The sequence below is a fragment of the Melanaphis sacchari genome, unplaced genomic scaffold, assembly GCF_002803265.2.
Source record: "Melanaphis sacchari strain LSU unplaced genomic scaffold, SCAv2.0 Contig487_pilon_pilon, whole genome shotgun sequence".
Lineage (NCBI taxonomy): Eukaryota > Metazoa > Arthropoda > Insecta > Hemiptera > Aphididae > Melanaphis > Melanaphis sacchari.
This window is the reverse complement of record NW_020271324.1, coordinates 367,544-498,725: the sequence shown is the minus strand read 5'-3', so window position 1 is coordinate 498,725 and position 131,182 is coordinate 367,544. Positions and strand designations below refer to the sequence as shown.

At 25.3% G+C, this 131,182-nt stretch overlaps 6 protein-coding genes and 2 non-coding genes across 12 annotated transcripts; 5 read left to right on the top strand and 3 right to left on the bottom strand.

Moving 5' to 3' along the window:
* Nucleotides 1-11,278: 11,278 nt before the first annotated feature.
* Nucleotides 11,279-19,752, bottom strand: LOC112598389 (27 kDa hemolymph protein-like). The gene is made up of 6 exons (XM_025344823.1): nucleotides 19,016-19,752; nucleotides 18,679-18,902; nucleotides 12,227-12,348; nucleotides 12,010-12,164; nucleotides 11,715-11,865; nucleotides 11,279-11,651 (listed from the first exon to the last, which is right to left on the bottom strand). Exons 1-6 carry the CDS (start codon nucleotides 19,053-19,055, stop codon nucleotides 11,417-11,419), a joined length of 927 nt encoding a protein of 308 aa, XP_025200608.1. The 5' UTR covers nucleotides 19,056-19,752; the 3' UTR covers nucleotides 11,279-11,416.
* Nucleotides 19,753-28,812: 9,060 nt separating this feature from the next.
* Nucleotides 28,813-50,260, bottom strand: LOC112598390 (solute carrier family 2, facilitated glucose transporter member 1-like). Of its 3 annotated transcripts, XM_025344826.1 has the most exons (13): nucleotides 37,575-37,743; nucleotides 37,361-37,442; nucleotides 34,640-34,746; nucleotides 34,436-34,540; nucleotides 34,153-34,313; nucleotides 31,418-31,542; nucleotides 31,167-31,307; nucleotides 30,892-31,029; nucleotides 30,610-30,785; nucleotides 29,546-29,764; nucleotides 29,363-29,465; nucleotides 29,128-29,296; nucleotides 28,813-29,040 (listed from the first exon to the last, which is right to left on the bottom strand). In XM_025344826.1, exons 3-13 carry the CDS (start codon nucleotides 34,733-34,735, stop codon nucleotides 28,983-28,985), a joined length of 1,491 nt encoding a protein of 496 aa, XP_025200611.1. In that variant the 5' UTR covers nucleotides 34,736-34,746; nucleotides 37,361-37,442; nucleotides 37,575-37,743; the 3' UTR covers nucleotides 28,813-28,982. The 3 variants fall into 3 exon arrangements, with proteins under 3 accessions (XP_025200611.1, XP_025200610.1, XP_025200612.1); XM_025344825.1 differs by lacking the exons at nucleotides 37,361-37,442; nucleotides 37,575-37,743 and adding an exon at nucleotides 49,926-50,260; XM_025344827.1 differs by lacking the exon at nucleotides 37,361-37,442.
* Nucleotides 31,939-34,144, top strand: LOC112598391. Its single transcript, XM_025344828.1, has 4 exons — nucleotides 31,939-32,156; nucleotides 32,255-32,510; nucleotides 33,327-33,818; nucleotides 33,917-34,144. Exons 1-4 carry the CDS (start codon nucleotides 31,939-31,941, stop codon nucleotides 34,097-34,099), a joined length of 1,149 nt encoding a protein of 382 aa, XP_025200613.1. The 3' UTR covers nucleotides 34,100-34,144.
* On the bottom strand, nucleotides 38,542-49,770 carry LOC112598392 (transmembrane protein 107-like). Of its 2 annotated transcripts, none has more exons than XM_025344829.1 (5): nucleotides 49,731-49,770; nucleotides 42,230-42,373; nucleotides 41,253-41,320; nucleotides 38,819-38,919; nucleotides 38,542-38,732 (listed from the first exon to the last, which is right to left on the bottom strand). In XM_025344829.1, exons 2-5 carry the CDS (start codon nucleotides 42,320-42,322, stop codon nucleotides 38,575-38,577), a joined length of 420 nt encoding a protein of 139 aa, XP_025200614.1. In that variant the 5' UTR covers nucleotides 42,323-42,373; nucleotides 49,731-49,770; the 3' UTR covers nucleotides 38,542-38,574. The 2 variants fall into 2 exon arrangements, with proteins under 2 accessions (XP_025200614.1, XP_025200615.1); XM_025344830.1 differs by lacking the exon at nucleotides 49,731-49,770 and adding an exon at nucleotides 46,577-46,600.
* A 199-nt stretch (nucleotides 50,261-50,459) lies between the features above and the next one.
* LOC112598384 (mediator of RNA polymerase II transcription subunit 1) lies at nucleotides 50,460-58,445 on the top strand. 2 transcript variants are annotated; one of them, XM_025344811.1, is made up of 10 exons: nucleotides 50,460-50,714; nucleotides 50,833-50,975; nucleotides 52,195-52,328; nucleotides 52,438-52,573; nucleotides 54,027-54,273; nucleotides 54,345-54,537; nucleotides 54,605-54,806; nucleotides 55,220-55,397; nucleotides 55,465-55,687; nucleotides 55,748-58,445. In XM_025344811.1, exons 1-10 carry the CDS (start codon nucleotides 50,690-50,692, stop codon nucleotides 58,278-58,280), a joined length of 4,014 nt encoding a protein of 1,337 aa, XP_025200596.1. In that variant the 5' UTR covers nucleotides 50,460-50,689; the 3' UTR covers nucleotides 58,281-58,445. The 2 variants fall into 2 exon arrangements, with proteins under 2 accessions (XP_025200596.1, XP_025200597.1); XM_025344812.1 differs by lacking the exons at nucleotides 50,460-50,714; nucleotides 50,833-50,975; nucleotides 52,195-52,328; nucleotides 52,438-52,573 and adding an exon at nucleotides 52,676-52,871.
* A 713-nt stretch (nucleotides 58,446-59,158) lies between these two features.
* On the top strand, nucleotides 59,159-59,242 carry Trnal-uaa. The gene has a single exon. It is a non-coding gene; the product is annotated as a tRNA-Leu (tRNA).
* Nucleotides 59,243-68,245: 9,003 nt separating this feature from the next.
* Nucleotides 68,246-89,315, top strand: LOC112598387 (hemocytin-like). Its single transcript, XM_025344821.1, has 51 exons — nucleotides 68,246-68,569; nucleotides 70,153-70,200; nucleotides 70,264-70,316; nucleotides 72,119-72,191; nucleotides 72,255-72,382; nucleotides 72,455-72,620; nucleotides 72,694-72,917; nucleotides 73,315-73,512; nucleotides 73,600-73,872; nucleotides 73,928-74,070; nucleotides 74,149-74,569; nucleotides 74,646-74,886; nucleotides 74,944-75,427; nucleotides 75,652-76,054; nucleotides 77,090-77,484; nucleotides 77,781-77,959; nucleotides 78,029-78,209; nucleotides 78,462-78,583; nucleotides 78,662-78,782; nucleotides 78,863-79,006; nucleotides 79,179-79,428; nucleotides 79,520-79,639; nucleotides 79,737-79,896; nucleotides 79,966-80,266; nucleotides 80,357-80,537; nucleotides 80,603-80,668; nucleotides 80,795-81,036; nucleotides 81,120-81,559; nucleotides 81,638-81,932; nucleotides 81,999-82,197; nucleotides 82,285-82,442; nucleotides 82,518-82,676; nucleotides 82,743-83,168; nucleotides 83,230-84,079; nucleotides 84,167-84,294; nucleotides 84,372-84,497; nucleotides 84,820-85,028; nucleotides 85,206-85,411; nucleotides 85,481-85,669; nucleotides 85,746-85,876; nucleotides 85,949-86,071; nucleotides 86,153-86,456; nucleotides 86,524-86,817; nucleotides 86,879-87,247; nucleotides 87,314-87,427; nucleotides 87,497-87,709; nucleotides 87,806-87,909; nucleotides 87,976-88,290; nucleotides 88,384-88,533; nucleotides 88,606-88,882; nucleotides 88,986-89,315. The coding sequence occupies exons 1-51, from the start codon at nucleotides 68,406-68,408 to the stop codon at nucleotides 89,165-89,167; spliced, it is 11,442 nt and encodes a 3,813-aa protein (XP_025200606.1). The 5' UTR covers nucleotides 68,246-68,405; the 3' UTR covers nucleotides 89,168-89,315.
* Nucleotides 89,316-124,159: 34,844 nt separating this feature from the next.
* Trnas-aga lies at nucleotides 124,160-124,241 on the top strand. The gene has a single exon. It is a non-coding gene; the product is annotated as a tRNA-Ser (tRNA).
* The last annotated feature ends 6,941 nt before the right edge of the window (nucleotides 124,242-131,182 follow it).

Here is a 131,182-nt window from a genome sequence, read left to right as displayed (position 1 = left end):
GTTGGTTTATGAATAATGTTGAGAATTGCCTCAGTTTGATTATTTTATTATTTTTCTAATGTTAATGTGATGAATGTAATATATTGTATCATTAATGCGATTGGAATTATTGTATTAGAATTTTAAAATAAAGAAACAAGTCGTCATCAACTTGATGAAGATTATTCAACACATTTTTACACTTATCTTTTAAAGAAAATTTAGCCTGAATACTTTTCTTTATTAAGAAAATATTATGATTACATACTATCGTATTTACGATTATTGACAGTAAAATGTAGACAAATATTTAAATGTTAAATTTTCTATTTTAGAATATAAACTAGAAATATAATAGTCATAGTTGTTACTGTGTTTACAATAAATTAACATATAAGTGAATAAATGTCACTGAGTCGTTTTCGTTATAAACATAGTTTTAGTCGAATTAGTTATTTTGTTTACTATCATATACTGGTTCGATGTAAATTAAATGATTGATTATCTCAGTGAACATTTAAATAAGATTTTTAAATAAATAAAACATTTATTTTAAATGTTCTTGGGATGAGAATCATTTTGTTTACTAGTTATGTATGATGAGAAAGTAAGGCAAAAATCTTGTGTCTGATAAGGTAAAATAGCTTGATATATATTTAATATGTTTATAGCAGAAAACATTTCAGTGACATTTGATTCACTTATATGTTAATTACTTGTGCAAATATTTTATTAACTAACTATGACTATTATATTATATTTACAAGTTTTATATTCTAAAATACCAATTTTTGAAAATTTTAACGTTTTAGAAATATTTTGTCTACGTAGTTTTATGTCAATAATCATTAAATACGATTAGTTACATGAAATCACCAATATTTTCTTTAATAAAAAGCTGTTCAGATTCATTTTTCTTTAAAGATATTGAAAGTTAACAAAAAAAATATTGTTTGATGAATAAAAATAATCAAGTGAGTATTGACTGACAACATTTATTTTAAAATTCTAATACACAATGGAATGGTATTTTTATTCGCATTTATTATTATTATTATTCATAATACTATATTATATTACATTCATGCACATTTAGCATTTAGAAAATAATAAAATAATTAAACTGATTTATAGAATTTCTCAACATTGCTATTTAATAAACCGAAGATATTTAATGTTAAAGTTATTTTAACAAATTATTATCATGCTAAAATAAAAAATAATAATAACAACATTATTTACATAACGTTATTAACAACCCGTGTTATTTAACCACATTTGGGTTTTATAAACAATAATTTGAATATTGTAAATTGTATTGAAATATATCAACATACAATTTGTGTCTAAGTAATAAAACCAAAAAAATGGACTTTCAACATGATTTAATGAAATCAATCCTGTTTTTACATTTAAGCTTCACGAGATGCATATACAACAAAAAAATTAATTTTTTAAATCGATTTGGAAGGGTAAAATCTGTTTAAAATCTTGCCACCAGAAATGTCTCAAAAAAATGAAAACAGAGCAAACACGCAAATCTGAAGAACCGGTTCCGACCAAGATAAATATAGAAACAAACCAAGTGCATCACATCAGTTTAGTTAACATATTGCAAATACATCCATGGCTCATATATAATAATATTTATCATTCTAATAATGATAATTTAGGCAATAAGCATAGTTGAATATATTAATATTTATAAAAATTAGAATAATCGCACCAATAATTGATAACATTGAATTGAGTGCCGCAAATACTTTTAGGTTATCGGAGTTGAGTCCGTCCAATATTGTTAAGTTATTCAAGTCTCTTCAGCCTATTAGTTAATAATTAATTATTTGCCGGTAAACATTTGAATAATATTGATTTAAATTAAAAAGTTAAATCTGCATATTTGCTTATTTATATAATCTTTTGTCTGCTCCTGTAAAAATTGTTTCTTTTCCAATGTTTTTTTTTTTTTTACACGGTTTCGTTGATTTTCTTCGTAATTTATGTATGTATTTGACTGTATTCCACGAAGAGTGTTAACGAGAATAAAAATATTTGGATGTACTAAGTAAAAAAATGCATTTAATTTTGCGTGAAAACTTTCACAACTCTTGATGATCCGATTAGTGCTTGTTGAAAAATCAACAATGGAGTAAACTATGCAACATCATCGTCAACGTAATTATTTAAAATGTAATCTGTAAATTTATTCGCACAAGTTATCGGGCTATACGAATTTATGTACAGTGGATTCCGCTTAATGTGGCCACCGGTTAATATGGGCATCCGCTTATTGTGGGCAAACATGTCTGGTCCCAATACAAATGTATATTAACAATGTCAAATAAAACCGCGTAATATGGACACTCGATTCAGTTTATGTGGGCAATTTTTTTTGTCATAGCGTTAGAATATACACATAAGTATTTAAAAACGATTAATTTAATCGGGTTCCGTCGTATCTATGAGATTGTGTTTATCGAAAGTAATAAAAATTATTACCATTCAAATAAACAAATGTCGCCAAAGAGAGGCGAAAAAGTGCATTGATTTCTTGCAGAAGTTCTTCATGCAAGAGGGAAACGAAAATAGTCCGTCTGATAAACTTGAAGCGTGTACCTATTTTGTCAACCAGATCCATACTAAACAGCTTAGACAACGAAAAATTACAACGTTTTGTATACCTTCTACATCCAAAGATTAATTTTATTTAATATATTATATGTATTTAGTTTTATTTATATATCTAGTAATTATTTAAAATTTTTTTCAATTATATGATAATACAAATATATTTTTTTATTATAATTTTTTTTTTTTTTTACTAATTTCGGTTTTTATGGGCAATCGCTTAATGTGGGCAAACAGGGCTGGTCCCAACGTGCCCATCCGATTAGACAAAGTTAATTTACCCTTCTTCGCCTGCTATGGGATCCAACGGCCATGACGGTACAATACTCGGCGATATCAGAGTCACGAGAGTAGACGAAGCGCAGTTACCCGTGCGACCTTTGCTTGTAAACAGCCTGTGGGGTCACGCTGTCGTCGCAGACTCAGCTTCGTTTCTTTTTGTCACGCCTAACTACCTGTAAGTCCTTACGATCGCGTTAATTCATCATTATCCTGATCAGTTTCTTGTGTTGTGCGATCGTACTCATATACCTACCGCGTTATGGGCCGTCTTGCGTCCCGAGTTATATAGGTACCTACATATATTGTATTTCGCGGTTTCAGCATTACGTAAAACTTAGGTATATAATATATCATATATCGCAGTCTTCGCATTACGTAAATCTTATATTGTCTCGCATTGTCGTCACGATAGTTATCCTATTAACATATATTGTATTGCTGCGATTTCCGCGTTGTAACGGTCAGTTTTGAGTGTTTTGGGTACCGTTGATTATCAATGTTAATATTATTTTAATTTTATTACGTGAATTGTTGTGTTAATGCGTACGTGAAAACAGCTGACCAATAGTGACCACCAATTCATCACCGACATCATCTTGAATTTATTGAGATGGGGTCGCGTAACTATTATCTTTATATTATAATATACGATACAATAGTGTACCGTAGTCATGATTATTATAATTATTACCGTGCTTGTCAGTATTATTATTATTATTATTATTATTATCACGACGCTATATTTCATATCTTATATCATCTGTATTTCTACTTACTATATAAAATTGTAACGGGTTTTCTACGACCGCGCTAACCAAGAAAACTACTAAATCGATTTGGTCGTATCTGACAGTCTGCTGAAGATTTTAATACCACTTTTGTTAATAAAAATAAGTGTCAAGTTCTTGAAAAATTAAAAAAACAATAATAATAACTCTTTGAAATAAGTATGTGTATTGGTTTCTACGTTAACGGTATGTAATTTTTTTCACGCCGCATATAGATATACAATTTACTGACTTTATCAAACTAAATTTATGCCTGTGACATTTGCGTGATCATAAGAAACACATTAAAATTGTTGTCACCACATCGCTCAATTTTTATTTTTTTATTTTTTCGGAAGAACGAGAGAGAGGTATTAGATTTTTATATTTCTATTTTGTGACGACAATATTCAACATTTTTCCATTTTCTTTTTTCACAAGGTTATACCAAATACTCTTACGAGTGATCTATTATTCACATTTTAATTTTATTTATCATTACAGTTATAACTCTGTCGTAAATAAACACTTGCCAAAATTATAAACTACAAATTAATATAATAGTATTAACTAATGATCTTTATTTTAATAGGAAATAGAACAAAAAACGTTATATATTCAGAAGTTTTTTAAAATTCTTTTTCAACAAAAAATTTATTAGCATTTTTTTTTTTTTTTTTTGTATCTATATTCATTTATAATAAAAATATATTTATCATTAACACCGCTAGATACATTTCAATACATTTTCATTAACCATTTCCTTTCACCAAGATAATTCTCATTTATTAAGTTATAACTTGTTTTATAACTATAATTTCATGATGTGGTCATTGAGGCCTACCTCTCGGCGCTCAAGTCGCAAAAGCCTCGTGACTAAACAAAAACTGTCAATTTTTTGGTCATCACATAATTTTATTGCCATCAAATCTTCCATGAAACATTGGACGTCATTTTCGTTTAAAAATGGCAATCCAAAAATATACTTTAGATATCTACTTTTCTCAAAATCAAACTTGTATTACCTTAGACAGACCTAACTTTTGAATTGTCCTTTTTAATGTAGTTATTCATAAAAAACCTAAAATCACTAAGTTGATTTTATAGAAAAGTCAGTTTAATTAAATATTGGATCTGAAGAAAAAACCAGCCCAATTTACACTTGTGTAATTAATTTTGTTTTCTAGGCCTCTGTTCCCGAAAAAAAAAAATTGTGGCACCGTTACCGATCCTACGATGATTGGCGGTTTTCGGCAACGACTCGCGGGTTATGCAGGACACAGGAGCGGAGTGGGTTAGTGGGTTACCCAAATATATATATATATTAAATAATAATAATAATAATTTTAATTATAATATTTATAATAACCAAATATAGGGCGCCCCGGGGGTAATTATTAAAGACTATAATATATTAACAATAATAATGCGATTAATAATGAATAATAATAATAATATATGCAATTATATAATAATTTATAACATACAAAAAAACTGTTATACAAAAAATAATAACACAAAAAACGACCTGATTTAGCCACGACTTTTCCGATGACACGTTGTTTCACCAAAACACACGGCAGCAGGGATTGCACGTGGAAAGCCTGCAAAGCCCAAATGATTGCAATCTTGTTTGTGCAGTAAGGATTTCAGTGACCATACGGCACGCAAAAAACGGTGGGCGGGCGGCAACGTGTCGGGCCCAACCGTTGGTAAAAGACAAAAGTTGTCGGACACCGGTCTGGTTGGCGGCATAGCGAACGAACTGTCGCGGGACACCGGAGGGGGAACTTGCTGGCCGCTATTATCTCCGCCACACCGTGATATCCAAAATACATATATATGTATTATATATTGGACATGGCACTGTCAAGCCGTGCTCGAACAAAATTGAAAATAAGTTTTAACCTGTAAATTGTAATAAAGTTAAATGCAGATATTATTGTGTAATTTTTTTCAATGTGAGTTAGGGCTTGGAACTTAATGCACTTAAAAAATACTAAATATACATACATTTATAAGCTTATAAAAGTGAAAATATGTTATAAAATAAATGCACTTGTTTTCACAATTAATTAAAATAATGTACATTATATTACTGTATATTAACCACTTCTTTGAAATTAATATTTTATAAATACCTTTTCCTATAATAATTGACTTTTAAGTGTTCTGTTTTGTATATCTTTTAAATTAATGGCCTCCAAATTTTAATGTATTATTATTATTTTACAATGTAGATACATGTATTATATTCCCTGTTGCCTACGCATTTAAAATGTTTTCCTGAATATTCAATAGGAACAGCATTACAAATAAGTCACGATTTAGAATCATCAACCTTTGGATACATTTTTTTTTCAAAATGATCAGAACATAAGTACCATTTTTTTTAATTCTATCGAATTCAATGCTTATATAGAATTTAATGGATCGATTGTTTAATTTTCAAGTATTTTTTTCAAAACTTCAAATATAACTTATTCAACTTGGTCAAGACTATCACCAGCTATAAAATAAGTAATTATATCTTATCTATGCAGACTCAATCAAAACACATAAAATTAGTACGGACTCAATTAATTATCACCGTGAATAATTAGGTTTAGAATTTAGATACCCTACTCAGTAGGTATCCAGTTACTGGGCGCCCAATAGTAATATTTTAGGGGGGGGGTCAAAATAAAAAAATTTTCAAATGTAAGATAATAAAGATTTAATGTTATTTTTCATATATAAATGTATACACTATACATGCATGTTATATTTGTATTTGTACATATATATATATAGTGTATTAATAATAATTGCCATACGAATAAATAAAAAATAAATAAATAATAATTTTAATAAGTATATAAAAAAATAGAAATTAAATAATATAATTAAGTATATTATTCGGTATCAGTAAATAAGAAATGTAAATTTCTTCGTTTTATTCCAAACATATTAATGACATCCTGAATGAAAATATCCTAGTTTGCGTTAGGTTAAAATATTTGTAGTACCTATATTGTGATCTTTATAGATTTACCACAAATTACCTACGATAAATAATTTTACGTATAGGTTATACGGACTACAGAATACGACCTATCTATGATGTTAATATACGATAACAATGAGTATATTTTTATATTTATTTCATATCTTAAAAGTGATTTCAACAAATAATTTGCCTCGGTAATAAGGTAATATTGTGGTAATATTTTTTTCCAGGGGGGGCAAGTGCCCTGTCTTGCCCCCCCCCCACAATGAGCGCCCATGATCCAGTATCCCTATTTATTGTCCAGTATTTAGGTAGGTAGGTAGGTAGGTACATACTTTTATGTAAATGTCTTTGTACATAAAACGTATGTTTGTAGTTGGTCAATAAAATCATGGTTACAGTATTTTACGATACAAAACTCAACATGCTTAAGCTATTTATAAAGCATGACAATATTTTTCATTGTATAATATTATAGTTGTTTACAAATAAATATAAATGAATCATGGGTATACTGCATTATTTAAACTATACTGATGTCTTGTACTTAATATACCAGAAATAAATAATTATGTTATTGTTTCTCTATATTTATTGATCTCCATGAAATGTTATTGAAATAGCGGAATTACGCGAAGCGGAAAAAAAGCATTTCCATTTCACGAAATGGATATAAATTTAGTTCATTTCGTGAAACGTACAATTACGCAATATGGATGCGACATACACATTGTTTAAGAGTGTCATATTTCTGTTTCTAATATGTATAATAATATTATATATGAAATTAAAATATTACGTACCTAAGTATAATAATTGAAATTGTATTCCTGCTTTTTGTAATTATGTATCAGACGATAAGCTGATTTTAATTTTTAAATAACCTTGTCAAGTTATGTAATATCATTGTAAATTCATACGGTATATCTATTACTCATACTATAGTGGTTAATGACATTAATGTTATTGAATTATTCGTGAAAAAAATCTTCGTACAAAAATATTGTTAAATCAATAATTAAATACAAAAGTAAAATTAATGTTTATTAATCGATTTATCATTGTTTTGGTAAACAATAAACATTCCAACGATTTTATCGTGGTCCGTGAGACGTGGTTGGACGATAGGAATATTATATATTATATAATAGGAATTTTTGTAGAATTTAATTAGAAATATTAAAAATAAAAGTATAAAAGCGAAAATAACTGTGATAACTCCGTGATATGTATCACATGTATAAAATATAAATACCTTTTAGTTTCTATACATAGATGCGTACGGCGGAAACGCACAATGAGCTTATTCTTTTATTTTCTTTCGAAAAATTTGCGATTTTTAGAATGATTTAAATTCACTTATAACTACAACTATGCATATATATATATATGATTATGTTATTATTGTTCGTCACTCGCAATGCATGATTTGAATGTTATAATATAAATTAATTATTGTATTAATTATCGTTTGTCACGCAGTCCGTCGTATCACTTTATTAGAACAGAACTAAATGCTCATTATCGACGTATATACGTATTTATCGCTGACACACTAAATTAATTTCAACATAGGTAAATTTTTCGTCCGTGTCGATATTTAGCCCGTAGATGTATCGTAGATATACGTCATACGTCAGTAGCATATTTTGGGTGATCTTTTGCGGGTGTCCAAAATATCCTTTCTTAATGAGTCAGTGAATTCAAAAAATATTCCTGTGTATTTCAGATTAATTGTAAACTTAATTAAAAAATATATCTCGAAACGTATCGTCGGATCTATTAATATAATGGGCTATTTATTATTTTTAAATCCGGGGGTGTCCAAACATGGAAAACACTTCCTCAAAATACGCCACTATCGTAGGGGCGTATTTCGGTTTATATTTCTTTGGTCATAACATAATAGGTATACGTGTCAATGTGTCACTCCAACGATAGCGTTTCTCCCTCTTGTATATAACACATACTTAAGGCTCTAATTAGTAAAAAATGTATTATTGTTTGTTTTTAACATTAGTTAAGCTCGAATAGTCAAACGATTTAGAAACACACACACACACACACACACATATATATATATATATATAATAATATACTCGTAATACTCGCAGTAAATGTGTGAATTATGTTATTGATCGTACAACAATTGTGGACGTGTAATATTCATATATTAAATTATTGTTAGGATTCACCTACGGTGGGTGTACCGTGCCTCTTGACATTTTATTTTTAGAAACCAGATGTGTTAATTGTATTATAAAATACATTCACTGTCAATTTTAGTTTTTGTTTAGTACGTGGAACATTTTTTCACTTCTTACGATGTGCAATGTTTACATTCAGGCGTCTCTGCCTATTTTTTATCATCACATTTTTTTTTTTTTATATTTTACACAATTTCGATATTAATAAATAATAATATAACAGATATACAGCTATTTTTATACTTTTTCTCACAGTCATCCAACTGATATCTGTTCATATAACAATGCTTAATTCATACATTTAATTATATTAAATAACTTGTTTTTTTTTTTTTATTTTACCGAAAATAGAACGCGATCACCCGATTTTTTCACCGATATTACTCAAAGTTAAAAATTAATTTTCGCTTCTCAAAAGACTTTTATCTCTAAGGCTTGCGCCTATTGGTCTCCAAACTTCTTTTTTTTTTAATCAATCTTATAACACCCAATTGAAAATTAATATCGATTATTGATATTATTATTTGTATTGATAAAATGATTTTATCCATGTTAGTAAATTAATATTAATATTATATCTAAATTTAATTATAATTCAATAAATTGTTTTAATAAATACAAAATACTTAATTTTCTAATACTTTTTCAGTACTTAAAAAGAATTAGGAACTTACTCACTACCACTTCTTAGCACTGAGAAAATTGATATGACTATAACTTTCTAATTTTTGCATCTTCACTGAATACATAATTTATTATCCAAAAGAAAATATATTTTTTCATTGACAAAAATTAAGGTGTAAGTAGTGCAGGATAGATTATAGTGCACCAAAAATTTAGGAATACCACATTCACAACATTTTTCTTAACTGATAGAATAACTTGTAGTCATACTTTAAATTTAGTTAAACGGCATAAGTCTCATTAATGTTTAATTACAATTATTTACTTAAGCCCGAACACCGGACTGTGAGAAATAGGATTTTAAATATATTATACAGTTATACACAGATGTAAGTATTTGAAATAAAATAAGCCCAATTGATTTTTTTATTGTTTTAATTTTTGTTTGTATAGCATGTCCAATAAGTTGAAATACTATTTTATAATTTATCCAAGTTAAATAATAATACTATGTATTAAGTACTTTTTAAGTAATTAAATTAATCAAAAATAAAAACATAATATGCTTGTCAAAATTCTTTGTCATCATTGTAAAGACCAATGTTGTAATAAAAACAAGGTTCTTTTAGGCTTTAGTGATTCAATAATTTATTTTTATTGATCAATTAACCATACAAAGCATTTTAAATTTCAAAAGGATGTTGTACCAGCATGAGTTATCTTCATTTTACTAATGCATAACATACAAAACTTTAAATTCAAAATAATTTATTTTCCACAGTTATTTTTTAATATTAGAATGAATTGACTTATTACTAAATTTAAAAGTAAGAATATTATGTACTGTTCGTGGGTTTTCTGTTATTTCAATAATAAAAAAAGTTATGAACATCTTAAAATACTCATAACAGTTAAATAGATTATTTTGTATGTAAAATTTGTTATATTACACACTTATAAAATAGAAACAATACATGTCAGTAAGTCATCTTAAGACTTTGAGACTGTGTTGTAATAACTATATATAAATATATTTGAGATTAATAATTTGTAATAAATTACATTTAACAATAATATTGATTGTATCACATAACTTAATTTAACTCATAAAGTATTTAATAGGAATATTTTGAATATATTATATACTTTGGTTGGTAATAAAACAGTATATCATATATGTAATACTAAACAGTAAATATATATATATATATATATATATATTTTATTTTGTGGTTATACATATAAAATAAATAGTAAACATAAAAAACATTAATTACAATAAAAAAATTCTTATACACACCTATATAGTGTGTATAAAATAAGTTATACTTTTATCCTATACACCAAAACTTATTGACCATAAATAATTATACAAACACTTTGAGATTAAAGTAGTAGGCCATTACAACCACTTAACCTAACCTAAATAATTAAGAACAACTAATTCTTGATTATGAAAACTAAATATTGTTACTACGAAATAATTTAACATTGTTTTCATTAAAAAAAAATATATTATTTTATATTGACGTAATTACATTTTATTTAATATTTTCCGATACTATTTTAATATGTAAAAAATATTGATTGACAACTAAAAACCATACATTATATAACAATACAATTTGAACATTTTTAAATAATATATATTATGTTTGGAAAAAAATATATTAGCTAAACAAAAATGTTAACTATTTAAATTGATTTGTACAAGTTAACTATTCCTAAAAAATATGTAAAAAAAGGGCCCGAGTATTTTTCAATAATTGATTATCATTTTTTATTAACTAAAAACTCAAAAATAAAAATATTACTGTCTAATATTTATATATAATAAATTAATTTATTTTAGTTCAATATAGGTCTCAATATATATCAAGGATTTTGATTCTAAGCCTTACTTAAAATTTTAATGTTATTTTGTAAGTATTGCCAACATACTAATAGAATCCAATTCGACTTAACAGGACTGTTAAGGTACATAATGCTGTAATAGAGATCGTTGCATGTAACGAAACACCTGAAGATTTTTTACGTGTTTGAGCACTCTGAAACTTTGAGCATGGAGTTGATCGACGTACAAACTCGAACAATGACTCAATAATGTTAGCGGGTGTTGGTTCTCCACATTTTTCTAACTCAGCAATTACACACACTTGTAGCTCACTCATACTCCTATGAAATAAAAATACCATTAGCTTATAATTAATCACAAATTATATTAATCAAGATACATACTTGCATTGATCTTCTTCAAATTTGAATGCTGGTAAGCTAGACAAGCTTGGTTCACCATTAGGCATATACTTACTGAATGATGTATTAAGACAGTGTTGTATAGCTTCCTTTTTATCCATTAAACAATCTGGACCACCCTCTGAATAAAATACTAAATTAAAAGTATAAAACAGTTTATTATTTTAATTAAAATAACTACTATTTAGTCATGAATTTATGAAATAATTCATGTAATTCATTAAAAAATAAATACAAGTTTTTAAAAAAACATATTATATTGATAACTATAACTTACATGCTATACGATCACCCTCATCATGGCATACAAATGATAATAAAGCTTCCGTGACACTCTGAAGAATTTTTTTGCTATCTTTTTCACCTTCATCCAAGCAAACGTCTATAGTAGATGTGAAGTTTAAAACACAATCCTTAAAATCTGGTGACTTTCTAAAATATAAATAATAACTTATAAATTTGTATTCACTTTCAGTTTATTTTGTTTTACTCACCTGCAGTATTTTTTAAATACCATATCAAGATCACCTTTAGGTTTAGCATCATTAATTTCTTTTTTTATTTCTGCGATATCAACTAAAGATTTTACACAAACTTCAAAATCTTTCTTTGCCTCCTAAAAACAAAAATTAAATTATTTAAAGTATAAATTTTTAAATATGAACCGTTAAAACAATTTAATAATTATAAGTAAATAATTGAATAAAAACATAAAAAAAATATATTTAAATAAGTAAATGTTTATAGAATTATTATTATTATTTCATGATAGATATTTAATAAAAATTAAATTTTTGATTAAACACACAAGGATAATAAGTCAATTTGTTGTATATTACATTGTAATTACATATTTTTATACATACATATAATAGTTAAATAATTATTTTGTATAATTTCTTATCAAATTTAAATGATAATTTCAATATCTATAAACTAATAATAATACTTTATTTAAGAAAAAGATTTATTGTTCACTTAAAAAGTTACAAGTAAATATTTTTAAGAATAAGCATAAAAAAATATAAAATATCATAAAATTATATTAATATATTTAAAATAATTACTGAATATTTTATAGATTTGTTGTAATTCAAAAGTTATAACTTATAAGTTAAAATTTAATTCAGACAAAATTTTATAATTAATTAAAATATTGAAATTTCTTTATTCTTTGGGACAATTTGTGATTGATGATAAATAATATAAAGCAAGAAAGGAATGATATTTACAGTGAAATTCATAAAAAAAAATTATTACATTTTTGAGTAGTTGAAAACTTAAGAACCCAGAGTTTCATGCTTTTATGCAATCATAACAACATACAGGTTATATTTATCAATAGATATAAATTATATTATACGGAATTTAAATTTTTTATAAATAAGATTTTTTATAGCTTAATCTATTTTTACCAAAAAATGTAAAAAAAAAAATATCAAAAATAATGAATAGCTTTTTAAACTAAATTAGGATATTTTTTAAATACATATTCACAGCTTAATTTGATTTATTAAATATTATACTTTGTGATTGTACTATAAATAAGTTAAAATTCTAGTTAAAATATAATAAAATCCAAGATTCAATTTTAATTAATTCGTTTTAAATTAAATATATTTAAAAATGTGATAAACATTTATTATTAAACTTTGGACATAACAGAATTAATTTAAAAAATTTGAATATATAAATATCTAATTATTATATAAACATGCATTATATATTATTAAAATATTGTTGTAACACTGACAATAGTTCCTTATATTTAATGGGTTAAACATGTTTACTTTATATAATACACTCATGGGAATATTTCAATAAAATGTTGTTTTCTAATATTCTGTATAAAATAAATACATATTTTATAAGTAACATATACATATCTACATCAACTGATTAAATAATATATATTAAACAATATTTAATAAATGCTACATTTATACTTTTTATTAATCATATTGTTGACATTTACATTTTCAATGTTATTTTAGTATCAGAAAAATTAACATAAAGCATAATATATTACGTACATATATTTTTAATATTAAAAAAAAAAAATCATGAAATATTCTTCAAATATAATAATGTGGCATTGATAATAGTAATATAAAATTGTATGTTTAATTTATTTATCCAGTCCAATTAGGAGAATTGAAGGTCTTTAATCAAATTTAATATAAAATACATATTGCTCTTTAACTCTATATCATAAAAGACAAGTATAACCTCTACTCTATATGTTTATCATTTGGTTATTTGTATTTATAAACTATAAATAATTTTAATAAAACTAAGAAATATGCTTATGTTTTTTTTAAAAATAAATTATATATCTATTATTGTAAACTATAAATTATAATGTTGCACATAGTTATGACAAACATTTTATTTAATTGCATAATACAAAATTACATTAACACAGAAAACTTAAGGAAGTTTAAATATAATTGATCAATTGCATTAAAATATGTGTACAATACTTGAGCAATTAAACAAAATGTTATTAACATATTAAATATAGCAATGTACTTTGAACTTAGTAACTAGATTGTATACAAATAATTTAAGTAGCAATATATATATATATATATATGCTCATTATAGTTATAGGGTATTTTATAATATATGAGTTTTAACCAAATTCATAAAGTTTATTACATTACTTCATTAAAATCTATATACAATGCATTTCAAAAAAATGCTTACTTATTTTATTAAAACTATAAAATACTCCTTTGTTATAGGTTCTTATTAATATAAAAGTATGTTTAAATAACCTAGCACATAGTTATATAAAACAGCATTTTAAAGTTAATAAAATCAAATCTATATATTATATTAAGTTTTCATTAAGGAGTTGAAATTTTCTAAATACAATCTTAAATAATATATAAATATAAAATTCACAAAAAAAATAAGTATTCACGAATAACATTCGATGAATATCTTACTTAAACCCCACTATAAACGAAAAAGAATTTCAACAGAAAACACTTGCTCCATAATCTAATATCCAAATAATTTACTTATGCAGTACATCAAGCTAACATTTTAAATACTCTTTAAATTCATATTGATAAATGATATCCAAATATAGTATTCTGCAAAATAATTTGTTATAAAAAATTTCAATATTTCAGTTCAAACCCTTTCGTCTAAACATTAGACTCTTATTATACTTAAAACCTATCCATTCTGATCTTAATTTGCAAATTATGGAAAACAAAATTGTCCATCTATATGTTGTTTCACATTCCTAAAATATTAAAATCTATTTGTAGGTATTATTAGCCTTTGAAACTAAAAATACTCTGTAGGCTCAAAAATCAAAATTAATGATGCCATAACTTATTACAGTAAAATTCCACTGATAAAAAAATTGTTAAAGACAAACAATAACAAAATATGCTTATTGCATAAAAAAAATTATGTTAATCATAATATAAGTAAAAAAAAATTGTGTAGTGCCTACATGGTTTTATTTTTCCCGCTATTTATGAATTAAAACTGAAGAATTTATTTACTATTCAAAGACCTAAATTGGTATATTAACAGAAACATTATGTATAAGAAAGGGTTAGGTACCTATTAATAAATACATTACTTGCTAAGCTGTGTACTTTACAACTATGATTAAATATAATACAAAATATGTCTTGAAGCTATAAGGAATGAAATTGCATAAAAGTATACTCAAGTACTTGACTATTGTGTTTAAAATCTATTCCTACAATAATAAGTACTTTTGTTAACAGCATGATCAGTGATAACTATGTTAAGAGTCTACACTGGCACACAATTTATATGTTTTCATGTTGTAAGAGTGAAGGCCACAAATAATAATTTGAGTAAAAATTATTAAAAATCATCAAGGTTATTACAGAATGTATTAACTATCTTTATATGTAGGTATAAGTGTATAACATAACATGTCATTTTAGATTCTGAGCAAAGCAATGAATATATTGGTTTTAAAATAGATTAAAAATAATGATTTTAGTTATTTTGTTGTAATTCAAAATTATTAGTAAAAAGAATTTATCAGCTAAATACTACCAAATATTTTTCTGTTTCCAGTGAAATTTTTAAAATATTGGGCTAATTTTAAGCTATTTATATTTATACCATTTACAGTATCTAAGTTGGTGTTAACTTATGACTAATACATTATTAGCTACTTAGATAAATACAATAGTACTTATATGATATTATAATAAAATTAATAAATAATATAGGACTTCAATATTTAAAGTAAAAATTTATCCAACCTATTATATTACTTAGAGTAATATAAATAAATTATAAAATATATTTAGAAGTAAATCCAGACATACCAACCATACCGTCAATGAATAGATTTTTTTATGTAATGATTTGTAGTTATCTTCTTAATAACAAAGTATACAAGAAAACACCTTCTATACCTACATAAAAGCGATTTATACAATTTTTTTTTTTGTTTATATTATCTTGTATACAGTAAGAATTTACCTAATAGTACCTACAACAATAGATATAATTTAAGGGAAAAGGAAATAGTTGAACTAGTTAGAGAAAATTAAATATAAAATAAATTATAGGTACATTCAGATTCCAGGTATAATACTTCACGCATTACAAAAAATAAGATGTTACATTTATATCTGATTTATATTTAAATAGCAAAATTTTTAACTTTGAATTCAGAATTACTAAATACTCAAGATTAATTACATTAATTACAAGAGGTAACATTGAAACAGCTGTAAATTAATGTTTTTGTAATTTTTTTTAAATACATTCTGAATAAATAATCTAAATGTTGATGATACAGAATATGTCATTCGTAATTATTTTTCAAAATAAATTATGTTGTTTGACTTTTAGTTTAAATGGGATCAATACTGTAGGTCACAATCCATTAAATACAAAATGCAATTATACTATATCCTAACAGACAAATAAATAATTTACTGTTAAACACTACTTACATAGGTACCAATACCTTAATAAAATTTTTTTTTTTCTGCATTAACTTAACATAAGTTCTATTGAGGATTTATAATTAAATTGTAAGTAATAGGGGATATAGATTTTATTAAACCACGATTTTAAATAAGTGCATTATCATGGTAAATATAATATGTATATTATATTAACAATGCATTTACACACTTAGAGCATTATGAAAGCGTAATTTAACTTAATTGGATACTTATAAATAATTTAAATTAAATATCTTATTTAATATTTAATGGTTATAAATATTTTAATTTTTGAAACTATATATTATAGATATAATGGTAATTAATATTTTGGTGCGATCTATGACTGAAATAAAATAAACAAATCAAGTATACTTTTTTAGATTAATTTAAATTAAGGTTTATTATTATTTTGGTAAGTTTTAAGAGTATAAGTCAATCTAATTGTACAAAGTAAATTGTATTTAATTAATATTCAATAAAATAATTATTATTTTTCTTGATTTTTGGTATTATTATAAGAACTAACTAACCAAATAATAAAAAATGTGTATACAGAAAAAAATAAATTAGGTATAACATTTTAATATTTATAGATAACCTTAAATATCTTAAAGAATATCTATGATTAAAATATTTTAATATAGGTGATAATTTACTAATAAATTCATTCTAATTTATAGTTAAACACTAGTGCAATTGTTTTAAATAAACATATTTTAGATTCTGAACAATGAATATATTGATTTAGGTTTTTTCTATTTTTTTTTTTGTTTGTTGAGTCAATTATCACCATTTGGTGAAATTATTGAATTTAAGAAATTCTAAGAAAATGTATAAGTACATTTTTTTTATTTAGACATTTTAAGTTCAAATTTGGATAAAATTAGATACCTATTTAAACAAAAAATTATGATTTTAGTTATTTTGTTAGAACTCAAAAATATTATTAGTGAGGACTTGAAACTTTTGTAAAGGTATATTTTTATATTTTAAAATTTAATGTTTTTAGTAAAGATTAATTCAACTTGCTTATATTACTAATATTACAAAAAAAAAACCACAGGTACCTAATAGCAATATAAATATATCATAAAACATTGTAGTATATATCTAGTAATTAGTTTATAAGCTGACAAACATACGTTGTTCAGAATTGTTTATGAAATGCGATAATTTATCATAGAATACAAATTTAACTCATACATAAGTGATTTACCCAATAATGATTGACAAGATGTACTAAACCCCTACTGTACAGCAAAACAATAACCTACTTTCTCCCTTTTTAATTTTAAAAATATATTTAATATTAACAAACTAAATATAATAGTAATATTCAAAAATACATAATTTAAAAAAATTAAGTACCTACCTAACTACTTAACTATTAAGTCTTGTCAAATCAAATTTTTTTTATACGTTTTTAAAATATTTAGGTTAGAGTTTTTTTTTTTAAATTTACATAGGTACATATATTATAAGCAATAAGTTAAAAGGTCATTGCACCGTGGGGTCTAGATACATTTAACTTTATTGCATTTAAAAAAAAAAAATAAGAATAAATTTAAATAAGAAAAAATAATAATAAAGGTTTATAAATTAAATTAAGAATCTTTTATTGAGACACATTAAATCATTAATGCAGGTACCTATATAGATTATAGGGGTTATCAACTTTTAAATATTATAAACTACTGTAAGCGAGATAGTCTAGTTTATAGAATTTACAATCTTTACAAAATGAATAAATAAAAAACTATTTACTAGAATAAAACATAATTTTAATAGTTTTATAATGAATGTTGAATATTTTTGATGATAATTAACACTCAGCAAAATATACTAATACCAAACACACAACTCAACTCATTTAGGTACCTATTTCTACATTTCCAATAACTAGATAGATGTTTTAATGTTTCTTTTAAAAAATAGATTGAATTAAAAATGAAAAATAAAAATATTAAATGGCTTACCACAGTCATTTCATAAGAGTCATTGGATTGGCTATTTTTTAAACATTTTTCTTTCAACACTCTTTCGCCTTCGTCTAAGGCCGGTATAGACTCATTAAACTGATCCAAATTGGGTAATCCAGGTACAAGCGAGTCAAACTTCTTTTTCACAGTGTCTTGTAAATCGTTCAAATCTGTTTCTCCTTCAATTCCACTGACACCCCAGTTAACATTGTTGCCAATAACTAAAACACACAAATGTATGGGGTATAATACAACAGAATTATTGGAAAGCGAGTTGGTACAATATAGTATTATATGACAGTATGGCACAAAGACGCAAATTCATAACACTCACCCAGACAGACTAGCAGCGCAGGCAAGGCGAATTTATTCATGTTTTGTTCAGTGGTGATTAACTTGATAAGATAAATAGTAAAAAATTGTGCTTATTTTAAAGATTGACGACGATCGCAGTGATACACTCGCATAATACAACGAAGAATCGGACTAAGCAAAAAAAAAAAGAAACAATGTCACGATTATGAAATGCGAAAGCGGACGTAAACGCAACGACCGACAGAGATTATAACAAGACGTTTGTGCAGGTACTGACGACTGACGAATGTTCGGCCGTTCAGCGTTGTGCCGTTGTTCGCGACTGCCACGACCGACGGAAGCTAGCAGAGGGAAAGGACACGGTCGGCAACCATAGTCGAATGGAAAGCTACGGGGAAAAAATATGTTTAATATAATAGGTATGTAATGTGTACACGAAACTGCATTATTATTATTATTCCAACAATATTCACAAGGTGAACCGGAAATCGCCGCCGTCGATAATAAACCGATTCGTGTGCGTCAAAAAGGTTTCTAAAAGTGGGGGATACGGACGCCGACCGTGTGGTAATGTTCTTTAATAAATGCTATTAAATTGGAGGAAAGGAGAAATATGTTATTACAAGTGTTTCGCGGACCGCAGACGTAATCCTTAATTATTGTTATTGATTATTGTTGTTATTACTTAACATTATTCGTAATTCGATTTTTTCTCATCGTGTTTTAAATACGATTAGCTTAGCATTACGATAAAGCTTGTGATAAAGTTAGGACTTTACTCGTACACCATAATATATCAAAGTATCAGACATTATACTTTACCATGACAACAATATTGACTTACAACGATTAAAAAATATAAAAATGACTGATAACTCCAACAAGTGATAAGATAAGAAACGTCTGATTTGTACAACACTGGTCTAAATCAGCGGTTTTCAACCGCCAATCCACAATAAAAAAGAAACAGGTCCGTGTTGTATTAGTAAAAATGATGGTATACTTATTTTTATTTTTTTTTTTGTAATTAATACACCGGTATTGTTATATTTTATATTTTACATTTAAATATGTTTTTAACTTTTTAGTAAATTTAATACACTAATCTGTAGGCAAAACTAAAAAAATAAAGCATTACTTTTTTATTTTTTGAACCAAAACCTAAAGTGGTCAGTAATTCTACTTAAAAGCCATCTAGGTGGTCCGTGACAACAAAAAGGTTGAGAACCACTGGTCTAAATGATATAATATGAATAAATTAAAATATATTATATTTTCAATTAACACATATTTATAATATTATCGATGAAATATATTCCTGGTTCATCGTTCATCACTAAACGTTATTCTTTGTCCGTTAATTGGTATTTGGTGACCATTTGAGTTGAGTATTTATAGTGAAATACGACGTGTGTATTAGTACTTAGGATTTGGGAATGAGTTATGACTCATGAGCATATGATTTTAAGTGAGTCAGTGAATTTCCTGATGTCCTGTTCAGATAGTGCACCAAGTACTCAGTAGCGTAATATTTGGCTGCACATGAATTGTGTTTCAATATATGAATATCGATAAGAAGGTACACGAATTGGGCGAATGTAAGTTCCTACACGAGAGTAGCAGGTAAAAAAAATACACACGTTAGTTCCTACACGGCGGAAAAAGGTACGTATGTAAGTTCCTACACGGTAAAAACCAGGTACCTATGTTAGTTCCTACATGGCGGAAAAAAGGTGTAAATATGTATATTCGATGTATATACGAATAAATACATATATGATGATAATACAATATAATAAAAATCGTATAATGCATTTTAATTTTAAAAATTGAATATAATATAATATAAAAAGTAAAAAATATAATAAAAATGAAAACTTATATTTTATGAGGTTTATTTCTATAACTTAATAATTTAACATAATCGTATTTATTTATTTTGCTTATTCTATAATCTGAAATTTTTTCATTTATAAAATCTTCTTTTTCGGCGTATTTTTTACTGATTTTTGGTTTTGGGTTATTAATTGTAGTTCTTATTTTTATATACGTATTTACTTGAAAGAGTTTGAGAATTTCAATAATTTTAAAAATATTTGGATGTTGGTGATAAAAATTAGAGTTAAAATCTGAATGAAAACTTTCACAAGCGTTTGTCGTATGGACTCTATCAGAACATTGCCGCGCCCACATTTTCGGAGGAAAGATTGATTCATTTGATATATAATTGTCTACCAAATAATCACAAAATTCGGTTATAGTTGCATTTTCAGGTTTGTCTGCCATAAAATATTCTGTAAAACATTCTGCCACTTCCTCTGGATTGAGAAAAGGAAGTCCAAAAATATGTACTAACCATTTTCCTACATCGTCATTTGCAGAATTAAATTGTGGTGCGTAACCTAAATTTTGAATTTTGCGGTACCAAGCTTGGCCCAAATGAAAACGACATCCAAACACCTCTGTTTCCGGAAAAATTTCAAAAACTGCTTGATGCATTGCTATTTCAAAATCTAAAATAATTTTTTTAGGTATTACTCCAGCTATTTTTATTGTTTTTAATAATGCAATGTAAGTCTTTTTTTCTTTATTTGGCAATAAACAAAACATTAACGGAATGTACACTCCATTTTTAATGCCATGAATCGTGTATAGTTGCGTATAATATTTATCACTATAGTTAAAAGTACCATCCATATATAAAACATCTAATTCTTTTAACAAATCTATATTTGTTTTACATGAAAAAATAACTATTTCATTTAGCGCGTCATTTTTATATAAAAATAACTCACCTCTATTTGTTTTTATGTCTAATAAACTTAATATTTCGTGAACTTCTTTTCTTGATGTTGGCAGTTTGGGGAAACAATGCATTCTTGCATTATGAATATTCCTTGCTATGAGTTTTAAGTCGGGTGCAATCAAATCTCCTTCATTAACATAATTTGATACTTCTTTTCGTATTATTTTTGACGGTTTTTCAACTATAGAGTCTACAGCTTTTTTTTTGCAAGCATTGCTTATTTGTTGCCGATTTAAAGTGCTATCACTTGCATGGCGGTGATCAAAACACGATTTATCTGTATTAATTAATTGGGCATTTTGACCCAAAGTATAAACTTTTGCACTACACTTATTTATTACACAACGCCACGTAATTTCATTTTTTTTAGATGTATGATGCTTAAAAAATTTAAAATTATTCAAAACTAGTAGTTGTTTGCCTTTTTCACTCAACATGAATGATACATTCTCGCTCATTGTGAATTTGTATAACTGTATATGATTAGTATAAACGGATATGTACGGACACTCAGATGTTTCGAACAATACTAACAAAACTTTTAAGAGAAATAACTAGATGTACATTTTACTGTGTATAGTTATAAGACTTATAACTAATTTTAAGATTATCAAATCAAAATCAAGTTCTGTATCATTTTTATCGATGATGAAAAGTCATAAATATTTTGTATGTCAAAAATATAGATAATAAGATATTTTATCTTTTTCCTTACGTCGAGTCGGTATAGGGGAAAATATTATCAGCTTGTAGCTTGTCGTATTTTCCAGTGATTTCGTATATACATTTATAAGTATTATTTATAAGTATATTTGAATGTAGTTACCTATATTAAATAGCTATACCAGCGTATAAAGTTTCAATAACAAATCTAATTATTATAATATGCTTATTTGTGAAAATGTGTTATGCGATTTGTATTATATAATATATAATCATCATATATTTATTCGTATATACATATTTACACATATATACACATATAGGTACACTTACATATGTACCTTTTTCCGCCGTGTAGGAACTAACATAGGTACCTGGTTTTTACCCTGTAGGAACTTACATATGCCCGTGTAGGAACTAACATATGTAATTGTTTACCTGCTACTCTCGTGTAGGAACTTACTATTCCCCCACGAATTGCGCCCGGCTTTATCTAAATGATTACACGAGTTGTATCCGGTTTTATTCATACGACTATTTTATGATTATATTTTTTCCCAGTTCTATTTCAAATGGTAAGGTAACTTTTAAACAGATTATACTTATAGTTTGTATACGGAAAAGAAAATTATGTTTTTACGTCATATAATTCTTTAATACTAATTTAATTTACATATTTACTTCTAATTGCAAAAAACCATATTTTTTAACCTACCAATAGTTAATATGTTATTTGACAGACCTAAGTCTTTAGGAAAATTATGTTTTTACTTTTGGATTCTACTCGTGTACTCGATAAATATCATTGGGACGCAATTCGATGCACCGAATTATTTGGTTGTGCGTGTGGGAAAAATGTTATTCTTGTATATTTTACCTATTAGTCTTCCACCCTCCTCCTCCAAAAAAAAAAATTATTCATTTCCTAAGAACCTTTTAATGCAACCATTATATTATGTATAATTTAAATACTTACATGGATAAATGTATCTATGAAAACTTGAAACAAATAATTACATAATATTTAAATATTGACATACCTACAATTGATTTATCATAGGGCGAAGAGTACCTAATACATTATATTTACCACGTTGCTGATGTGTCGTCGCTTCGCAATAATAATATTCAACCACTCAGTGATTTATATTTGTACCATATATCATAGTCCAAACGACCAAACAGTATAATAATTTAATTACTTAAATGTGCAATAGTGTTTATTACGTAGTAATATTATCATAGTTATGAACAGTTAGCATATTATAGAGAATTCAGGTATTTGTAATATTTCTTTGTTTAAAATATACTATAAATTATAATAGTAGTAAACAAAAATGGCATGCCACTCTGTTAGTTTTTAGTAGTCAACTATTGGAGAGGAGGTTGATAAATTTGAGAAAAAATTATACGTGTGTCAAAAATGCTTGATTCTAAAAGAAAAAAAGTAGACAGTACCTATGTAACTATATACCAATTCTAACGTAACAGTTGTAAGGCCTGCACGTCAATAACTAGAATAACGGAAAAGAAGTTCAAAAATAAATTTGAAGAAAAATCTGTGGATCAGTACTTGCTGCAACTACAGGAAGTTAGCGGAGAAAGTTAACAGTGCTACTGAAGTTGGTAGATATGATACCGTTAATTAGCTTTATCGCAAGTCAAAGGATTCATTATGACTGAAAATCGTATCAAATTGTAAATTTCGTACTAAAACTCTATTATATATTTTTAAATACGCGCAATAATCCATAAGTTATTCGTGTTTTTATTGTTTTTTTATTTTTGTTGCTGTTGTCATTGATTAGGTATTTACTATTTAATTGATATAATATTTGTCTTTGATGTCACCACAGCGTGGAGTAATATTATTATCTGAAAATTCAAAATAGGTACCTGATATTATGACCATGGTATATGATGCTAACTCAAGGTCGAGATAGCCATAAGACAGGATAAAGTATACTAAGGTTAACTACATATAAATAATTTTACTAATTCAATAAAGCAAACAAGTACCTAACAACTATTAACGTTTAACGACGGTAGACATGATATTACTTAAATATTTGTAGATAACAGGTATAATTATTATTATGTATAAAAAAATACATATTATTGTACTGTGTATTAACACAGTTATTATAGAGAGGTAATTAAGGATACTAACTGCTAAGTATTTTTAGGTACTACCTATAGGTCAATTTTAGTAACTCCTAAGATCCTTGCTTAAAATATTAAAAATATATTTTGTTTTATAAATAATCATCATTATGAATAGACAATGTTGTAACAACTTAATAATAAAAATATTTGAAAGTTGCAGGAAATCATGCTACAAAAATAAAAAAATATTGAAATATGAAGTAGTATGTTCAATGATAAGTGAATACCTATACACAATATTATAATAATGCATCGATAAATATCAAATATGATTTACTATTTATAAATAAATAATTTTTTAATTGCCTATTTACTATTACACGTTATCTATTTTTTTGAAATAATAAACAAATTTATTGTAGGTATATTAAAATGGTTTTATAATTCTATGAGAATTGTTCGTTTATAACGTTGAGTAGGTAACTATATGATTATCATATTAAGTACCACTTTTTTTTTTCAAATTCAAATTGGTTAATTGAATATAGATTATAATTATTAGGCTTGGGTAGTCTAAGCTCTATATAACATACAAATAGGTATGAAATAATACATAAGAAAATATTCACTAAAGCCTTTTATTTAATGAAACTATTTTTATTTGTAATCAATTTAATTATTTTAGTATCTAGATACATTTTTTATTTTAAAAATAACAAGGAATGTACATAATAAAATGTAAGTATTGTAATAGCTGACGAATGCAAACCATAATAATATTTCTATAATGACTGATGAGTGTGACGCATTTGACCATATATCATCTAAACGAATGAATTTGAATAATATAAATCGAAAAATAAGCGAATTGTTAGGTAGGTAGTAAGAAGCGTGCCATACATATAAAAAACGATATTATAATGATAAATTTAAGATCATATTATAAAATCTTTTTATATACATATACTTTTTCTTAAGCTATCTCAAAAAAAAAAATCGCGACAATTTGTTATATCTAAGACTTGAATAATATTCAAGTCTAAATTATATAATTATAATTACATATTATGTAATAATTATTTTCTACATTTAATAAAATCTTTAACGTAAATTGGTTTTAAGGTAATTATAGACATAAAATGTGATAAACATTTTTAGGCTCGTATAAAAAAGCTTGAATATGAAGTAAATTATGATATATTTTATTTTATTTAAACATCAAGAATAATAATTTAAGTAATTTTGTCGAAATTTAACTAATTGAAGTATATTTGTAGGGATTTGAAATGTTTACGTATATCCTTAAATTTTACTATACGCAATATTTTCGAAATATTTAGATTAATTTTAAGCTATTTATTATTTAAACCGTATAACTAACAGTAATATAACATAACAGTAATATAACATAACAGTATATATAACATAAATATGAAATAAACTTAAATCTTAATTGTATAGGCTGACAGATCTTCGTTTTACGTAAGGGGCATTCAAGTACAAATTATGCTTAAATTTTGTTAATGATTTTTTTTTTTTTTTTTATAACTATTTTGTCGGATTATATATTTTCTATGCGCTTACATAAATATGCATTATATAAGACGTTAGATTTTTAAAGAGAAATTGTTATTTCCGTGTATATTTTATATCCTAGTTTTTTAGTCTTCATGCACATTATGTACCTTGTCCGCATGTAACTAGTAGGACAACAAAATTTTCAAGGGTAAATTAATATTACTGTTTAGTGTTTCGTACATGTCAGGGTGCCGTCTAGTAAATCGACCTATATGATTATAATTATAATAAAATTATGGTGGCCACTGCTGTGCGTCCGACTGACTACATATAGTATAGTATACATTTATGTAGTACATAAATAATATAATTTGTTCCTCTGGCTTGATGGTGTTCCTTAATTGTTGTATACCATCATGTTCTATGACCCGTTTAAAATTTGATATTGTTTTTTATAATTTGCTTTTTATTTTAGACATTTTTGTTCAACATGCATTGACACTATTGTAACTATTTAACCTAATTCATAATAATATTGTTTATTAATTATTAAGTACATACTAATATTTAAAAATCGGAAAACTTGATAGTTGGGCTATATAAATGATTTTGTATCTCATAGTAGTTGAGTAAGTCACTGAAATCGATGTATTAAATTTGAATCAAATATAATAATGATAAATTATTGTAGATAGGTATACACGAAAAAAATTCTTAGTGGATGCAGCACACTTAATCTAAGAATCTTAAAATCTACAGGGGATAATATAAGTAAGCAAATTCTTGCTGAAATAACTGAAATATAAATTAAATATTAGTTTAATATAATGAATATTGATATTATAAAATAAATATGTACTAGACTGGTACCTTTGAAAAAATAAGTTACTTCACTCACGATTAAATTTCATATGTTCATACTTATTGCGATTTATATACTTAGTATTCATACAGAAACTATTTTAACAAAAACAATTCTTTACGTGCACATAAATATTTATGTAAGTGGTAATATTTTTGTTATGTTAATTGGTTAATATTTATAATGATTTTATTAATTTACAATTAAATGTATAATATTTTTGACTATTTGAGAGATATCGACCAATTTTCGACTATACTTAACAATCGTTGATAAGATTGTTATGAAATAAATTTTAAATTATTATGAAATAAAAAATAATTAAATATATCTTTCGTTTAAATATTAAATTTTGTCCAAATTCAAACTTCAAATATCTATAAAAAAAATGTTGCAAATTTACTATGATATGTATTGTTTATGAATTATGAACTATAAACCATTAAAATTTTTAATTTGATTTTTAGTTAAAAATAATAACTTTCAGTTTTTTGCAATTTTAATGATCTTGTCAAAATGTAATGTTTAAATAATTACTGAAAAAAATAGTGGATGTTTATTTTTAGCGTTTTTAAATACCTGTAAAGAAAACTAATTTGGGTCAAGCTTTTCACTGATAAACATCTAACATAAGTTAAGAAAGCCTAAATATTTCAAGTATATAAATAGCACAATTTAATATTAATATAAATATTTGGCAAACATTTTAAGTCTCTACTCTCTAGTGTCTACTACTATTTATTGTTGGATAATACAAGGAAAATGTAAACTGATTTTATCAAGAATTGTTTTTATGTAAAATTGTTACGTAATTTTTTTCTCAATAATTTTGTAAAGCAAGAAAAATTATTTTAATTACTGGTTAAATCAAATTTGAAAATAAAAAACACCTTTAAAGTCGAGCATTTTTATTGTGATAAAAGATTATATACATTATTGTGAAATCAACAAATAACCAACTACCAAAATTAAATTTTTTTTGTTTAGTAATATTTTACTATAATTCATCAATTACATATTATAGGTTCTATAGAAAATGTATTTTTATATTAAATAAATATAGATTCAAACTTACATGGACATAATTATAACATTAAATAGGTTAATTTTATTTAAGGAACTTAAATTATTATATTTGTATAAATAAACATAATTAATTAATTTATAATTTATAATATTATATATAAATAAATATACTATACAATTATAGAAGTATAAACGAATAAATATAAATTTGTAGTATTTTATTTGATGGCAATAAAGTTTATTCTTAATTTTTATTACTATTTGTCAGTACTTCAAATACAAAAAATAGATATATTAATTTAATGCTTAATTTTATTATGAAAAGCAGTACGTAGATATTATAATGATATTATAGGTACTCCGTCTAAATAAATTCAATAAAAAATAGAATAATGAGTATACGATCAGATGATAATTTATATGTAGACAATTATTAGTATAACTAAAATATGAATACGATTTATTGAACATTAAGAACTGTTTATTATCTTTACCTTCTATCAACTATAAACAAACAATTATGATCCTTGATTTGGTTTTTTTTTTATTTTAAAAATTATTTGAAACAACTGCAAAGTTTGAAAAAAAATTATCCTTTATAATAAATATCTTTAATTTTCAACTATAATAATTGTAAGAGAAATTTAATTGAATTTTTCACTAACCCAAGTGTTCATCATTTTTTTTTTAGAAATCAATATTTAAAAGGTAAGTTTTGAAGTAATTTAAATGGGAGCTTTATTAAAATAATTATTATCCATCATAACACACTCGTAGTGTACTAATATTAAAAAATATACATCTAATTATATACTAAGCTATATATGTACTAAACTTAAACAAATAAATCTTTTAAATGTTAATAAATTAACATGAAAAATTCAGTATAGATTTATATTACATCAATTAAATTCGATTATTGTAAACGTTCTATAGATAATATACAATCACAGTCAATAATAATTTTTAATAAAACATTTAAGTAAAATAATAAAATCTCGGCTTTTATTCACTATCAACACTCTGTTGGTCAATAGATGGTTTGGTTTCTGGAACCACTTTCCTGTATAGATTGTGTAAATTATACATGATAATATAACATGTATCATAATAGATATATAATATATACAAATCAATTTTAAATACTTACCATGTAAATATAATTAAAAATACGGTGCATACGATAAATGGAAGAAAAGAGTATTGTTTGAGAATTAGGCAAACAAAAGGAAATGTAAGTCCAACTAAAAAATTTCCAGACCAATTAGCAACACTCATTGCAGACATTAAAATAGGTCTGGGCCCAACATCGGTTAATTCTAAAAAAAAGTAATCGGATTATAATTTGTAATATTTAACATGAATGAAATGTATTTATAACTCACCAGATCCAATAAAGAATGGGATTGGTCCTAATCCAAATCCATAGAATAAGACATAACCAATAACGAATACTATCAAAAAATAAGATACTCCAGGTATTGTACCCTAAACACATTTGTTTTAAGCATTAATAAATAATATTGAATTATCAGTAAGCCAATAACTTATATAATTTAAATTCTTACAATAGACGATAAAAGCATTGAAATCATCAACGCTGTGAGCATCAATACACAAATAGCGCTGCTAAATAACAGCAATGTTTTGCGTCCAAAATTGTCAATAAATGTTGCTGATAGAATAGTTACAATAAAGTTTATTACTCCTGCGCCTAAATTTCCATATTGAGCATTAGCAGTGCTCATGCCTGCATTTATGAATATTGACGTAGAATAATAAAACACCTATAGAATTATTTAAAAACAGTTATGTAATATATATTAATAAAAATGTACAGTCAAGTCGATTGCGCTTATGTTTTTGAAATTTGGTAGGTATATACCTAGGAGATCCTATATCTGAGAAAGTACACCTTATTTATTTTTTAAATATTGCATTTTAAAAAAGAACGCTTACACAAGGATTTTTTGGAATATTAAATTAGTATTTTAAAATTGGTAAAAAATAATCGAAATAATAGCAGAATTAGCTATAATTAATAAATATATCAACTATATATAAAATAAAAGATCTGAAATGGATGAACCTTAAGAAAATAAACATTTTCAACCGAATTTTTAACATTTACGTTAATAGATTCTGCAAGATGCATCATAGAGTCTACTTTTTATTTTTAACATATACATGTTGAGTATAATTCACTCACTCTAAAACTATGATTCATTTTTTTATACATATTGTTTATTGTTATAGTTAGTTACAGAAAATAAAATAATTACCATGATTGGATATAATTTTAGATATTTATTTTATACTTGGTCAAAACAATCTAAATAACTGTGTAAAAAAAATCTATGCAGTTTATATTTAACGGAGTTTTATAAGTGGTAAATCTCAGGACAACTATTTTATCACGGGCAACGCTCAGTACAGAAATATTAAAATTTTAAATAATAATTGACACAACTTGACTTCTGAAAAAGGAAAGCTTAAGGTTAGGAAAGTTAGGTTAAAAAATACGCAGGTCGCTGTGAAAAATGAAAATTTCTGTAACACTGAAAGGGAATTAATGAACCGGATTCCTTCTCATTTTAGTCGCACTAATATTTATATAATATTAAATTATTACTGCATTAATTCCAGAAAGTTGTTGTCCCAACATTATTATACAGGTTATTATAATGGCTTTACGGCTAGAAGGTTCTTTCATAACCCTTCTAAACGTCCATCTTTCAGGAGAAATAAGCAAATTTTCTAATTCCCAACTTATATCAGATATTGGCATTCCTCTTAAATTGCTTAGTTCTAAAAATTAAGAACAATTTATGAAATCATATTTTAATAAATAACTATTTTGTATTTTACAACTTAATAATTTTAGTCCTAGAATTAATATTTAAATGATTAATACCTGATAATGCTTTGTTGTGTTCATTGCATACAGTATATAAGTATTTAGGACTCTCAGGAACAAATTTTAAAGTAGAAAGTGCTAATAATACTAAAATTCCATACAAACTAAATAAGTAATGCCACGATGATTCATTTCCTAAAAAATATATTATGAATGTCTATTAATTATTTTTATTTTTTTATTGCAATCTTAATACATTACTGAAATTATAAAATTATATCATTGAATTCATTCTTGTATATTATATCTTAATAATCAAAATATTTACTAACCTAAAATATTTCCCATGCCTAAAAATTGAGATAATACTACACCAAAGTTCAAACCTACTGTAAACATCACACCAAATACACCGCTCTTATCGGGAGGCGATAACTCTAATAAATACATCGGTACCATTGCCATAGTGAGGCCTAAAACAAATATTTAATATTTTGGTGGATATTTAAATACATAATTAATTTAAAAATAAAATGATAAAATATGCGAAATAATATTAAAAATAACGAATAATGATTCTTACCAGCGGATAGACCAGATAAAAGTCTTGCAATGAAAAATAATTCTACATGAGCTAATGATTTAGAACTAAAAAATAGGATACCAGATATTAAATTAATCAGGTATATAAGTTGTAAAGTTCCTTTCCTGGAAAAAAAAAATGACTAATTATAATATGTTTACTGAACTTATTTATTATCAATTAACGCAATAATTAACTACTAATTTTTGTATCAGAAAGCATGCTACGTATTATAATAAGGATTAAGGTTACCTGAATAGGTTAGGTTATCTAATCTATATTAGGTACCGTAATTGTTATGATATAATATATTATATTATTTAAGATTCAAATAAACTTTATTTTAAGAACACCGTTGGAACGTTAGCTAGTTAGATTAATATAATCGAATTTGTAACCAAAGCAACATTAAGTAATCATAATATTTTTCAAAATATATAAAATATGATGTATTCAATTAGTACGTATTTTATATTTAAATTAATCATAATATTATGAGACTTTATTTTGGTTTATTAATGATGTGTTATGCCAATAACTATGTATTTTCTCAAAATATTGTACACAACGTTACAACTATTTTTAAACCACACATGTTGAATGGACATTATATTGAATGGCCAAGTAAAAAAATTGAAGCCGATTATTTACACGAAAAACGTTGTATACCAAAAAATATCATTTTCACAAGGTTTCAAATCTGTGGAAATCAAGTGATTTTGGTTTCACCACGTTACAAGTAAAAATATAAGAAAAACAATTTTAAATAAGCTTTGAATAAAGTAAAAACTACGGAGACGTTAATATTGAAATAAACTATAAAGTCTAACGATTTAGGGAAGGTGTGCCATTCACGTTAAGTCAATTAATGCTCTATGATAAAGACCAATGTTTCAACTATGTGCGACCATTTCCTAGTTTAGAGAAGAGTACCACAGATGAAAGTAAATCCATTGTAAATGCCATAGACATATACATGGGTCAAAATGGTATAGTTTGGGTATTGGATATAGGAATTATAAATACCTTAGAAGAAACTCCAAAGAGAGAATCTGAAGCAAAAATATTAGGAATTGACTATGGAGATGGACGTGTAAGTTACAAAATAACACATAATAATTAATATATAACTATTGTATCATAGATATCAAAGATATGGATAGGCCACTCGTCGATCATGATGAAAAAATAATTTATTTAAGGCAGCTTATTTTTTTTTTTTTTTGATTTAATACTTATAAAGGAGTTCAATAACGCCACATTTTTTTAATGTTCCATAAAACATCGAAATGTTCACCTACACAAAAGATGTTAGTGTCTTGATTAGTTAATATTTAATTAAAATATGTTTATAAAATTTGTATAGAGTAGCTAGATGTATTCGAGCGTTGAAAGAAAAATGTACATCTATTTTAATTTATTGTAAGTCACATACAATCTTATCCAGAACGAAAAATTATGTTTTATGATTATATTTTTACTTGAGATCGACATAATTATTTAAATCTTACGTAAATACAGAGTATAACAAACAACCAATTATAATTTTTTATACCTTACTCATAAAAAATAACACTTTCAATTCTTACACTCATTTTTTTTTTCTTTGTTTATGTTAACATACTATGACATCAGCGTTAAGACCGTTAAGTACCAATACAATGCGGTTTGTTTTCATTCGTACTATCTACAGATATATTTTTTTCGTAAAAAACTTTATGTCTTGTAATGTTATGCAAACGCTTAGTACCTATTGTGCTTATAATGCATTTTTATTCGGTTGTTAAATATTTGCTTATCGAATGTCAATAAAATGTTAAAAAGTTATTTTTACGTAATATTATAAAATTTTAGTTTAATCTTAAAGCTTTATTACAAAATGATTACTATTACTTTATAATTATTATAGATAGTACATAGAATACCACTCAGGCCGTTAATATGTCGCACGCGCAGTCGACTACAATACATAGTTGTCGAATATGATAATGTAAACAATGATAAACCAATAATTTATATCGGAGACGGAGGAACTCGTTCAATTATTGTGTGGAACGTACAAGTTAACGAAGGCTACCGAGTAAAATTGCCATATTCTTCAACTACAACATGCACAGATTTTTCTACAGAAGATGTGTTTTACCTAGTCTTGATTGAAAATTTTAATTCCAATTACATATATTTCACCTATTTGTCGAGCTCAGATATGTTTAAAGTACGCACCAAAGATTTACAAAAACGAATTAATCCGAAATGTATAATTGACGTTGGACGAAAACCCTGCAAAATGGTAGTTTTAGGTTCTGCATATGGTTCAATAATGTATTTCCGAATAAAAGGGTTGAATAATTTATATAGTTGGGACACAAAAGAAAGTTTTTTAGAAGAAAATATTAAAATAGTAAATTTATATCAGTATAGTATATTATAATTTATATGATGTATTATAGTTAATCATAGCAATATCACTGTCAGTATCAAAGATAACATTGATTTTAGGTAAAGAAAAGTGCAGACTGTCGTACAATAACACATATAGATGTTGACAATAGTGGTGTACTATGGAAATTAGAGAGTAACTTTGAAGATTACGTAGTTAACACAGTAGGATGTTATGGTGCTAGTATAATGCTCTCACCTATAGTTGGAAAATTCGTACCTCCACAGCAGGAAAAAAATTAATTGGCTGAGTAATATTACACAACTATAAAAATTCAGTATTTAAAATAACTTACCTGCCCAATGAATTTGCTAATTTACCACCAGCTACACCACCAATTATGCCGCCAATCAAGAATACGGAAACCAGTATAGACCAAAGACCATCAAGTTGAGCGGGTGAAAATTGTACAGCATATCGATACATGATAGTTTCATTGCACCATTGTTTCAATATCTAAAAGATTTAATTTTTTTTTTTTTGTTATAGCTTAATAATTTTTGTCTTATATAATTTAATATTAAACATAAAAACTTAATTACAAATGTTAAAAAGTAAAATTTAACTTGAATACTAACTTCTGCAGGGGAATTTACTACTCCGGTATTATAACCAGCAGGAATTGAACAGCCTAAACTAGTACTTATTGTTGTTACGACTAAAATCCACGATACTTTAGTTACCTAAAACCACAGAAAAAAAACCAAAAATTAGTACCATCAATATATATGCATATAGTATATGTTAAAAGTAAATTATAATAATTATTCAATATTTATTACTTTGTTAATATGTTCTCGATCATCTAGTAAATAATTTGGATCTATTTTTTTTTTCTGATTATAATCATCTGCATTTACTACCATTTTATTTTCCATACTAGACGTACCTAAAAAGTAATAGAATACAGATTTTATATATTTATGACACCTATAATAAGCTGTGTACTATTTGATAATAGCAATAAATAATTTTAAAAATAGTATTAAAATAAATATAAAGTATCAAATAATATATATTATATATACATACCAATATCATGTAATTTTTAATAAATGTATTCATATTATATCAATTTTTACACATAACAATACTAGAAAATGTTTTACTTTTCATAAACATTTATTTTTATTTTATAATAATATTGTTACTTACCATATTTTGTATATATTTTTAAAATTGGCGTTATTTAAAGTATTTTTTTAAATAACTGAACAATGAATAATGTAACTAAATATTCAGGCTTAATATATAATAATTATATTAAGTTCAGCGTAAGCACGGCATACTAAATTGTCGATCTATATTAGCTCATTCATTTTTTTTTTTAATGGTATGAGTGTTTCAATAAGTACAAATAGTATATAGCTGTAATATTTAAATTAATTTTTTTATGAATATTTATTACAAAAATTAAACTGATTGAATTGTTGCAGTGAAATACACAGAAATTTCGAGAGTACAATATGTATACTCAAAAAATATGCTAATAAAAATATCCACCTACTCCATCACTCTCTTTTGTATATTTTAAAAAAAAATTCTCTCTGTATTCAACAAATATTCACACGAAATTTATTTCAAACATTTAAAATTAATTTTTATGAAATATTGAGTATCTATCAAGATTCTAAACAGTTATAGATGACTAGTTTTTGCTAGCTGGCAATAATCAGTATCCTAAGTACCTAAGTATAGATTTTTACCAAATATATTAAAAAGTATAACATAAGTATAAATGGCTGACATTTTTTATATAATTAAAATTAAATAAATAAATCATTAAATAATTTTTATAGTTAACGTTAATTAATTATTATAATTTACACAAACTTCCACGTAATATCAGTAATTTATTCCACTTTCTCGAGAACACATGCTGAAATCGCAATATTTGGTAACCCGTCTGTGTGTCATTGGGTTGTAAGATTACATTTGTTACTCAAGCAGTCAAGCGTTAGGTTAGTTTAAGACATAACTCTATGGTTAACGCTGTATATTTTCATCCTATTAGTTAGTAGAGCAAATTAACATTATAGTATAAATATTAATACAGGTAATATTCAAATTCTTAGTAAAAATTCTATCGATTAGCATAGCATATTTACTCATTACAATATTTATTTATTTTTTTAATAATTATCAAACATTTAAGTAATAACCGTCAAGAAAAAATGAAACTTATGAATATTTGTAAATTTTTTCAAAATTATCAAATACTTCATTGGATGTCAAATTGAACATATAATTCGTATAGTAGTATCTAATTATAACTATTATAAATACAAAACCTAATATACCTTTATAGAAAAAAACTTTAAGAACATATTATTAAAATATATTCGAGTATACAACGAAGAAAAAATAAAACAGCAAGTATTTACTTTTATAGACACTAATAGTAAATTTCATAGGTAAAAATACATATTAATATTTAATACATAGATAGTAAGCCTTAAGACAAAATAAACAGTTGTAAAATATTTGAAAAAAATTAACAAATTATTCAATTATGATAACCAGTAAAAAATAAATAATAAAAACATAAAAATGTATATATATATATATATACATATACATATATACATACAATCGTTAAAATTCATGATATAGTACCAATCGTCAAAACATGTTTAAAATGTGATATATTCGTATTTAAATTTCCCGAAGATTACCTATTATACAAGAATCACTACTCACTAATTATTATATTGTACCAATTAATGTAATTATATCACGAAAGTATCTTATTTTAGTAATTTAGGTCAGTGAAACCTATAGAAGTGTAAAATATAAAATAATGGACAGCAGAGAAATTTTGAAACTACAATTAATAAACAATATAGGCCAAAAACCCACTTTTTTACGTGAAAAATAGATTTAAAATTTTGTCTAATAAGTTATGACTTATATGAATAAGCTAAAAATCATAATGAAAAATAAACTTTCATGAACATAATAGGTAGGTACATCATATTATTGATCATTTATATTTTATGTTATAAGTAATAATTAAAAAGTTGACCAATTAAAAAATTAAATTATAAACTGTATTTTCATAATACAATTTATATTAAAAACTACTTATATAATATCTTATGTCCTTCTAAAGTTTAATAAATTATTTAAGAAAATATATCAAATACTTAAACTAAGATATAAAAAGAGGACTGAAAATATATATTATTGAGAAATAGATAACGTATCTTACAAGTAAAGATATTACGAAAACGCTTTCAATATACTTCACTGGTGCATATTCGTTAAGGTATAAGTTATAAGCAAGTTAATAGAGATTATCTTTAAACGCAATGTATAAACAAATATACTAATATACATTTGTTTTGGAAGGATTCAAACATTATCTAGCCTATAATAAGAAAACAACAAAAGCCACTTTTTTAAACTTTAATAGATATTAGTTTTAACCTTTGTACTCATATATATATTTATAAACATTAAAACAATAATTTTAGAACATAATTTGTATTATAAATACTTACCTATTAAGTTAGGAATGGCATGTAGGTACAACAATAGAATGTTTATATATTATATATTATGTAATTATTGTTTATAACAAAGCTATAAAAAAAATATAATACAATAATTATTAAAATGTATGCTGTTGAAAATGAATAATTTATTTAATTATATTTATTTAAGCCTTTGATAAAAATCAAACTATAATTTATTTACTATAGAATTCGCACTTACGTATGATTTGAAGTTAATAGAATAGTGTGTGTTCAACGATCAGATAAACTAGTAATTTGGTATTAAAGAAAAATTTTGGTAAAAAATGGCTGTCAACAATTAGAAAAATATATTCAGTTCAAAATAGATAGAAGACAACATATTTGGCACTTCTGTCCTCGTGAAATGATTAATGCATATTGTTTAAAACGTCAATTGAAGTGGATATATAAATAATGATAAAAATAATGATTTAATTAATAAATTATTTAGTATAACGTTTTATTTCTTGACCATGGCCTCATAGTACCAATCCATAATTAATATATTTCATACCACAATTTATTTATTTATTAACTAACCTATAAATATTATGCAAAATAGTATAATTTTTATTGATTTTAACGGACATATTATCTACTTAATTATTATAACGGAAATTAAATTATAATTTCAAAAATATTTTATTATTTTTTTAATAATAAAACAACCATTTTGCCTACAAAGAATTGCGTATAATAAACAAAATTATAATTTTAATATGTGAAATACTCTTTGGATTATTTTAAAATTGTTTGATTACCAAGTACAAACACTGTGCGCAATTTAATAAATCACTTGTCCGTCCATGCCTTATTATATCTATCAATTAAATAATGAATATTATAATAATAACATTCATTATATTATTTTGAATTAAAATAATTCATAATTTATTTTTAAATTTTTAAATAAATCCACAAGTAATTTATTCGTACCTAATATAAAATAACATTTTTTTTTGGTTTTGACTATGATTTTTCATCATATTTTATTAAATAATTAATATTATACAAAAATAATAAAATAATAAAGATACAATTACATGTTACATAAATATATTATTAATGAAATATCTATAATTTCTATAGTAATAGTAATTTAAAATAAGTCATACTATAATTAAAACGTTTTATATTAAAGTTTACTTATTAGATATATGTATATTGATAACTTAAATATAATTTTCATAAATATTTCGTCATTTTTTCATTATAAAAGAATAGCTTATCATAATTAGTTCGATCAAACACGGAAATATGCTGCATAAAAAAAATACAGACCAAAACATTTCACAACTCCACAAGTCTTGGAGGAAATAAAACATCATCATGGTAGCCACACCATGACAAATCATAGCTGTGGTCAGATAAGTTAAGAAAAAAACTAAATTTTTCAAGTATAATTAATTTAAAAATATACATAAAATATAAAGAAAAGGATACAAATAAAACCGTTTGTTGGAGAAAACATTGTTATACCACTCATAAATCCAAACATTTCGATACCAATGAAACCAATTGAAAGTGTATAACCAATCATCAACCTATGGATGTAAAGAATCAATTACCTATATTTATAATATTACAAATAAATCATTTTATTTTATAATTATTGTATTAAATTTAATGTGTTTTATGTAAAGTTAGTAAAATTTACTAAGAAAAAAAACAAGTGCACACTTAATGATGTAATAATATTTTATTAGTTTCTTCAAGTGAAAAAAATAAAATAAAATGATACGCAATCAGAAATAAAAACAAACATAGTAACGTGGTATGCATCATAATATTTTTAAATTCATATAAAACATAATGCGATTATTACATTTAAAAGCATATAATATACGAATAGTACGTTACTTATAAGTTATTTAAGTACTTATAGCAGGATCTCGTTAATCCGAACGGGATTGGGGAAAAAGGTCGTTCGGATGGCTATAATCAATTTACACCAAAATTGACCTCAAGTAATTTGAAATGCATTTGTAATTTGCACCAAAATTAAGGCCGATTTTTATTTTAATAATATGTCTTAACAAAGTATTAAGTATTAAGATATGTAAAAAGTTTATAACATAGAATATTCCATTTTAGATTCTGAGCGTTTATTTCACTAACTTATTTACACCGTTCATTATTGATATTTACAACGGTAGGTACGTCATTAGTATTGATTGACAACTACCTATTAATAATAATAAATTAAACAAATATAATATGATATGAAAATATAAATATCTAACCATTAAAAAACCAAATATATTGTATTGACATATCATTATATTATATAGGATGCATGTAAATTCCACCGGTTTGCTTTTTTTACCTGAAAAAAATGTTAATTCCACCAGTACATTTTTATTTTTATTTAGATATTCGGGATTTACCCTTTTACATTTGTGATAAATTAATTAGTATTACAGTATAGATATGATATAAAATTATTCAATACGCAATAACAATAAAACAATAGTAAGCAATAATAATAAGTTACAATAGATAATAGGTACATCATTTATGTACAGATTTCTTATTTATACAAAGGTAATATATTTAAAATTTAGTTACTATATATCATTTTTTAAATAAATTTAAAAAATATATATATAATAATTAATAATAATCACTATAGTTAGTAGTTTCTTATTTTACCATCGGTGGAGTTAATATGTTTTCAGGTTAAAAATACGCACTGGTGGAATTTACATGTTTTAAATTTAATCCAAAAAACGACTACCTATAAATCGATAGAATATACAAATGCCCATTATATAATATTAATTATATTATAAATGTATTATTTTTAGCTACAAATATATCATGACACTAATAAAAAATAAACTACTAGGTATAGTATATTATAGTAGTGTATTTACTTATAACCTGTATAATAACGTAATAAAGACAGATAGGACATCAAAATATGTAAATAATTATTACTAGATAAAGCAGTGAATAGTTAGAAATCCCGAAAAATTATTCATGTCATTTGAGTTATTGAGTCTTGTTTACCATAATTAACGAGGGTATCGAAGAAATAACCGAATACATGAACACTAATTTCGGTTAAATTACCAACACTAATTTTGACTATCTATAGTATAGATTCTATACGGTAGTGCAAATTTATACCTTTATTTTGGCGCAAATAACAATTTCTCATTCAATAAACAATTAGTAAGAATTATTTATTACTATACGAATATTACAACATTTATAACCACTTTAATTGAAATTTAAACTTTAAAAAAAAATGTTTAAATTTTTTATGTATATTAAGTAATATTATGTAGTATAACATACAACTGACAAACGTAATTAACAAATGCAATCATAATTTATCTAAATGATATATATGTGTGATGTACTATAATCGAAATTATTTAATCTCTTTAGATAATTATAACTCTATACTGTTTATTTAAAATGTATCATAAAACGATAGATTATCGATAATTACAGATAATTTTTATAGATTAAACATTTTTTACAACTAAAAATATTAAATGAATATATTGATTTTATTTCAAACATTTTAAAAGATGTTTATAATGAAAGGTCATTTTATGTGCAAAACATAACTGAAATACATACGCATGTTACTTTTTTTAGTAGAACCCTGTTATTGGTGCGTCAATATAATAATATATAATTTCTTTAGCTGATGTATAATAAAAATGTGTTTAATATTTTACAAAACTATCACATTATAATGATAAAGCGTGATCTAATGCTGAGATAAATACATTATATTAAACATTTTAATGTTTGTAGTGAAAAAAGTGCAACAATTAACAAAATGGGTACAAAATTCAACAAACTATATTGTCTACAAATATTTTATTTTTGGTAAGTAAAAGCAGTTTTTTGAATTTACCTTTTGTCTTGTTCCATATATAGGTCGTTGTCATAATCATATGGTAGACAGGCTTTTACGTTTCGTTCCTAAGTAATTGTAACCATTTTTAATAAGATTGAATAGTTACTGTAATATATTACATATGATGCTAAAATGTAATCAAGTAATATAGCGTTGACAAAATTATTACCTAAACAATAACCAGTAGTTCCACGTAATATCGGAAAAGAGAATAGGTTGGAGATTATTAAATATATTTCGGTGTTAAATTAAAAATGAAGCATTGTCACCAGAAACATACACATGCAAACAAGTATCTGTAATCTGTATAATATAATACAAGTGTATTATCAAAAAAAATGTTGCGTACATAATTTAATTACTGGCTTGATAGTAATAGCTATAGGCTCTAGCATGTGTGTCGTTATAACTTCGAAACACTACACTATTATTAGTATTATTACATATCAATACATATTATTATATTTTAAACTACAAAACAGTCAGATTAATGTAAAATTTCAAAAGTAATATAATTATGATTTCCAAAAAAAAAAATTGTATATGATCTATGATAATATCATGTTCATGTTTTTCTGTTTTGTAGACCTTGAACAAAAAGCTTAATTGTTTATATACGTCAATAGTTGTGCGAATTGAGTTTATCTGATTATACATAAATCTTTAACAGTTATACACGTAGGTGTACTACACGTCAGTGGTTGAGCACAACGCGGTAGGTTTCAGTATTTACGTATAACAATAATAAATATAATAAACAGTAGTTTACACCTTAGATCGATCATAATTCAATGTGAGAATAAAAATTTAATAAGAGAACGGGTAAGTAATTTAAACTTAATGTTTGTAGAAATATTAATTGTGTGTTTATGCATAGTTATTGAATGATTTTAGTATCAAAATGTAAAGTCAACGCTATAGTCACAAATTATATAAACACCTAATATAATAAGTATTTTTTTTATATGTCTTACCCTATGGTTTAAAGCCATGATAAGTATTATAAAATGAGCAACGAGGCATAAAAATCTTGCAGGAATAAGACCATCAGCACAAAACGTTGACATTGTGGCTTAATAATATTTTTTTATATACCGTTGCTTATCCAATATACTTCCCTGAAGATCAAAAATTGAATTTTCAATACATCAATTAACAATATCTATAACGTTACTTAGCTACCTTTATATTTAAAACCAACGCTAAGACATTTGTACATCTATTACAAATATATTTAATACCTAAAGAATAGTTAACACGAAAACCAATATAATAGGGAATATAAAGGAAATTATATGCAAATGGTAAATAATTAGGTATTCATCTTGTATATTTCCTGGGAATTCATAAGTAGGTACTACGTAAACGTATGAATTTATGATTTTTTATATGATATGTATAAGACTAAACATAATGGCGTACTCGCCACACAGGAAGATTGTGCATAATTGTCAGCTACTTATAAAATACAAATATATCTATATTTATATTTATATACTTGTAACTTGTAATATACAGCGGCGCCACTAAAAATTATTTTAGGAGGAGGTTATATATTATATATAAACTATATTTATAGGAAAAAAATATACCGTTCCTTGGTGATAATTTTAAAATATACAAGAACAATATATGCCATCAGAATAAGGCTGAACCTAGGGAGGATGTTATGGATCATATATTCTCTCCTCCCCAGAAATTATTTTTTAATTACGGTCTGAAATCAAAATATTTTTGACATTATAAATTATATTTTACATAATTACCTATGTTGTAACTTATTTTTATTTTTAATTTAATTTAATTTAATATTACTTTATTATTATGTTTGTTTTTATATTGGTTTGTTAATATTTTAATGTATTGTTACCATTGAGCCATATTTATTAATAAAAGCTAACTAAAAAAAATGTATATATAATATTGTATCTTAATTTTTAATATTTTATTTTATCGTTAGAGAATGTAACAATGGCATTTGCTGAACCATTATATAGATGTTACATAGAAAATTAACGATCAGCAGTTTATATTTAGTTTCCTTAGTTTAAATATTGGAGTTAATTAACCAATTTTATCCATAGTACAATCTAAAGGTAACAACTATAACAAATATAACTATCTTTTATCTCTTAAAAGATTTGATCAATACATTTACATCAGTGGCGGATTTAGGATTTTTTTTTTTTTTGTTAAGGGGCAAAAATGTTATATTAATTTTGTAAATATAATTTAGGATTTGATGTTTGGTCTTCTAAATATAATATAACTACCAAGAAGGTTACCATTCTCCCTTTAAATCCTTCACTAATTTACACAAAACTAAGTTATAAGGTTGTAAAATATTGTTTATAAGATATTGCATATTTTATCAGTATGTTTAGTACTGCGGATTGCAAATTATAGCAGTATTGAATGTTAAATTAATTTTTAGCCAAAAACAATTCATAAGAATGTAATATCATGATATAATTTCATAAGATATTACTATTTGTTCTTTACTAATTAAAAGTTATTTACTCCTATAAACTAGTCAGTACCACGTATTGTTTAATAAGATGATAAGGCTCGTAGTATAATATGAAAATAAGTAAATATTTAAAAATTTCATTACCTAACTTGGAATTAAAGATAACAAATGACGAAAACTTTAAATTACTTACGATTAATAATTTTTGATTTCCAACATAATAACAGTTATAGATAAATGGTATAGTTGAAATATTAAATTTTGTTTAAACTATACCTTTAAATATCTAAAAAAATAGGCACAAGTATTTTCGATATTTTAAATTGCTTTAACTATAACATATGAAAGAGTGAAGGACCTTACATTGAAATCATTAAATAATCAATATTTTAATTTTTTAATTTTTATTTGAAATTTCAACGATCTGTACATTTAATTAGTACAATAAACTGAAAAGATGGAGAGATGTAAAAAAAAAAAAAAGCTATATTGACATGAGTACATGAGTGAAGGGACCATCCAGTGACGGCACTTCAGCGATCAATGTTTATTATTTGCAAATCAAAATGTTATCACGTATCATGTTTAAATCAAAAAAAAAAAAAAATTCAAAAACGCTAAAATTTCATATTTCTGAAAATAGCACTAAAAGCCAAATTACTCGTATTTTTCAAATATTATTCAATACAATTCAGAAATCGTTTCAAAGACTTTAATAGGTTATAAATGCATGACAAATATATACATTTTATATAGATTTATATTTTGTATTTGTACCTATGCGTATTCATCATGTATTCATGTTTAATGTTTATCATAGATGTATGAGTTCATTTTTTTTCACGTACGAAATATATAGTTACGGAAGTTAAATAAATATTGCACACCTAAAATCCCTATATATTTAATTATTATTATAATTATTGAGCACGATATAGTCGATATACATACTCTCAAATAAGTTCTTAGAATAGTGGTTCCCAACCATTTTTAATTGATAGCCACGATTTTAACAATCTTTAATATTTGATTATATATTTTTTTTTATTTTAATAAAAATGTAAATATAAATAATCGCTAATAATCTCTAGGCTAATATTATTTGGTGAAGTTTTGAAGTTGGTAGTTGGGAACTATCAATTTTAAAGAACAACTGATATCGTGATCGTGTCAAAAAAATTAAATTGATAATATATTGAAATATAAAAAAAAAAAAAACCAAATAAAGAATAATTTAATACTGCATATTTTTTACATGTTATTAGGTAAAACTAATTTTAAAGTAGGTAGTACCTATAATATATATAAAACAAATACATTTATCAATAACTTAGATTATTTTTGAATATTTCTTTATAATTATATCGTGAAAATATTAAATTTATAAATATAGTAATGCAATGGACTACAATATACAGACAGAAGACACACATAACTTGCTTAACACATTTGCAAGTTTAATTATTTATTTCTTTAATAACGTAATCACCTACAAAGTATATATAATATATTAATTTCTAAGTAAAATGTTGATCGCGTAATTAATTTTAGAAAGTATCTTATAAACTTCGATATAAATATTTTTGGGTTAAATCTCATTAAATAGTAGCTTAATTAAATGTAAAACTTTGTAATCTAGTCACTTGATAGTAATGCTTTGAAATAGAGCAAATACAAAATTTAAAATTTTTGTTTTAATAATAATACGTAATATATTTATCATGTATTATTAACAGTAATTTACCATATCAAGACACGAAAATGTATATGTTATACGAATATAATAGAGCAAAGGAATTTGTTTTTTTACTTGCACAATTTTGAATCTTATCTCGGTAAATTACAAAGGTTTATTAGAGAATCTAGAGAAAATAATACAAAGTTTTTTTAAAAATATTTTAATTTTGGAATAATAATTACAAGTTTAAGCCGGTGTTGTAAAATTAAATAACAATATTTAAAAAAATATACTAAGAAATATAATTTAAAACAATGATGAAATGAAAATAATATATACTAGCAAATTTATTTTTTACATGTACGTATGAATCTGTAATAGATATACTTATAGCAGCAAAAAAAAAACGACGAATGAATTTATTTTTACAAAACTGTTATTACTTATTAATTATTATACTACAAGAGTACATAATATAAGGCCGGAAAATTGAACACAAGGTTGACCATATTAAATTATTACTAATCTAGCTATTAAAAAAACCTCAAAAATTGATTATTAACATTCTATACCATGAAAGGTAAATTATTTAATTTAAAATAATTTATGTATTTTATAAAAATGTTTAACAATGTTTATTAAAATTTTGGTCAACATTTTTCTGTTATTATCATATGAATAATATTTTATAAGTATTATATGCGGGATTAACCAATATAAAGTTATTATTTAAATCATAATTTCAAAGTATACCTATTGGTTTCTGTGATAGATTAATCCAATGCTGTGATAACGATTTTGAAAACCTGTTTTAATTCACGGTTAAGTTCATGTAAAGGTTTTATCCAAAATTTTATTTAAAATGTATTTTAAGTCTTACTAAAATTAATTAAAAATTTTATAAGCTTAAAAATCATCTGCCCAAATTTTTGAGGAGCTTATAAGTTAGCGGTAAGACATTTTTTTAAATAATGGAAAAATTCACGTATGTGTTTTAAGGTATTAGATTTTTAATAATTAATCTATACATATTTTAAGGATTTTTTCCATTGATAATCCAACAATTTGCATAGATAATTAAATCTAGTTATACGTAAATTATTTTGTTTATAATAAATTTTGATTAGGCTATATTATATATTCTTAAATTATACGTATATATATATATAATACCTAGTTATATATATTTTACTGCTTGAATTTAAAGAGCCAAGTCGCGACAACAGTGCCTTTTGAGCCTTCTTGGTGGATTTTCAGGGATGTTAGCTGAGTTAACTGCAGAAATCAGTGGATTAGGATGGTTTGCTAGATGGCAGCAGAAGCGCTTATAGTAGTATGAGGCCACTTCGATGACGGTCGGTACATCAAGATCTGAGTACAGTGTACGATTTGTTACATAACAGGGCGCATTAGTAATTATATGTAGTTATAGATTAAAACGTTTGTATTTTATAAATGTTGAATTTTTTTGCGGCTCCCCATAATTGGACACCGTAGATCCAAATGAACGTCAAAAAGATTTTGTAGAGTGATAATTTGTTTTTAAGTTGAGTTTAGAATGTTTGCCTAGTAAAGAATATAAGAACTTTCGTCTCAAGTTTAATAGGAGACGTTTTTGTTTTATGTGCTTTGCCTAAGATAACCACTTATCGAGGATCAAGCTTAAGTACTTACTGAAACCACTGGAATCATTTTATTGGATAGAAAAAGAGAAGGGGGAATGCCTTGTCTAATAAAAAAGGTTATATGAGAAGATTTATTATTATTTATTTTAATTTTCCATTTGGAATACCATTCTTCTAAAAAAAATATATATATAAAAAATAAAAATAATATTTAAAATAAATGGTTAGGTTAAGTTATATAGCAACGTAAAAAACGTGTTTTCAATGTTGCTATATTTTTAATTTTTATCATTTCAGAACCAATGATAAATAAAATGACAAAAACCATAATGCCACGATATTGTGACATGAAGTGGTTATTTAAAGAATTATATAGTCAATATTATAAACATGTGTTCTATGTTTGTATTATGAGTTATATACAAACAATTTTTAAGGCCTAAAATACGTGTTTATATGAAATATTAAAATATAATATAATACTAATAAAATATAATACTGCGCATAACAGCGTTGATTTTAGAATATTAAATCAATGTAAATAAGACACTAAAATACATCTATATGTGTTTATTTCATCAAACTAACGTACAACATAGTGAATTTTCGTTTATAGTAGGTAAAACAAATCGTATGTTTGTTACCTTTAATATAAGAGCGAATTGTCTTGTTATCAAATTTATAGGTAGAGGTATTTGTGCTTAAGTTTTAATTTATTTTTTTTTTAATATTTTAAAATCAAGCAAGAATGAGAAGTATTGTGAATATTTCGAGTTAAAAGTGCAAATATCTATAACTTAAAAATTAAAATATCGAAAAAAAACCAACGTCTGAGCACAAATAATGCTCTTACTTTAACTTTGATAATAGATAAATTCACTCAAATATTAAAACTAACAATACACAGATGGTTTTATTGAATGCAAATTTGCTGTGTTGAATGTTTATAAGACATAGAAAATACATATAAGTAAAGTATACTCTTAATAAACAATATACATATGTATATTATAATTTATAAAAATATCTGTGTACCTAAGTATCATAATCTCATAAATACGTAGTTACGAAGCACTGCAATTAATACCTATTTTACGAATAGGTACAGTTTTTATGTGACAATATACTATGCGTTTTGACAAATTTTTGAAAATGTATATAAGTATTACAAATTAATAATATGTAAATAAAATTAATTTCGAAAATAGAGAATTCAATAGTACGAATAAAACGATTTGCTATTCTTAATTTTTTTTCATATACATAATATGATTTGTGCAATTTGTAGGTAAATCTACTTTTACAATAAAAATAAATTATGTTTAAAAGGTTAGTATAAAATAAATTAGCCACACTTTAAAAAGACCGGGATCTTAAGTGAAGGAGTAATATAGTTATGGTATTTACATGCAATGAGGAGGGTTAATAAATTAATAGGTCACGACACTCAAGTTTGTTTTAGGCGCCTTCTGGTATCATCAGGCATAGTGGGGATAGATAGTTTTGAGATTAAGTGGAAGTGATGGCTGTGGAGATTGCAGTGAAGGCGTTTGTAGAATATTTTGTACTGTTGGGATAAAGAAATCTTTATGGAGAGTATCAGTTGAAACACATAGTATGAGACTTTAATTATTTGACGAAATTTGGATTGAAATGTTTAGTAATGTTTTATAGTTATTATTACGAAAATATATTAGGTAATATAAAATAATAATATATAACTGAGTTAAAATTAATCTATCTGATAACTCTCTATAGTTTTCCGTTTTATTTCAGTTGAAATATTATATAATATATAAACACTATAATTACAATGAATAATTATGATTTTCTAATTTTTAAATCTGGATATATTTTTGATATATATATATATCAAAAAAAAAAAAAAAAAAAAATGATAAAACTGAATATAGTTTCAACAAATGCTTAAAATCCGATGTAAATCCATTATGTACTTAAATCAAAAATATGTACAAAATAAACAAGTTATAGATAATTGTAAATTATTAAAGTAATTATTGTAAGCAATTGAGTTCATAAGCATTTGATTGAAACATATTAATTTAAAAATATTTTATAATAATAATAATGAACAACTGAAATAAATATTATGAAAATACTTTCAAAACTGTTGCTACAATCTATACATAAATCCCCACACTCAGCACCCAAATTACACCTAAATACAATCCTATTTAATTTCTTTAAACGGTAAGAAATATTAAAATATTAATATCTCTAAAACATGTTAAGATTGTAGTAAAAAGAAGGTAGTTACTAGTGGACGCCGAAAGCGTAAATGTGTGTCGTTGAAACTAAAAAAAAAAAAAAATTGCGAGATCAGTAGCCTTGATATCATTGGCTTATCTCGTGATAATTAAAAATCATTAAAGATTTTTTAAGAATTGAATGAATTTTTGTGCTTATATTACAAATTATTATAAATTAGTTATAAAAAGGAAAGATATTTTTAAAATGTTAAAGTTTTTTAAACATCAATACTGAGAATTAAAAGTTAACATAAATATAATTTAGCCTAAAAAAAAGCAACTGAAGTTCTGAATTATGATACAGCATACCATACAATAAGTCTATTATGGTAAATGCATGGCAATTTATCAACTCCACCGCAGTTATAAATATTCGTAAAAAATAAAATAATATATAATTAACTAATAAACACAGTAAAACAAATTACTTACTCGAAAAACACATTAAAGTATAGATAAAACAATAAGTTTCAGTTTTAATTTTGTCACAATATAAACATATAGGAAGGCAGTATAAAAGATTTAAATATATTAACTATTCATGAAAAACTTCTGTTTTGTTTAACACTATTAATTATAGTTTCGTACGTAAACTAAGTCATACAAAAAAATGTAATATTACTTTACCTAATAGACTTTGAAGATCATCGTTGTTCATATAATTATGGGTCGCCATGGTAACCTGTCTAATATTAGTAAACAAATGTTATAATAATAACACTATATAATGTCAATTCACGGTAGATGGTAATGATTTGTTTTTCGAAAAAAAAAACGCGAATGTCAATATGATATGATATCGTTAAATTAAATAATGGCGTCACTTGAAATTATCGAGGACAGTTTTCGGTTTGGATTATTTGGAATTTGGATAAGCAACTAGAAGTTAGCTATAATTGAAGTGGCTAAAGGTGTTTGAACTCTCAATTCCTTAACACTTCTACTAGCCCGACTTTGACCCCTACATCCTTATAGTTTTATTCGTTATTGTTATTATTGATAACGAAAATTGATAAACCTATACGCGATAATAATGTTTACGTACGAGGGCGCTCGGCTTGGTGTATCAAAGAATTACGTCCGAAAGAAACACTAAGTTTGAGGTTATGAAAAAGATTTTATTATCGTAATCGTAAAGTAATATAAAAAATCCATAGTATATCTTAATATCTATACTTGTTTATAAGTAATATAAGAGGTATACAGAATACAAGAATAATTTGTACAAGTGTTTCACGCTCATTAATCATTTACAATTTTATTACTTTCTACGAATAACGTTATTATTATTATTGTACAGCTATCAGCTGCTAAAAATCGTGTCCCAGTTTCGCACTGTCGAAGTATTTTACCGATTATTCCCTTTCTCTTCGAAACTAGTTTTGACGATCATGAACGCCGCCACACAGTCAGCAGGTAAGACCGTGTTTTAGATTTCTAGCTAATATATTTTTGACGTGAGTCTACGATAACGAACGTATGGAAATGTTGAGATATTAAATAACATATCATTTGCTATTCATGTCGGCCACAGTCCTATTGCACAATGGGATATCGGAGGATAAATCGAGAAAACTACAAATGCAGTTGATGATGGAAAAGTTGCGGAGCAAAGCTCTCCAGTCACAGTACAAACCATTAACGGATTCTATTAAAAACATCAAACTGGCTTTACTGGTGAGTTGACTAATAGTTACTAAGTCTTTATGTTTTTTTGAATTTTACATCAGTATGGATCACTGAATGTTTTTGTGTCTATGATCATTTATCCAACTACAATGCTTTTTGTGTTAGAATCAGAATCTGTTTATAGAATGAGAGTCTAGGGCATATCTTATTTGAGGACCTATTAGTTGTGTACATTTATATTAAGGTAAATTTAAACTAGCTTAAAAAATTTCAAATAAATGGTATGTTTTTAAGTATATCATACTTACAATATGTATAATATAATTCTTATTATGCTATATTGGCTATATTATAATATTGTATGAAAAAAATGTTATGGTTCATACAGTTCATACATTTAATTCTATATATATTTAGTATTTATTAATGATGATTATTTACATAGATTATATTAGCTGGTATTATTTTATCAACAACCTGCAAGTTTATTGTAGTTGTAGTTGTAGGTAATAGAATAATATTATAATATACGCTAGTATGACCTAGCAACCTGTGATATTATTACTAATCCAAAAATGTTATCAGTGATATTTTTTGTGTAACTATACTTAGGAAGGTGTCGTACAAAAGTAGTAAATAGACTATTCAAAACATATTTTTTCCTCTATGTAATGCTTATATAATAAATCAAGTTCCAAATTTACAATTTGTATAAGAAAATATGTGTTATTTTGGTAGTTTGTGGTCATACGGCGTATAGGTAATTAATTAATATGACCTCCGACAGTCAACATGTTAAGCAATATGTTACAAATTTAAATAAAAATAAGAAATTGATAGTATAATATAATTTCCCAGTAGCAATTTGTAGTGAGATATTTATATATTGTAGAAATATTTATATGATATAATATTTTATTTTAACCATATAAATTATGTATATAGGTGCTTGTTTTAAAAATAAATAAATAATTTTTGGAATCTTAAATGATTAATGAGTTTAATTGATAAACTAATTATTAAACTAGAATTAATAACTCATTACCTTATTGATGGTTACTTATAGGTAATTAACTATTTTATGACTTCGTTTTGGATTAATAACTTTGTAATTTAATTTTTCAATTGATACTTCAAATAAAATTAAACTGTATTAAATGTTTCTAATAAAGTAGTTTAAATACTTTAAACATTTTATAAAAATTTAAAAATCTAACTAATGTAAATATATTATTTATTTATTTATTATTTTTTTTTTTTTATTCAGGAAAAACGTATTAATGTAGATCCAAATGAAAAATGCCTCGTTCAAAAATCTTTGGATCTACTACAACAAAATATCAAGGTGACTACTTTGCAGACAATGATTGAACGTTTAGACAGTGTCAGCAGGCATTTAGGGTAATGTTAACTGTTTATTATTGACATGTTTATGCTATAATATTATATTGTTAGTATATTCGTAAGAAATTTATGAATTTAATTTTATATATTGATGTATATTTTTTAGTTTAAAGTTTACTGTTGGACCTTCTGGTAAAGATATATTTGTTTCTTCAGATATGTTTTATTTGGAAATTATTTTAGAAGACAATGGAGGAGTAAAAGATGTAAAGATTCATCACGATGGAAAATCAGAACCACAAGTACAATTTGTGATAATATTAATACATTTTCAATAGTATACAAATTCTATTAAATATTTATTTATTAAAAGTTTTTGTGTTTCTTGTAGAATGCAATATTAAGTTAGCAGAAACTAAAGTAAAATGTAATGATACAAACAATAAAACTCTGATTTCTTAACATTTTGATGTGAAGGAGAACAAAGAATTTGAAAAAAAATAAACTGGCACATATTTGCTGCAAATATTAATTTTTAATAATGATACAGTTGATTTTCTCATTAAACATTCAACGCATACTCTTGTACCATTTAATAATGTAATTATTAACTATTATTTAAATTTTAAATTAAAATCATTAAACTACTAGTGCTCAGTGAATTTCTATAAAATTGTAATCTTAAATTTTATATTCAAATCACATACTTAATATACCATATTTTTATATATTTAACTAGTTTATTTTCCATAACCAGTTATGAATTTCTATGCCTACATCAATATTTAATTTTAATTTACTATATGATAATATGTTTTAATATTAAAGTACATTATTCATTTGAGCTTGAAAGTACATAAATTATAAGAATAATATTGGAACTATGTTTTTAATTATTATTTATTGATTTATAGGAATTATTAAAAACTATGACGTCATTACACTGGACACCATACAATTGCTTATTTTGTATACTTTAATGTCATCCTCTTTACACAATAATTTTTACCTGTTCTAAAATTGTATTATCAATTTCATGTATATTTTTGTGCTTAAGATTATTTATAGTAAAATTAAAAATTAAATTTATGGCTTGGCATGGCATATTGCCTACTACCAGTTGCAAAATGTGACTAGGAATAAGTAATAGCCACAGCTACTAGCTCCCGAATGGGTGACCACTTGAGTTCTTAGTAGTTAAAAACCTTGCCACACATACATGTGTTTGTTATCAACTGTAACAATCATAAAATTTGTAAAAAACAACTTACCATACTAACTTTACCCCTACCCATAGTTCATAACCCTTACAACAACTAATGGCCCTAGTAAGCTACCTAACCCTAAAGTCCAATAAAAAAAAATTCAATTCAAGATTTGTTTTTTTTTAATACTTAAAAAATTTAAAAATAATTTTTCAAAAATCTTATAATTTATATTATTTTAAAAATAAAAACTTTATCTTACATTTAAACTGGTTCTTTTATTGTTTTCAGCACAAAAATACACAAAAATGCTAATCAAAATATCGATGACATCATGCACCTGTTTTAAATTTTTCAATATATTTTAAAATAATAGTTTTTTTTTTTTTTTATGTTTAGATTGTTTAAATAAATATATTTATGATAATTATTTAAGATAAAAGAGATTGTATAGTGTCCTTTAATATTGATAAATTTTAATAATTGTACATTTGTCATTCAATAATATTTCTTTTAAATTTATATTTTAATTAATATTTTTGTTTTATAGAGTTGCGCTGATCTGATAAAAAGTCTTGCTAACTGTGACTTTGCTGATTTTACAACTCAACTTGAAGGATTAGCATCTATTTATCAATTGAATGCAGATAAAATGGTTAAGTGTCGTGCTTTTAATGCTCTTCAAACTCTAGAAGCTGATTTAGAAATGTTTGCTCAAGTTCATTACACTTACCATAAAGACTTAATATCAATGGTGCATAAGACTCCTTTAGGAGTAGTTAAACCTAGAAGAGGAGGTACTTATATAAAATAATAAATACTAAATTGATTACAATTTAAAATTAATAACTATAATTTATTTTTTTAGGACATCCAATGAAAATAATTTTTTTTGTTTCACCATATGATTTGTTGGATGTAGAAAATAATGCTATGATGAATTTAGACAAAGAAACTCTTGATGTTGGCTGTTATGCCACGGTATGTATTGAAGCAGCTACCACAACTAATGTTCAATCTACTTCATTACTAAGTGCTACTAGGAGTTCAACTGGAATAAAGTATTTTGATATATTTATTTAATTAAATAATTCATAAATTTATTAATCATATTAAAATATTTTTTAGTTCACCAATGTTTGTACAATTTACTGTCCAAAATAGTATTACTCTTCCTGCAGTATTTGTATTGAGATTAAATGAACCAATGCCGATTTGTCTTCAGTTAGCCGAAAATATAAAATCTGTTATTGAAATGGATTTAGAAATGACTCCACCTAGATCTTTGCTTGGAATGATCATTGAACCAAGTTCGCAACCTCTCAGTGTCGTAAGTTAATAATAAATTAAATATTATTGACTTTTAAATTTTATTTAGTTGTTAAATGTTTCATTATTTTATATTACAATATATTATTTGTTACAGCACCTCATCTTTTTATTATACTTTGTTCTTATACCTAAATAAGTACTTAATTACTATTTGTCCTTAAATACCTATAAATTTAAATTAGTAGATAAAGAAATGCCTTGGGAAATTATTACCTTCTAACTAATGAAAAGTAATGAAATTGATCTAAAAGTTATTTGTTAATATCCATATTAAATAATCCATTCAATAATCTACTCCTATTACCAAAAATAATATTTTGTTGATATAGATATATAATAGATTAGCATAAGCAAGTTCAAATGTTTACCAAATAAGTAAATTAATTATTATTGTTATTATATTTCTGTTAGACATTACCAGATCAACAGCATTGCTATTTTTTGACTGATTCCAATTTAAAAGGTGTATTTATACAAAACATAAAATTTACTCATCCATCTCAAGTAACTAGAATTATAGCTTACCTCCGACAACAAGCATTATTCAATTGTTTGATTCGTTCATGTGTGCGTCCTGATTGTCAACAGGGTAAGTTTTGATAAAATTGAACTCCATTTAATCAGATGATTATAGTACATATTTGATTGATTTCTAGAAATATTCAATACAACAGTATTTGAAATTGCTGCATATGAAGAAATGTCTTGGCAACATTTAGTTGTTTCATTTGAACATCCCATTGAAGAAAGTTTAGCAACTGCTGAATTTGATCTATCTGATATATCTAGACTGCTGTGTCAAGTTTATACGTCTTCATCAGAAACAAATGGTGAATCAGTTTTAACTACACCTGAGTTTGCGAGTAGGGTACTACAAAGGTTTGTAGTTAAAGAATGAATCCATTTTGAAAAAAAAATTACTAACTATATTTATTTTAGGAGTTTTTCAATTCCAATAACAATGCGAAGTCTTATCCAAACCTGGGAACGAGAAAATCAACAAAGTCTTGAAATTAATATTAAAAATAATTTATCTGGCACTGGAGGATCAGCCAATTTAGGGGATAGCTCTGATTTAAATCAACACTTTGCTGATCCTTCAGCGGGTCCTGATTTTTCATCTGATCTAGATGTTAAACTTGAGCCTTTAGATGGAACTAGTTCTCTTGATTGTTTTCCAGCATCTATGATTCAAAGGGATTTGGACCAATACATTTCAGACCCCTCATTTTTGCCTGATATAGATTTTAATCAGTTTCCAATGGATGTAGATCAAGAAGAACAAAAAGAGCAGTCGTCTTTTAGGGATGCCAGCCTTCAAGAAGATCCACCTGATCCAAAAAATTCACCAACTAAAACTGAAGAACTGATAAGCATATTAGCTGATGATAATGGAAAAGGTGAAGACGAAAAACCTCCTCCAGACACAGGTCAAGTCATAATAGAAACATCCAGTGACGATTCAGTTGAAAAAAGTAGTTCCACTGTTTCTGGTGAATTTGATGCTATTAATGAAGATGTTGAACAATCTAATCAATCATTATTTGAAATTGATGATGATGGTCCAGATCTTCATGATCTCAATGATGTTAAAGAATTTATTAAAATGACAGCCAAAGATGTGGCATTAGTTTCTATGAAAGATGATGACAAAAAAGACATTAATTCAGATAAAATACACCAATCACCTTCAGTTAGTATAACAGCTGTGGACTTAAGTTCTATTCCTTCTCCACAAATATTACCACAAGTTACTGTTGACAGAAGACCAAATATCGAAGTTATACCCATACCAAATGTACCTAGTTCTATAACTATAACTCCGATTTCTGCTAAGACTATAGCTGAAGAGAAGTCTAAAAAAAATAAAAAAGATATTGAAGGTAAAATAGAAAAGAAAAGAAAGAGAAAATTGGAGACTGAAACTAATGTACCTGAGAAATTAAAAAAACACGCTGGGTCTCTTAAAATGTCAGATTCCAGTCGGTCATCATCTCCAAGTGATTATGCTTCAAATCAGTTACCTTCAAGTACTATGATGATGAAGTTGGGAACAGCTCAAAAATTAAAACAAAGTACATCCCCCACTTTATCTATTAGTAGTGTATCATTGCCTAATTCTAATAAGTATATTGTAACTTCACCAAAGTCAAACTCTGGTAAGCCAAGTTTGTCTGCATTAAAAATGTCTGTTCATAGTCCAAAAAGTGAATCAAAGCAAAAGAGTAAAGAATCTTCTAAAGACAAGGAAAAACGAAGTTATGCTTCTAGTAATTCATCATTGAGCCAAAGTCCTAAAAGTTCAAAATCAAGTTCTAAAAAAAGTGACATTGAAGATCTTGGAACTCCTGTTCCTCCGGAATCAAATAAAGCTCAAATGAAATGTCGCAAGTTAAGCGCTGTGATAGACCGTTTGTCTAAAGACAAAACGGCTCAACATTATTCGGTTGATTCTGAAGTACCTAAAAATAAAGAATTAACTCCAAAAGCTTTTGATAAAGGATTGGCATTAAATACAAACATAAATATGAAAAATCCTGAATCCTATCAAGTAAAACATAGTTCTGATGGAATGAAGATAACAATAAATAAAACAAGAACAAAGGAGTCAAAACAAAAAAGTTCAGTGGCTGGTTCTCCTAAACCAGGACCAAAATCTGGAAGTTTCACCGGATTAAATAGTAAAAAAACTACCTATTCAATCCCAAAACCTGGCCCAAGTTCTTCTCAATCTAAACAGTCATTTAGTGTACCAAAAAATAAGTCAAATTTGACAGTTACTAAAGTTAAATCTGGTTCGGGTAAAATAAGAAGTGAAAAATCTATTTTTGCTAGAACTGAGATGAGAAAATCTAGTCCAACATCTAAAGATGAAGAATCTTTAAAAGTAGTTAATCCTGTTGAGAGCATTATTAAGCATAAATTAGACACAAGTAAGTTTCAAATTCCAAAACTTTCAGCTCGAGCTAACGCTGATGAAAAAAGATGTGCTGAAACAAAGACCGATACTTCTAAACCAATGGATTTGGCTAAAAAGAGTGATGTGGACAAGAAGTACAATCAGGGTGATTATATTTGCCAGAAAAAGAGTACAACAGAGCGATTGAATTCATTACCTGGTATTACAGTTACAACAGTTGAAGAAAGACTTAAACCCAAAGAATCTGCTTTGAGTAGCCTAAAAATTGACTTGCCTTTAATCTCTTTCCATACTCCAAAAGCTGACACAACTGTTGAAATGTCAGAATGTAAAGACTATTCTCAAAAAAAAGAGGAAATACCGAATAACTCAGTATATCAACAAAAGCCTGTTACTCCTGTGACGACATATGCAACAACACCCTCTGTATCTGTACATATTCTCAAATCTCCTGTACCATCTCCATTATTAGTACCTTCACCACATTCAGCATCACCTTCTATTACAGACGAAGAACTCATCGACGATGCATTTGTACGTGTTGGTAAATGATTGTCAATAATACAAAAGCCAATTGAACTGGTTGGCTTTTGTATTCAAAAACAAAATCAATTTCCAATTTATTAATATATTAATATGTAAATGTTGTATAATGTTTTTATTTTTTATTTAATTTTTTATTACTTTTTTGTTCAGTGTCCTTTTATCTAACTATCATTTTACATATTATATTTAAATATTTTTATTTAAATTAAGCGATTTTAACTGTATATAAATAAAAATTTCAACTTTAATTATATATAATTAAAGAATTGTGATAGTTATGTTTATTATTCCAAATTAAGAATATAAGTGATTAAATGTTTTATATTTTATCTTCAGGAGTAAATACTTAAAGAGAACAAATATATTTGAGATAAAGTTAAACCATTTAATTAATTTGCTTTAGTTGACTAACCTTTAAGTTGAATTACTTTCTATTGAATGTATGTTCAGATGTTTTATTATTGTTTTAAATTAAACAGTTCAATAAATGTGGTTGATATTTAAGTTCTATTTTCTGTAATACTTTATTTAAGGGTGCAATAAAAATTATAATAGGAGAGTTACTTCAAAAAATGACTCTAGAAGCGATCAAAATAAAAACAAAAATGTATTAGGTTATGAGAATACTATAACATTTTTATTATTAAAGCACTTAATGCATTTCAACACAGTTGATACTTGATTTATAGAATAATACAGTTTATACAATTTTGTCTGATGCTCTGTGTTCAAACTTGTGCTTTGTTTGCTATTTGATTTAAATTCAAGGTTTGTTTTTATTGCAATATGTTTATGGATCAATGTGGTTTTTTTATTTATTATAAATGTTAAAAAATGTTTATAAATACTTTTAATTAGTTGTGAAAACCACACTTAACCCAACGGTCAGGTTGGCCGAGCGGTCTAAGGCGCCAGATTTAAGCTCTGGTTCCCAAACGGGAGCGTGGGTTCGAACCCCACACCTGACAAATACGTTTTTTGCTTTTTTTTTTATTTTTGATAATTTATTTTAGAACTCACACAGTGCTGAAGAATATTAACCTTAATTTTTGTTAATCAATAGTTTTCATTATTGTTTGAAAAAAAGATTGAAATTAAATACACTAATTAATTAAGAATATACATTTTTATTAAATATAATGTGCAGACTTAACAAAAACAAATTCAACTAGTTATTAATTTATCATAAAGTTTTGTTATTTTGAAGGTCAATATTATAAACTGCGTTTTTTCAGTAATATTATTTTTTAGAAGAGAGTACGATTTAAGAGCATGTTAGTGTATTGTTTGTTTTTTCTCTTTGTTTCACTCTTCACGTACATAAAATGCATTCACGCAAAATAATTTTTTTTTTTTTTAATGTATTTGAGTGAACTTAGAGTAAAATCACCCTTATAAAAATTATAGATAATAATATTTTTGAGGATATGACACATCGGTTTGTCTAAAAATTGTCTTAAAACAATTTAATATTCATTTAAATTTATACAAACATTTTTATTTATTTTTAATGTCTATTATAAAGAAAACTAATTATTATAAAATATTTTTATTTTTAAAATAAATTTACAATCTGTACCTTGGCATAATAAGTAAATGCGATAAAGGAATAACATAATAAAGTATTAAACATATCTAATCTAACATAAGGAAGAAAAAATAGTCTAATATGCTAAAATATACATGAATCGTTTGTGGAAAGAAGCCACTCATTGGAGACACTTTCATTTGGAATTACATATTATTATATTTTTTTTTTCGACTGATAGTTTATCTATCAAGCAAGTCACGACACCATTTCCGTTTTAACCTTCTTGGAGGGTTACCGGGGATTAAAAAGATTTTGAGTGATTATAAAATATAAAACCGATATGTCAAACATTTAAAAATATTATCCTCTGCAGGTTTTGTTATATTTAGATAAATTTCCCTTACAATTACTCAAAAACCATAATAATAATAATAATAATAATAATAAAAAAAAAAAAACGATTTTACGTAAACGTATTGTATCTGTGTTGCACATGGGATTAATAGAGAAAACAAAATATTGCACTGACATCCACTTACGTTTTTGTTTTAGTAGATATCGGAAAATATTTGATCAAATTTTCTTACAATTACTAGAACATAATGATAAATGATAATGCATTATAACTCAGTTTACAAGACGTTTCCATCATAAAAATTATTAATTGATGTAATAAATAAAAATGTATACTACTGCGTAAGGTAGGTATAGGTATATAAAAACATGATATTTTTTAAACTGGAATTTGAAAAATATTGATAAATTTTGTTGTAAAAAATTTGTAAAAATAAGTTTTGATAATGATAGACGATAGTCTGGGTACGATAATATAGCATAATATAATATATAAAGTCAATTTCCAGCGTCTAGGCTAATTATAATTCAGCACTTAAATTAATGTAGGTATTAAATATATACAGTGTTGATTAATGTTAGAATTTTTATTTCAACCAAAACATTACTCGTGTGGGTACACTTAAGTAAATATATATTTTGAAAACTTAAATTAGCTTACATAATTCAATTTTTCTAGTGTCTTCATGCTGTTTTAAGTAAAACTCGTTAAGTTTTAATTTTTTAAATTTCAGACATATTATAGCCATATTTTACACATATCGGTACATTTTACTTTTCACAGACACAGACTTAATAGTCAATAATTGGTACTTATATTTTTTTGTTTGTACACCGAATCACCGAGACTATTTGTGTATTATTATTTCCTTGTTCAGATATATGGAACTCGATTAGTGACGACTACGAATCGCATTATACATCATAATATTGTATCAGCGGTTGATAATTTAAGTACACAATACAATATCTGTAAGTCTATTAGTCTTGTATGGAACTTTAAACGTTTTTCCGGAACTATTGTAGTTATTTAATCCACTGTAATATCGAAAATTATTTACTATGAGACATGTATCTAAAGAATACCTATCTATTGGCAATTATTAGCTATTAGATATAATGCTGTACAAGTGTATAAATGACAGTAAAATTAAAATTATATTATTTTTATTACTATCAAATAAAATCCTATCGACCTGAATATTTGAAAATACCAATAAAACATTCTATACTGGTACGCACTTATGCAGCAGACACTCACGCGGTACCTATTATAATACCCACGTGCATTATACGTAATATTCGGTTTCAGATTTTATGGTAATAATGCTTTTTTTTTTTCATTTATATTTTATTAATTTCGTTTCATATTGGTTCTAGTTAAATCAAAATTATTTTACTTTTGAATATGCAAATGGTTTTCTGTCGTGTACTTCATACTTTTTCGGAGAATTAAAAATAATTTGATTTTTTTTATTTAGCTGTAACTTGTAGTTAAAAAAACGAATACCCGTTGATGTTTGAAATCTTCACCAAATGCTTATATTATCATTTCCTATAAATGTCTTAGTTTTTAATACATTTTTAAATTGTAATTTCCTAAACAATTAAATATTAATATTCTAATTAATTTAATACGTACATTACAGTAACTTACTCTTAATGACGAGGTACACTCAACGTCTATTGTATAGTATAGTAAAACGGTTATATTGTTATATTATTATTTAAGTTAGTAAGTGTTAGCATATTTTAAATGTAAATTGTTTCGTTAAAGTGACCATTTTTAAATGTTCAAAGTATAAATAATTATTGATGATAGTCCGTGGTAAATAATAATAAGATATAATATATATTTAGTATAATTGTATTTTTGTTTAAGATTTTGACTTATTTTTTTCAAACTATTAGGTATATCATTTTTTAAAGTATTAATTTTGATTCAAAATTAAGACCCATGCATATTATATAATATATAGATATCGTGCGTTTTTGCACAGTATATAACGTGCAGTGTTCTCTATTTGAAACACATACATAACTAAATACAATATTTTGACGTAAAATCGTTAAAAAATAATCCATTTTTTTTATCTGCTGCATTAAAATGCTTAAAAATCCATCATAATTCATAGGTAAGATATTTTTAAATACTTAAATGCGTTGTGCGAGTGTTGTAATATTTTGTCCAATGATATTTTATACTTTTTCACATATATTTTATTTATGTGTTTTCGGGGTTGAACTTTTACCAAGTGTAAACATTACTTACTAAGTAAAGTTTTACATAGAAAGCTATTGCCTATTTAAACGTTTCGTATCTCGTTTAAAGCTCGCAAACACATTAACGACTAAAACGCTAAAATGATTATAATATTATGTCATATGTGAATCTTTTCATTTAATAAATTTAAAGTATGTTTGAAAGGTATGAAAAAATAATAGCTATTATAAGCTATCATACAGTATAGTGTCGTTTGATATTTTTTTTTTTTAGTACAATCGCTAAAATTTAAGCAGGATACTTTTTATTTATCGTAGAAAATTTATGGATTGAAAGGTTGTGTATTAACATTTTAACAAGTTCGAAAAATTGGAAAGTTGGAAGTTAGAAATAGCTTTTGTCATGCGTACACATGCCGATAATATCAATTCCTATTATCTATATGCATAAATAATGAATATTTATTATCTCCATACATATTGACATATTATAAATATTTTCATAATATGTCTTACTAACTTTTATACATTTTATATGGCAAGCCAATAAGATGCACAAGAAAAAAAAGAAAGAAAAAAAGAGGTGTCTGCAAAGCATTTATGTTTCTGCCCAAATGGCGTTCATGCTCCTGTATATATTATTATTTTAATGTTGCATAAACAAAAAACAATATTTTACCAAGTATCTACTTATCATTTTTTATACCTGTGCATACTTCTCAGCATATAGAAAAAATCTAACATCATTGTCCAAAATAACAAAGCGGTATGTAAATATGTACATTGGTACATGTGATTGTACGACATATGCATGATATATGATACATTATATTTCTATTAGATATTTTAGAAAATTTATGGTTTAAAAAAAATAGTTAAAAAATATTATGATACAGAAACTGTAAAAATACTGTCGTCTGTCACTATGGAAATGTTCTCAATCAATATTATACAATATGTATATAATGTTCGTCTTTGGAATCGTTATTTGCCTGTAACGTATTTGGTATGTTTTTTTTTTTTATTATTGCAAATAATAAAGATTAGCAACAACGTACACTACTACGAGTACGGTTGTCGAGATATGACGTGTGTATAATGTGGGTTGATCGCTATTATATGTTATGTATGTGTAATTCAGTATTATAAGTTTAACTGATATGAATTTCCTATTGCATAAAAACAATATATTATAATATTATAAATATTAATTAATAAATATTTTAACGCCGGTTTGGCAATTCATGAAATTGCCGATTAAAAATGTTTTTTAAATAACGTTATCTTCTTTTATTTTCTGTGGGATTTGATAAATAAAAAAAAAAAAATTGCAACTATCTAAAAATATATAATATCACATATCTCATACATTATATATATTTAAAAATCTATATTAAATTTATCGATATAAAAAGGAAAAAACGAATATGTTACGACTTAACATCGTAAAAAAACGTATTTTAGTGTTTAACTTATTTATGATACAGTAATTAAATTGTTCTGAGTAATTTTTTTTATAATACGTATATTTAGATATAAAATAATATATTATTATTTTTAACCGAAAACCCAAATTTTTAATGCACTTTATAAATTGCCCACTAAAATAAATTTGTATCTATTCTTACAGAATATAAAATATAATTGTATATTATAAGATTACACAAATGATTGATTAGTAACAAAATTTATGTATAATATTTTATCTAAGACTGTATATAAGGTTTGAGTTATCCTGCCGTATTTTTTTTCATAAAAACGTAGGCCTATAAAATGGGATACTTAGATTTTTTTTTTTGAAAAATCCACTATTTAATTTTTTTTTTATTTTGAGTTTAAATATTCTAATAATATAGTTAAAGTACCTACTATTATTTATTAGGGGATAAAATAGAAATAATTCTATAAAATAAAACTATATTTAAAAATACATATAAAAACAAAAGTTCTTGATCAATTGTCTTTATTTCTTGCAACACTTTTTTTTTGTAACTTTAATTTTTGCTTTTTTTTTTTGGAAAATCATTGAGCAAATATAAAAAAAATCTATGACAGAATATTAATGAAATCCTTTTTACATTATTATGAAGTCCATAATCCGTTATTCGTTTTTAGCAAAATTTGAAATTCGTTTTAATTATACATTTTAATCTCGTCAATAGTACTTACAATAAAATTATGGCGTATTGGAATTTAAATAGTTTATACGGCATGATTTCAAAGGATCATTAACTCTATTGTATTATATTATGTAATAAATATTTGATTGAACACCGGATTACAAAATTCTCATTAATTTATTAATCTTTACATTGTGTCTTGAGAATTATATTTATGCAAGGTCGGTGTTCGCGAATATAACTAAATATTCAGGAATTCGTATACTCATAAATATTTACCTACCTATAATGGTTAATACCACTTATATAATGCTCTCATCTGTTTGATATTAATTATTATGACCTTAAGAAAATTTTACTCTATAAAACAAAACTATACAAGACAATTCAAAAAATAGGAAAACAAATAATAATAATCAATTATAATATTATATTACTTATTATCAAATTAAGCATTTATTCGTTTCGACATTTTAGTTGCTTCGATATCAAACTATATGTTAATTTTTTAGTATGTAGTATATAAAACTATGTAATTATTCTTTAAGACTCAGCATGCGAAAAATGTATGTGTCTATGAATTGAAATAATAATAATAAATAATGTATAAATAATTAAACGTAATTATCTAGCGGAAACACAACCTTATTAGTTAAGACATATCATATGATAAAAATTGTATTTACCAAAGGTTTACTCACCTTATTATACAACAAGATGTGGCCAGGTGGCAGACAAATAATAAGCCTTGTCGCGCCACCCCAGGAAGTATAGTTTAGAACTAGGTATAGGTAGTGATAAAGTTCGACAGTGGTGTAGAGATCAAGTGGCGAGATCAAATACATTCAATTCTATAGATACGTTTTGTAAGGATGTCGTCACACTGATCAACATTACATGTGCACGTTACGAATTCACCTACTGTGACACAAAATCGGTTTAATCAAGAATCAAAGGATATGGCGTACACCAGAAATAATTGCGCTTTTTTCAGACTAACTTTGCGATGACACAGACATTTTTACGGTTACGTAACTCGCGAATTAATCGTGTACAAGTACAATACAACTATGATCATAGTTATTTCAACGGAAAAACAGTTGGTGTGGCAATCACCCTTTTCTAACAAATCAACTGAAAATACCAGTTTGTGAGTAACATACATAATGGCGATAGTGATCACGGGCCATCGGTCGTTGGACCATGGTATACATTGTATAAGCACATCTTAAAGGTTATGTCAGTTAAGGTGTACTCGCCATCGGGTAACCGTAATAACTATTAAATGATCTTTCGTCGGCCAGTCTACCGAGGGAAAAGTCGTCGTCGTAGGCTTCTTACTTAGCATCTGCCGTGAGTTCGATTCTTGATCAAAAAGTTCTTGTAACATCGTCGTCATCCTAATGCGGTCAACGGGGTTTGGCTCACGTAGTTTCTAATTATAATTTGTATCTATCGGCTATTTCGAACGACGAGTCGTTGTTGTCGTTAGCGGCCGTCGTCCGTTAGTAAATTATTATTGATACATTACCAATTCGGGGCGGTAGGAAATACGTGAGTTAGTTTTGATCATCGCGTCAAAAGCTTGTTGTCCTTTCATGCGATGGTAGTTACATTCATCGTGTTTTAGTGCGTGCTGAGCATTGCAGTGCATATATTCATATTCATGTCATAATATCGCTTAAAAGAATGCAACACAACCCATAATTTATTCGTGAAAGATATTAAAATCTTAAAATTTACTTTAAAAAAATGTATCTAAATTTATTTTTTATTTTTTTATTTATCTTTATCTCAAAAATGATTTTGAAATGGGATAAACTTAATAGAACATGCAGTAGATTTCCAAAATAATTCTAATCTAAAAGATTTTACTTATGTTTTAGCGTTTTTTTTTATTATTACTTAAAGACAATCTAATTTATTCACTCGCTTTTTCTTTTATTACAAATTAGTGATTAATGAGATATATATATAATAAATGAATAAAAGTAAAAATGCTACCACACCGGTAAGATTTCTTTCTATATTTAGATATTAATTACTAGGTACTGTGAATATTTGATAAATCATTTCTATAAATATTTTACCTACTCTTAAGTTTGTCCTTCACTAAACCTTTTTATATATTATAATCTCGTAACTGTACAACAACCATTATTGGTACTGGTGTAGGAAGACCACTTTTAAAATGTTTTGAATAAGTATTTAAAAAATATATTGAATTTTTAAAATTTCACTAAAATTACTTTTATCAAATTTTATAAATAACTATTGTATGGATTTCCTTTTGATCATCGTTCGAAATTTATTTCAAAAAAGTTTCGGGAACCTATGAGTTACTACTCTCCCACACAGTCGTCTAAAATATAATTTGAAAGATTGAAAACAAATATAATAACATCTTATATTGTTGACGACCTTTAAAAATATGATATGACATACATATTAACAATTCTCTCTCTTTCTCTTTTTTGGCTTTTACGGGCCATTTAGGTCCATTGCCGCAACAACCACTTGCCTCCACCTATCTCTATCCTGAGCTAATTCTTTCCCGTCATTCACTCCCAGTCTCGATGTATCTTTTGCAATCCTGTCTTTCCAACGCTGTCTGGGTCGTCCTCTCGACCTTCTTGTGTCCGGCTTCCAGCCCGTGGTCAATCCTATGGGGCCTCCGGACCTCCATACATGTTCAGCCCATCCCAGTATACTACTCTTAAGGACTCCAATTATATTTGTTTAGCCATATAGTTCTTCTACTTCTCGGTTTGTTCCTAATTCGAAGTCCCCTAAAGTGTTTCTTTTTGGCCCAAATATCCTTCTAAGAACCTTCCGTTCAAACTTAGCTAGTCTATTTTCGTCCGTCTTTGTTGTTGCCCATGTACCGCAGGCGTATAGTGCTACCGGTCTTATCAGAACTTTGTATAACGTTATTTTACTAACAATTCTACAAACACTTATACAAAAGCCAACTATATAATAGACTTATTTATGTGGCTGAAAGGTGCCACATATTTGTGACTATGTAGGTACTGAATGCAAACGGGTCAAGGGCCAATAAAAATATTTTATTTATGTTTTGAGTCCTTTAAGTACCACGATTGCCGCATTAAGTGCGACTTTTATTTGAATACAAGTGATATCGTATCAAAACAACGTGATATACGTATAGGTGCGCATATTACATAGGTATATACTATATAGTATTCGTTGGATGCGGTTATCACGGCCGTACTTTGTACCTCGTAATCGTTATTAATATTTTGTACGTTAATCATAACCGTCGTGTCCCCGGATGTCGAGTATCTGTCGAGATGGTCCTAAAAACAGCGTAATAATTTAACATGATATATATATATATACAAATTTATTAATTAGTTCACGGCCGTCGCACTGGCAATAGTCTTATCGCTTTTGTTTTGCGAAAAACCCACGCGAACGGACTTTCCTACGATCGGCATAACGGATAATAATGAAAAAAAAATAAATAAAAAATAAATTATAAGAATTTTTAGCGAAAAAAAAATGGATGTACTGACCTATCATCGGAAGCAATAACATAGTACGAAATATCGCAACACAAACGGTCGCCACTCCCGCGTGTCATCGGGTTTTTCCCCCATAAATGCGTCCGTCGATACGGACAAACATAAATGATAATATGTATACTTTTGACACAATTATTATTTTATAATATCGTACAGTTGATAGTCTAATGATGTATATATTACACTTCGAAAACGTGATCACGGATCATTGTCGTTTCGTCCATGCGTTCACATGGACGCATTGCTGTTTTCTATAAGTCATTTAATACAATTTTAGCATTTATCATTATCATTTATAACGCAAATTGACATCGAGTCGATCGTTGCTGAAAGTATCTGCAGTTAACCTCTCGCGATGACCGTCAACTCCGGACAGCTCTTACAGCGGCTGGCCGTCGGCTACCTGTTGCTGACCACGGTCGTCCGAGCGTCACCGTCCGAGGACGATGATGGCAGTAGTCGCGTCAAGTACACTACAGATTTGTTGGACGACTCAACCGGTGACACCGCCGACTCGACGTAAGTATGCTGAAGATGCCAAATTTTGTTTTTTTTTTCAAAAAAAATTATATTTGTTGTTGTTAAAAACGGGTTTACTCTCGATCGAAAACAATAGTGTAGACTGCACTTTCACCCAGTTGTTAGAATTTTAGCATTAGTCCTAGATCATTAAACTAATAATAATTTATAGGTTCCAAAATATGCAAGTCATATAGTATATTTTTTAGGTATGGAATGATGTATTCGTGGGTTTATTCTATACCCAGTAATTGTACTATTATTTAAAAGAGTTATAGAAAATAAATGAAGAATATAAATTAGGTCTAGGTTCAAAACTTTTTTCTTTGAAATATTTCTAAGATATGTAGCATAAGGTTCGTTGGTTCGTTTAATACAGATATATAGCTCAGTGATGTCTATATTATATACACGATAGTTATTTTCATAACAAATACCACGATAGTACTTAATCATAAACCCATGCATTAAGTTATAATTTGCTGTCTCAATAATATTATAAATATTATGGACTTAACTATTTTTATTTTAAAATATTTTATATTTGTATTATTTTTATGTTCACGAAAATTATAAATACTAAAATAATAACTCAAAATAAAATACTTATATGGCTATATTCTCTATTCACCTAGAAACAAAAATTTCTGTTTTAACGAAATTTTTTAATATTTTCAGTAAACATAAAAAAATTATGTTAAATGTGATTAAAACATAAACATTCTGGGTCCTAATAACTATATTAAAATGTATATTATATATATATATATTACTAGGAGGTGTTTTCTATAGGTACTTACACGTTAATAATACGTTTGGGCAGTGTCCGATAAATTGTAAACTCTATAGATTAACAGACAGTTATAAATTCGTTATTGGTATATTGTATTGTTTACTAAGCACATTGCAATGATATTATCAATTAAGTTGTACGGTACTTGTACTTACATGTATACGTTTTAAAATTACTAAAGTAACAGAGGGTTTTTGAAAATTGATAGCGCGATATTATTTATAATATATTATTAATTAATAATAATTTGTAAATCGATAAAACGTATTTAATTATACGATAATATTATTATTTTATAATATATACATTATACACCATAAACACAATATATTGATATGCATATTATATAAATATATAATATACTGTCAAAACAATACCGTTAATGCCAGAGAGTTTTTATTCAAATTTTAGTTAATGATTTTTTACAACATGGTATAGTTGTATAAAATATTCATTCACTTTTAGAAAACGGGTCATGTTCGAATACATCACTAAAAAAATAATATTTTATACACGTTTGTAATGTATTTCATTCATCAAAGTGTTTCAAAACTAAAAGTTATTTGCTGAGTAATAAAACAAAATCTAAATAATTTATTGTTAATAGTATGTTTATCCATTAAAAAGGGCTTAAAATATGTTTATAACTTTAGAAAATCTTGTCATATTTTATGATTTTAGTTTTGAATTTCCTAGTAATTTAAATATTATCGATTGTTGAAGAATATATATAAATTATTGAAAAAAAACTTATTTATTTCATTGTTTTATTTACTTTTATGTTAACTAGCTCGTATGTCAACGACGATCCAAAAAGTCTTTCTGAGTTTCAGCCAAGGTAAGTCTTGGTTAGATTATTTAAAGTAAATATGAATTTAAAATATAATATTTTGAATTTCAGATTCTCGAATTATGGAACTAAATCAACAAAAAATACGAATCTCAAAACACAGGGTCAGTACTTATAAATTTTGACTGTTCATTAAAAATAAATTATACAGTTAAACAAAAAAAAAATTATATTTATGAGTTACAATAAATCTTGAGATAGAAATCAATTTGACACAAAATTAATATAAATTAAGTTATTTTTGTTATGCATGTGGCTAATTTTATTATTATTTTTCGGAAAACATTTTTTTTTCAAAAGTGTTATAATTTGAGTGCAGACATTTTTATTTTACTGTTTTTGTTCATATGGTACTTAAGACGAGTTGTTTATCGATTGGCATAAAAAAAATCTACTTATTCTAAGTAAAAAGATAAAAAAATTGATTATCAATTTAAAAAATATTTATCAGATAAAAGGTTAACCTTTTTCACGATTTTTTTATTATGCACTCAATAATTTGTGTAAAAACTGTCTATTTCATTTATGCGGAATTTTAATATTTTAAAAATGTTCTAAACACTACAGGAGGCTTATCTTATCATAACGAATTATTATTTTTTTATGTTAAGAAACATTATGCACCCTTATTTCTATGTTGTGCTGTGGTGACGAAGCAAAGGAAGAAGAGTCCTGTATTCTTAATATTTTATAAATTTTTTTTATAGCACGGCGTTATCTATAGGCAATATAGGTACAAAATTAAGTTAAGGATAAAAATGAAACGCAACATATCGTTACTTTTAGTATATATTTTGTTTTTGTTTAAACAAGTCGAATATACGAGTAGTTGATAATATTTGATAAGATTTAATTAAAATTGTTATCTCTAAATATTTAAGTATAATGTAATATTCTAATAGTACCATACGGTAAGATGGGTCGTGAGAATGAGTATGCTAGTAAGTAATAGCAATGAGTTCTCAAATTTAAAACAACAATCGCAGGTTTAAAATGGTTTAATAAAATGTGAATGTGTAGCGATACACATTTCCGAGATCATAAATATATAGCAACTTACGCGTAACGCAAATCTTAATAGTATGTTTATTTTATTTTTCCATTAAAATGAGAGAGATAATAATAATACCACAGTTAAACAATATAATTGTGTACGTATTTGTTCTCAGCACACATAGATCATACTACAAAAAAAAAAAAAAAAAAATAAATAAATAAATTTATACAATGTGTGATTCAGTTAAGTTTTTTAAAATATAATTGAACTTGGTGATTTTTGGTTTAAATGTTCAATGTTCATTTTAAGTTTTTTAAATTTGATTAAAAAAAAAACCTTTAAACCGTGAATTCAATGAACAAAATAATAATAAAAAAAAAAACAGTTATTTTTGAGGGTCTTTTGTTATCAAATTATCATCATTTTTCATTTCTTATTAAAATAACAATATTTAATCATATATTGTATCATAAAAATAATTATTATGCTATTCAGTAAAAATTACATTGATTTGAAATTTGAAAAAAGAATCAGGGATAATCGTAATATTATAAACTATAATGGCATGCATATCAATTATTTTACATATAATTATTGTGATAATAAGATACTCGTAATATTAAGTTACCTGTGGAACTTTGTTTCATTTGTAACTAAATCAAAAAAATTATTTTAAATATTAAGGTTATTTTTCAAATAAACGTGTATTCTAAAATTAGTTTAATGTATTTCTTTGTCTGTCTATTCAATGTTTACACAACATAATTTTATTACGTGTGTCTTGTTTTTTAATACCAAGATCAGTTTATTGGTTATCATGTTTATTGATGTTATTATTAAATACTATTTCTAAATTAAATCACGACACATAAACTTCGAGATAATTTATATTTTATGTTTGAATTATAGAAAATCAAGAAGCATGCATCGCAACTTTTAAATCACCCGTAAACTCTATTTCTATATGTTCTACAACAACTAAGTAAGTCGTAAATAGTATTATAATTACATAACCGTACTAACTAACTATAACATGTTTAATTAGAATTTGTCAGGCTAATTGTGTAGAAGGTTACAAATTTCCCAATGGCGTTTCCAAAATTTTGTTTGAATGCGATGGTCATAGATACAAAGTCAAAGGATCAAATTCTTACATTATGCCAATATGTCTTCGTATGTCAATAATTGCTTTTAATATAATTGCTTATACAGTTGAAACATTAAATACATTTTGTCTTTATTTAGCGGTTTGTAATCCACATTGTGAAAATGGAGGTACTTGCGAGAAACCCAACAAGTGCAGTTGTCCGAAAAATTACGATGGCCCGACGTGTCAAAATATAATCGTTCATAAATACTGCCACGGTTATCCCAACACACCAATGAATTCAAAAAAGAAATGCAATTCAGAGTAAGGATAATGTTAAAAATCTTTAGTTGCTTACAGCAAAAACTTATTTTTAAAATTGTACGTCAATATACAGTGCATGTACGATAAACTGTATGGATGGATACCAGTTCCCGGATTCATCTAGTGTGACAAACGTATTTTGTAAAAACGGTTCTTGGATACCTGGGAAAGTTGAATGGTCGACAGTTCCAGACTGTAGGCCAGTATGTGATCCACCATGTTTAAACGGTGGTAATTGTATTGGATATCAGAAGTGCCAATGTCCAACTGATTTTAGAGGTCCTACATGTCAATACTGTAAGTTTTATTGTATTCCTAGTGAATATAATAATAATAATAGATACATTTTTATAATTACGAGTAATAATAAAATATTTACGAGTATATGTACCTATTATGCATATAAAAAAAATGTATACGAGTAAGATAGTTTCATTTTTATAATATGATGTTGATGATATTTAATATATCATAAATAATATTTATTATATAATTATGATTCACTACATCTAAGCATGTAGCCCCTTTTTTTATGGCTCTTTACTAAGTTCCGAAAAATGAAATAACTTCAGAAAAAACAATATATTGTTATTACTTTGAATAAAATTTACTGGATTTATTGAAAATTCAGCTGAGTAAATAATCACTGTTCAATACTCCTATATATGTATGACTTATGTGTGTTAACTCATAGCGGAAAGTTCTTGTGACGTAACAAAATTAAATTTCAATGGAAATTATAAATGTTCCGATGATATGGAGAAAAATGTATGCACACTCTCGTGTCCTCAAGGGTCGGTTCTTGAACCATTTAAAACAACTGAAGTCGAATATACTTGTCTGTATAAAACAGGACAGTATGAACCTAAACATATACCTCAGTGTGTATTTGGTAAGTAAATAAGTTTAAATATTAACATTATTATATTTCCAGTAATATTTAATGATAATTTGTGTTGTGTATTTATTTTTAATACAGATGGGCAACCTTCTAAATTAATAAATGTTATCAAAACAGAAGTTGAAGTGATAAATGTGCATAAAAGTCGACCGGGGAGTTGTAGTCGTTGGGGTTTTGGAAACTATAAGACGTTTGATGGAAAGATGTATAGTTTTCAAAGTGATTGCACCTATACACTAATTAGCGATATAAAAACCAACTCATTTCACATTCAAGCACGTTTTGATCAAGGAATGATTAGTTATATAAATGTTTATATAGTTGATAACCTATATCAAATAAAAAGAAATGGTAAGATAATAAATTTAATATAACAGTATTGATTAATAATTTATTTTAATTTTAGATAACGTCGTTTCGTTGATTAACAATGATAAACTACTTGCTGTACCTAACGAGTTGGCAGATATAAGTGTTGAAATTATAAGTGGTCAAACAGTATTTATTAATTTACGTACTGTTAATTTAAAAATAACCTGGAAATCTACAGTAAGTTTAATCAATACAATTTTTTAACTAATATAATTTGTATAATATTAAGATATGATTTTTTTTCATATATTTCAGGGTGCTTTAATCATAGACGCCGGTGTTGAATTATGGAACTCGACTGATGGTCTCTGTGGGAAAATGGACGGTATATCGGCAAACGATTTGTCGTATAATAGTGTCACAAGTTTTGCGAACAAGTGGCTAGTGAATGGGCTGAACGAAATATGTGAATCACCTGTTACAGAAACCATAAACGTTTCCAGTGAAATTATGCAAGAAGCTACACAATTTTGTTCTATTATTAATAATGATAGGTTTAACGTTTGTGGTGGTAAAAATCTTAATGTTAAAGCATATATCGAAGCGTGTAAAACGGACTATATTCAATGTCATTTGATGAATGGATCTGATTGCGGTTGTAGTAGTATCTCCGCTTTTGCAGAGGAATGTTTTGGAAAATATATGATGATTTCGTGGAGGGATGATAACATATGTCGTTAGTAATTACTGATAGTCTAAAAAATTACACGTTTTAGTATTAGTATTACGATATCGTTTATATACTTTTTTAGCTTACCGATGTTCTAGTGGAAAAGTATATTCACAGTGTTTGCCAGTCGTACAAGAAACATGCACTATTGCAGCTGAAGTAAAAACAAAAAATGTCAACTCGTACTGCGAGGAAGGATGCGTCTGTCCATTTGGGACTGTTTTAAACGATGGTGTATGCGTAGTCAAAGAAAAGTGTCCCTGTAAGTTAAGAAATAAATTATACCTACCCGGAGAAGAAATCACTAAAGATTGCAACAAATGGTAAGTTTGTACGCTTAGTTTTTATTGTCGTATTTCTTAACAAAATTAATTTTCAAGTACTTGCATCGGGGGAGAGTGGAGTTGCACCAATGCTAAATGTCGGGCAGAATGTTATGCAATTGGAGATCCACATTATAAAACATTTGACGGCCTGAAATTCAATTTCATGGGATCCTGTTCATATTATCTCGTTGTTTTACCTGAGTTTTCGATCGAAGCAGAAAATATCCCATGTGACGGTACAATATCATTAGAACATGGTTTTGAAGTACCAAGTTTATCGGGAAAAGCAACTTGTACTAAGACACTTACTATACGAATTGGAAATAGCACAAATATAAAATTGGACCAAGGAAAAATAGTATTTGTAAATGGAGAGATTGTAGAAAAATTACCGATAAATGTACAAGGTAAAGTTTACATTAGAGAGCAGTCAACGTTTTTCCTTCAAATTATAATTACAAATGGCATTGAAATATGGTGGGATGGAGATACTCGAGCTTATATTTATGCTGGTCCGGAACTCGAAGGAAAAACTAAGGTACGCATTTTGTAGATGAATAATAGGAAACGATGCTATATTTTTATAAAGTTCTCTACTGAAAAAATAATGTATAAAGATTCATCAATCTATTAAGTATCGCCATATATATATATATATATAATATCAAATTTATAAAATAGTTCTATTCTATTGATAATCAACTAATCTAGTAATATATAAATAATAACCAATTGGGTTTTTTTTTTTGTTTTTATTCACAGGGTTTATGTGGTACATATAACGGTAACCAGAAAGATGATATGTTTACTCCCGAAGGGGACATAGAGACAAATGTCGTTTCTTTTGCAAATAAGTGGAAGACAAAAGAGAGTTGTGCAAATAACAAATTAGAAACTGTAATAAAAACTGCTCATCCATGCGATGAAAATATACAGTATAAACATTTAGCTGAAAGCTATTGTAGCAATATCACAGGAAAGTTATTCTTAGATTGTCACACTCAAGTAGATCCAATTCCTTATTACGATGATTGTCTTTACGATGTTTGTTCTTGTCGTCCTGGTCAATTTTCACGTTGTTATTGTCAAATATTAGCTTCTTATGCTCTTGAATGCTCGCACCAAAATACGATAATCGATTGGAGAAGAAGCGTGAAAGAATGTGGTATGTACCTATTAATCTATACTTTATATTTATCATATTATATCAATATTGTTGTGAATTGATTCTATATTCTGATTTGATAAGTTTTTATTACATGATGTAAAGTAATAATTTTAAGTCTAATAATATTGATGTGCTTATACTTGTTTAAAATCAAAATAAATTAAAATACAAAATTATGCAACTCTTAAATACATTTATTTTATATTAATACCAAAATTGAAAATTTTTCATTAAATTAAGTATTTATTTACTTATTTATTTTAATATTACTAGGTTAAAAAAATGATTAATAGTGTACTTATTCTTACCTTTTTTTATTATTCAGGTTAATGAATAAATAAAATAATTATTTAAATAATATATTAATGATAATATGAATAATATGAGTATAATAATTTATAAAATGCCAAAATAAAAACACTAGATGTTATATATTAGTATCACATTAACCAAGTTTTATAAAGCATTTTAAAAGTAAATATTACAAAATTTAATAAGTAAGGATCGAATTTATATTAGCATTTTTTTTTAGCTCTGTATTTTATTAATATGGGTATGTATTCTACAAATGTGTTTCATGAAAAGTATAGTCTAAATAAAAATAATTTTACTGTATTTTTTTTTCAATTTTCGCGAAGTCTTATCTTGTATACATTTTTTATGTAGTTATTATTTTTTGAAGCTGAATGCATTTTTATACCAATCTATAAAACACCTGACATTGATAGTGGTTTTATGGAAAATATAGTTATCATAGTTTACTTAAATACAAATTATAAAGAATTCTAATGATTTAAACATTTAAAAATAATCAAAAGACGATAAAATATATTGTATAATTAGGTGATTAAGAGGTCATTGATAAATGCAATTAACTAGATTGAAAAATAATATAAAATAGTGTTGTGTACGTAGAATATAATATGAATTATGGCGTAAATTGTTCGCGATTATTTCACACCTCACAGAGTATTCATAAATACGTAGTTTTTTATAATTACATAATAATAATTCATTATTCTAAAATTTCAGGTGTACAATGTCCAGCTGGTCAAAATTACGACACCTGTGGTAATTCTTGCCAGAGGACGTGTAAAGATATTTCCATTATCAATACTTGTAAGTCCAATTGCGTTGAAGGCTGTTACTGTCCAAAGGGGTTAACTTTATCAGAATCCGGTGAATGTATACCCGTTGCAGAATGCCCGTGTTATTACAATGGTCAAACATTTAAATCTGGTCAAAAAAGAATTGAAAATACTGGCAAGGGGCCACAGTTTTGTACGTGCATAAGTGCAGCATGGGAATGTCGTTCTGCTGAAAAAAACGAATTAGCACAGTGGAAAGATACATCGGAAAGTTCTTGCAGTCGAAAAAAACATTTAATATTTACTGAATGCGAACCTTCAGAACCAATAACTTGCCGTGTAAGATTTTAAATTAATTTAATTATAAGCCACTTTCCCGAGGATATTTATGATTCGTTTTATTTAATGAATCTTCAAAGTAAATTAAGTTAACTTGTGTAGGTTTATTTAAATGAAACTCTTCTATAATACGAAACTTATTTTATATAACTTATACAAGTATCATACCTAATTTATTATTAAATAAGTAAACATTGGGTAAATATTGACTAATTGAAAGTTGATTGACAAATGAAAAAAAAAAAATGAAAATAATATAAGTAATTTAATAATTCAATTATATTTAACTGTAACAGAACATGCATGATCCTCCACAATCAACACCAGCCATATGTTATTCGGGTTGCATTTGTAAAAAACCGTATGTTCTTGATTCGTTCACAAAAGAATGTGTATTACCAAACGAATGCCCATGCCATCACGGTGGTAAAAGCTATAATAACAATGATACATTTTACCAAGGATGCAATACATGGTATGTTCATTGGCTAATTAAAAGATAAAATGGGTAATTTATTTTTTGACGTTATATCTTATTTGACAGTGAATGCAATTTGGGAAAATGGGAGTGTACGAATAATGAATGTCCTGGAATTTGTTCGGTTTGGGGAGATTCACATTTTCAAACATTTGATTCTCGATATTTTGACTTTCAAGGTGCTTGTGAATATATTTTATCCAAAGGAACATTTACTAGTTATGAAGCTTTTGTGACTTCCATAGAAGTAAGTAATATTTTTATTTTTTGTTTTTAGTATCTGTTATAAATACTGTTACATCATAGTTTTTTAATTGTAAAATTATAGGTATAATATTTATATGTTTCAATAAGGACAAGTACTTTTTGTTGATTTTTTTTTTTTTTGTTCTGTTTCTGGCTTCAATAATAAATTATTTCATTTAAAATTTTCGATTCTAGTTCTAAATAGAAATAAGAAATAGCAATATCAAAACATTATTATTAGTTTTGTTTTTAGGTTGTTCCTTGTGGTTCAACAGGAGCAACATGTATAAAATCCATAGCGTTGACGGTTGGAAGTGGTGATGAGGTGGAATCTATACGATTGAAAAATAAACAAATTCCTCCAAACACCAAAAGGTAGCTTGTAAATTTCAATAATATCAAATAATAATATTTTATCTAATCTATGGTTTATATATATATATTATATTTTAGAATATTTGTTAAAGAAGTTGGGCATTTTGTGGTAGTTGAAGTTCCTGATTTAGGAATACAAATATATTGGGATAAAGGTACAAAAATGAACTTGCAAATTGATAAAAAATGGAAAAATCACGTAAGATAAACACAGTAAAGACATTAAAGTATTTCATTCATTATTTTATTAAATATTGAAACAAGCATATTTATTTTTAGGTTAAAGGATTATGTGGGAATTATAACGATAACCAAATGGATGATTTCCAAACACCTTATGGAGGTATACCTGAAGTATCAGCATTATTATTTGGAGATTCTTGGAAGCTACAGCCTCACTGTACTCAACCGTCTGAAATACGAGTGAGTGTTGTGCATTCAAAAGTTTCAATTACAACTTCGCAAAGTTTTTCATGAGATACGCATATTTTAAAAAATATAATTGATTTTATAGTTTAAATTTATAGTCAATTATATTTTTATTTACTTACATTATATGTAATTCATATACTTTGATACTTGTTTAACTTTTTAGGATGCATGTATATTACATCCGCATCGTAGACAATGGGCAATTCGTCAATGCAGTGTTCTTAAATCTTCTTTATTCAAGCCTTGTCACTCACAAGTTTCTATAGACAACTATATAGAAAGGTGTATTTTTGACACTTGCGCTTGTGACCAGGGAGGCGATTGTGAGTGTTTGTGTACAGCAATAGCGGCATACGCTCAAGAATGTAGTATTCGTGGCGTTTACATAAAATGGAGATCTCAAGACTTATGCCGTAAATATAGCAATATAATTTATATGATTTATAATATATAAATATATATAAAAGGCCTGAAAGATATACTAAATAATTATATTTTATACAGCTATTCAATGTGAAAATGGTACAACTTATGATTCTTGCATACCACGATGTTCTCGAAAATCATGTGATGATTACGTTTCTCCAACATCAGATTTATGTGACGATAAATTTTGCATTGAAGGTAAATGTTTTAATCAGTATATTGATTACCTATGAGTATTTTATCAATTTGATTAAATGGTTTGTACAATTTTTACTTATATAATCTCAATATTTAGGTTGTGCTAAAGCTCACTGTCCATTTGGCCAAGTTTATCTTAATTCTACATCTGATGTTTGTGTTTCTAAGAGCAAATGTAAAATTCCTTGTAGGATTGAAGGTTCTGACCGTTTATTTAATGACGGTGACATTGTTTTTGAAGATAACTGTCATTCATGGTGTGTTTAAACGAATATATCTCTGTTAATGGCAAATACATTTAATAATTTAAATTTACATAATTTTAGCTTTTGTTCGAGAAATAAGAAAATATGTAAAGGCCAACCTTGTTCCACTCCAGCTACAATAACTACACCGACCACTAAACTTCCTGATACAACTATTATTACAACCACTACAACCAGTAAACCAATATCAGATCAAAATATTAATAAAACAAACAAACTTGTATGTAATGATGGTTGGAGCGCTTGGATAAAAGTGAATCAATTAAAAAGCAAAAGTCCAACTAAATTTGAATATATGCCCACGTTCGAAGATTTGGTTTCTATAGAACACAATGATGACAAAGAGAGACTGGAAAACAATGTAAGAAAATAATAATTAATAATTATTATACAAGATTGCTAAATAGACTAGTTTCATTGAAAGTTTATAAATTATTATGTTATATTATAGACCTTGGGAATATGTGCGCATGATAATATGGATAATATCCAATGCAGACCAACGAAGGCAATAAAAGGCATTAAAAATACAATAAATAATGTTGATTGTGGCTTAAAAAAAGGACTTGTATGTGATGGTAAATGTAGTGACTATGAGATTCGTGTACATTGTAAATGTCATAAAGTATCAAGTAAATATAAATTTTTACTTTAGTAAAATCTAAATTATGGTAATTTAATCGTTTCATATTTTAAGGCATTGAAGAAGAAAATCTTGGTCAAATTATTGATAAGGATCGAATAATTAATAAGACTCAAACAGGTAAGATAGTTAAAAGTTGATTTTAAGTCACATAACTTTTAAAATATGGTATGATATTATTGTATTTTAAATTTTTTTTTAAATAATGGTCAATGTTTATTTTAAACATTATTATTACTTTTTTAGTTTGTTCGGATGGGTTTAGATGGCAAGGTTGCAAGGTAATGTGTAACCAAGTGTGCCATTCATTTGAAAATCAACTCAAACACATAAATACGTGTGTATATCCACAAAAATGTATTGGAGGTTGTATCAAAGAAAGTGAACAGTACACCGCATGCCCCATTGGGTCAATGTGGAGGGACAACAATACGTGTGTGTCTAAGGGCGATTGCACTTGTTTTTCTAGAAACGGTACTCTAGTGAAGGTTGGTTAATTTTTTATTTAAAAATAATATATAATTTTAAAATCAGTAAATAAATTATTATTAACGGTAAATTTTATTTCAAGCCCGGTGGTGTTTTTAAAGAAGATTTGTGTACTGTATGCCAATGTATAAACAACGCTTATATTTGTGATGATTCTTCCTGCCAATATACACCAACTACTGAAACCATTGAGCTCACAACTAAAAAATACCATGAAACTACTGTACTTGAAGAATTTACTAAGTCATACTCGGAACAAATTAATAATATTTCTACTTCGGTTTCATATGAGTATACCACCGAAAAGCCTTTATCTACAACAGAAACTAAGATTACGACTACAGAGTATGTAAGCACAATAAAATGGCCTGAAGCTAGTACTGCTAGTTCTTATTTGATCGAGTCAACTACATCGCTGACAAAAGAATCATCTACTGTAAAAAATAACAGAACAACAACCAGCGAAATTATTTTTATACCATCTACAGTATCTCCGCCAATTGCCATCTGTGATGTATACGGGTAAATATTTATTTAATTTTAAATTGTATAGTAATAATAATATTTTACACAAAAAAATAACACAATACGATTTTGTAGAATCAAACCGATAACTGCTACTTTAGAACCATTGTCATTCGATGCTAGTTCATGGTTTGACGAAAATACTGCACCTCAGCACGCTCAGTTATATTCGAAAGAAAATGGATATTGGAAACCGTCTAGTCTAAGCGAAAAAGAATATTTACAAATTTATTTAGGGTACTCTGAAACGATTTATGGGGTAGAGATATCTGGTAATCCTCTGACTGATGAATACGTAACAAGTTACACTGTAGCATACAGTTTGGATGGTATAAGTTTTAGTTATGTTTCATATCATGGACAACCTGAGGTAATTTTTAAATTCAGTTTATTAAATATTAATCACATTTATAATATATTATATTGTGTAATGTAGGTGTTTCGAGGTCCTTATTCGCATAATATAGTAGAAAAACAAATATTTTTCACTCCCATTGAAGCAAAATACGTACGAATTATACCTATAGCCTGGCGTAATAATATTGCGATGCGAGTTGCATTATTAGGATGTCCAATTGCATCATCTACTACACTTGGTTATGAAATTCAATCAACTATAAAGCCATCTAATAAATGTAATTACATTTTAAATTTATTTAAACTATCATCAGTTATCACTGACTAATGTATTTAGTTGACTTCTTTATAATTTATTTTTACAGCTATTTGTTCTGATCCAATGGGAATCGAATCTGGTTTATTAAACAACATGATATCGGTATCATCATCTACATTTGAAAATTTCAATGCTATCAATGTGTCACTCAAAAGTGAGTCAGCATGGGTACCATTTACAGCTTCAACAAACCAATGGATTCAAGTAAATTTAATATAAATTTAGCTAATTATTTGAAACTTTATTTAATTCAATTTTAACTATATATTAATTATACAGGTAGATTTTACAGAACCTAGAATTATAACTGGTATTGTAACTAAAGGTATTTCTTCAACAAGCGAAATAGGTGAAGCATGGATTGAAGCATACAAAATCGTGTATAGCAATGATTTATTAAATTGGAATACAATATTGGATTCCAACTCAGTCGAACAGGTTTTGATGAAATTAAATTCTAACTTAACTTAACATTATGATGAATATTTTATTATTTTTTTTTAGATTTTTTCAGCTAATTTTGACGGGAACAGCCCAAATACGGTATTTTTCAAAACTCCAATAAGAACACGTTATATCAGACTTCACCCAGAGAAATGGTACAAAATGCCGGCATTGAGACTGGAAGTTCTTGGATGCTTCGAAGCATACGCTACTGAAGAAACAATTATTCAGACAACAATAAAACCCACTATTCATCTCACGAACTGCAATATTTGTCCTGGCTTAACAAATAATGACTGCACCTGCTCATCGGAAACGTGGTGGAATGGCGAAAGTTGTGGACTACGTTCCGAATGCCCGTGTGTTCTAGGAATTATGACATACCAAGTTGGTACAGTGTACGATTTAGAAAACTGTCAACAGTGCACATGTACTCTAGGTGGATTACCTGACTGTGCACCAAAATTGTGCGGCCCTTGTCCTCCAGTAAGTCATATTCAGTATTTAAATGTAGTTAATTGCGTACCTTAACAAATTGTATGTTTAGGGAGAGGTTTCCAATACTGCAACATTAAGTTGCCAATGTGAATGTAAACCCTGTACAAATGGCACAAAATTATGTCCAACATCTAATGTATGTATTGAAGAATCTCTTTGGTGCAATGGGATTCAAGATTGCCCTGACGATGAAATTAATTGTTTGACAACAACAACAACAACAACTACCGCCCCAACTAAAATAATAACAACGACCACAACAACTATGGCTCCAACCGTAACAGAAGAAATAAAAACAACTATTCCAATAATTGTACCTCCAAAAAAAAGAGGACAAGGTCCATGTCCTGAAATTAAATGTCCTGAGGGACAAATAGCAAAAATTTTAAATACAATAACAGTAAAAACAATCAAAACGATCAAGCATGTTCGAAAAACAAGAAGTCCAGAAATTATTGAAGACGATCCATGGCCATCACCCTTTAATCCTATGACTAATTTAGCAGCATCAGCGAAAAGAAACCATCAAGATCCACTTTTTAGTACTAAAGGAACAATTATTCGGCGTAAAGGAGGTATTAATTTTGGTGTTAAAAGTGGAGGTGTGAAAAACGATAATCAACAGCCAATATGTAAACAATGGATTTGTGAAGCAAAAGTAGAACAATTTCAGTGTAATACACCATCGATTACATGCCAAGAAGGATATTTCTTACAAATGACGCCAAATGATAACGACATTTGTCCAGTTTATACATGTGTTTCAAATACATTGGATGAAAGTGAATGTGAAATCGATGGCAGAGTATTTAAAACCTTCGACGGAGTTAAATACAAATATGAAATTTGTGATCATATTGTTGTCAGAGATCGAGTGCATAAAAAATGGATGATAAAACGTAAATATATATATATATATTATTAACGTGCTAATAATGTTTTATATATTTCTACTGTACTAATTTACTGTATTGCATATATTGCAGAGATCCGTCGTTGTCCATATGTTGGTGCTTGTCAAGTATCTTTATGGATAGATCATTTGAATCATACAATTGAATTTTTCCCAAATATGACAACTACCTATGATGGATATTCTTATACTGTTAATCAAGTAAAATCCAATTTCAAATATTCATAAAAAGAATATCATAAAATATAAGCTAAAATATTTTTTTTTATAATTTTTAGCTTCAAATTATAGGAAGTCAAGCCACGCAATTCGCAGTGAAACAAGTTCAAACTGATTATATTATATTTGCCAGTACATTAGGTTTTAATATTATTTGGCAAGTCAATGGACAAGTTAAAATAAAGGTATTAAGAACTTACACAGTTTATTACACACTAATAATCAGTATGAAGGGCACCAGATGTTTTTTGACATTTTTCATAATACAGAGTTAAAGAAAATAAATAAAATTTAAATAAATACTTAATTAAGAATTTTATTTTTTGTTTTATACAATAGGATTATACTTTTAGAGTTCTAAATTAAAATTAAAATGTATTTTATGTATTTAACTTTTATTTTATATGTATAATTTTATATTTTTTACAACATTGATAATTTATTATACAAATATAGAATACTATATATTATAACAATAAACTTTTAATTAATGAATATTTTCTATAGGCAAACGCATATTATACTGGAAGAGTGGACGGCCTTTGTGGATTTTTTGATAATAACCCTGCAAACGATAAACTTAAGCGTGATGGAGTTATTGCTACAACTACACAAGAATTTGGAAACTCTTGGGCTGATTCTAATGTTCAATGTGAAGCTAAAATATGTCCATTGCATATACAAAAAGCGGCTCTCGAAGCTTGTAATGTATTTAGGTAATAAATAATTTAATTTAAATTATAATAATATATGGATATGGGTACGCGTTAGCCAACATTTTTTTGGTAGATTTCTAGTCAATAAATAATATAATTCTAATGAAATAAAAGAAAATATTCATATATTTATTTATTTAATATAAATAATATTTGTAATACAATTATTAACTTTAGATCGGAACCATTAATTCAGTGTGGTGAACAAAAGAATATTGAAGATTTTGTAATGAAATGTGTAGAAAACATTTGCTCATGCTCTGAAAACTCAGTAAATGAGTTTTCTGAATGTAGATGCAAAGCAATTTCAGGATTAGTTACTCAATGTTATATAACAAATTCATCTGTTGAACTTTCTGATTGGCGTATTCTACACGATTGCCGTAATTATAAATATATGATTATTGAATTGTTGAAATATTTTACTTAGCTTATTATATTTTTGTTTCTAGCTGTAAATTGTCCTGCGCCATTAGTATACAAAGAATGTTTTAATAAAGTGTGTGAGCCCACTTGTGATTCATTACTTCAAAGTGATCCATGTCCAAAATTACCTGGCTTTTGTTTCCCTGGATGTTATTGTCCAGAAGGTTTTATTAAAGAATTAGGGTCTTGTATAAAACCATCAAAATGCAGAAATTGTAACTATAAAAATATTGATATTGAATACAATTTGATAAATTATATATTAATATTGACAATTTATTACTTTTTTAGGTGTATGTGAAGGGTCGGGCACCAGTCATTATACAACATTTGATAAGGTTGACTTTACTCACAAACAAAATTGTTCTCATGTTTTAGTAAAAACTACAAAAGAAAATGATTCCTTAAAACCTGGTTTTACTGTATGTTTATTTTTTTATTTTTTTATAAATTTATAAATGTTATATAATTTATATATATATTTTATATTTTAGATTGTGGAAACTACTGGAAAATGCTCTAATCCACTGTTTTCAAATGGGGTCTGTGTTCAAAATTTAACTATCATCCATGCCGCTCATGAATTGCATTTATATTATAATGCAGACGCTTCTAAGGTTTTTTTTAAATTAAATTTATCATTGTATACAATTAAAATAATATTTTTTGACGTATATATATGACGTGTATAAATGTAGATATTAGCAATTGTTGATGGGAATGAAGCCAGTAAAATACCGTTTACAAATAAATGGTTATCAATAACAGAATCTCCTGGAAAATCTGTGACAGCTAGTATTCCGATTCTTGAGTTAGATGTCATATTTATGACTATGAATCAAGGGTTTTCAATAAAAATGCCATCACATTTATATTACGATAAAACTGAAGGTTTGTGTGGTAGCTGTAACGGAGATTCTACAGATGATATGGCAGCCCCAGATGGAAATATTCCGATAAATGCTGATGAGTTTGTAACAAGCTGGAAGGAAAATGGAACTAGTAATTAAGTTAATTAATTAATTATATAAATTGTATCTAATATATTACGATTTTTATTTTTGTTTAGAATTTGGACAGTGTGAAGCCATTATAACCGAAGTTAAAGAAAAAGAAGAAATGTGTACTATTCCTAATCCAGATGTCGACCCATGTCTTAAATTAATGGATTCTAAATTATTTGGTCAATGTCACGCTATTGTCGATGTTGAATTATACTTGAAAAAATGTCATTCGATTTTATGTCAAGGTCATGAAGGATCATTTTGTCATTCGTTAGAAGCTTACGTTCGTGAATGTCAATCTTTTGGCGTTTGTTTAGATTGGAGATCTCCAAACCTATGTCCTTATTCTTGTCCAAAAGGTAACTAAAAAGTCCCATTAGAACTAATATATTTATGAGTTCTAATTGAGAATGTTATTAGGATTATTCTATAAGGCTTGTTCGTCTGGCTGTGAAGAGACCTGTGATAACTATAAAGCTTTAAGGTCCGGAGAAACATCGTGTAAGAATCTGCCTACAGAAATGTGTACATGTCCAACTGGACAAGTATTTAATAATAGCATATGTATAAATGAAAACCGTTGTGAGCCTTGTGACAATGAAAATCATTTTGTTGGAGATGTATGGTTAGCTGATAAATGCACCACGTGTACGTGTTCAAAAAGTTCAAAAACTGTACACTGTGAAAAGAAACAATGCACCCAATCATTGTTTGCAATTTGTCAAACTGGTTTCAAATCAGTAAAAGATGAAGATAACTCAGATGAGTGTTGTGTTCAGTACAAATGTGGTAAGTAAAAATTGATGTTCATACAAACTTTTTGTTTTATTTTCAATGAGATAAATTTATGTTTAGTACAAGAAGAAAATATCGTTCAGAACTGTACGGATATTGCGATGCCTATATGTGCAGTAGATCAAGTAGTCAAAGTGGAATTAACTCCAAATGGTTGTAAAAGATTTATTTGTGGTATGTATAGACTGTAATAATTTTATTAATTTTATCGTCATTAACGTATATTATGCAAATCGTTGTTAGAATGCAAACCTAGAGATGAATGTTCTTCGGGATTACCGGACAAAGATGTGGAACTTTTACCCGGCATGATTAATGTTATGAATAATCAAGGATGTTGTCCTTCGTTCCAAGCTATTTGTGCGCCAGACACTTGTCCTACACCAAAACCATGTCCTATGTACTATGAACAATCTATTATCGATAATCACAGTTGTTGTCCACAATATAAGTGTGGTAAATGAATTTATTGTACACTTGATAAAATATAAATTATCACTAGAATAATAAATAATTCTTTAAAATCTATTAAATGGTTTTTTTTGTAACTAGAATTGCCGAATAATACATGTATTTACGAATATGAGTGGATCGCTTCAACGGAAGGTGGAGAACGCAAGCGTACTGAAAATGAGAGAACCGTAGATTTGAAACAGGTACATTTTCTAGTGACTATAAAATAATGTTAATGATATCACTATTTATGATTATTTATTTTCAAGTTGAACGATAATTGGGAAGACGGTCCTTGCCGATCGTGTTATTGTGATATGACGTCTATGCGAGGGACTTGTAATAAAATTGAATGTGCTGCTCCGTTAATAAGTTCCGACTACGTGATAGTGTCGCACACGAAATACGGTCAGTGTTGCCCAAGCTACAAGAAAGAGTCATGTATCTTTAATGGGACGGTTTATGAGGTCGGAAGCGAATGGTCTTCATTTGATCCATGTGTGTCCATGAGCTGTAAACTCGATAATAATGGTGAAGCGTTTACTACCGAATCCGTAAAAAGTTGCAACTCCGATTGTCCGCTGGTAAATTACCTTCTATGGCTATAGAATATAGCTAATACGTATAATTGAATCATATACAATTGAGTGTAATCGATTATTGTATGAATTGTCTAGGGGTGGACGTATACACCTTCGATGAACAGTTGTTGTGGAACGTGTGTACAAAAGTCTTGTGTGATGCAAAATAAGACCTACGCAGATAACGATACATGGACGTACGACAATTGTACTTCGTTTATTTGTTCAAAGTCGGAATTCAACGAAGTAAGCGTTCATTACATCGTAACGAAAAATCCAACGCTCATCATAACATTGTAAATTAAACACCGTTTTCAGTTTAATATCATACCAGTGTACCACGCGTGCCCGAATATTGGTGACTGCCCGGAAAACAGAATCTATTATGACGGGTGTTGCGAACAGTGCAACACCACAGGAACCCTTGTGACAGAGAACCACAGTCTTTGCGCTCCAGAGAGCTTGCCCATCAACCAAACGGTCGGTCTGGTTACAGAAGACAATCCATTCCATGACACGTGCACAAATACCGAAGGCATAGTTGGATTCACGGAGTGTCGGGGACTTTGTGATTCATACACGTACTTCAATAAAAGTGAGCGTCGATGTTCAACCAATTTAGATTCCATGACTGTACAGTGTCATATAATCGTTATGAAATATTAATTCGAAAACGAACGTATTATTTTCGTTTTCAGAAACAATAAAGCACGATTCGAAATGTCAATGTTGTCAGCCAATCCGTTTCGATAAATTGTCCGTAGTGTTAAAGTGCAAGGATGGCTATCAGTATAACAAGCCTGTCTCAGTGCCGTCGGCTTGTTCTTGTACAGCGTGTGGTGGAGAAAGCTTTTCGATAAAAAAATCCAGGAAACTTTAAAATAAAACTTGAATAATTGTAACAACAAAATGAAAAAAAAGATAGAGTTTGCACCTAACCAAATAGTTAAGCCATTTATTATTTTAACGTCTAAATAATTAAACGAGACATTTTTTTACGATTGTATTTATAATAGTATAATCATAATAATTATAATATCATAATGTATTAGTTTAACTAAGCTAAATTAATTAATCTGTCGCATTGCTTTGAATATAATATAGTGTAGGTACATTGTACACTCCATTACACATCATATAAATTCGCTTTCATTAAACTTGATACAAAGAAGTTGTTGACTTTTCCTTATCTTAAACATTAAGAACACTAAGACTATTTTAATTAAGAGTAAAATGTTGATGGTGTATCATCATTTTGTCAGCAATATTTATTACTATTTTTTTTTTTTTAAGTCATAAACTGCATTCTCCTTTATCATATCATTTATATCCTAAACAAATATTTTTGGTATATTTAATGTAAGTTTGAAATTAAAAAGTGGTAATATTTAGAAAAAAAAAAATTAGATTGGTATTAAAAATATGAATTACGAAAAATGATTCTATTAATTTATGATCGTTGTATTATTTTAGAATAATTTTGTAACTGCTTAGTTTTTAATGTTGTGGTTTAAACAATTATTAATACAATTAATTTATATTTTAAATTTTAATGTTTAGATTATTCAGATAATATTGTCCAAAGAAATTTCTTTTGGAAATATGTAGTAATAAAAATGTACGTACGATATACAAATTTATTAAGCCATAACCCATAATAAATAATATTTATGATGAGAAATTTTTATTTGGAACTTTCGTAGACATTTTTGATGATTGACATAGAATTTACATTTTTTTAGTCTAAAATTTCACAATAAAATTTAGTTTGTAATCATGAAAATCTATAATTGATTATGAAAAATTACTTTGAAATGTATTTTTATAGTAGTTTTTAAAACTGAAAATCAAAAAGTAACGGCATAAAATTAATTGTAATGAATAGTTAGGAAAAAATCAGTTCTACTGCTAGAAAATATGAGAAATTAAAAATATAGTTTTTTATTATAAATTATTGATTTTATGTAAAAAAAATTAAAATATACTCTTACAGCTTACAGTAGACATCTAATAAAAAATATCGAACATTTTCTAAGTGAACTACGAATTATTTATATGCAATATATTTTCGTTTATTCAAAAACTTTGACAAGTATCGTTCTTAATATTCAAGTAAAATAATTTGAAATTAGATGTTTCTTTACGACTGAACACGTATTGGAAAATTATAGTTTGGCTAAATCCACAGTTTATGTAGGTATAATATACATGGTAATAATTCAATATTTATTGCCTTTTAAAACAGATCAAATAATTTGTACACATACATTATTATGCATGAATGGTGTGCGTTATGTAATATACCACTGAGACACAGAATAAATATTATTATCATAATGTTGCATGCCTCCGTTTATATTATGAAATTAAAAATTAATTTCAAGATTTGGAATTACATATATTTAAAGGAAAAAACAGCATATTACGTTTCCAATGTCTCCATACAATATTCACGCATCTGTTTGACAACTATAGTGGTTCATGAGTTATGTTAGCTGTCGGAATTGATTGGAATTTATGATGTTGTAGATTTGTAAAATTATAATGCATTGTGTTGTACTACATTAATTTTTAGTGTGAATTTCATTTTACAAGTTGTCAACGTAGTTTGAACTTTGTAGATTTAAAAACTATCTAGACATACATTTGTACCGTCGAAAATATGTTTATATATAGGTAACAACTTTTTTGACATGGAATACGTCTGAAGTTCTGTAATTTCAATATATGGTATTTTTTTTTCTATATATATATAATGGATCATTTTTAAGGTTATTTTAATTATTTTATTATTACGTATGATTATCTTTCTAGAACATTTAAAAATAACCAACTGAGTCTATTAATTTCTATAATTTATTCAAGTTCACATTAAAATATATAAACTTAATCGTATTTAAAATTTAAACAGGTGAAAAATAATTATAATTTTCTTTAGAAATTAGATTTGTATTAAAGCTAAAAATTAAAAATTTGTTGAAATTCGTTTGTGCTATATTAATGATTGTGTCTACAAATCATATAACTACGATATTACCATTGAGGATGTATATTAATATGCAATTTATACTAAATTATATTACGTACATAATAATTAATGTTTAAGCAACATTCGTATATATTGTTAACAACGATTGGACTTATTGAAGCTAATCTAAAATAAATGATTAGTTGGGTGATAGTAGTCAATTTTATGTAATGACCAACATACAAATCAATTATTTATTTTAATTTTATTAAACTATGTTATTTATATTATTTATTATAGTAGAATTAAACATACTTGTATAATATCAGCTTATCTGTTAGTATTTTCAGTGCATAATAAATGCTGTAGATATGACAATATATATTTTGTTATTTTGCTCTACTCGCTGAATCTAAATCTCGATATTTAATAAAACTAGTGTGCATGTATAAGAAGATTAAAAAAATAATAAAACCATGTGTTATTGAAAGAATTATTAGAGATTATGTCGAGTTATCGGTTGGTTGAGACTGACATTATTTCATTTTTGTCATTTTAATGGTTAAAAGCTCTTACATCGATTATTCGAAAGCTTACGACAAATCGATATAAATTCACTTATCATTAATAACTTGGCGCACACTTTTACTTAAGAATCATGGTGTGTATTAAAACCTACCTATAAAATTACTTAGCTCGTATAATATAGTGGTCCTGTTATAAACGTTAAAGTACGAACATGTTCAGTGTTGTTAAAAGTATAAAGCGTAATTCTTGATGTAACATGTGGTAGGTATAAGTGAGCAAAAGCAAAATTTGTTGAACTAATATTGACAGGCTCAATATCGAATTAAAACTGACAAATGCATAGACAATGTATGGTGATACGCAGCCAGCAACAATAAAAATAAATTTGCACAAGCGTTTACGTTTATCTGTACAGTAGTAAACATGAAATAATAACATTGTAAGACGTAAGACGAGATTTTATTTTTTATTAGTTAAAACTGTATTTATTCGAGTTAGTTATTCGTCAATTAATTTATTATAGCATAGTTCTCTATGCCAACGACAAAATACTCCTTTGGAATGTCTTACCGTGGATTGGGAAGCACTATTGCGTTATTTCACATAATTGTTTATTTACCTACCCAATATATATATATATATATATATATATATATATTTATATTATAAGCATATACTGTACCGGAAGTTATTGGGTTAAGGAAGACTTAAGCAAGTCTTATATTAGACATTTAAAGTATTTAAGCCACAAAGTCGTAATTTCAATTTTGGTAGATATTATATATATTAGTAGAACAGTCTGAAAGTCATGTTAGTTCAATATCTTGCTAGCAGAGCAACGTATAAAATATATAATACTTGGCATGTCTCGTAAAATATTATTAGGATTTCGTGGTAACTACGTTACCTATTTACTGGTTGTTACTAAGAATATATATATATATATATATATATATATATGTATATTATAATATTCATAATTAAAAAGACGTTGCACTGCATATAATTTAACCACGAAAATGGTTTTTTGGTTTTTTCGTGGGAAAAACTTTCGAAGACAGTACATGCAGTCGCTTTATCAAATGTTCACAAAACATAGAGAAAAACCAGTATCTACGTAGGAATAAGGTTTTTTTTTGATAAATTAACCACAATACAATTTATTTATGTTTAAACATACATTGTTTTTACTCTTTCATATTTTGTTTATTAAATATTAAAATACTACGACACGGATAAAGGTTCCCTTTTATGTAGTTGGAAAATTGATAAATATTTTGTCAATATTGTACTTGAGTTTGTTCCACACTAAACCGTTTTTATATATTATAATCTCGTAATCGTTCAACAGCTATTGTTTGTAGTGACATTAAATCATTTTTAAAATGCTTTAAATGGACAATAAAATTTATTCATAAGGTTTACAATTATAAATCCTCTAAAAGTATCATTAAATTGGCTATATCCAACAGTAAGCATGTGATGTTCTCTGTTATCTTAATAATTACATTATGTAATATTAGATTTTAGGTTTGGTATTCAATATCGATCAATTTGGTCCTGTAAAAGCTCATTGTTAAAACCTATTAAATACTATAATAATTCATACCATATTAAATTGGATGTTCATTGTTCGAGCTTATATTTTAATTGGAATGTTAATATTAACCAAGACTTAACTTTGATCAAAAATTGTCGTTTTTTATCTACAGTGTCATATTCAATAGCATTTTATCTCACGTTAAAAACGTAATGAATTCAACTACAAGAGATATTATAATTTGGATGGTTTTGCTCATTTATGGTGACATTTTGATTGACACAAAAGTACGGATTGTGTAGGTCTGTCTTGAGCCAATGAACATGTTACTTTGAACATGACGGAAAGCATACATTTGGAAACGAAAATTGTTGTCGAGATATTCTTCGAATGCAGACGAGGATTAACGCTATAGTGAGCACATTATGGTAATGATATTTTGATTTATTCGTCCGTGTTCTAAAATGCGTTGTTAAATTAATTGTGAGATAAAAGTAAATTGTATTTTTTTTTTATTTCCAACGGTTCAATTTTCAAAACTATTTCAGTTTAGTATTCGTTAAAAATTAGTGAACTTGCGAGATAATAATCGTTTAAAAATCATATTTTTAAATTGTTATAATTTTTGTAATATTCTCAAGTATAATTGTTTACATGCATTAGCACCCGTAGGATATTAATTTGGGAGAGGTATAATATTATCAAGTACTAAAAAGTGCATAAAAAAAAATTATACTTTGCAAACAATAAAATAAATTCTAAAGTATAGTCAAATAGTCAAAATATCAATGACTTTTTTATTTAATCAATAATAAAGGTTAACATTTTCAAAATTATATTTTTTTTAGTCCATGAGGAGGGAGTGGTGATTGGCAAATGCTCCGTCTTTTTCACCGGGTGCTCATAATTGTTCACATAATATTATTTAATTTTTTTTTTTTTTTTAATTTCTTTGTTATCATAATAATATTAGTATTTTGCTTTGTCTTTTTATGAATAAACGCAAAAGATTTTTTTTTAAAACATACATATCTCATTTCCTTTAATTTTGTTACATTTTTATTATACGAATCTGCATTATAATATTTGTTGAGATACTAAAATTTTAGAGAGGAATTACAATTAATCCGTTAAAACCAATATTAGTAATAATAGCTAAACTCGTATTATTTACGGTCCTGTGAACACGACAAACTATTATAATAATTGAAATTAAACCCTTAGTTGAAGCGACCGTGTTTGTAGTATTAATTTCATGTTTCAATGTGCTTTTGTCATTTTATAGTTTATTTATAAATAATTTAGAAATCATGTTTAGTAGCACCAATCCGGATTAAAAATTATATTTTGCTTTATTATAATTTAGTACATAACAGATGATAATTGTATGTTATATCAAAACATTATACTAAATATTGATGGTATTTTTTCACACCATATAAATATATATTTATTATTTGAAAAACACAGCTATATTAAAAAATTTCTAATACATCAGCCAGTGATATGAAATATATATTCAGACATAATACTCGTACTGGTGAGGTTCGTTTGAGAACAGATTTTTTTTTATATAAAAAACTGTCATAGGTTATATTTTGAGCACACTTCTGTAGTCCATTTGAGCAGGGTTATGATTTTTACCTAACCATAGGTTAGTTGAAATTGATAATTTGTCTATTTAAACGTGGATGTAAAAACTGACAAGGATAAGACTATAATATTTTTTTTGAGGGAAAAATAATAATAATTTAATTATTTTCTTTATTTATTTTTGTGTGAGTTAAAAAAAAAAATTAATTTAATTTTTGATTTTTAAATAAAACTTGTTAATAAAAAGTATTATTTAATTAGAAGTTCTAATTAATGATGCTCGTATCCATAATCAATTATATGATTTTTTCCTATTGGTACCAAGTACTTCTTTTTTTCACTTCCTTTATTTAATAAATATTTACAAATAACATAAGTTGTAATTGGCAATCGATAGGTTTAAACTAAATGTACTAAACGAATTTTACGCTTAATACATGTGCGTATTTACACAGTGTGCTATAAAAATAAGTATAATCAACGATAAATGTGCTGGAAATAAAAAGCTACGAATATAAACAAATTCGAACATTTTATAATTACGGTCATTTAAGATGTGGCACTTATCTTTGTACCCGAAATAAGAGTACGTTTAAATCGGTTATTGAAATCGTGGTCATATTAACCTACGTACTTTATCTAAACACTCTCAAACACCCAACGTCTACTCTTGCATTAGATAGTTAAAGATATTTATGTAGGTAATATTGTTGCAATGAGAATAGTTTTTGTAATAGTAAATAAAAAATACATCTTCCGTTAAATATTGATATAAGTATATAACATGTTTTTTAGTTTAACAATCAGGAAAACTTTATAAAATAATTGTATAGAAAAAAAAAACTTACTTTCTACCGGAGTTTTACTTGTACTACTCAAGTTCTTAATTTTAAGATTTTGATCAACTTTTATTTAAAACTTTTTCCACTTATTTCTTATTACTGTAAAAACAACAGTATAATAAGTATAAATAACTATGAATTTTTAACTCGGCTGATAGTAATGCAAACATGTTGTGCTTACATATCGCTATCATCGTATAACCATTGAAGTTAAGTAATAAAAGGTCGGTAGGATACGATGAACTAAAGATCAAAACTTCAAACAATGTCACTAACTGCAAAATAGTGATTTTTATATATTGATTTCGAAGTGAAATAAAATTATTTTTAATATCATAAAAACAAATTCAAAATTTTCTGAAATTAAAATACAATATAATATTACACTATAATATTACACATTATTATTTAATTTGAACAAATATAAAACATTAAAACTTTTTTCAACTTACATAATACAGTTTAAACTATACAGATTATAATTTCTGTTAAGAAGTTATTTTACCATTTTACGTAGAGTCCTTTTAATATTAAAAAAAAACAAGGTTCATATTTTGAATATTATATTTTATCAGTTTTGTAGAAATTGTATATTTTTAACAAATATAAATGTTTTATTTTTTTTTATTTATGTACTTCTGAAAATATGCAAACTACAATCATCACAACCTTTTTCTTTACTAAAATTTATATCAAGCAGCAAGATAAAATAATTGATTCAAACAATTAAACTTTTTACTCTGAACATATATTTTATATAGAAATAATTATAACTATAAATTTTGATGATATTATCGGCGTTGAAATAACTTTAAGCTTCAATACAAAAAAAAAAAAATAAAAAAAATATGTTCATACACTTATCGCATAATTTAATGATGAATGTGTTTACCTTGGTTTTATTGGAAAAATATCATTAAAATAATAATAATTTTAAAAAACGACACTAAGAGAATTTATAAATTTCCATTTCTTTCCTTGCGGCCTAAATGACTGGAAGCGTTAATCATTGTTGCGGTTCATCAGTGACCATAAATAATGCTGAGTATACATTTTCGTAGTTCGTTCTAATTTCCCAAATGGTTACCGCCTTCAGAATGCCCCAACTACAACAATCGGAATGGAATAGAACAAAAAAAAAATAAAAATAAAATAAATAAATAAACTATATCTACTATTTCTTGTTTCTGGGAGTTTTTCTAATTTCTAAAAGGTAAAATACCATTTTTAGTTGTGCATACTACAAAGTAATACTAAGAATAATTATGGCTGTTTGGGTCGTAATGGAATAAAAAATCACAAATATGTTCATACAATACGGGTAAGAAATATAAAATGTTATTATTTCAAATGATAAACTGATGAACAAAAATATCTCCGAGAACATATTTTTTTAAAACATGGTAGGTTAGGTTACCATAGGTATGTACAAATTTAAATTCTTAATGCTATTTATTTCATGAGTATTCCATTTTATTCAATGTTAATACTAAATACGCAAAATTGAATAGTATTAATATTAATATTTTTTTAATTTCTATTTTCAAAATATATTAATTCTCAATATTTTATTTATATTTTAAATGTTTAATCATATTGATGCTTATATCACATTTTTTTTTTTTTTTTGAAGTTCGTTACATGAAAATTTATCTAAAACTAACAGAGTCTAAAATATTTTACAGAGAAATTATCTAGTATCAGATCTAGGTCAGGTTAGCATTATATAATAAATCATAGTTTTATAATAGTTGACATCAGATCAAAGTCAATAAAATATTGTAAGAATGTTATCATATTTTATCATAAAATAAAGTAAAAATAAAAACATTACATTTTATGTCTTATAAAATGCCTACAACAATTTAATACGTTTTAGAATAGAATTATATTATTTGCTAGTTATCGATCTTTCTCTTAAAAACGTCATCAATTGTATGTAATTGCGTCAATCGAAAAATTGTGTGATATTTTATTAAATTATAGTATGTTTTTCATTTATGGTTTAATTAAAATATTTTAATATAATTAAGTTTATGCAATCAAACATTTCAGTAGTACTACCTGATTAAATCCAAAGTGTATTGAAACAAGCATTATATAGTATGACGTAAATACTGAAGCGGTACAAGTGTATAAATATCATACGAACCATCTGGCTGCTATCGTGAAACAAAAAAACAAAAGATGTTCGTTCAATATAACAGTCAAGGTTTAATCAGGTAATTTAATCAAATGGAATACAAGCAAAAGATAACAAATGACACATTGACACCTCTATACTACCTATAATAGTCTAAAATAATGTATTTTATGTAAAACTTACGCAACAACAAAACCCGCGACGGACGGACACATATTTATAATTTATTCCACGTACGTGTAAGATAGCGAAGAAATTGGAAAAGTTCCCACTCCCAAAGTCACAATATCATTATAAGAGTTTAAGACGTCTGACCGGATCTATCGATTTCAATGCATATCGATCTTCTTGTTGGTTGTGGTTTAGACGATAATAACTAATAATAAATAAACATTACAAAGTGTTATTAATTATTATTATATAATTTATGAATTTATACGTGTCCGTAGATCTTAGTGGAAGTATATTATTAATGAATAATAACGCCTGGATGTACTTATTTTAATGTTCCTAATAGCGTTGTAATGACAGACCTAAGAATAGTTTTATAATTTACATTACATAGTATTTAGATATATTAAATAGATGAATTAAAAAAAAAATACGAATTATATATTTATAGTTAAGTAAATGTGAATCAATTAATGACATATTCAAATATCAAATAAGTCGATTTGTATATTCTGAATTTCTACATGGCTTGAGTTAAGGTAAATAAATGTCAATTACTTCTTAAGATAACATAACTAGTAATAAAAAAGTATCCTCTAGAAATTGCGAGAAACTATATTTTTAAATAAAACATATTTACATAAAGCGTATAACAGAGAAATAATTAAAAAATTCAAACACTTTTAAAATAATTTAATTTGATATATTATACGTATATTATAAATTCATTACTTTTTTCTTTTTTTTTTTTTTATATGAGTGTGTGTGTTAGGTCTTTGATATTTTTCTAAGGGAATTTTTTTGTGAATAGACCAAAAGACTTTAGATAATTCAAGATAGCATTTTATTAAAATATTTTAATTTAATTTTTGTTATCTACCGCTTATTTATATAATGTAATATTTTCCTTTGAAATAATTTACTTTTCTTGATAAATTTTAATTTGCATAAATTCAGTCTTCAATAATGTTATCTGTAAATGTTTTATTTTATAATTATATATATATTTTAAACTATTCTATATATTTTATTCTTATAAACAAAAATAAAATATTTATATAACTTGGTAAAAAGTGCTTAGAACTTGTGGAAATAGCGTATTTGATGTATAATACTTCAAAAAGAATAAAAATAAATAACAAACTTCAAAAATAGTGATGCCATATGTTTCCAATGGGTTACAGATTAATTTTAAAGCTGTAAATAACGTTTGTCCGAAAAGTTTTGGGTATTTAAAAGCTGTTACTTGTATTTTATAATAATAATATTAACGATAATAACTATAATAATTATAATAATATATGAAACGAAATTATTATATTAACGTATTATATTATACGATCCTATTGGCGAATGTATATATCTTTTAAAATGTACAACTAATACGTGAGTTCCTTTTAATAAACATACACGTCGACAAAACTTATCGGCATTAAGTGTCAGTAGTTATGCAGTATTATGCCTGGACTGCTGATTTGTTTATACTAACACTAGTGTAAAATTTGCATTTAATTTTCATTAGTACTGGTCTTGACCGACTAAAATTTGCAGCACTCTGATACGGTAAAATATTCATGAGAGGTATAATCCTAATATTATATAATTTGTCCCGAGAAATATGCGTTCATCCAAGGTGAATTAGTAAATTTAATTCGAACAAAAAGACCAGTAAATCCTAAAACGACGTCAACATCAAAATTCAAAATAGCTCAAAAAGAGACTACAATTGTTACAAGGTACACCGCCAAAGTGACAATATAATAATATTATTAATATTAATACATATCGCAGGTTGTTAGAAACATCACTTTGAAACTGCACTAATTTATTTATTATTACTGACGGCAGTCATAACAATGATTCAATTAGGAAAACGAAAATTATATTCTCATTCATTAGTCGTAAAACGTCGTGTATAATCGAAAAACACGTGCAATCTCAAGTTTTTTTTTTTTTACTATTCTTTTAAAATTATAATTTTGTAATCGTAAGCAGATAAAACTTTGTGAAAACCACTGAATTAACGTTTATTAAAACTATTTCATGCATAATAAGCGGGCGAGGACATAAAACGTTTACGTTATGATTTATCTTGGGTTCACATATACTATGTTTTATAATAACCCAACAACTAAAATTAATAATATACAACTAGCATTCAAATATTATCATCTTATTTGTACTTTTAAGGACTCCTGTTTTTTGTAATTATTTTGAGATGTTTTCTTACTGTGCACAACCATAACAATAAAATACTTCATAGTGAATATTTTATACACGATGTTTTAAGTTGTTCCGTTTAATGATCACAGGCCAGTGAATTGAATCAAAAACCAATTTTTCGTTTAAACCTTATTACAAAAACAAACATTTAAGTACTTCACAAGAATAATATTGTCATCCTCAAAAACTTTTATTGTGATATTTTTTCAATCATTTTTTTAAATTTCTGACGCTGTTGTCATACCTGTGAAAAATACCTAAAACACAATGTATATTATATAATGTGCCTTATATTTCGATAAAATATTTCCACTATAATGTATAGTTTGATTTGTGTAAATTAAAAATGTATTACCTATATAATTTTCATGTTTTGAAATTTCTGGTAAATATGAAAAATAGAATCTCTGTCGTGGTATTTTGAATGAATAAAGTAAAGTGTTATATTCCACGAAATTTTCTAGAAAATATTTATGCAATATTAGATATCATTACTAGTACAATAAAAACATTTTACGACTTCAATTTATTTTTCGAAATATCTAATCAAATCTAAATAAAAATAAAATACGATTTCGAAAAATACTTAAAGTTTCAATAGTTATTATTATAATTTATAATACTGAGCCACATTCAGTAATGTAGAATCAAAATACATCTTGTGACAAAATGGTTATCGACATGGAACGAGTTTAAGATCTACAACAGATCCCACACAATATCGTGACCTATTCAAATAGTAAATTAACTAGGTATAGACAAAAATTTTTTATTAAACATTAAATTTACTGTATTTTTTCTAAATTTCGGCTGTAAATAACAATAATTAATAATGAATAATATATATATACATTTTCATTTAATTAATATGAGGACTACAATTATTTAAATAAAAAAATTATAGATATTCAAAAAAGATTTAAAACCAATAATTTAATGTAACATTTGTAACCAATATTATTTTTTATTAATTATGAATAGGCTATAACTGTTAATCATATACCTATTTAATAAAACGTACAGATCCTTAATTTTGAACTGTTTCAGCTGTAAAACATGCATTTGCTATAGAATGCTAACTTTTGACGACAATAGGATAAAATAAAATTATATGTTTAATAATAATAATAATAAAAAAAAAAGAAAAATAATATTATGTATCTCAATGTATTCCTTAATTTGAAATAATAATTTAATATATACCTATATAAATAATTAACATTTAACACAGAGGTTTTTTTGTAGGTTTTTGATTTCTGTATCTAAAACTTTAAAATAAATGCATTATAATATTCAATAAATAAAATAGTTCATATTTTTTACAACTTTATAATTTAATATTGATCTCATAAATGGTTTTAAGTAATATTAAGCTAGTCTTACAAACAAATGAAATATCTGTTATATTTAAAATGTTATAATCTATAATTCGTTAATTTTCCCCATTAAAACTATATTTTTTAAAAGGCGTCAATGACAAAATTACGTCAATGATAATAATGATTGAAAAAATAAAAATACTATCCACTTATTAAAATAATACATTTCAATGTTGAAAATTTTTCGTTCAAACTGATCTTAAAATGTTAAGTCGTTTCGGTGATTGTACATATTTTATTTTAATGATATTTACTCGACTAGAAGATATTTTTGATAGTGTGGTAAGATGATATAATATGTATTGTATAGTATACAGGTTTATTAGGGTCTTTACCTAATACACTTTATTAACTATATACGAATATAAGTATTCGTATATAATATTATATTCGGCTAGTTAACCTAGCCTATGAGGCTAACATTATTTTCAAATAAATAAATAATTTGAAAAAAAATTGTCTGTTCAGCGTTAGTCTTGCTTCACGATTTTGATCGGATAGTTGATGTATCGTTAATTCGAATTTTAAATCAATATTTCAATCGAATGAGACGTGCTTTATTATTAATATTTATAAATTATAAGATATTATACTATTTTGATTTTTGGTAGATATATTCAAATTATTAACCGAAAAAGTATTAATATAATATAAGAACGTATTTGGTCTTGGTACAGAGCTTACTAATTCAAATAATTTGATAATTGCTAAAGGTTTTATTGTGAAATCATAAAATCATGTAAACGTTGATTACTCGCTAATTATTAATAAATTTGTTTTATTTTTTATGAGTTTATATAATAATACATTACTCTCGTGGTTTTCAAATTGGTTGGACGCCAAAGGAGACACTAATTGCTTATTTATAATTAATTTATGATGGAAATTTACGATCACCACAACTCACAAGAAAGAAGACGGATGAAACTTTTGTTTTTAATTTGATTTAAAAAAAATATATATATAGATACAGTTTAACAAAATTTAAGATGAGGAATACGTATACATGGAATTAAAAGATTATTATTCAAGTGTCAAAGTGATGGACTAATTTAGTTTTAATTACGGTTATAATGAACGTAAAAAGTGTTTCTTTTCATACTATTAAACGATGTGGATAAAAGAAATGAAAATCAATTCAAGAAGTTTTAATTATTTTAATCTTTAAACTGCCATTAATATATTGGTGCACAACGCGTGCGTATATCGTACGGTAAGATTAGGTTAGGTGTAAATGTTTGATGTTCATTTTTGGAAGATATATTGACGAAATGTAAAATTAGTTTAACTACTATAAATATTATGTGTTAGATTATTAAACTTGGCGATTGTAGTATGAATTCAACCATTCTGGAAGATAGTTTTATTATTATTCAAGACCAAAATAAATAGTCTATTATATTATCGAAGTATTAAATTGATGCACGTTTTAATTTACGCGTGATAAAAAATGACCAATATTTAAAAATAAAAAATAATTATTATATTTTTTAATTGTAATAATTATTTACTGAGTACTTATAGTTAAAAACAGTATACTTTATAAATGATAAAATATGTTATATTATGGAAGACCCGAGTACTAAATCTAGAAAATAAACCTTATTCAAACAATAACCATGAAGATTTTACATTAAAATTTCTTGCATTTATGATGTTTTTTTTTTCGTGTTATTATAAGTTAATTTACATTTTTATTAAATTAAAATAAATGATACTTATATTTGAATCAAAACGTTTATTTTTGAATTTAATTAATGTAAAATATTGAAGAAATATTTTTTCAGAAATGCTTTAAGAGTAATGATTGACAAATTTAACTTATCACAGGGGGATGGAAAATTATTAAATTTACCGGAACCATTGAACTCATTGAAGCATATAATGTGAATTCCTAAGATATTGTTCTGTGTCTAAAAAGTGGTATTTGGAAGATATTAATTGTTGCGTAAAATATGTATTTTATAATTGTTTCTCTTTGTGTATTTTTATTTGTGCATATTTACATTCCTTTCTAAAATATTTTTGAGGAAGGAACAACATTAGTGTCTATACAAAGGTACAAATCTACATTCCAAAAAGATTGAAGTGACCTTTTGCTAAAAATTTACCATGGCGGCAATATAGTTCTACTGCTACAGCAGTAGTATTTGTCGCGCGCCAAAACGTTTTTAGAACGAACAGTCTGGAACGTCAAAATAGTAAAACGATTTGGGGCCGTACACCAAACCTGATAAATGGAGGTCGATTTGAGTACAAACGTCATTAATAAACCCCGGTGACCCATTGGGTTTTCCCTTCCATTCCAATGCAAACGTGGTTTTTCCCTATATTTTCAACAGGCGACCGTGTATAGTAGGTACTCATATAATGCACATCACCCTCACTGGCCAATAGTTTTTTTTTTAAGCAGGAAATAGTGCAAAGCTAGCTGTGTCAACACTTAACAGCAACCGTAGTAGAATATTTAGGTCACAGACTACATTTTTATGTATATATAATATTATAATAAAATATACAATATATTATATATAATACATACAATTTACGTAGGTATATGTATTATTAGAGTACTAATCCACCCGTGAACTCCCGAAGGAATATTTTGTACAAAAGCTCCTATGTGCAGTACTATCTATATTATGTTGCCTTTAAAATATTATTGCAATATATTATATTTGTCGTGTTAATAATACCTATACATGACATGATATTATGTATGTTTAATAACATCATACGCGACGCCGTTTTGTATTCTCGACGGAAAGTCGAGTCAAACCATAAATGTGTATATAATACCTATGTTGGCGTTTAAGTATGAAATGGTGTTATTTCATGAATATATGGGTATGCTTTATGTACACTAATTAAATAAAAACAATAAACCATGTCGTTTATAAATTAACTAGATATTTTATAAATTACGCGTGATTATTCTGCAGTGCTGTAATTAAACTGTGTATCTAGTATCTACACTGGAAGTAGTTAGGATAAAATTTAATTTCTGCGGCGTATGAACTAAATGGTGTGGTTTTAATTATCGATAACAGGTATGACAATTAAATTCATTATTTTATATACTAAAAAGTAATTAACACAATGATACAATGTACAGACAGATAGTACGTCAACAATCTTGAGCCTCGATACCTATGTAAATGGTGTATTATAATTAATATGAGAACACATTATTTCCTAATTGAATGTGAAAAAAAATTTTAAGTATAAAATATATTTTTATTTCCGAATATAATCAACATTTTTGAATCACTAAATAAAAATGTTCTATCTCCTTCTTAAGTTAAAGATATGTACAGAAAAAAAAATGTATCAAAATAGGGATATCAATATTGTGGCCAAGTCCGTTTTATGTTGAAATAAAATATCGCACTAAACGGGAATGTGAAAAGATAGGATGAGGGATAAGGTGTATCATACTATGTTTATAATAAAGTCATATATAAACATTTTTACAAAAAAATAATTTGAATAATAATATTTTTTTTAAATATGAATATTGATTAACAATTTTTTATATCACAGTTATTTTTTCTTCGATTGTAAAAATATGTGGAGTTGGACGAGCTATAGAATTAAATTCTTTTTTTTATTACATAGTTAATTCAAAAATATTTGAAATTCAAGTTTAAAATTTTAATATTTATTAATTGTATATTTATTATGTTATTCTAAAACCATTTAAATGGTTTAATCATAATGGTTATTAATTTTTGGGTTAAAATATAACTACAAGTATTAAATAAACTGACAAAAAAAAAAAAAAAAAATTAGATTTTTAATTTAGTTTAATTTAGATATAATTATAACTTGTAGTTAAATTTTAAGTTTATGTTTTAATTTAATAAATTAATCTATAATTCTTAAATTAAGTTTTTAATGATCAGATTTAATGTTAAAAAACTAGCCTTATCTCTCTTATAACAATATTATTTGACCATGACTGGAATTTACATACCATCTGTGTCAAGTATTGACAACTGTAAGAAGCCAATTCAAGAAATTACCAAATGTTAAGCAATAAAAATAAAAGAACATTGGTTCTTATGAAAGTAGGTTTATATATTAAACAAAAAATAAACTGTGCTACACTGTAGATATCACTAATTTGATAACTTGCATTTTTTTTGTTAAGTAGTCTTTATCTTAATTATTTTTAACAATTAAGATTTTAATAAAGATTAATATTACTTATAAGTCAATATTTAAGAAAAAATGAATTAATAAAATATTATTTGTAAAGGATTTTAATTTTTTTATTCGTGCTTAATTATCTACAGTGATGGTTATTACTTATTAGTAAAAATTATTATTTACTTTTTATTCATTTTATAATATTATCTAGATTGATTTATGTATATAAAATTGTTTTAAAATATGTTTTATGTTTGTTGTTTCGACTTGTAATCCCAAGAAGCCACATAAGTGATCTGATATATTATTTTCTTGTTTTTATATTTCATATTGATGACATGTTGGTCTTTATTAAATTATTAAATTATATTACATTGTACAGGTCATTTTCTAAATAGTCTTGTAACTGGAAAATTTGACTGATTGTTTGTGTAGTATTAATTTATTTTATAATATTATTAATAAAAAAAAAAAAATAAATATGAAAATTATAAATCAACTTCAATTGTATTTTATTTGTTTACCAATATAAATTTAAAATGTTTCTCAGTGTTGATAATTTATAACATACATTATACAGAGTAAAAAAAGAATAAAAAAGTTATAAATTAATCTCAACCAGGAATTTAACCTTTAAACTTCAGTAACAACAGAATATTATAATAACATAATTCTTCTAAATTCTTTTTTATACTTCAACAAACTACTGTTGTCAATTTAAAATATAAAAAGAAAAATGTAGCTATATGGAACGGTGTAATGACGTATAACGTTGACTGTATGTTTAGATGGAATAAACCACCTTAGAGTTTGACAGTTTTTACGACACAAAGCTGTAAACTTTGTAGCAGCAAAATACTTCTTTGTATATATTAATAATAATAAAATTAAAATACTAAAATAGATAATAAAAGAAAAATATAAAATTACTTGGTAATGTACAAGTATGCATTTTTATTTTCAGTAACATAATAAACAAATGTAATTTTTAATCTGTACATTTGAAAACTTATAACATGTCTGCTAAAGACTTATCAAACTTTTTATTTAAATTTAAATTATTTAATTAGTTATTGAGAATTTTCTAGACAATTATTTTATTTTAAGACGTATAAGTCTAGATCTTCGTGTAAGTATATAATAACATTTGGGAAACATTATGTTAAAGAATTTGATATAACACTAAGAAAGTTTTTAAATATATTTATTATTTTTATATATTTTTTCGACTTATTTTTTATAAGATAAAATACTATTTAAATAATTCACTTGAATAGATTAAATCTAATAATAGAAAGTAAAGCTTTTTAAATTGTTAAATGCATAATTTCAATCTAAAAATTTATATTATAGTTAATGTATTATTGTTTAATTAATTTAAAGTATATCTACACACTTTCACATCAAAATATCAAAAAAGATGCAAAAAATGCAAATTTTAGATTTGAAAATTGAATAATTTTCAAATTATTTGATCATAATACTAATAACTATAATTAATTGTGTTTAATATTATGGATAAATATAATAACAAAATATTAACGAGATAGCCTAAAAGTACCGAGATTATACCTAGGCTGTGGTGTATTATAGAATAGTCGTTCTTGTAGTGTAAAAAAACCATTTAATCGTGGCTTTAAAATGTTTCACTATAGAAAATTAAAATTGTACATATCGACATTATTTACTATTAATCGTTTATCCTATTTATAAACATTCATTTATTTTTTTTATTTTTTAGTTACTATATGTTTTTATCTAGGTAACTAAAATTATAAATGATAGTTTATTATAATTTTTGATGTAATATTGATATATGACAATTTTTAATCATTAAAATGTTCTGTCTATAATTAATCAATAGATTGGACTGAATAAGTAAATTTGATCAGACGGTGCAGAGTGTAAATATTTGAAAAGATATATAAAGAAATAATTTTAGCTCATAACTATTTAAATGAATGATAAGACAACTTGACCTATAATGAATTATAATAGTTAAAAACACATTTTTTAGAAATTTGTATTTAAATAGTATTTTTAACATAGTTGTGGTTTACTGCAATATTTCTTGAAAACTGTAGGAAATATTGAACGTATTTTAAATTAATTCCAAAAATTAAATTGTTATAGTAAAAAAATATTTTAATCTCACTGTATCTTAAAGTCAAACATTAATAATAATACACAATATGCTTAGTCTATAAAATATAAACACATATTATTTGGAAATATTTTAAGATCCTAGCGAAATAATAATAATATTATTGATATAAATCCGAAAAAAAAATCATGTAATCGTTGAAAATTAGAATTTATAATATTATGTTTTATGTACGAATTTTTTAACTTTGTAAAAAACGTATTACAGTAACGAAACTATTATTATGATTTAGTATTCATTCCAAAGAGTAAAAACTAATTTAAATGTACGTGTATAACATGCTTTGATCAAAATAATATAAATTTAAATAAATATGAAATTTTAATATTAAAGTGGTTTTATCATATTATTATACAAATACTATTACAGTAATGATGATTTTGCTAAGTTCAATGGACTTCATATCAAAGTTCTGAAAAAAAGATGTTACAAGAGTGTTTAGTTTAAAATTTATAAATTTGAATTTTTGATTTTTTGACAAAACTATAAAATTCATATGTTTATTTAAAAAAAAAATTGCCAAAACAATAAATGTTTAAAAAAAAGGTAATATTTTATTTCATAGTGATGTATTACAAATATTGACTGTTTATGGTATTTTTTTATATCATTTGTAATTGTTGTTAAAGTGATCTTAGTACCTAACCAGAACAGCCACCGGTTCCTGCCGATCCTCCAAAGTGATCTCTAGATAGTCTTCAGGACCATAACATGCTGCGGTTGTGCTACACTGCGTCACCGAAATCGAGATAAAATAAGCAACCGAAGAGTAGTTGAATTCGACGGATGTCGGATAAGTGGGTAGTAAAAAAAAGAAGGAAAGGAGACCAATAGTGCACAATTGTGTAAGGTGGTATGTTGTGCATTTCACGTTTTCCGCGGTCGTATTTTTCAAGCGAATGAGTTGCTGTACAAGATGAACGGCTGTCATATCGAGACCGTCCAACCGGACGGTAATCGGTTTCGGTTGCCAGCGAGACGGACGTGGAGATCACAGCTAAATAGCTAAATATTGTGTTCAATTTTCAAATCTTAGCTTTAAAAATTGAATAATATGTCATGAACTATTTACTACAAAATACTTTTTATTTTTAAACTATCGTTATTTTGATGAATTATATATAATTTAACTTCAAACTTTAAATTTAAATTTTCAAGAATTTTTATCCTTTTTACAATTTTGAGATAAAAAAATAATCGAAACTCTCTCATACCTATGAACATTCCAAAAAAGAGTCAAAATATTTATAAAATTAGACCACACAAAATATTTTGTAGATATTTCAAGTATTTACGATTATTCGTTTTCGAATTACAGCCAAAAACAAAAATCATTTGAAGAGAAATAGTTATTATACGGATAACATTATGTCCAATGTTGTTAAAATTTGACTTTCAAATAATCATTTCCACATTCACCCGACTATAGAGAACATTTTAAATTTTTACTTTCCAGGGTAACAACTTGATCTAATTTGATACCAGAAATAAACCTCTAATTTAAAAAATGAAATATTTTTACTACTTTAATGGGTTATGACAGACAAAAAAAAAATACACATTATATATTATGAAATCAATAAATTCATCACTCCGCTTAGTATCTAAAATTACATTATCTAAGTTTGTTATTCCAAACACATTACTATTAAACTTTTAACATGCTATCATTCGCATACCTGTATTGTAATTTATTTTTATCACACAAAAATGACACGATTTGTACCATGAGTTTTGCTTCACACACATCGATGTAAGATGATGTAATAATGGGTAATGAGTATTGAATTAATATTTAATAACTAAAATCAATGAAATTATATTATCTTGTTTAAATAAAATTATTTCACTTATCAGCATTCAGTGTGTATCAGTAAACTATATATTTTTTGTAGAACATTTTTAAAATGTAAGTGCCAAAAAAAAAGAACTGAATGCAAGCACCAGTTTTGCTCTACTTACCTCGACAAATGCTATTATGTTATTATTTTAAAATTGAAAGCAATGGCAAATCATTTTGTCGAAAAAAAAATGATTCTGAGTAGGAACTTGGTTTATGATTATAGTGTTTGTGCGACGTTTTTATAAGTTTAAGTGTCCATAAAACAATTTACGAGTAAAGATTTTCAAAATATATTTCGCTAAGTGATAAATATTATATGAGAAACCTTGTGACGTAAAATAACTGATGTAAATAAAATTATCATTTAATTAATAATATTTTGTGTAATAAAATGAAAAAAATACATATTTTCATTATTCTAAAATTAAATATAATCAAATTCTTAAATCATACTGAAGAAAGTTAACATTCAAACACTGTAATCATTAATTAATTTCTTAGGCTTAAAAAACAAAATAATGATGTGTGTTAATTTTAACGTTCTATTTTGATTTTATTCTAAAATACCATAAATATATAGCAGGGACGGTCAAACTTTTTTCGGCCGCGATCTACTAAAAATATATTTCACCTTGGAGGATTGACTTCGATAAAAAAGTTTTTATTATTATTAAGTTACTATACCACCATAATTAATTTTCGTGAGCGCAGCCTAAAAACAAATTCTAGCACGATTGACTTTAAAATCGTTTGCGATCGACTGTTTGGCCACCCCTGATATATAGTATATTCCACATATATTTCATTCAATCCATATTCAATTTATGATCAAATGAGTGGCTTTGAGTAATTCCTTTTTTTCGTAGTTCTTATTATTATTAAACAAATTAACCAGTTACTCGTAACTTTAATCCAATTATTTATTTATCGATTATATATTTTCCAGGATTAAAAAGTACCACAATAGTTAATAAGTATACTTACCCGATATATTTTTATTGATTTCTTTTTTTTAGTTGAAATGATATGCATAAATAGTTTTACATTTATGTGTGGTACACTCGATTAACAAAAAACATTTATGTTGCTATTAATTGTATTGTAGAATATATAAATTTAAGGAATTTAACAATAATTTACCAAAAAATTAGTTCAATTTATTACCAGATTATGGTTAATAAATTGAAATATAAATCTTTAGGTGGAGAAAGCTAACACACCGTGACAAAGCTACGTATATAATATGTCTTACTCTTTTCTCTCGAATTTTTCGTTACGACCGTCAACTTTTATAATAAAAGCTTTTGAACTTTTACAGTGATTTGCGTACCGTTTAACTAGCTAACATAATGGTTCATGAGATTTATCTTAAAAAAAAGGAATTTTGAAATATATTTATAATTTATATAAAAAGGGTAAGATTTTTTATTCTTTTCGTTTAACATCAAAATATAAAAATTAAAAGGTTATTGTATCCTTGAGGGTTGAAAGTGATAAGGTCTTAAACAACTCTTAAAATAAAATCCTATATTTTCCGTTCAAATATAGAATAACAGCATACAGTTAACCGTAATACATAAGAATAAATATAAATAACTTTCATGTATTATACGATATAGGTACCTTTCTAGAATTTTTCGTTATAAAATTGAGTACGAAATTATGTGCTTTTAAGCGAATTGTATATTGATCAGCATCATAAAAAAATCATATTCAAAATAATTATTATTAAGTGTGATACTTGATATGATTATGATGGTAATATAGTTAAATTCTATTTTTTAATACTTTGGATAATTTATTTATTAAATCATATAGTTTTTTTTGCATTATTTAGTAGAATAAAAGTCGTTTACTACTTTTTCATTTGATGATTTATCAGTTATCAGTAAAACATAATATATTATATGATTACTAAAATATCAATACTTAATTATTATAATTGTATTTTATATTACTTCAGTATTGGCGCAATCTTATATTTAAAAATGTTTGCATGAAACGTAATATTTTGTAATAAAAACACATAAAACTTATTAAAATATATATATAATATATGAGAATAAAATAAAAACTATAAAATAGGTAGTCATAAATCATTTTTTATTAAGTAAACTTTAGTAAAATAATGACAAGACAAATTCTGTGTACATGAATATAATTATTAATATTTTTACATTAAAAATAAAAAAATTCAATAGACATGTACTTTCAAAAAGCTGACAAATAAAAATCATTTTTTTTTTTTTTTTAATTACAAGTAGATATAATTGGTGTACTTTAATTTTTAATTTACCTAACTTATATAAGATAAAAATCTAAAATTATGAAACGAAATAATTATAGCATAATATACATATCTACAGAAAATAATGTAATAAGTAAATACGTCCAATAAAAAAAAGTACTTAATACTGGTAGTAGGTAACATGTATAAATTAACTTACTTTATTTTCAAAAACCTGTAGGGAGTTCATTTTTATACAAAAAAATTTAATTTATCATTCAGTTATTTTACGATTAAGATAAAGTCTTACACACATATCATCAAAAATTAAATAAGTAGAAAAAAGCAAAACAAAGAAATATGTTGGAATAATACGAATTAATATCTATTTGGCTTGAATTTAATTCGAATGGACACTTCAAGGTTTTCGTCGTGTTGTTTAAGATAACAACTCATCAAGTCGTCGGACGGAGATAACTAGTATTTTAATGTAGACGGGATGTATGAATATATAAGCATGCGTGTGCTTTGTTTATGTGTTGGGAATATTTTGAATCATATCACGTAAATGTACTTGAACGAGATAAATGAATATTGCCACTATGGAACAAATCCACACGTCTGGAAACATGAAACCGAATTAAGGTAGATATATGTATATATATATATATATATATATTTCTATTATATACATGTATATAATATATATGCTTTACGTAAACCGGGAGAGCCGCGCGTGGATTGAAACCAATACATCGGAGAAAAGCCGGAATGACATTATCATAATATCAATATCTTCAAAACGCTGCAGAGGCGCGAATCGTTTACGCTTCAAAGAATAATGATATTATATAAAATATACAGAAAAAAAAAATAATATAAAAAAAATATACGAACACATACGGCCAACTATATTTACGTTTATATATATATATATTATATTTATTTAATATATATATATAGTTATTGACAGGAATATAAAATTATTAAAAAAAAATATGTATATTTGTTTGCTTGCTGTTTTTTTTTTTTTAAGTTTATAAACTAGAATGCCACAATTTTATTCAGAACACATAATGTATACCGTTGTATATTATTACACACTATATATTATATAAAGATGGATGAAGAGACTTTACCGTATATACTCGTACTGCTGATACATTCAGTATTAACTATATGATGAGGTATAAGAAACTCTAAAGGTAGTTATTGAATTTTCGAGAATGGACGAAAAATATTATGTCTAAAATATTAATTTATAAATTTAAATATATTTTTTCGTTTAATAAAACTATAATACATTAAAGAATATATTATATAATGTAAGACATGAACATTTTCAAAATCGTGATTAATAGAATAATAATTATATAAATTTAGACGTTGTTGGAAGAATATAGTTTGGAAATATTATTTGTACCTGTATATTTTGATAAAGTTAAAAGGATTACTTAAATTGCGTATGATTTTTTTCTAATTATTAACTATCGAGTATACTATTTGTTTTTTAGTTTATACTGCGTAAGGAGAATATTTCTTGATTTTTTCAATCAGTTTTCCTCAACACACATTTATAATCATTACTTATATCGGTTTGATACTTTGATACGCACATTTTTATAAGTTATTTTTGTATCGTAACTTTATCATTTAACTAAGTGTATTATTATTTTTTTGAATGTAAAAAATATCGTTATTAAACGTTTGATACAATACACCACTATATCTTATGCCTAAATTATATCCCGTCCAGATTTTTTTTACTTTAATAGTTTTATTGCTTATTCATTTATTGTTTATTTCTATGGGTTATGCCATTGCGTCTAAAACATATAATATCCAATTTTATTACGTACATCTAAACAAATTGACAGTATAAAATATATGTACGTAAAAACTAAAATAATAAAGAAAATATTACTGGAACAATAACAATATAATTCTGAAATTTGTTAGCCTATAGTGCGTTATGCAATATTATGAATGCAGCACTCAAAATTTATCATCTTAACAGTTTTGTGAAAATATTTACCTACATTTTATGACTTCAGGCGATTGTAAACAAAATTATTGCTTTAAAAGAAATGAATAAAAACATAATACATTTTGCAACAAAAAATATTATATAATTAATATAGTGAATATATTTGGGAAAAGTTTATAACGAACAAACTAATACCTAAAAATATAGCTTACGCACGTCATAATTACATTTATTGAACTATACAATCGCATATAGATGGGAAATTAATATTTAATACGTGCTATGTACCTACATGCCATACGTTTTGAATATTGAACTATATAGGTACTTACTTTTTAAAATATTCTAGTAAGTTATTTACCAATAGCGTGATATGAAATAAATAATATATCAACTTTATTTGTATAATGCATACAACAGTCAATACTAAAAATAGTTAATCATATACTATATCGTTAAAACATTCGTGAAACTTTAACAATGATGTAATATGAATAAACTTTAAAGTCGGTTATAGAAATGTATTTACAAACAGAGATTATTTAAATTAATTTTTAACAAATTCGTATGGATAATCATTTAGAATTTTAGAAATATTTTTTCTAATATTGCATTGGTGAATAGGTAAGGTTAGGTTAAGTTACTTTTCATAATAACCATGCTTACGACTTTAGAAGGAAATATTAAGTTTTAATAAACCTTCCTTATTTCAGAAAACACATTTTTTTTCCAATTAAATTTAAAACATTTTAAAACATTCGTTTTTTTAGAATATAATACAATGGCAGCTTATAAACTTAATTACATCATCGCATTTTTTAAATATATTTGCACTGATGAAATTTCAAAAATATAAATTATTTCTGAATTAATAGCTTTATTTGTATACTGCATTGATTATTTATAGTTAAATTAACTTTTTCAATTTGTAATAAACCATTGTGCGGATGAAGTCATTCTCTTATTATTTTTGAAAAATATTTGAATAAAACAAAGAACTAATAAAAAGGTTTATGACGTAAATATTATAATTTATTGTTGTACCTCGTTAGGTTATACTGCAATTTATTATATATGTAATAAACTACTGAGAATTGCATGTTTATAACCAAATCATGAATATGTGAATTAATACAAGTATTCTTATCATTATTATTATTTTAGATTTATATTTTCATACTTTGGAATACTTTTTACTCTGAAAATGTTTGTTCATGAATTATTTTTTGACCAATACTACTTGACATTGTAAAAGGTTTTACACTTTAAAATGAAAATCTTATTGGACTAGCACAGTTTGTTCCGGTAAAATTCACTTCAGGCAATCTCGCAAAGGTCGTTTAGTTTAAACTAATACAAAAAACCAAAATCTGTTCAAATTATTCTGGGCAACAGAAAATTGAAATGTAGCTCACTGCTTTAATCACTTACCATAATATATAGGTATCTCGTAAGTACGCTGGTTAAGTGATTCAAAGTTGAAATAATCTAAACATTTATTTATTTATTTATTATTATAAGTTAAGCAAATAGTTTATAACAATATTCTTAATTTGTCTATTATTTTCTATGGATTACAATATATTGTGATAAAATAAATTTTAAACATATATTATTAGGTTGTTAAATTATCTAATTTACTTTTAATTCAATATTATAAAAATAAAACTACCTAACAGATAATTTCTCGTATTATAGAATCTCGTTTTATAACTACATGGGATGTCCTAAAATTTTAAAATCGTTTTATTAAAATACAAGCTTACTCATATTTTGAAAATTAGTTGTTTTAAAAATCAAATTATATAAATTTATTCAACAATACAAAAGTACTTTGAAATAATTTTTAAATTAGGTAAAATAAATTAATTGTATTTATTATTATTTTTATCTTTTATTAATTATTATTAAATTATGCTCTTGTATTAATTATTATTCATGAATTGATGAACCAATGTCAATATCAAGTTCTACGAATTACTTAATATTTTTTTTTTACCTTTTGTTTCATTAGTATTGAAATAAAATTAATTATCAATGAATAACTTCGATATATTAAATTTATCATATTATAAATTTTATTTAACTTTTTTAATATAATATTTTTGAGAGTTCACAATAGTTAGTAGTTACTATGCTTTATTTATTTAATACAAACTACAAAGTTTTAGAAACATTATATACGAATCAGTTTTATAATTGCTTGTTTAAAAATTTGAAAATATTTAAGATAAATTACGTTTTTTAAAGTTCATCAAACTTTTATTTTGAAAAAAATATTATTGATCTTTTGGCTAAAAAGAACATTTTTAATTTTTACGTTCTATTTTAGTATAGTCAAGTAATAATCATAATAATTGATAGTTAAATGATATGTATACTGTGTATATAAAACTATAATGTTTGGATGTCAAAATATGTTAAAGATCCCTTTCCCAATCTTGAGATATTCGGAATCTTGGTATTAATTTTTAAATATATACAATAATTTTATATCATTTAAACTGTACCCAGTCACATATTAAGAGAACTTTAAGTTTAAAACTTTATTTTTAAGAGATATTTGTCGTTTGATAAATAGATAAAATACGAATTACTGATCAAGTAAGCTAATAATAAATTGTAATTTATAGATAGATTTTATAGATACTATATTTTATCACTATTTTAATATTCCAAGATATATTCGATAGACTCATTTGAGGTATTTAACTAATTACAACCATAAGAGAGATTTATAGTTCAATTTCAATTATTTTATATATTAATTATGATTAATAATTGACAAATAAATAATTTATATTGACTTGTTATATCATTTACAATGTATAAGGTATACTAAATATTAAAATGTGTTGACTTATGGGAAATCTTAGTAGACATTTGTATCTACCTACTGATTTTTTCAAGAAATCATCTCATTGTATTTTTGATAAAAAAAAAAAAAATGTATAAACATTATCCATAATATTAATGATAAAATATTTATAAATAAAATGTAGTTAAGTCATGCCATACTTTATCAAAATTTAATTACCATTTTTGATAACTATTTATAAAAAAAAAATTCCTATATTTCATGTAGATTTTAGAATCAGCTTTTAATATCATATTATAAGTTTGAAGTATAGTAAACCACTATAATGTAATATATTCCAAATTGAAATTTATTGTTCAAATAATTTAAAATTCTCAAATGATAAACTTTTATAGAACACATTCACTAATGATGTTGTTGAGTAATCGACTTGTAGTTATCTGACGTTGTTTTATCGTTATGAGGTTTTTTTCGAATGATCGCAGTTTTTTTAAGGTCGGTGAAAAAATTGTTACGAATAGAACTTTAAAAAGTAGACTAAAAGAAACAACTAGTAATCTATCCGTTTTTTGTAAATGTACGAGTTATGACGTGATTATATTAACAATATTAAATATGATCACAATTGAAAAATCAAGAATCAAAACACTTTAAAATATTAAGCCATAGTAGATAATAAATATAATTTTAAGATCAGGTGAAATTTAATATTAAATGTTAATTCCAAAAAATAGTTAAATTTTCTACATCTAAAATCACACATAGTTGTGTGATCAAGATAATATTTCATACTAAAGTATTGATAAAAACACCATTAAAATGTTCTATGAATTCAAATTACTAGAATAAATCTCAAAAAATACATATTTTTTAAGACTTAGTTCATTGTTCTCCTCTGTGGCTAGGCATGAAGGACTGTTAACCACCGTAAAAAAATTTGAAAAAATATTATTTAATACAGTCTTACCGAGTTTCGCTCATAATGATTTTTTGAGTATCATGCTAGTAACCATAAGTATAATACTATCACCATGCATCTCTATATTGCACTATTATATCTGGCTTTCCTCACATTTTATTTGAATTGATGGGCTATTTTTTCGTTGTACTCAAATTTTGCGAAATGTTGTAATATAAAAAAATAAACTGCTTTATATTGAAGATTATTTTTGTATAAAAATATTGACATTATATTGTAGAATAATATTTTTCAATATCATCTTCTAAAAATAGTACAGTTATGATAGCAATGTATATCGATAATGTATTACATTTTATGTACATTATGCAGTTATATATATAAAACAGTATCACTACATTATATTACCAGTGAAATAAAACGTGAACCATTATGAATCAAGCAGACACCAAAATAAAAAATAATTATAATAATAATAACCACTAACAATAAATAATTGTAAACAATTTTTTAATAAAAGTTTTCAACATTTATTTAAATTAAGTACTCTAATTATCCAACAAATGTGTTAACTTTTTAATTTTAAATGGAATATATAAAGTATTTTTTTTCTAATCAATTTTAATGTACTATGATATATTTTTTAAAACACTATATTTATTATAAAAGCCAAATTTTGTGTTCAAGAGAAATATTTTTTTAGTGAATTTAAATACATTTTGAAGACCTACTAATATAAATTTCTGTCAAAAAAAATTATTTTTATCATTGAACTGTTATTACATTTTTACTTTTTATAATAACAATTTAGATTTCTTACTAATTTTTACTTAGTATTCTAAAGCAAAATATGATATTTTCCTATGATTATACAACTATAAAAATCATAAATATGTACAACAGTATTGTACATTTTAAGACTACTTTACGATATTTTTATTTATGGTTATAAAATATCTAATATAATTAGTGGGTAAAAATAAAATCAATATATTATATAACCTTTAAAGCCTTATAAACCATATATATTTTACATGAATTTATATGGATATGATTTTTAAATATTATGATCAGAAATATTTACTTATTGCAGATTACTTGTGCTTTTGAGCAAAACATAAAAATAGGATTTTATAGTTTTTCGCTTAAAATACGTGACCTTCAGACCATAGTCATGTATCACATCGTTTTAAAAAAGCAAAAAACGCATATATATATTCATTTAAGTAAACTATGTCCCGGGGGCACACTAGTTCATGTACAATATCTAAACATTCTAAAACTCTATTTCCCGTGTCTGGAAAATACATTTTTTTTAAGATGAATTTTATTTCAAAAATATTATTTTTTTTCACCTAAATAAACTGTCATGGGATATTATGATTATTGTTTGGATTGTGTGACTTCAAACTCCAAAACTATTTGCTTATCCAATCAAATATTCAAAGGCAGAATAACTTTAATATGCTATTACTCATGTAAGTATAATAATGATATCTAGTATTATTTAAACGAAGATTTAGAGAGATTTTATTATACCAATACAAACATTTTAATCTTGACAATTACTTTTTGCTACATAACATATAACTTCTTAAATTTAAAAAAATTTAAAGTGAAAAGTTATATCTAATTTATACAAAAATAACATATATCACATTCTTATAATACATATATTATATGTATGATATTAATATATTATTATAACAATTAATAATAATGATAAATGATATAACCTGAAATAATATTTTATAATAATTTAATATGTTTCAACCTACGTTATTACTAGTAATTATATAAATATATGATACAATATCTATAAAAATGTTAGCTGACCATCTTTGTTTTGAATCATTTTTTGAATAAGTTTATTTATCAATGAATTTAAACTCGCCACATTACAGTGATTTACTAAATGATCTCAATATCGAGGTATACTTGACATTTATTAAACATACAGACATACAGTCAACAAATTTCTTGTTTTTAATCATTATGTTATTATAAAATTCTTACATTTAAAATGACAATCAAAATCCTTATTTCTTAAGTATTTCAAAACAGGATCGGACATTTTTTTTTTTATTATAATATAACTATAGAACGTACGTAAATTATATGCAATATCATAATATATATATATATATATATATATTTATGCATTTAAAAATTATAATATTATAATATTCTTTTACATCAATAATACTTTAAGAAAAATCTACAATAGTTAGTCAATAAGTATCAAATCAATAAAAAATGTTTGGTATGCTATGTACAGTATAAATTAAAAAGTATAGATATGAGCACACGGTTTTTTAAATAAAATCATGAAAAATTAATATATTAATGTCATTAATCATAGTCAAATATTATTAAGTTTGTGGATCAAATTTTTAACCTATCTAAGTCATAAATTATGAAAAAAGTGCAAATACTATTTACAGTTATGCCCTGTTGGTTACATAATTGAAGTTCAATATTTATAGAACGATCATATTTCTAAAACCATTTTAATCACCACGTAACACATAAAAATATTATCTAACAACCATATTATAACTTATATTTTGTTAAAACTAATATGGTGAATTGATTTTTCGATCGAGGCTGATTGTCAGAAACGAAAGCTGACAACTAAAACCGATTTATAGAGAGGGTGTAATAATGCCGAACTGGACAAACATATATCGTTGCCTGAGGTTATTTTAGACCAAGAATAATTTTATAGTTTATAAGTTTATAAGATGACACACTCAGTCTATTAGCATAATAAATAAATAACGCCAGAATATTTTAGAATAACATAATATAATAGACGACATACGACTATACGAGTAAAATAGCGTGTGTACTATAATATAATCAACTAGATGTGGGATTTGAATATTGTGGTTTTAATGAAATTTAAAATTGAATACAAAAATAATGTACATTATTTAAAATAATATTGTGCTCATTAATTACAAAGTATTTTCTATAATCAATATTTACATATAAAATGAAATAAAAAAAATAATTATAATGCTACTGAGTATGAAACGTTTGAGCAGGTCATATCACTCATATTTATGATAATACACGATACAATAACAGTGTCGATAGGTTGTTTTGTAAACGGTGCTTACGCCTTCGAGAGTGTGGACACAAAAGAGAATTCATAAATCAAAGTTAATGACAGTTAGCGTTGTGCAAATAATTGTGAAATAATTAAATTTTTCCCTCTAATGGAAAAGCTCGTTAACGTTAAGTACCAGGTATACAATGTTTTACGTCCAATCAACATTGAAAGAAGCGCAAACAAATGTTATTCAAAGAAAATAGTCATTACTTTTTACTAAACATATAAAACTTACTAGCACTAACGTCTAACACGGTTCTTCAGGTTTGGTGGAGTGCAACAAAATTACCTAGTTGTTTAGATAGGTTCTTATTGACTTATAATTTTTATGAATTGTGATGCATATTATAGTTAATATTTATGAAGTAAATATGAACTTAAAAGGTCAAAGATCATATTAATTGCTTATATTATATAATTATAAAAACATAAAGAAAAAAATTAAACACTCTTTTAAGTTTTAAAAGATTATATGAACTAATAATAATTAATAAATATAAATATTTTGATATGTTCACAGCTTGTTTCAAAATTAAAACAACATTAAAAGTCTTTGTAGGGACCTGAATAATATTAAATCTTTAAATTTTATAATCTGAACCTAGTAAGATTTCATCACTGTTCGACTTTTATCATTTTAATATGTTATTTTTTTTTATGTATATGGTTTATTTTATTACCATCTTATTTACAATATTATTCAAATACATATTGTTAATTCTTTTTCTTCAAATAATAAAACAATTTATATAATATGCCAATTTACTCACGCATTAAAGAACCATAATATAACATAGATTATTTTAACATTAAACTTTTTATATAATTATATTATGCATTATTGCATTAGGAAATTTGAAACAAAACATGCGGGTACAACAATTTATAAATAATTACCAGTAATCTTATTTAAATTAGTGAAAAAATCTAAATATTTGTAAAAATGATCCTTAAGTAATAAGTGTACTAAAAATTAATAATCAGAATTTCAATAAATTTATTATTCAAGGAAAAATTTGAAGAAAATATGCTTTGTGATTCGTTATGATGTACAACCATAATATTATCTAACTTATTAATACATTTATTTTGAACGCAATGTTAGGTTTTTTTTTATTTTTTATTTAATTAATTTATTATTCGTACAAAATCTGAACAATATAAATATGTAATAACAATGATCTAATTATATGTAGTGCAAATGACTAAGTCATCATTGTAAGATTCAGATCAATATAAATAAAAAAAAATTATAGGTTTCTATTTCTAAATTAATGAATAAAAAGTTTTCAGGCGCAACTACTTAAGGATTTTTTAAATTTTAAATCTATTATTACCTAAATACCCAATTAATATAAAGCTTAATATGAAACATTTAACATCTAGAAAAATTGATAATAATTATAAATCGATCAAAATGTAAAATTAAATGTCAAGTTTAAAATTAAATATTTAACCGTTTTAATTGGATATAGTATTCCTATGTAGTATTAAAAAATGATATAAAGTATAAGAAAACTCAATCATGTGATTGCTATTTATACTAAAAAATTTTAGATTGAAAGTTTTATGAAAATATATTATTTTCAAATCCATTCAAAAGTAATTTATGTCATTCATATTATTGTAAATATTTTAAAAATGCCTTCCTTTCATATGCATGTTTCTTATTTATTTTAATATATCTTCTTACAAAAATAAAATATTTTATTGATGTATAAAATAGTTATTTATAAAAATTATAAAATATGACATTAAGTGAATTAAAATGTATTTTCTCGTATTCCAAATAATTTAATTACGAATGTTTATTGTTTAAAAATATAGTAAAGTTGAAATAGTTGAATGATCTTGATATTATAATAGATATTTATAAACTTCTAAACGCATCGATGTTTATAATTTAAAATACATATATATATATATATATATATATATATATATATATATATATATTAATAATTATCAGTATTTCCTACAAGTTCAGGAGAATGGGAGAATCCGACACTATCGAACGAGTGTTCAGTGTTAGTTATGTGACATACGCCGAAGCGCTCAATAATCAATATTTTTAGTGCATTATATTTTTATTTATTGTAACCTATAGTTTCAAGTTGATTTATTTATTTGAATAAACTTCATATTGTTTGAATGAACATAATGTAAATTTATACAATATATTAACCTTCTGTTTTTTTTTATTTTATAAGAAAATTTACAATCTGTATTTACATGATACAATAAGTAAAAAGGATAATTGATATAACCTTAAAAATATAGGTAGTGTTGATACGTAAATGTATCTAACTATTCCAACTCTTTATAAGTTGTAAATTAAGTACACACATTTACAATAGAGATAAACAATTACTGCGGATATATAATATATCTACACAGCTGAATAACACTATCAAAAAAACACCATCATGTTCTAAAGTCTAAATAAATTAAAAATATTGTTGAGAATAATACATTTTTAAGCATATTTAATCCAGTCACATTGGTAGAAATCAGTGGGAGGAGGACTTGGGGTTTCAGTATCTCAAATATTCTTTCAAGTTCATCTAAAACCGGATGAAAAAATAATTTTGATTTTTACCTTTATATCTACATAGGTAAAGTTCAAAATTTCCATAGGAATTTAAATAAAGAAAATATTTCATATGGATAATACTATATTATTATATTATATTTTCTTAGTAAAAGTAATAAATAAAGTGACTGAAAAAAATTGCTTATTTCTTATGAACTGCTTATGCGTGAATAACGACCATCTGCCTTATTTTAAAAATTAATCATATTAATTGAAATTTACACTATACGTATCGATTTCCAATCTATTTAAACACTTAAATACTTCTTAAATATTTGTAAATCAATATCTATTATGAAGTGGTTCTGAAATTAATTTTAAATTATATTGAATAATTTTAAATAACACCAACTGACTAATACTTTCCATGGTTTTTTTTTTTGTTTTTTAATGAAAACTTGTCAAGTCTTTAAGAAAACGTACCTAGTTTCAGCCTTTTTCAGTAGACACAAAAAAATTTAACGTTTAAATTCCAAATCAACCACTTCAGACGTAAACTCTTATTGTTTAAATTAAGAATAATTATATTTTTGAGAGTTCCGTAAAAGTCTTTTTTCAATAAATTATTTATTTTTTTTAAGTTTTAATAATTTTAATATACAAAAAAAGTCGTTGATATTTATATATTTATTTAAATAATGACATTTTTATATTTCTATGCTAAGCAGTCGTGGCCGAGCGGTTAAGGCGTCTGACTAGAAATCAGATTCCCTCTGGGAGCGTAGGTTCGAATCCTACCGACTGCGAATTTCGTTTTTTGAAAAAATGTTTTTTTTTTTTATTAATAATAATTTTATTTACTTATTATCTATTTTCTCTACTATTAAAGATATCATTTTATTTAAGAATCAATGAATTTTTTTGTACCTCAAATGGTAACAATTTATAAAATGTATTAATGTTATTCAATAATACCTATGTATTTAATATTGTAATATATATTATTTCAATTTTCAAGTATTGAAAAATTTGATTAATGACAAATGTTTTATCTGTGTGCTTAATGCTTATTAAAAAAATATGTATATAAATACATTTGTCTTACCTTAATATGTATTTGTATGATGATGTATTATTATATTATGTACTAATCATTAAAAACGCTACTTCAATTTTATATCAAAAAATAATAAATTTGCTACAAGCTAAAAGTATTAAACAAAAAAATAAAAATAATAATCAATCGTAGCAATTTTTAAAACTTTAAAAAATATGAAACTATGAGCCATCATAATATTATATAAAGTTATTTTATGTCAAACAGATAACCCAAAACTTGTTTAAAGAGTTATCTGAATGAGTTTTAATGTTTCAAAACACAACATTTATTTAAAGAAAATTCTACCTATTTTTGTTACACGATTGCTATGTTTTTTATATTACATTAAGGATAATATTACCTATTTATCTTTAAATAGTATGTCAACATCAAGAATTATTCATTATTCCAATCATGCAATAATGTTAACAAAAAACAAAGACGCACATAGTAATAGTCATTTATGGTAAGTGGTAACTGTTAATTATTATAGTTATTTATAATACGTTAGTATAGATAATAGATATTTTATAATTTTACGTTAGTAAGTATTTTAATATGATGTAGAATCACATAAAATATATATTTAAATTTGTTTAACAGACATAATATTTAGTCTGTTTTATATACTAAGGAGTTTATGTAACAGTATAATGTTCACCTATTCGAAAAACGAATGATAAAAAGTAAAATTCTTTCGATCAAACTTTAAACACTACTAAATTCGTTAGTCACGGTACCGACGTATGTGCCTGTATCTAGGTACCTTCTTTTTTAAAATTAATGGTATTAAAAACCAATATATATATGTATTATATTTTTCAAATATAAGGGGTTATTTTTTTTTTCGTGCAACATTACATTATTATAATATGTTTATATGTATATATATATTTTTTTAAATAAAGATACCCTTTCGTAAAAAAAGTCACGGAAACTCGAATGACAAGCAATAATCCCTCTTCCATTATTTACTGCTATGTATTATAGATAACCAATCCAATAAACTGAATATATAGGTACCCATGCGCAATACATGTGGTGAGTAAATCAACAGATTTCTTTGTAGCTGCCAAATGCATTCTTCTAAAAAGTTTAATAGGCGAGCAGATAGTTAAGTTCTTGTACATTTTTTTGGCAACCACCGTAGTATGTGCTTTCTAAAGAATCGTTTTGTTTACTTGATCAATAGTTATCTTTTGAATACATTTTGTATTAAACAGTTATCGACAGTGGATATCAATTTTGTATTTAATTTTCTCCAAGAACTATTATTATTTGAAATAGCATACCTATTGACTATTTATATAGTATAGTAAACCTACATAATACTGTACATTTTTATTTTACTCCTTAGGTAAATACTAAGAAGTCTGTTTAAAATTTAATGATTTTAAATTATTCAAGTATTGGTTCTAGAACACCTCTTAAGAAAATTTTTAATAGATATATACCTACTGAATATTTTATTTAACCAAACAATTTTTTTTTTTAACAATATTTGAGTGATTAAAAACTATAATTGACGTATTTTCAACCTTGATATAAAATAATGAGGACATAATTAACTAACGATGTAGATATTTTTGACTAATACTGAATTGAGTCCCCCAAATACTTTTGGGTTATCGGTTGAGTCCCTTTCTTTAATTTTTATAATAAGTATAAAGGGTCAATTAATCAAAAAATAATAATAAATAAAGGTACTTTTACCTAGTGAATAATTTTTTTATCGACAGTTATAGAAAAATACTAAAAAAAATTGAAAATTTGTCATACCTATAAATATTTCAAAAAGAGTTAATATTTATTTTATTGAAAATTTTATCATAATTAATAATTATTATTAATTATAATAAAATAAATTGTTATATTATTTATAATTAAATTATTTCAATAATAATTAGGAAATTTTAAGTACATACTTATCTTATTATTTTTGGAAATATAACAAAATATTAAAAACTGTTTGAGGAGAAACAATTATTTTACAGGTGAATTTCTAAACATACACTCCATTTTTCACTCATAATAATTTAATAGTTAAGTAAGTATTAACTAATTGTGTATCACCGGCTTTATAGGTTTAGATAAATAGATTATAAATTATGACATTTTATCTTTCCGGACTCAATTCAAAGATATTATGATAATAAGCTGGACTCAATTCAAATACATAGAAGTAGCATGTTAACTCATTATTATCGATACTTTTATATGTTTGCCTAAAAAATATTAAAATAGTAAAACATCTAGGTACTGCAAATTTAAAACATATTCTTAATAATTTGATACAATTATGTAATTAATTACGTTGACACCTTTATTTGTTTGATATAAAATTTCTATTTTTATTAATTTTAATGAAAACAAAAAAAAACATTCATCACACATATTTTTTTTGTTTTTTGTCATGGAATTTTTATCCTTGTGTATTTATACTCAACAGATCGTCAAACAGTGATTGAAAGAATGGCTAAATGACCCGATTTGTTAAATATTTAAAATGGTATTGCGATAAATTAATAACTTTACTGTAATCAATTACATAATTTATAACTTAAATAAGTTTAATCTTTAAAATAAAGAAATAAAAATGTGTCTTTATTGTCTGATTACCCCTTAAGATAAATTTTCCGCATCCACAAAATTATATCGAGACTGTGCGAGATCCGGTATTCAAAAGAATAATATAAAAAAATATATAAATTGGTATAAAGGATATAATAAAATAATAAATACATTAACTCGATGTTGTAATGTAGTAGCAAGATTCTATTAAGATATGATTCAATTGATGTAATCATTGTTATTATTTCTTGTTCCAAATTATACTTTCAACTACTATAACTTTTAGCTCACATTATGATGTAAATAACATATTTTTCGAATACATTTTAAAAATAAAGTTTTATGATCGTTTTAACGTGAATGATCCTGTTTAACGATTTAGAAGAATTATGGAATATTTAAAAAAAAATAATAATATACAATACTAATAATTATATCATAATTTTATACAATATTTATATATATATTTAATAAAAGGCTATAAAAAATGCTAAAATTTATTATACGTTTTAATTTATTTATTGTACATGAAATTTACACACTACTATATTTAATAATAATCATTTCAAATTCAAACGTTTCTACATGTTAGGTTGAAAAGTAATTAAAATCGTGTCTTGATTATGTGTACCTACATCCTATCTGCTCAGTTGGGCCAAATTTGCATTTAACATTTACACAACCGATTCATGTACATATTTGTTTTCGGTTCTATAATTCGTTTGTCTTTATAGTAGTTTATACGTGTTAGTTTCTAAAATCATGAATGTATTTTTAACTTATTAATTATTTTACATATTTTTATTTTATTAATATAAATATATCATATAAAATATTTTGAGTTATTTTAAAAGTTATATACTTTCTTACACACATTTTATTAATAATTATTATTTTCTAGTATTGTAAAACTAAGTATGTAAACAATTCAACAACTTTTAAGAAATTATGAAGTAATAGTTTTTTTTTAATATTATTGAATTAGTAATTTTCATTCTATCAACACGTATTATATTATATTATTATGAATTATAAAATTTTGAATATCAAAAAAAATAACTTATTTTAATAGATTATTAAACAATACGTATTTTCTTAAAAACAATATTAAATAAAAAATATAAATATTTTTTTACAATTAAATTTAAATTAACTCAGATTTTTTACAATTAGGCATACATTAAAAACAAAATAATTACTGCACCTAATATTATTAATAGCTTATGTCTTACAAAAATTTATAATCTTATATATAGGTGCGCATATAAGTATATTATGTTAAAAGAATATGCCAGTATAATAATTAACTAGATAATTTAATAAATTTTTAAATATTTTTTTTTTTTTGATCAACAGAAAACAAAACTGCAAAGCATAAAGTAATTTTCATATATATTACAAGTTACAAAAAAAAAAAAAACACAATAAAGAAAATTTATCACAAAGTTGTCCCGTTTCTTTATCCTGATAAAATAAAATATTAAATACAAATCATTTTGGTTCTTATTAATAATTGGTATATGCTTCGGTAAATAAATAAATAAAAATAAAAAAAATGACTCATCCAAAAATTTAACTGTTATTATTTTATTAAGAAACTTTAAGTAAACATTAACTTCATGTAAATATTATATTATGTCGATGATTGACTGCATTTATTTTCAAAATAATTTTAAAAGATGATTAAATTTCTTGTTTATCAAGTATAGATTAAATATCATTAAACATTTTAATTATTATTATTATGTAACGTAGGTAATACGTACATAGTCGATATTTTGATGAAAATTTTAACGTTTTAATTATGCGACTGTATACATATAAAATATAATACGAGGTGAATGGTGATTCATACAGCATGCTCAATCTCGTTTTTTTTTTTTTTTATTTAATAATAAATATATTTAAAATATGATTTTCGGAATTTTTAAACACATATAATTTAATACCATATTTTAAAACTGTTGCGATACAAATTTCTATTTATCAAATAATAATCCCCTCTTCTTATTCTTTATATACCTAATTCAAAATTTAAACTAGTAGTATTAGAATTATTCAACTTAATGTACTATAAAAATAATGAGTTTGGAAAATATATAGGGTCTATTGAAATTTGAAAATTATAGTATTTTATATGAATCTATATCAATATTTATAATGTGTAAAAATATTTAAAGTATAATAAATACTTGATCCGGTATTATATTTTATATTTTTATACTTAAAATCATTATTAAAAACCATTAACCCTAAATATAAACATTTTAATAACTAAAAGGGTATTTAATAATATATCATAAAGAAAAACACATAATTTTAAAAATAACTCTCTTCTTATAATTGAAAATTGAAAATATTTTATTGTATAATTATGTGAGAGTAATTGTTTAATATATTTTTCTTTTTTTTACAAAAAGGTGCCGAATTAAAATACGCTTTATATTTGTATACCCGTAGAACGTATACTATATATTAAAAACACGCCGTTTGACCACAAACTATATTAAAAATGTTGTTAAAATTTAATACTTAAATGATAAGAAAATAGTAACAAAAGGATTCAAAAATTATGTTTCAATTGTAATTTATTGATTTGTTACAATAGTTTTCTGAGCGTCGTCCGATTGCGACCCAAAGTAACCTTTTTACCTTTTCATCTATCTCGATTGCGGCTTATACATAGTCGATAGAAAATACATTTTAAGCGGTTATCAAAACCAAACAAATATTCAGATTGCGTCTGATACATATTTCGAAATTAATATAACTATCGTATTCACGATTTACACGATCACCAAGATTTGGCTAAGTAACTTCCAGTCAATTAAAGATAAAAAAAAATAAGATGAACTGCAAAAGTGCAAGGTTGTTAGTGAAATACCGTTGTATAGGTATCATGCTGTTAATTTTGTTTGATTTTTCGTTTAATAAAGTGTAAAAAATAGAAATTTCTGAAATGTTAAGTGAAAAAAAGCAAACTAATATTATAAATAAATAAATATTCTCGTAAATTTCAATAACATAAGATATTAGCTAATGCAATAGAAAAATTGTGTTGTATGAATAAAAGTTGCAAACATTTTAAAGAACAATACAGCAAAGAAATAATAATAAGTCAAAGTAAATTTGATATTAATGACTATTTATTGACAATTATATGTTTAAATACAGATACCAAAAAGTTATTTTACTATTTATTAACATATTAATTGTATTTTATATTTTTTTGTATTGTACACAATTTATTATTTTAACATTTTACTATTTATTAACGATTGTATTGTATGTTGATTTTAACCATGTTAACGACCCATAACCGCGATTGAGTGATGATACCGACTGGACATAATAACTTACATTATAAAATCTTCAGTTTAGTGTATGATGCGCAAAGGGTACTTTATTTTATTAATTATAAGTTATGTTGTGAACCAACGTGTGTTTGGACGCAATGGGGATACTTAAATTTAGGGTAAAATACGACTACTTGTATTCGGGCCGCAATCAGGCAACTCCAAATTTTCTTTTATTCATAATACAATATACTTTTTAAAAGTTATATAGGTAATTATTTTAATGGTATAACATTTCAAAATGGAAATTTCTTTATCATAAATGTTCCACGGTTATAGAAAAAATTATTTTCTTGATAGATTAATTAAGCTAAGAAATAATTAATGCTTACCTAACTGACTAGCATGTTATTAATATCAAAACATATCTGATAGGCATTTATGAGTATGTGCATTGATTAAACAAACTAAAAATATTTCATTAATACACTTAACTAGATGTGTATATAAACTATATATAGTACAAAATGTATAAAATTAATATTCATAACACTGTCATTTCGTTCGTAAAAAACAGTTTTTCATTTGAAAGAAATTTACAAAATTAACTAAAATGGTTTAGGTAGGTACCAAAATATAATTCTTGATTACTTTTATAATAGATATTTATTGAAAACAAACTGAACTATAATCGCCTTTTAGCTTGGATATCAGAAAATACAAAATACTATTTGTTATTAGTTTATTACTATACTTAAAAAAAAACAAAACAAAAAGTTAT

Coding starts and splice junctions, on each gene's coding strand:
- LOC112598389 (XM_025344823.1), bottom strand. CDS start 19,055: ATGAATAAATTCGCCTTGCCTGCGCTGCTAGTCTGTCTGG. Junction 12,165..12,226: donor GTATTTAAAAAATACTGCAG/GTGAGTAAAACA, acceptor TTTATATTTTAG/AAAGTCACCAGATTTTAAGG. Junction 11,866..12,009: donor TGAGGGTGATCGTATAGCAT/GTAAGTTATAGT, acceptor CTTTTAATTTAG/TATTTTATTCAGAGGGTGGT.
- LOC112598391 (XM_025344828.1), top strand. CDS start 31,939: ATGTGTTATGCCAATAACTATGTATTTTCTCAAAATATTGTACACAAC. Junction 32,511..33,326: donor TTGACTATGGAGATGGACGT/GTAAGTTACAAA, acceptor TAATTATTATAG/ATAGTACATAGAATACCACT. Junction 33,819..33,916: donor TAGAAGAAAATATTAAAATA/GTAAATTTATAT, acceptor CATTGATTTTAG/GTAAAGAAAAGTGCAGACTG.
- LOC112598392 (XM_025344829.1), bottom strand. CDS start 42,322: ATGTCAACGTTTTGTGCTGATGGTCTTATTCCTGCAAGATTTTTATGC. Junction 41,321..42,229: donor TCATGGCTTTAAACCATAGG/GTAAGACATATA, acceptor ACAATTACTTAG/GAACGAAACGTAAAAGCCTG. Junction 38,733..38,818: donor TCCAACAAACGGTTTTATTT/GTATCCTTTTCT, acceptor ATCTGACCACAG/CTATGATTTGTCATGGTGTG.
- LOC112598390 (XM_025344825.1), bottom strand. CDS start 49,974: ATGGCGACCCATAATTATATGAACAACGATGATCTTCAAAGTCTATTA. Junction 29,765..30,609: donor AACTTTCTGGAATTAATGCA/GTAATAATTTAA, acceptor ATAATTCTATAG/GTGTTTTATTATTCTACGTC. Junction 29,466..29,545: donor CAATGCTTTTATCGTCTATT/GTAAGAATTTAA, acceptor AAATGTGTTTAG/GGTACAATACCTGGAGTATC.
- LOC112598384 (XM_025344811.1), top strand. CDS start 50,690: ATGAACGCCGCCACACAGTCAGCAG. Junction 50,976..52,194: donor ACATCAAACTGGCTTTACTG/GTGAGTTGACTA, acceptor TTTTTTATTCAG/GAAAAACGTATTAATGTAGA. Junction 55,398..55,464: donor GCGTCCTGATTGTCAACAGG/GTAAGTTTTGAT, acceptor ATTGATTTCTAG/AAATATTCAATACAACAGTA.
- LOC112598387 (XM_025344821.1), top strand. CDS start 68,406: ATGACCGTCAACTCCGGACAGCTCTTACAGCGGCTGGCCGTCGGCTAC. Junction 78,783..78,862: donor ATAAAAAATGGAAAAATCAC/GTAAGATAAACA, acceptor ATTTATTTTTAG/GTTAAAGGATTATGTGGGAA. Junction 84,295..84,371: donor ATTCTTATACTGTTAATCAA/GTAAAATCCAAT, acceptor TATAATTTTTAG/CTTCAAATTATAGGAAGTCA.